Source organism: Saccostrea echinata, unplaced genomic scaffold, assembly GCF_033153115.1.
Source record: "Saccostrea echinata isolate AGI-Se365-2 ecotype Australia unplaced genomic scaffold, CSIRO_AGI_Sech_v1 ptg000009l, whole genome shotgun sequence".
Lineage (NCBI taxonomy): Eukaryota > Metazoa > Mollusca > Bivalvia > Ostreida > Ostreidae > Saccostrea > Saccostrea echinata.
This window is the reverse complement of record NW_026889758.1, coordinates 35665999-35799075: the sequence shown is the minus strand read 5'-3', so window position 1 is coordinate 35799075 and position 133077 is coordinate 35665999. Positions and strand designations below refer to the sequence as shown.

The 133077-nt window shown below is 33.9% G+C and overlaps 6 protein-coding genes, 2 long non-coding RNA genes and 1 other non-coding gene across 14 annotated transcripts; 6 read left to right on the top strand and 3 right to left on the bottom strand.

The window, feature by feature from the left end:
* Positions 1-9544: 9544 nt before the first annotated feature.
* Positions 9545-10214, bottom strand: LOC133183634 (uncharacterized). Its single transcript, XR_009720690.1, has 2 exons — positions 10012-10214; positions 9545-9828 (listed from the first exon to the last, which is right to left on the bottom strand). It is a non-coding gene; the product is annotated as an uncharacterized LOC133183634 (long non-coding RNA).
* A 4260-nt stretch (positions 10215-14474) lies between these two features.
* LOC133182300 (transmembrane emp24 domain-containing protein 10-like) lies at positions 14475-24402 on the top strand. Its single transcript, XM_061317083.1, has 5 exons — positions 14475-14751; positions 17670-17790; positions 21347-21417; positions 22235-22361; positions 22820-24402. The coding sequence occupies exons 1-5, from the start codon at positions 14572-14574 to the stop codon at positions 22939-22941; spliced, it is 621 nt and encodes a 206-aa protein (XP_061173067.1). The 5' UTR covers positions 14475-14571; the 3' UTR covers positions 22942-24402.
* A 5723-nt stretch (positions 24403-30125) lies between these two features.
* On the top strand, positions 30126-30197 carry Trnad-guc (transfer RNA aspartic acid (anticodon GUC)). Its single transcript has one exon. It is a non-coding gene; the product is annotated as a tRNA-Asp (tRNA).
* LOC133182299 (uncharacterized) lies at positions 30147-31699 on the top strand. The gene is made up of 2 exons (XR_009720533.1): positions 30147-30429; positions 31288-31699. It is a non-coding gene; the product is annotated as an uncharacterized LOC133182299 (long non-coding RNA).
* Positions 31700-35698: 3999 nt separating this feature from the next.
* Positions 35699-37021, bottom strand: LOC133182298 (uncharacterized). Its single transcript, XM_061317082.1, has 2 exons — positions 36863-37021; positions 35699-36363 (listed from the first exon to the last, which is right to left on the bottom strand). Exons 1-2 carry the CDS (start codon positions 36935-36937, stop codon positions 36049-36051), a joined length of 390 nt encoding a protein of 129 aa, XP_061173066.1. The 5' UTR covers positions 36938-37021; the 3' UTR covers positions 35699-36048.
* A 1518-nt stretch (positions 37022-38539) lies between these two features.
* Positions 38540-44761, top strand: LOC133182296 (guanine nucleotide-binding protein subunit beta-like protein 1). 2 transcript variants are annotated; one of them, XM_061317079.1, is made up of 3 exons: positions 38540-38611; positions 43500-43805; positions 44036-44761. In XM_061317079.1, the coding sequence occupies exons 2-3, from the start codon at positions 43511-43513 to the stop codon at positions 44665-44667; spliced, it is 927 nt and encodes a 308-aa protein (XP_061173063.1). In that variant the 5' UTR covers positions 38540-38611; positions 43500-43510; the 3' UTR covers positions 44668-44761. The 2 variants fall into 2 exon arrangements, with proteins under 2 accessions (XP_061173063.1, XP_061173062.1); XM_061317078.1 differs by lacking the exon at positions 38540-38611 and having other exon boundaries at positions 43457-43805.
* LOC133182295 (probable methyltransferase-like protein 25) lies at positions 38952-42529 on the top strand. Its single transcript, XM_061317077.1, has 6 exons — positions 38952-39628; positions 39941-40910; positions 41069-41193; positions 41284-41451; positions 41982-42128; positions 42325-42529. Exons 1-6 carry the CDS (start codon positions 39044-39046, stop codon positions 42409-42411), a joined length of 2082 nt encoding a protein of 693 aa, XP_061173061.1. The 5' UTR covers positions 38952-39043; the 3' UTR covers positions 42412-42529.
* A 715-nt stretch (positions 44762-45476) lies between the features above and the next one.
* On the bottom strand, positions 45477-88604 carry LOC133182293 (pleckstrin homology domain-containing family H member 1-like). Of its 5 annotated transcripts, none has more exons than XM_061317072.1 (29): positions 88413-88604; positions 75612-75674; positions 67111-67269; positions 64241-64324; positions 62747-62875; positions 61379-62449; positions 59863-59914; positions 58719-58792; positions 58450-58621; positions 57717-57856; positions 57460-57570; positions 57101-57187; positions 56905-56974; positions 56651-56739; positions 56156-56236; positions 55864-56031; positions 55436-55544; positions 55197-55309; positions 54854-55030; positions 54459-54679; positions 53908-54085; positions 51949-52104; positions 51071-51168; positions 49462-49603; positions 49123-49277; positions 47376-47505; positions 46364-46444; positions 46098-46250; positions 45477-45963 (listed from the first exon to the last, which is right to left on the bottom strand). In XM_061317072.1, the coding sequence occupies exons 1-29, from the start codon at positions 88554-88556 to the stop codon at positions 45880-45882; spliced, it is 4491 nt and encodes a 1496-aa protein (XP_061173056.1). In that variant the 5' UTR covers positions 88557-88604; the 3' UTR covers positions 45477-45879. The 5 variants fall into 5 exon arrangements, with proteins under 5 accessions (XP_061173056.1, XP_061173059.1, XP_061173057.1 ...); XM_061317073.1 differs by having other exon boundaries at positions 45479-45963; positions 54860-55030; XM_061317074.1 differs by lacking the exon at positions 88413-88604 and adding an exon at positions 83620-83753 and having other exon boundaries at positions 45479-45963.
* A 7628-nt stretch (positions 88605-96232) lies between these two features.
* LOC133182297 (tRNA (32-2'-O)-methyltransferase regulator THADA-like) lies at positions 96233-127909 on the top strand. The gene is made up of 40 exons (XM_061317081.1): positions 96233-96338; positions 97647-97744; positions 99822-99952; positions 100141-100295; positions 100426-100458; positions 101452-101500; positions 101652-101836; positions 107679-107767; positions 107870-108102; positions 108287-108352; positions 108440-108557; positions 109383-109455; positions 110177-110367; positions 111603-111752; positions 111886-111967; positions 112116-112270; positions 112380-112535; positions 112657-112755; positions 112866-112995; positions 114743-114879; positions 115028-115449; positions 115621-115763; positions 116073-116281; positions 116736-116845; positions 117151-117283; positions 117485-117598; positions 117841-117963; positions 118152-118249; positions 118379-118465; positions 118790-118921; positions 119076-119241; positions 120101-120201; positions 120515-121001; positions 121209-121289; positions 122596-122636; positions 122811-122877; positions 123053-123203; positions 123311-123424; positions 123697-123821; positions 127287-127909. The coding sequence occupies exons 1-40, from the start codon at positions 96260-96262 to the stop codon at positions 127860-127862; spliced, it is 5889 nt and encodes a 1962-aa protein (XP_061173065.1). The 5' UTR covers positions 96233-96259; the 3' UTR covers positions 127863-127909.
* Positions 127910-133077: the final 5168 nt, after the last annotated feature.

The window sequence follows — 133077 nt, the reverse complement described above, 5'->3', positions numbered from 1 at the left end:
CACCCCAGTCAAAAAAATTTCCACCCCAGATATTTCTTGACAAGCGAAAAAAAAACAACAAACAAACAAACAACGTAAAATCCATTTCCCTAAAGTGAGAAAAAACCTATTTCGTGATGGTGGTGGTGGTGGGGTCCACGTTTTCCAGGGGGGCCCAAAGTCATTTTTATTTGCTTCAGTATATACTTTTAATAACTCTGCAAATTCCAGGGAGGGGGGGGGGTGTCCGCACGACCGGCAGACATCCCCCTCTAGATCCGCGCATGGATCCTGATTAAATGCTGGATTTCGTAACCATGGTGACGTGCTGGGTACCTCTACTTTCGACTCACACCATAGAAAATTTCTGAACCATTTCTTGATTTTATTCATTACATTTTACTTGAGCATACGTAGTGAAAAACTGTAATTTATTAATTGAATAAAAGTGATATTTTGTCACAGTGTGAAAGGACATCAAAGTGATATTTTGTGACATCAAAGTGATATTTTGTCACAGTGTGAAAAAATATAAGAAGTGCGACATAATTCTCACTTTCCTTCCCTTCACGAAAAGTGTTATAAAAAATACTTCTTGGCCAGAGTAAATAAACCATCCTGACAGCTGCAGGGAATAAAATTGCCAAAGTTTCTCATCAAAACCATGCGCTTAAGTTTGTCTTATGTCCTGGAGCAGAGAAAAAGATTTTCAGAGAATTAATGCATTTTCACGGTATGTTCAATAGGGCGCCGAAATTTGTTCAGTGGTTCAAGAGAAGACCGATACACAACAAACGTGATGACGGACGAAAAGAGATTGCAGTAGGTCACCCGATTCACTCAGCTGACCTAATAAAACTAATAAAATGCTTCTTTCATTCAATGTCATGATTCTTGCTGAACAGATAGTATAGAACTTATTGTCAGTTAATAGATAACCTTTTAGCCTCTTGTGCTCACCTGGTACTGCCCATTATGTAAAAAAAAATTGCATGGATGATTTTTTGCAGTATTTGTTAACTTAAAAAAGATATTTATGAAACACTGACCCCCCCCCCCTCCTTTAGCAGCTCATTGCCATGGTTAATGTGATATGTCACAGTGAAAGCCCTAGCACCGACCATCCAAACGTTATGTTTTACAAAAGTAGGTCAAGTTCCAAGGTCATGAGTTCAAAAGGGTTGGAAACCAAAGAAAGGTCTTGTCACAAAGAATACTAGTATATTTCTATAACCGTTCTTGAAAATGTTATGGCCAAGATTAAAGTTTGCAAAAATAGATCAAACTCAAAGATGAAGTCAGGATATCAAAATGTTAATACCCATAGAAAGGTCTTATCACGCGCATGTGAAATCCGAAGCACCAACCATTAAAATGTTATGGCCAAAATAATTTTTTGTGGACAAACAGAAAGACTAAAAAATGTACCCAGTATGCCCCCAAATCTCCAATAAAAAAACATGTACCTAGGACAATTCTATTCTCAAACAATGCTAACTGTAAAACAACGCATAATTAAAAGTTTTGAAGAAGTCATATTTTCTGGCACTATTCATTCTGGCCTTTTCTCTACATATCTTGTGGACATCATATTTGTAGTCTTCATCAATAATCTGTGGCACATTATTGTCCCCCGGCTTCGCGAAAGCGAGGGGACATTAAATCTCATTCGTCTGTCTGTCACAAAAACCTTTGTCGTAACGTTTGAATGGGAAGAGATAGAACTTTATATTTCACATGCACATGACCTGTATCAAGACCTTTCCAAATATACTTGATTTTTGACCCCATAACCTTGACCTTGAAGTGTGACCTACTCTTCTAAAATTTTAACATTACTTTGGTCAAAACTTTTGAATTAGAAAAGATAGGGCTTTCATATTACAACTGTACATTACCTGTGACAAGGCCTTTCCACATATACTATGATTTTTGACCCCATGACGTTGACCTTGAAGTCTGACCTTCTTTTCAGAAATTTTATCTTTGCTTATAACTTTTGATTGAGAAAAGATATGGCTTACATATTTGACATGTCCATTATCTGTGACAGGACATTTCCAAGCATGCTATGATTTTTGACCCCTTGACCTTGGCCTTCATGTTTGACAAAGTTTTCAAAAAATTTAAATTTGGTGATTACTTTGAATAAGATATAATAGGGCATTCATATTTGACAAGTGTATTACTTGTGTCAAAATGTTTCTGAATGTGCTTTGATGTTTGACCCCGTGACCTTGACCTTCAAGTTTGACCTAATATTCAATTTATCAGTGTTAGTAACTTTTGAAGGAACGAAGATAGGGCATTCACATTTGACAAGTGCATTACCTGTGACAAGACCTTTCCTCATGTACTATGATTTTAACCCTATGACCTTGAACTTTCAAGTTTGACAGCCCAATTTTCAAAAAAAATTAACATTGCTGTTAACTTTTGATTGAGAGAAGATATGACGTTTACATTTGACATCTACATTACCTGTTTCAAGACCTTTCCGATTGTATACTCTGGTTTTTGACCTTTTGACCCTGACCTTGAAGTTTTTTAATTGTCAGTCGTTTTCAAATTAATTTTACATTTGTAATAACTTTTGAATTCAATTATTTCTGTCTTTTTTGTATGATGGACAGACAAGATAGGACACAAAAACAAGGCAGTTACAATACTGAGTATGCCATAAATAATGGCATCCCATGCACTAAGACACCGAAAGCGGGGGACCTTAATTGTTTTGTTACAGTAATAGAGTATGCATTCCATCCTCGGATGATAAGAGTTAATAATATAACAGAACCGAACGACATAATGTCTCATAGATCTACAATATGCATTTTTAGGTCACCTGAGTCACTCAGGTGACCTATTGCTATCTGTTTTCGTCCGTCGTCGTACGTCGTCCGTTGTGTGTTAACATTTGAACATTTTCAGCTTCTTCTCTGAAACCGCTGAACCAATTTCAGTCAATTTTAGCATATGGCGTCTATGTGTGAAGGGGAACAAAATTTGTGAATTTCATGGTCCCTGCCCCCCTGGGGCCTGAGGGGTGGGGCTAAAACCACCAAAATTCATGCATTCTTTAAAAATCTTCTTTACTCCTGGACATCAAGCAGTCAAACTGTTGGCATGATTGTAATAAGCATTGAGCCTTCTACCAAAATTGTGAAATTCATGGCCCGAGGGTCAGGGGTTCTGGTGCTAGGGCGGGGCTATATAGATCATATAGTGAAAGTGCATTATTTCTTTGAAAATCTTCTTCTCTACTCCTGGGTATAATTGAAACAAATTGAACACATAGTAATGATAAGCAAGGGTGATTCTACCAAAATTGTGAAATTCATAGCCCCAGGGTCAGGGGTTCTGGTGCTAGGGCGGGACTATATAGATCATATAGTGAAAGTGCATTATTTCTTTGAAAATCTTCTTCTCTACTCCTGGGTATTATTGAAACAAATTAAATACATGTACATAGTTATGATAAGCAAGGATGTTTCTTCCAAAATTGTGAATTTCATGGTCCCTAGATCAGGGGTTCTCGTGTTAGGTCGGGGCTCTATTTATTATATAGTGAAAATGCATTCATGCTTTAAAAATCTTCTTCTCTGCTCATGGGTATTATCTAAACAAACTAAGTACATTGTTATGATAAGCAAGGATGCCTCTTCTTAAATTGTGAAATCCATGGCCCCAGGGTCTGGTGTTAGGGCGGGGCTATATAGATCATATAGTGAAAGTGCGTTATTTCTTTGGAAATCTTCTTCTCTACTCCTGGGTATTATTGATACAAATTGAATGCATAGTTATGATAAGCAAGGGTGACTCTACCAAAATTGTGAAAATCATAGCCCCAGGATCAGGGGTTCTGGTGCTAGGGCGGGGATATATTAGATCATATAGTGAAAGTACCTTAATCTTTTGAAAATCTTCTTCTCTACTCCTGGGTATTATTTAAACAAATTAAATACATAATTATGATAAGCAAGAGTGACTCTACCAAAAGTGTGAAATTCATAGCCCCAGGGTCAGGGGTTCTGGTGCTAGGGCGGGGCTATATAGATCATATAGTGAAAGTACCTTAATCTTTTGAAAATCTTCTTCTCTACTCATGGGTATTATTTAAACAAATTAAATACATAGTTATGATAAGCAAGAGTGACTCTACCAAAAGTGTGAAATTCATGGCCCGAGGGTCAGGGGTTCTGGTGCTAGGGCGGGGCTATATAGATCATATAGTGAAAGTGCATTATTTCTTTGAAAATCTTCTTCTCTACTCCTGGGTATTATTGAAACAAATTGAATACATAGTAATGATAAGCAAGGGTGACTCTACCAAAATTGTGAAATTCATAGCCCTAGGGTCAGGGATTCTGGTGCTAGGGCGGGGCTATATAGATCATATAGTGAAAGTGCGTTATTTCTTTGAAAATCTTCTCTACTCCTGGGTATAATTGAAACAAATTGATTACATAGTAATGATAAGCAAGGGTGACTCTACCAAAATTGTGAAAATCATAGCCCCAGGGTCAGGGGTTCTGGTGCTAGGGCGGGACTATATAGATCATATAGTGAAAGTGCATTATTTCTTTGAAAATCTTCTTCTCTACTCCTGGGTATTATTGAAACAAATTAAATACATGTACATAGTTATGATAAGCAAGGATGTTTCTTCCAAAATTGTGAATTTCATGGTCCCTAGATCAGGGGGTCTCGTGTTAGGTCGGGGCTCTATTTATTATATAGTGAAAATGCATTCATGCTTTAAAAATCTTCTTCTCTGCTCATGGGTATTATCTAAACAAACTAAGTACATTGTTATGATAAGCAAGGATGCCTCTTCTTAAATTGTGAAATCCATGGCCCCAGGGTCAGGGGTTCTGGTGTTAGGGCGGGGCTATATAGATCTATATAGTGAAAGTGCGTTATTTCTTTGAAAATCTTCTTCTCTACTCCTGGGTATTATTGATACAAATTGAATGTATAGTTATGATAAGCAAGGGTGACTCTACCAAAATTGTGAAAATCATAGCCCCAGGATCAGGGGTTCTGGTGCTAGGGCGGGGATATATAGATCATATAGTGAAAGTACCTTAATCTTTTGAAAATCTTCTTCTCTACTCCTGGGTATTATTTAAACAAATTAAATACATAATTATGATAAGCAAGAGTGACTCTACCAAAAGTGTGAAATTCATAGCCCCAGGGTCAGGGGTTCTGGTGCTAGGGTGGGGCTATATAGATCATATAGTGAAAGTACCTTAATCTTTTGAAAATCTTCTTCTCTACTCATGGGTATTATTTAAACAAACTAAATACATAGTTATGATAATCAAGGATGCCTCTTCCAAAATTGTGAATTTCATGGCCCCTGGATCAGGGATTCTGCTGTTAGGGCAGGCTCTGTTTATTATATAGTGAAAATGCATTAATGCTTTAAAAATCTTCTTCTCTGCTCCTGGGTATTAATTTATTCAAACAAACTAAGTACATTGTTATGAAAAGCAAGGAAGCCTCTTCCAAAATTGTGAAATTCATGGCCCCAGGGACAGGGGTTCTGGTGCTAGGACGGGGCTATATAGATCCTATAGTGAAGGTGAATTATTTCTTTCAAAATCTTCTCTGCCCCTGGGTATTATTTAAACAAACTAAGTACATTGTTATGATACGCAAGGATGCCTCCCCCAAAATTGTGAATTTCATGGTTATCAAAGAAATTTTGACTTTTCACCACTATATAATCAATAGAGCCCCCCCCCCCCCACTTTTCACTGGTGAAAAGTGGGGGGGGGCTCTATTGATTATATAGTGAAAAGGCAAAATTTCTTTGATAACATTCTTTTCTGCTTCTAGTTAAAAAGCAAAGAATTAAGTGTATAGTTATGACGAGCAAGAGTGCTTCTTCCAGAGTAGTGAATTGCATGACCCCTGGGTCAGATGTGCTGGTGTAAGGGTGGGGCTCTTGATAATATAGTGAAATGCATTAATTCTATTAAATAATCCTGTCTCCTTCTTAGTGGTAAGCAGATAAACAAAGTGATTACTTATGATGAGCAAACTTCAGGTCCAAGGGTTAGAGTCTCTGGTGTTTCTCGGTGGGGGGGGGGGGGGGGGTCTATTGATAATTTAGTGAATCTGTAGTAAAAATGCATTATTACTTTGAAAATTTTCTCTGCACTTGGGCATATCAGAGGCAAAAAGAGTAAAGTTTTTAAAATAAGGAAGGGTATTTTTACCAGATTTTTGAATATCTGGACCATTTGGTCAAGTGTTCTGGTCCTCGCCAGGGCTCTATTAATTTGTATCTACTGAGTTATTCCCCTTCGCCATTTACTTTTGATAATTAATCACCGTAAATAATGTACTTGAAAGGTTAATAGAAAAAGAGAATTATGCAAGAATTTTTATTGTATAATACAAAAAGTACTTTCATAGTTTTAATGATCAGGTAGACTTGTAAGTAATAGATAAATAAAAATGAGGCAAAAATAACTTGTCTTATTAAATGTTTATCAAGACCAAGAGAGGCCAATGTAAAAGATTCCAACAAGGAATTAAAATAGTACAGAAACACTGATAGTTTGTTCATTATACTGTATGGTAATAGTGATAAATGGGGAACAGATTAGAACTTAATTTATGAACTGTTAATGAATATTAGACTAATTATTTTGTTGATCCTGATCACCCTATTTTTCTTGCTTTTGGGCAATAAAGCTTCACCTTTCAGTTTTTTTTATACTCTATGGATCCTCTAAATTGTTGTATTATACTCAGGTGACCGTTAAGGCCCTTGGGCCTCTTGTTAATGAAATTGTCGATGTCAGACAACATATATCTTTGGGGTTCTTCAAACCACACCCACACCCAACTCTTTCACTCTTTGAATTTATTTTTTGAACATGAAGAGCGATCTGTCCATTTTGGTCCTTCTTTTTTCTACTCATTGATTTGGTAAATTTAGCTTAATTGACATTAAATTTTGTCATTGTAACCAATTATGTTTGTTACTGTTGAAATTTGATACATTAGTTTAAAAACATTGCATTGAAAATTAATTTTATTGAGTTTCACAAAAATAAATTGACATAAAAATTTTCAGATTTAAGTATTCATGTTTTGCATGTTTTTTAAAAATATTCATAAGAAAATTCAGATCTAAATTAATTTCAAATTAGACATTGTTGAGATGAACACAATCTCAAAGGGCCTGGCTTTTAGCAGATGGCATTAGGATGAAAAACCCTTTATCCAAGGACATTCTTTGGGTAAAGTTTGAGCCAGATGGGACCAATGGAAAAAAATGCTCAAGAAAAAAATATTACAGATATTTGAGATTTGCTATAAACCACCAACCTAGGAACTTAGAGTTTGAGCCAGATAGGGCCAAGGGGAGGGAAATTAGGCCTGGACAAGGATTTTACACAAAGAGGTTTTCTGAACTCGACCTTTCATCTTTAAAAATAAGTTCAAGCTCACTGCACACCCTCTGCCCATAGACACTCTATGAGTGAAGTACAAGCCCAACTGAGGGAAGGGGAGAGAAAGTATGCTTTGGACAAGAATTTAACTAGAAATGTTTTTTGACCTTGAGCGTGGAACTAGAAAATTGATTCAAGGTCACTGCACACCCTCTACCCATGGGTCTATGGGTGAAGTTTGAGCCAGGAAGGGCCAAGGGGAGAGAAAACATACTCCAGACAAAGATTTTTTTATGCAAAGAGATTTTCTGACCTTGACCTTTCTTCTATAAAATTGTTTCAAGGTCACTGCACATTCTCTGAAGTTTGAGCCTGACAGGGCCAAGGGAAAAGCATTTTACTGTCTATCATTAGTCATTATTCAGACATGATTATGATAAATCCAGCCTTACAATATCATAGATTTCAGAGTACAATTTCATGCCCCCATAATTGAAGATTCTGGGGCTTATAGTTTTTGATCTGTCCATCCGTCTATCTTTTTGTCCGCATGCAAAAACTTTAACCTTACCCCTAAATTTTGATTGATTGGAGCTATGGCTTTCATATTTCACAAGTGTATTCCTTGTGACAAGAACTTTCTTTGGGTATCAATATATTTGACCTCTTGACCTTGGAATTTGACACGCTTTTGCAAAATTTTACCAAACTTTAACCTTGTCCATAACTTTTGAACAGTTGGTGCTAGTGCTTTCATATTTCACATGTGTATTCCTTGTGACAATACCTTCTCTTAGGTACCAACAATTTTGACCCCTTGACCTTAAAGCTTGACTTACTTTTGAAAAACTTTACCTTTGGTCATAACCTTTGAAGGATTAATCCTAGAGCTTTCATATTTCACAGGTATATTCCTTGTGACAAGACCTTCCTTTGAGTAAACAATTTTGACCCTTTCACCTTGACCTTAAAGTTTGACCCACTTTTGAAAAACTTTAACCTTGGCCATCTTTTGAACAGTTGGTGCTGAGGCTTTCATATTTCACTTGTATTCCTTGTGACAAGAACTTTCTTTGGGTATCAATATATTTGATTTCTTGACATCGACCTTGGGAGTTTGACTTGCATTCAAGAAACTTTAACCTTGCCATGATCTGCATTGGGGGCATCAGTGTTTCAAAAACACATTTTTTTCCCCTGACGAATGAATTCTGTAGGAGATGTCACAGAGTACAGCTCGGCATTGGTAGTACTGAAGAATACTCATTAGAGTACTGTTGAAGGTCATTGTTAAACTTCCTTATCTTGAATGCTAATATTTTAAAAACCAGGGATTTGTTGAAAATATTTGACAGTCTCAACCACTATTTCTTAATTATTTTTTACTTTGTTATTCCAAAACATCAAAGTTTAATCCCTGTCCCATTGAGTCCAAGATAACAAGGTTTGACAGCACTTTTGCTTCATGTCAGGAATGCATAGAGTATTATAACTCTGCACTGACTGTAGGGATCAATATAAAGAAGCACTATAACTTTTTTCTATCATCATTACTTCAACTCATTACTGACAGTAGTGAGTACTGAAGGAATAAAAAGTACTCTAAGGATATATTAACTATATTATAAATATAGACATTATGATTGGAATTATTATAAAAAAGTATGGGCATTAAAACTTAACATATATATATTCTCGCCTATAAGTTGGTCCACCTATAAATCGGTTGTATTTTTTCTTTTAGCTTATATTGGAAGAATTTGCCATTGACAGACTTATAAGCCGGTACAACTTTTTGCCTAAATCAGTTGACAATTTCAAGTCAATGCTCCACTGAATGTTTTAACCTATGTTTCAAATAATATTTTGAGAAATGACGCCAAAGTTTTATAATTAAGAGGTGCTCAATGTCTAGTCCATATCTGTTGTTTCTGATTTATAAATGCTACACTTGATCTATCATTGGCAGTTATCATGATTAAGTTTTCATTTCACATTCAGACTTTTGTCAACGACAATCATCAGAGTTGTTTAAAAAATACTTAATTTCATTGTCCAGAAAAATATCAATCTTTTTAGGATTCCCCTATAACCGACTTTAGGCGAGAATATACTGTACCATTGACAACAATGTATAATCAAAAAGAAAATTAATGCACAAGACATACATGTTTATTTTGTAAATTCAATGTTTATTTGGCAATGTTTATACACATACTCTGTTGTATATATAAATCTTTCTCTTTACAGTCTTCTTGTAAAGTCCACTTCACAAACCAGTTGTGTTCACAATATTCTATTCACAACATTCATAATACCATCACTATTTCTATGTTCATTCTCCTATTTCATCTTTTATGTCCAGTTTTATCTCTCTTCTTATCTTTTAGTGTCTTGATTTTCTTTATTTCTTTATACAACACATTTTCTCTAACTGTAAAAGATAAAATAGTTCAAACAAATGGAGTTATGATGACCACCATTATATTTTTCTTTTTTAATCCAGGTTAATATTTACATCAAATGATAAATGTCAGGTACATTACATGTACCGGTACAAAGAAATGACAATCAATATTAAAAACCTTGCTAACATAATTTTTTTTTTTTAAATTACCTATTGGGTCAAACAATATGGCCTCTCCTGGTCCATCAATACGTGGTCTTAAACGTACATATTTATGTTTTGTCCCTGCTAGACTTTCTAATAATACCAAAACAGTCCTGTAATGATAACATTTCCTTATGAAATTTACATCTTAATTCTTACAGTAAAGTCTTGTCATCTCCATCTCAAAATAAGTTTTAAGAAATGGATATTCAAAAGTTCCCAGTTTTAAACAAATGCATGAATTCACACATAAATTTTACAAGTAGGGACCTATCTTAATTGACATATCATTGTTAGAAATATCAAAGTTCAACTGCATTTTTCTTCACTGGGTTACATAGAGCTTGTATGAGTTATCTACGAGATGTTCATAAAATTCATGAACATTTCAACAATTATAAAAAAGGTGAAAATTAAATTTTTGCTACATATAAATTTGAAAATCAAAGATAACAGTGCTCTTTTTATATGATTAATCTTATCTTAAGCACTCTAAGCATTTCAAGCAACTCCTGGGCAAAGGGAAAAATTGGACTGTGCAATTCAACTCTTTTGTGTGTGTGTGTGTGTGTTGCAGCAAACTCAGTATCCATATCATTTGTGAATTGCATATGGCTTTGCTACATGTATTTCTCATGATAACCAAACAAAAATTTACAAGTCAAAAAAAAGAAAGTAACTCATGCTTTCAAGTTAATGGAAAATGCAGATAGATCTTGCTGATAATAAAATAAAAATATGCACTATAAAGACTTCATTGTGAAAATGCAACTAACACAGGAATGATATTTCTTCACAGTCTAGATCAAGTGAGACCAACTTTAAACCTTCCAAATGTATCATGCAATTTGAAGAAGGGGTAAGTAGTCACTACACCCATTCTAGGCTCATGATGAGGGCATACAAAGTAGTTTAACACACAAAAAGAAGAAAATTGATAGCAGCAACATAACATAAGATGAAACTATATGCAAAACCTTTACCTAAGGCCAAGGTAAATAAATATTGTGTTTCCTATTCCAACCCAAGAAAAAATAGGGTAGGTAGGTAGGGAAAACATTTTAATTTATTTTAACATTTTATTAGTTAAAATTCAACTTCGACAATAAACCAAATGAGAAAAACAAAGAGTTCATTTTTTTCCCCCAAAGGACGGCTTACTAATGGCATTTTTGTTTAATGTGTATAGGATATGCATTATCTCAAACACCAAAGTGATTGAGATTAGGATTTCTAATAGTGAAAATGGAATTACATGTATTTACTTCTGGAAAGATATTGGTGGATAAATTTTTCAGGGTCAGCTCATATATTTTAGGGTCGGTCGGGGAACTGGAAACACACAATTTGTTTATCTAGGCCTAAACTTGAATCCATCTCTTAAATTGCACTAGGCTTGTTTAGACTCCACTATACAGAAATGCAACTTACATAAGACCTCATGTGACCTCATACTCTATATTGTGTTTCATCTGATTTGAAGAGATGGATCATATTTACCAGGTCTGGGTGATCTCCGTTTTTGGAGGATAACTAGTTTCAATATGGCGGCCAAATTTTTTAACCATTTATGGAAAATCACATTGCATTGTGGGATAGCTTATCCTCCAATTTCAGATATGTTAGCTGCATTTTGATAAACAAAGTAAGAAAAGTGCAAAATTTTAACAAAGAACATTTAATCTACTATCTGTATGGAATATCCATTTAATTAAGGTGAGTTTATTTTTTGTGAATTTTTAGTGGTTGTTACAGCGAGAACAACACGGGTTGCATTGTGGGTCCTAGATAGAATGTTCTATCATTAAAATGATATTGTCCTACGGACCCGGTTTAACGATAGAATTGTTTAACGATGTTCCGTGTATTGGCAATTAGCAAAATAAACATGAGTGATAACTCGAACTCAGTGCATTTACTATGATCAATCCAGAGAGTTCCGAATGTCAACATGGCGTGTAAATTTGAAGCAAGAAAAAAGTTGAGAAAATGAGTTGAATTTTGGTCTTTAGGCCATAATAAATAAATTCCTAGATTCTCATCCCCACCTGCCCTGATTTTTTACCCCCACCTCGATTTTTTAATTTCTGTTTTTCTTGATCAGGATCGGTATTCAACTACCATTAACATTCGTTTTAAATCCCACGAATGTCGGCATGATTTTGACAGCTGACAAGATGGTAATTGCTGTAATATGCATTAAACAAGAATCATTGGTTGTGAAAGATTAGTGATGATGTGTAATGAGAGAAATGCATATTTAAATGGACCTCTACTATGACTTTTTTTTGGGCATTATAGATAAATCTGCACCGATTGATCAGTTCAACAAGAAATCTGCACAATGCAAAAATAAAAAATATATAATAAAATCCGCCCGCCCAACTCGATTTTTCAAAAAATTCGGATGAGAATCTAAGAAATTTTTTTTATAATGGCCTTACTGTAGATTCCTAAATATACCCGAGGAATTTTATTTCGCGAGAAACACCACTCGCAAAAAACAATTACTCGCTTTTATTTTTATGGTGCTGAAACTAATGTAAAATCTCTTGATCAAACGTCCACTGGTGAATAATTGTGATATGATGTTAAATAGGCATTTCGCGATAAGTACTCCCGAAAAATAAGGAATCTACAGTATCTGAATTATTTTTTAGGTTTAAAGGCATATACAATCTCAAAAGGGTTTGTTATGATTAATTTGGTAGTTATTTTCAGTGCAACTCCTTTTGTCACAGGAGTTGGCAGTTTAATCCATAAAGCAACGTAAACAATAGCCAGTGAGCTTCACAAGTGTAGATTGCGAAGCTCACTGGTTGTTGTTTACGTTGCTTTATGGATAAAACTGCCGACTCCTATGCTTTTGTATACTTCAAAATCATTTTGGAGCAGATCCACTCCAATTTGCTACATTGCAAGTATATGGGACGTATTCTAACTGTGGTGAGGGCTTGTTCCGAGACACAGTTAGATTATTCTAACTATGTGGGTCTAAAGTTAGTAAGTTACTGCATAAAAAATTCTATTGAATAAATGTGCAGTAGTCAGAATTTTCTCTTCACCTAGACGTTGTCCATAGAGCTAACAATGACGGCGCCGCTCACTATAAAGAATTAAAACAAACGCACTATTTCTTGTGCTTATCACTGCCATGTACGCAAGTCAACAATAGAGGTAAATGTATGAGCCGATGGTAGAGAGCATATGAAGTGTAAGCTGCATTTCCAAAGGTTTTTGATGGTACAACAGCGCTCGCCCCAACGGTAATGGTATCAGGTTCGTTCATCCTATCTCCCTGTTCACATGAGTCCGTTCGCACAGGGTCTGTTCGCCATAATTCTTGTTCGCCCTGTATCCTGTTCGCCATATATCCCTATCAATCTATCGTAAAATTCTTACTGCAAGAAACACTTTGTTTGTTTGGAAAATAATTAAGGAAATTAATGAGTAACATAAATCATGTTCATATATAGGCCATTTTAATTGGGGATAATTAAGCAGCCTATCATAAAAGGTTTCTTTTTCGAAGAATCTTTTATTCTTAATTTAATATGTTGTAATATGTTTTACGGTGTGACCGTTAGGGCGAGCACAGTTGTACCATCAAAAACCTATAATATACACAGCTTACACTTGTAACGTTAGCTCCAAACCATACGAGACACAGTCGAGAGTGTGACATCAGATGACATCGGAATTTATGGAGACAGCCGAACGTCTGGTTCCACAGTTCTTGTGAAAAAATTAAATGAAATACATTGCAGAGTAGATGCAATTATTTTTTGTTTCTCTTAAGCTCTCTGCAAAGAAATAAAAGTAAACGTATCTCTTGGTAAGGAACAATTATCCTTGGTCTTTTACGTTTTGTAATAATTTCGCATGGAACCCTGGTAGCAAAGGAATTCTGGGAATGTTGCCCAAGAAAATTTGCCTGACGTATGTACAGATTTCATTCCGAATTTCCTCTGTTCTTACACGTTAGTCTAGAGCGAACGGACTCTGGAAGAACGAGAAATAGGGCGAACGACGTCAAGGGCGAACGAACATACATTCAACGGTTTACACCGTAGAACTTATCACGATTGCGCTCGCCCCACAAACCATCGAACATACTAATTACATTGCTCATACTTCTATTATTAGAGAAAATAAAATTTAACTACATACTTTCCTTTCGCAGACATTCTTGTGCAATGTTAGTTTACATGTTGAATTGCAATATATTTTCTCCATTTCTTGAAGCGTCTATGCGATCTTGTTTTTAGATAAGTTTTACTCTTTGAATTCGATAGTTCAAAGGTTATCCATCAATACATTTTGTTTTGTCTTACAACTGCTACTGATGATCAATTATAATCAAATTAAACAAAATACAAAAAGTAATCAATTCATATTTGAAACTAAAATGTGGACGAATATCAAGCGAACGCATTTCAGCAAACGCAACTCAACCGGATGTTACTTTCCGGATTTTAACGAAAACTCACGAATGCCACGTTAGCAAGCAAACGTGCGAATACGAGTGACCATATTCAGCATTGTACCGGGACCTTTTGTGCAAAAATGGATGTGTTGCATATGTTGTCCTTTTTGATTGTTTTGACAGTTGTTTCAGTTGATTCTCTCATGTTTCACTTGGGAGCAAATCAAAAGAAATGCCTGAAAGAGGAGATTCATAAAGATGTTTTGGTAACCGGCGAATATCAACTCTCTGATGTGCCAGGTCACAAAACACAGCTTCTGGTACAGATATAGTTATTATCATGATTACATCCTACTATTCAATAGTAATTTAACTTAGGAAATGTTTAAAATTTGGTTAAAGAATTTTAGCAACAGTATTAGAGTCACTGTTTGAGATGTATCTAATCGTCCAACATTGTTTACTTTTAAACATGTTCAATAAGGTCATTTGTAGCTAGCCCCCTGTTCACATGGTTAACTTAGGCCAACAATAAAAAATGATGTTTTGATGTACTCCGACTGACCCATCAAAAATGCCCCTACCAAATCATTTTTTTTTTCAGTACTTCAAATTCTTTTTTGTTGTTGTTTCTGGGAAAATTCAGATTGTCTGGATTGTGAAGGATTGTCATTCCCCGAACACTCTTCTCAATTTGGAAATTCTAGGGTCTTTATAATGACCTTGTTAACAAATGATATGTATTATGGTGTGACCGTTGGGGCGAGCACAGTTGTACCATGAAAATCCTATATACAGTTTACTTCAAACAGCACAATTAAGACACATTCTAGACTGCAGTCTGACTAAAGCCATCCCCTATCAAAGTTATTTAACTTTGTTGTAGGAGCTGGCTTTAGTCAGACTATCTAGACTGTGATGTCACATGACTTCGGAATGTACGGAGACAGCCGCATACATGTGATTCTTCCGGCGGGAGACAAAATCTCCCGATATTTCACCCCCCCTTCCGCCCCTCCCGATTAATTTTTAAATCTTCCGTGTTTTAAAATTCTTCAAATTAAATATTATTTGCAATATGTTTTTGATCGTGTTTCATATAATTGCTCAGAATGAAAAGAAATTGAGATAACAACGCCAGTGCAATAAATTTTCACAGCGGTAGGCTTCGTAGGAATCAACATGGGGTCGTATAATTATGTTGTAAAAATTAGTGATATATCAACTTGATAAAAGACCATTGATGTTTATTACTGAATGCAAAACATTGTAATTAGTTGCTAAAATACCCAGTTGCCATCTTCTAATGCTGCTTTGGTCATTAAAAGATACAGTTATAATGTAGGTCACACTCTAGTTAAAAATAGATCACACTACAGGGTGTTGCTAAAATATACCTGACTCTAATTAGTTAATTTTTTTAGAGGGTACTTTTTTTTCATCTGTACATATTCTATTTAAAAACAAATTACTGACATAGAATTTGTTACATAAAACCTAGCTATGTTTTACTTCACTTACCAGTTGATATATCAATACTAAATCAAAAATAAAATTTTATCCAATGTTTTAATGATGCTGTTAACTCTGAATTAATTTACTAGGAAATGAGTTGATTTCATTTTGAATACTCAATTTCACGTCATTTGAATAAAAACTTTATCATATTTTTCTTAAAACTATAGACAACAACTTTATAAAATAACATTTGTAAAGTAATAAACTGGGAGAAGGTATTTTTTTCCTGAATTTTCGGGGTTGGATGGTCTTTTGCGATTTGAAAAAATGTCGATAAAAAATCTCCAGCTTTGAGACCCAAACTCCAGCTGAAAATTTTCAAATCTCCAGTTGTGATTTTTCAGTTCTGTCACATGTATGCAGCCGAGCGTCTGGTTGAATGAGACTACTGTAACAGGTCTTGTGCAATATTTAATGAAATATGTTGTAGAGTAGATGCAATTATTTTTTGTTTCTTTTAAGCTCTCTGCAAGAAAGAAAAGTAAATGTATCAAGTGGTAAGGAACAATTATCCAGGGTTCGACACTAACGTTAGTCCGTTAGTCTCAGACTAATACATTTTCATTCGGACTAATAAAATATGTGGCTAATTAGTCCGAACGGACCAATAAAAATTTATGAAAAACAATATGAATAAATTACCGATGTCCGACAACTTTTACTGGAAAACCCGGCGTGTATTTTTAGATTTCCAGCTTTTGGCGGGTAGTTATGCAATGCCGGGTCAGTTCAGCGCTTAATTTTTCGACTGATCGAAGTATAAGGTTTTAGCGATCATGAATTAGTATGACACTTTTAAGAAAGATGTTGACGTTTTGGATGTAATGTAAAGACAAAAAAAATCAACGAGATCGGGAATACGATCGCACTTGCTGATTGCGAGATTTCAATGAATCTGTGGAATAATATATTTCACGTAAATACTTTGTTTATTTCAAAAAATAATACGTATTTTAATTGTCACATTAAATTAATGTTAAAAAACATCAATTTGATGTTTCTTTTTTTTTTTTTGACGGACTTATAAAATCGCGTGCGGACTAGTAAAAGTAATGAAGCACTAGTCCGGCTGGACTAAAGCCTTAAAAAGTTAGTGTCGAACCCTGTTATCATTGGTCTTTTGTATGGTTTGTAATACTTTCGCATGAAATCCTGGTGGCGAAGGAATTCTAGGAATGTTGCACATGAAAATTTGTCTGATGAATGTACAGATTTCATTCCGAATTTCTCTGTTCTTACACTTAGTCTATTGAGCTCGCTGCGCTTGCTATAACATATCATAATTCATTGGGTCGTATTTTGGCTAATGTGTTTCATACCATTGTTAGGCTGTTCAGATGTACTGAATTTGTAGATTGAAGAATACATTTATACCTGACAACATTTCACTGTTAATGAAAATATTTTTTAGAACATGAATAAAAAATGCTATGTATTGGTACATATCTTGATACACAAGTCAACAATATTGATTTATTATGATATATTTTGTGTGTATTGATACCCATCCCTAGTACATCAGCCAAGTAGCTTAGTGGTAGAAGAGTATAACGGGGATTGGGAACATTGTCCCTGAAGCACAGTGATAGAGCAACTGCATGTTTGGTTGGAGGTCCCAGGTTCGATTCCCAGTCTGGCAGACACTTCTCCCTGGCCTGTTAAATATATATATAGGAATGCTCCAAAACTTATATTATTATATAATATTGAATTGTTCTAGGTGACAGATTCCAAGGGTCATATTCTTTATCAGAAGGATGATGCAAAGAAAGGAAAGTTTGCTTTCACAACAGAGGAGTATGATATGTTTGAAATCTGCTTTAACAATAGAATGCCAGGTGGTAAGTACTGCTTATATAATAACTTAACATACATATTCACAACTATTACTATTAACATGATTATATATATATATATATATATATATATATATATATATATATATATATATATATATATATATATATATATAGATGATTAAATATACAATAAAACTCAGTTTTTATCTAAGTCCTCCTGTGAATTTACTTCACTATGTCCATAGATCATATCCGTATAACATATTTATTAAAATATAAAAAAGCAAATTTGTAAAATACAATTTCTTTCAAGTATGACTACTGATTCAGAATATGTTCAGGGAAGTATTAAATACAAAACTTACCTAAGGGACTTAAGTTTTCTGATGTATTAAATTTCAAGTATACATGTAATTAATTAAGAAATTCAATTTCAGTTCAATATTTTAAATTTTGAGATTTAAACAAAATTGTTATGAAACATGTAAATTTTGATATTTTTAACCACTACAGGACACAAAATTAGTTTGCTATATCCATAAAGAACGAGTGCACTTATGGGCCCCGGTAAAATGTGGAAAAAATTAATAATCAAATTAAGCATATTTTTTCATCTCAGATCATTAATTGATATCTAAACCATAAGATTCAACAAATTTTATCGCTGAAATTCATGAATGTACAAAGAGCAAAGCCATACAATGTGGTAGGGGTCAGCCAACATTTGTATTTTCTATAGTAAATCGAGGACGGTCATTCATTTCAAAGCTTTTGTTTACTGTCAGCCTAACGTTGTAAAAACTTGTGCGAATGACAAAAAACGCATAATGCATTTATAAAACTTGGGTGAAAGTAGGAAATTTGTACAAGATTAGGCTTGTACTTAAAATATTAAAAATGTATGAAAAGTTCAGTGTTTTTCCTATAGCAAGCTAGAGCTATTTACCTGTATGACCTATGTTGAATAGGGGTGGGACGATACACAGATCTTGCGATACGATACATATCTCGATACATATAACACGATACGATACGTATCTCGATATTATGATAAATTATAAAACTATTTGAAAAACTTAGTATTTGTTTTCATTTTTTTTTCTTGACAATAAATCAACAAATTATTCTATATCAAATCATACGCGATTTAAAATTAATACTTGAAGTTCATCAGTGTCATTGACTAAATATTTACAAAAACAATATTACTTGTATGTATTGCCAAATGTCTATAAACAAGTTGTTTACAAATAGTTGTGTAGTTCATCAAGAACACTAAAAATTCATTAAAAAAACATCAAATGTATATTATTATTAATTCCTGAAAGTCTGTAACCAAGTTGAGTTTACAAAAAATGATTAATTTACAATTTGTTTCAAAATTTCAAATTCTTGAAATTAGAGAATCAATGCTTTGTTATGAGCTGTTAGTGCCAGATGGACTAACAATTAATAATAACAACTGTTGGGGAACCGATGCTTTCTGTATATCACACACTTTAGCGGCTTTACATACGGAACTTTTCTTGTCCCCATCTTCCAAGGATGCTTAAAAGTGAAAATGTTTTACCCTTGTCTATGACTTATTAGTTCTAAAGCGTGCAGTCAATATCAATATCATCTCTTCGCTTTATACAAGCCGCCATTTTCCAAGGACAACTACTTTCATTTTCAATTTTTTGATAGGTCGTTCGTGTATTGTTTCGTACCGATATTTTAATGCATGTATCGTAAACCGTATCTTAGCAGAAAATATCGGTATGTATCGGTATATCATCCCACCCCTAATGTTGAACCCACCTGTATAATAAATTATTTAAAATACCGGTAGTCACCTGAGTTCTACCCAGTTAAACATTCCTCAAAGGCGCTCACTGTAAAAGATAGCCACGTTTTGTATCATTATATCGAAGTTGTGCCGCATAGAGAAGTTTGTATGTATTAGGTTTTAGGAACACGGGAGGGTTAGGAGAGTTTATTGTCATTAAAATGTCATCATACATAAAAGTGTCAAACAATTTTAACATTCATGCAAGACAATGGTACCGGTATTGAAAGCCACCTAAATACACTTTTTTTCATTTTAAAATTTAAAGGAAATAATGTTAATTATACTTATTGTATTATTTCAAATGCAAGCGTGCAAATTTCTTAGTTTGATCACTATGGCTACAGACATCTATACAACTTCATTCGATTTTTTTTCTCAGGTAAAATAGCGCGAGAAGTATCATTCGGCAAACGCACCCGTCAATGATCGACCATCAGATTGTTCAAGTGTCCAATTTAAATAAACGAAACTCAAAATAGGTTTGGTATGACTTTTCCGGATTTGGGGTATCTTTAGGCATTTAAAAATCTTCATTTGTTTCAAATCCGTGCTGATTTAGGTGATGTCTAAAAGTGATTTTAATTAGAAATATCCACTTGTGTTTAACTATTACCAAAAGAGAACAATTTGGTAATATATTCTAAAGTAATACGGCACTGAAAGGGCCCGTTAAGCATTGCTTAAGTGCACTTGTTCTTTGTCATATCAGAGTTTATCATAACTGTAAAATTTAACAAGGAATTGTTAAGAATTTTGTTGTATCCGTAAATTTGCTATATCAAGTTTTACTGTACTCATGAATTATATGCATAGTAAAAATACTTAAAGCTCTCATCTTAATAGTTTTTTCTTCATTATAGTATTATACAGGGTTTGACATTAAGGTACGTCCGACCGACCCAGTCTAGTAAATGAGTGGTCCGGTCGTGTAAAATGTACGTGAACTAGACCGATTGGTCGTGTTGACAAATAACTGTTAAAACCCATTTCAGTCTTTCAGTTAATATTCCAAAGACTTTTAAAGAATTTTTCTTAATTTGTCCGATTGTAAACACAGCCAAGAATCCCCTTATGACACAGTTGCTATTTTTAGCCACAGCTGTAAAAGAGAAGTTGTGCTAGAAACTAGCGTCGTTCAGTATCAATATGGTATAAATAGTTACTGAAAAAATATATTCTGCAATTAATTTATTAACATTTAGGATAAAAAATTTATTAAAGTTCGTTGAATGATTTTTAAAGCTTACAATACTCGCATGTCTTGATGAACCCGACTCAATTGGCTAGTCGGTAAAAATCTTAATATGCAAGAGAAACGATTTCAAAATTATTTATCTCATTAAAAATTTAAATTAGTGATTTTTAAGAAATAAATAAAATTTGCAAGTTTGGTCAGGGCTAGTGATTGTATGGTCAGGGCTAGTAAAAATTATGGGAAGTAGCCCGACTGGTCTAGTACTCGTAAAAGTTAATGTCAAACCCTGATATAGTACATATATACATGTAGTACAGTTGAACTTTGGTATCTCGAACACTTATATCTCAAATACCATGGATATGTCGAAGTGATTTGGAAGTCCCAACCATTTATTCTTTAAGGATTTTACCCCTGATATCTTGAATCCTCAGATATCTCGAAGTTTTTTCTCGGACCCATCAAGTTCGAGATAACAAGGTTTGACTGTATATAATCTTTATAGTTAAGCAGCATAAGTCATCTGTTAATTACATGAATACTTGCTTACAAATTTTTTCTGTGTGTTTAAGGTGGCCAGAGTCCAGATAGAGAGGTTTCTTTGGACATGAAACATGGAGTAGAAGCTAAAAGCTATGATGAGGTAAATACGGGTAGATAAAATAGACATTGTATTATCACAATTAAAAATGTTTAGATTTGCATTGCCATTTAAAAATACCATTGGAATATGAAAAACCTAAGTAATATATATATATGGTACACAATTTTAATATACAATTGATTACCCCTTATGAGATCAACATGGTGAAATAAGGACCCTCGACCTGGCCCGCTCGCTGACCTGACCTGACCTCGGCCGTGGATTTATTAAAACACTCTGTGATTGTTAGTAACATGCATTTTTATAAATTCATAAATACCATATTCCTGAGTACAATGACAATCTGGTGCAGACTTTTACTGTACAAAAGAGCCGAGTCTGCATTCGTTAAATTTGACATTGTAACAAAAGTTTCAATGAAAACGATAAATTTTAGAACGCATCTAAACGTCAATCGTATTCCTTATCATAAAAAGATTATAGGGGCCTACATATTTTTATAACAGCATTTTTTGTAATGAACAATCATTACTGTATGCATAAATTTTCAATTTAAATAGAATTTAGATTAACAGGTCATTTTTAGCGGTCATTATTTATAATTACCGGGTAATTATACCCCACGTGCAATAATTCCTAGGTCATTATTGCTGTAAATGGTACTTTTTAGAGTCATTATTGAGTTTAAAAGCCTTCTAAAAAGCCAATCAAATTTGAGTATTCTTAATAGAGGTATAATAATTTCTAATATTTGAGGTACACTTTGAAACCAAAAAAAGTTCTCTGTTCTGCATGAAAATGTCTTTGAACTGATATTCTGATAGGCCTTTTCATCATTTATAAATTTATATTGCAGCTAGCTAAAGCAGAGAAGCTGAAACCATTGGAAGTAGAGTTGAGACGATTAGAAGATTTATCAAAATCTATTGTAGATGATTTTGAGTACATGAAAGCCAGAGAAAAAATGATGAGAGACACAAATGGTGGGCATCTCCAATTTCTGCTGGTATGGGGGGGGGGGGGGGCAACTTTGTAGCTTGAAAATTTTTTGTTGCTGTAATACAAAATGAGCAGCTTATGCTTTATATATTTAACAGCCATGTCTAAAAAGGGTATGAATATAATTATAGTAAAACTATTAATTTACATAGGGAACATGTTACTGTTTGAATCAACGATCTTTGCTTATTGCACTAATTTTATTTACAGTAAAACAAGTTTATAGCAGACATAGATCTATATATTATTCATGTTTTAACTAACTCATTTATTTATCCAGAAAATAATAAACTATTAACGTGATTAACAAGTTAGAGACATAACAAAGCAATTTCCTCTGTCCCTGACAACTACATGTGTAACCATTGTGATTCTGTCTGAATCAACCTATAAACTCAGTTTCACTGAACCTTATTCTAAGATAAGCATTATCTCATTTCAGAATCCACCCACTCCCGTGTGATGTACTTCAGTATCTTTTCAATGTGCTGTCTACTTGGACTAGCTACATGGCAAGTGCTCTATCTGAGGAGATTTTTCAAAGCCAAGAAACTCATTGAATGAACACAGAGCAATATAGGACTATTAGGAACATTTTTATTTATTTTACTTCTGGAGTCACTTTTTCTGTAATTCAAGAGAAAATTCTTATTTTTGGGATTGGTTTAAATAGTCATAATTTATTTTAGATATAAAATTTTGGAATTGGAAAAAGAATGTTTAATTATTGAATGAAAATACAATTTTTAATGTTGTTTTTTCTCCAAATTAGCTTTAATTTTTTTTTCTAAATTCAAGATTCAGAGAAGGTTACAGAAAGCTTTGTTTTATTTGGTTTGAGTGTAATATGTGAAATAAAATACTGTGTGTTTCATTTTGATCTATGACGAGGCAACTAATTGAAAGAAGTGTCATTCATTCACAAGTTTGAAAATGTGTAAAGTCTTGGGTTTTTTGTGTGTGTTCTATGATGAACCAAAAGTGTTCCCATTTAAAACATGTACATATGGTGTATTTAACAGTTTAATTTTTGAAAGTTTCATATACTAGTATCAGTTTTGTTGAATGTCAATCACAGAAGATTAATTTTTGTCATTTTGTATGATAAAATAAGCCATCTTAATTCTCAGTCACTGTATGAAACATGTTGAAATATTTGCTAGCCAGGATGATCAATTTTTCCAATTATTATAAAAATTGCTATAATTGTCAGCCCTGATAAAAGTTACTAGTCTTAAGTTATAGGGGGAATGAAAATTCTTACACTGTTCACAATCTATAAAGTTAATGAAAGAAAATTTCCAGTCATTTGAATGCAAGTTTTCTTGAACAATATGTATTACCAAGTTTAATACGTTTCAGAATAAAGAGTCCTGGACTGATCTCTGTGTAATTATATGTATGGTAGCCACTGCTTCTTATTTTGATGTGTAATCATTACCGTTTGGTTGTTCATTGTTTATATTATTTATTTCTCATTGTATGTAACATTTAACTGGTGATTTCTGCAGGTTAAAGTTTTTGCAATTTTGTTCTTCAAAGTGACATCTTTGGATTGAGAATTTTTATTGACAGTAAATTCAACGGATTTTTTGCAATTTTGTTTGGAGCTTAATATTCTTTGATAATAGTAAAAATTACCAGTGATATTGTAAAAGGGGTTTTAAAATAAGAGCTATTTTTGTACTATAGATTTGTTTAGAGAGATTGTTTACATTCCTTTTAGTTCCCAAACCTAGTACCCATATACATATTTGAATGTTTAAAAAACAAAGTTTAACCAGAGTGTTTGACTTTATGAGAGGCATGAAGAATGCAAGTCCCTGATTTGTTTTCTTGACTCATATTTTTCAGTTAAGTGATCTTGTTTCAGTGAATATTTATATATAGAATCTGTCATCTTTTATTATTGTCACTTGAAATGGAAGTGTGTGATGATTGTCTTGTGTAAGTAGTTAAATAACATCATGTGTGTAAGTCTGTGAAAAGTTTTATCATTGACTGATAAAAGTTAGATACAACTTTGTTCTGAATTATTACTTTAAGACTGAAAGTGGGAAATCAATGTATGTTTTCTTCCAAATATTCTTTTATCATTTGCAGAATCATACTTATAGTAACTACTTTCTCTCTCTCTCTCTCTCTCTCTCTCTCTCTCTCTCTCTCTCTCTCTCTCTCTCTCTCGATTGATGTAAACATGAGGGATTTTACAAGAGTATAGGCACATGTCTTTTTTGTTTGTCAATTCCATCCGTCGGTAACTTTTTCATTTTCAACTTCTTGGAACCAGTGACCATTTTCAACCCAAACTTACCACAAAGTATACTTGTGTGAAGATTATTCAGATTTATTCTAATAAAGGATCACACCTTCTTTCAAGGGGAGATAATTATGAAATAGAGAAAATTTGGTGAAATCTTTAAAAATCTTCAGAGTTGCTGGGCTTTCTTAATAAGTAAAGATCTAAAAATACTCAAATCATGGTTGGTAGACTGGGGCCAAAATTATGGATCAAGGTTTTTAATAGGAATACAATACTAGAAAAAAAATATACCTAGAAATGTCCATAGGACATGAATTCCCTGTTCAAAGGTTGTAAGGATGATGATCTGAAAATGAAGATGCAATTGAATTGTTCTCCCAATAGGTATCTTTGTTTATAAGTCAATAAAATATCAGGAAAAATAAAAGCCATAGGGAAGACCACGGTCAGAGAATAATGATTCTGTTGAATAACTCTCTCTAATTTGTATAACTTTGGGTGTGTGAAGTTTGATAAAAATATCTTATACATTTTTTTTTTCAAACTCAGCTAAACAAAATGGCTAAGTTCATTAAGAAAATAGGGGTCAGAAAATTATCACATAATTTAAGTAATAGTAAGATCATTTTAAGAGAAATCTTTGTTATAAAAATGGGCGGAGTGGAGCCCATTCTTTATGATGAAGATTCTATGAAAAATATCTCTTAAACAGTTACTTTCAAAACAGAGCTAAGAGGAAAATGAGGAACTAGTAAGGCCAAGGTCAGAAAATTCTGACATCATCAACATGTATCACAACATGTATCACAACATGTATCACAACATGTATCACAACATGTATCACAACATGCATCACAATGTGCATTTTGATAAAGTATCACGAGCAGTTTCTTTGACACTGAGCTAAACGCAACGTGTGACGGACAAGACAAACATAGGCGCTCCCGTCTAATTTCGTAAATTACTAAATGATGTCTATTAATAGTTCCACCCTCCTATACAATAAAATCAACATTAATTTTATGGTAAGATGGGGAGTGCCTATGATTTCAGCTTGGTGGACTGAGACATATGTAATGCATATGAAGTGTGTTATCTAAACCGGGACACAACACATAATATCAAGTACCCACTGCAGAGTTTCAACCAGCAACCTTTGGGTTACTGTGCATGCACCCATGTTCGATGCACCATGCGCTCCACAAAATGGGTGGGGTTAATAGGGGAAAATAATTGTGTTTGTGAAACACTGATGCCCCCATATGGCAACTTATAGCGAAGGTTAAACTTTCTCAAGTGCAAATCACATATATTGGTACCCAAAATAAGGTCTTGTCTCGAGGAATATACATGCGAAATATGAAAGCCCTCGCACCAACCGTTCAAAAGTTATGGCCAAGGTTAAAGTTTTTCAAATGTATATCAAACTCCAAGGTCAAAGGGCTAAAGTTGTTGGTATTCAAAGCAAGGTCTTGTCACAAGAAATAAACATGTGAATAATGATAGCCTTAGCACCAACTGTTCAAAAGTCATGGCTATAGTTAAAGTTTTTCAAAAGTAGGTCAAACTCCAAGGTCAAAGGGTTGAAGTTGTTGGTATCCAAAGGAAGGCCTTGGCACAAGGATTACATATGTGAAGTATGAAAGCCCTAGCACCAACCGTTCAAAAGTTATGGCCAAGATTAAAGTTTTTCAAAAGTAGGTCAAACTCCTAGGTCAAGGTCAAAAGGTCAAAGTTGTTGGTATCCAAAGGAAGGTCTTGTCACAAGGATTACACATGTAAAGTATGAAAGCCCTAGCACCAATTGTTCAAAAGTTATGGCCAAGGGTTAAGTTGGGTAAAATTTTGCAAAAGTTGGCCACACTCCAAGGTCAAAGGTCAAATATGATGGTACTCAAAGAAAGGTCTTGTCACAAGGAATGTACATGTATGTGAAATATGAAAGCCATAGCTCCAGCCAATCAAAAGTTATGGGCAATGTTAAAGTTTTAAGGGACAAACAGACAGACAGACGGGCGGACAGGGCAAAAACTATATACCCTCGAATCTTCGATAACAGGGACATAAAAAAGTAAAATCAAAGGACTGAAAAGGCGATGTTACGAAATAACACATGAAGACAGGTCTCATTGAACTGGTTGCTAGAAATAAAAAAAAACATACTTTTTATGTATTAAAAAGTGTGAAAGTTATTTAAAATAATTGTTATTATTCATTATTATACATTGTATTTTCTTTATCTATGCAATTTCTTTAAATTTATCCTTACTACACGATGTAGGAGTACCGTGTATCTGTTAGTACTTGAAATGTTAAAAGCTATCCATGTTGTAGCTGGAAGATTTTTTTTTCTTTCTTTTTTTTTTTTTTTGCTAATTGTATCATTAACTTATTTTTCTACATATGTAACTTTTATAGATAGGGAATTACTGACATGAAATAAAAGCTTCATAATGGAAATTCTCGCCTAGAACTTTCCGAAGGATCCTCGTATTCTCTCTTCCTTTGGATACCAACAACTTTGACCTTGACCTTAACCTTGGAGTTTGACCTACTTTTGAAAAACTTTAACCTTGCCCATAACTTTTGAAAGGTTGGTTCTAGGGCTTTCATATTAAAATGTCTATTCCTTGTGACAAGACCTTCCTTCGTATACCAACCACTTTGACCCTTTGACCTTGACCTAGGAGTTTGACCTACTTTTGAAAAACTTTCACCTTTTGAATGGTTGGTGCTAGGGCTTTCATACTTCACATATGTAATTCTTTTGACAAGACCTTTCTTTAGATACCAACAACTTTGACCCTTTGACATTGACCTTGGACTTCATGTACATTCTTTTGGACAAAACTTTACTTTGGATACCAACAATTTTGGCATTGACCTTGACCTTGGAGTTTGACCTACTTTTAAAAAACTTTAACCTTGGCCATGACATGTGAACGTTTGGTTCTAGAGTTTCACATTTCACGAACATATGTATCACTTGTGACAAGACCTTCCCTTGGGGCCCCATTTGACATTGACCCTGACGTTTTACTTACTTTTAAAAAAAAAATTAACCTTGGTCATAACTTTTGAACAGTTGGCGCTATGGCTTTCAAATTTCACAGGTATATTCCTCGAGACAAGACCTTTCTTTGGGCACCAACCTTTTTTATCTCTTGACCTGGAGTTTGACTTGCATTTGAGAATCAAACTTTAACTTTCGCCATAAGCTGCCATACGGGGGCATCAGTGTTTCACAAACACATCTTGTTTTATACAGATATAAATGTCTTTGTTTGTTAATATGGGAATTAACGTCGCGGCTATTGCAGGAAAAAAATTACATAACCCGCTTATGCGGGTTATGTATTTTTTCTGCAACAGCTGCGACATTAATTCCCGTACTAACAACAATTTATTGTTCAATCTAATTAAAATTAGATGTTCCGAATCTGCTACCGCTTCTCAAACGTCAATCTAATTTAAATTAGATGTTCCGAATCCGCTTCCGCTTCTTGAGAAGTGGATTCGGAACATCTAATTTTAATTAGATTGTTTATTGTTTAAATGAGAGAAGATAGAGCTTTCATACTTCACATGACCTTTCCAAAAATACTTTTTTTCACTCCATGACTGTGATCTTGAAGTTTCAACTACTTTTCAATATTTTTTTGTATCACTAGTCATAACTTTTCAATGGGAGAAGATAGGAATTTCACATGTGCACTATTTGTGACGAGAGCTTTCCAGATGTCTTATGAATTTTTACCTCGTGATCTTGACCTTGAAGATAAATAACATTGATAATTACAATTAATTGAATTAATTTGAAGGGAAAGTAGGGTTTTCATATTTTGAATGCACATTACTGTGACAACACTTTTCAAGGAGTACTAGATCAATTTTGACTTCATTACCTTGACATTGAAGTTTGACCTACTTTTCCAAAAAAATTAATTTGGTCGTATAGTTTTTCAACCGAAGAGGACGGGTTTTTCATGTTACAAATATGTGCATTGCTTGTGACAAGAAATTTCGAAATGTGCTATGGTTTTTAAAACAACTTACTGATATAAATTAAAAATGTGCAATTTATCGAAAAAATATTCACAGCTTCAAACATAACCAGATAATATCTTTTTTCAGGTGCTCTGATCCTTTTGTGAAATGTTGTGTGATGTCTTAAGCTTTTAATCATTCTTTCATCATCTTTACTGGGTGAAGGTATATACAAAATTTACATGATATTGTAAAGTTTGTATTTACTCAGTGTGTGTGTGTTGTTTTTTTTAAGTGCTTCATTTCTTTCCTTGTCCCCATTATGAATAACCCTGTGTTTGTAATAAGGTTCGTTCGTTTGTCGATTTCAAATTCACCTAGCTATCACTTTTGTGTATATCGATATCATACAGGAAACTATAATACTTGATAGGGACGAGCAGTTTTAAAATGACAATTAAGTGTTTCTTCTAAGGAGGGAGTGTTACAACGGAAGTAAGAAAATCAAGTTACTGACAGTCATTTAGCATGTTTAGGGTAAAATTGTATTTTGTTGAGACAAATATATAACCGAAACCTTATAAAATGGGGGGCATATATGTTGTTAAATAAAAAAAAAAGAATGCAATTATCCTTAAACAAGTGAAATAAACCATTTACATATACATCAATAGTTAAATTGACATTCAAGTATAAACATGCAGGTATCGGAAAAGCTTTTAAAATTAATTTCTTCCATTGATTTTTCTTGACCGTTCATGTTGTTATTTAGTTTATAAAATATCATTTCAAAAAATTTTGGACATCTTTAATAAACACTGTTAAATCACAATTTTTAAAGAATGTCCTGAGGAATAAATAATCCAAAAATCACTATATAGAGGATGATCAATTAAGTTTATGTTCAACACATCGATCTCCATGCATAAACAGTTCTTTACACACATCACACCATTTTCACAGGCACTTGGTTATTGAAAGTTCTATAATCAACGTTTCTTGAATTTGTCTATTTTATGTCCCCCTTTATATCCTACATAGACACCAATAGCAACTCCTGTTAGAAATGTGGCCGTGACGATCCAAAACAAGGCCTTCCCTTTAACTTCTACCTCCAGGCCATGCTTTCCAAACTCAATGTCCAAATCTGACATTTCTATGTCAGGGTATAAGCTCACTAGTGACTATCTGTGTTAAGAAGTGATACGTTCCGGTGATGACATCAACCCGAAGCGAGTGACGATACTTAATTTGCTCAGGTGAGCTAAAACAGTATTAATTCCTTATCCGGCTTTTGTTTGTCTTAGCGAGATTTTTTTTTCCATACCGGAAGTGTTTAAAAGTCAATAAAGTAAATATTTTTCGATAAAAGTCAGGGTATTTTAATTCTTATTTTGCATTACCATCTTTTAAAATAAAACCTTGCCATCGGTTTGGTGATAATAAAAGACCAAATTCATCTTATTAGAATTTGATAAGTATACGTTATTCCATGTAATCCTCGGTAGTATAGTGGTAAGTATCCCCGCCTGTCACGCGGGAGACCGGGGTTCGATTCCCCGCCGGGGAGGCGTCATTTTTTTCCCCCCTCTTAAAAATTTTTGAGATTAATTCTCCAATACTTTAAATCTTTTTAAACAAGATATCACATGTTCTTAATTCGCCCTAAATCTGGTAGCATTTTTTTTTTTACAACAGTTCATAGTTTACTGTTGTAACCAGAAGTGAATAAACCGGGGGACTTCTGTAATATTCTTCCTATATTTTGCAAAGGAAATACACATAGTGTTTCCGCTATAGCGGTGAGTATGAACTCAATTAATTTATTCTTTTGATATAATATAATAAGAGAAACACCGTTTACGTGGCTATGAGATGTCAAGTACAAAGTGAAAGTAAGAGGTTAATCCGAGATTCCTCTGGCTCCAACCCCTGCTTTTATATTGTGACATGTGCAATATAAAAGCAGGGGTTAGAGTCGGGTCAGAGGAATCTCGGATTAGTAAGAGGTGTGCTTTATGTACTAGTATATATTGAACATGTAGAGGTATTAACACACTTGCTAAATTTCATCTCATTCGCCGACATTGAATGGTGTGACAACCCTGTGCAATCTAAGTCTAATGTAATATTGGGCGAACTTGATTACTTACACCTTTTACACCGTGTACACCGTTCTTGATCAAGTGTAGGGGTGTAGACTTTTGGTGTACACTCGGTGTACACTTTCTTACACCAAATTTAGGGCATGTGTTGAAAGGTGTACACTGTTCCAATATGGCGGAGAAGGGTACGACTGAAAATTTAAAGCAATGATTTTATGTAATATAAAGGATAAGAAATCACATTCAAGTTGTCTTTTGTGTGTAAGTGATGACACTGAAATTATTTTTTAACCATTTTAAATAATTTAGTCATTTCTTCATGTATTTTATTTTTTTTTTTTACTTTAAACCAAAATAATTTAGCACTTGATTATACACCACCACCTTTCACACCGGTGTACACTGGTGTACACCAAGTTAAGCTAAATCAAGCACGCCCATTTGTAAATTCAGTATAATCTTTAGTTCATATTGTCTACTTTAATTTTCGTTTGTTTATCATTGACCAACATTTGATAATGAAAACACCTTTGACTAACAAGTCTCATGTTGCAGTTGTAGATCACAGGAGCTGACTGTTCTTAAAATATGGCCAGACTACGTGAAGTATCTGGTACTACAGCCCTGGTTTTGGCGGGTCTGACGTTTGCCTTGGGGTTCTACCTAGGGTACAAGGCAAAGGCTTATCGCCTACGATATCTCCATAATAAAAGGGATCGCCTGATGAACAAACTTAATAAAGCAACAGAGGATATACAGTATACAATGAACAATATTTGACATTAATTAGACTGAATAACTTGATTGAACCCATCTTGTCAGCAATCTCATTGATATTGTTGAGGTCACATAAATATTAATTGAATTGACAGCACTTGGGTAAATGTAAACAAAATTTATATTAATATAATTTGCTGTACAGTTATATATTTTAACATAATTTACATAAAATTTACATGTAGAATAATTCATATATCCATTTTCCATATCACATTATATATCAGCCCGAGACATCAATATCAGCCATAAAGCCGAAGGTCCCAGGATGTGATATGGAAATAGTATGTACATGTATTATTATTTATCACGTATACTTATAGTAATATGCCTGATGTCACAGTAGCCGTATCAGCTTTCGGGGCTGATACGGATTTATATCACACCTCTAGTAGATTAAACGTATATAAAACAGTACTTATGATAATACGCCCATTTTGTTGTTCACATTCTCTTCAATTTTAGTTACAGTTCTTTGATATAATAAGTACATGTTAGTAGTCAGTGCATGATTATATCTACTTATACTTCAATATTACATTGTTTTTGATTACATGTATATGACCCTCTATACACTGTGAAAAAAAGTTTTTTGGTTATTAATTAAGATTATATTGTATATTCAGTTTATCTATTTCAATTTCTACAAAGTATATATATATCAGTCATTCACCCCACCCCCTTTCCAAAAATAATGTTCAAAGACAACAAAGTATTGATGATCACTGTTACTCAATTAAACTACAAACTGAGTAGTTAAATACAATACGAAATATTTTCTAGCATTATTTTCCCATAAGGGCAGTTTACTTTATCTGCATAAAAATATCCAAAGAATTTTAGAGCAGTATAAAGAGGATCCTCATAGCGAAAAAAAATTTAGGCTTTGGGCCTAAACCAATAGAAGGAGGTCTTTTTAACCTGTCAGCACCTACCATGTAACGGGGCTTCGTCTTTCAAGATCTCTGTATGACTTCCATACTGAGTATCAAACGGTGTGAACATTCAATACCTGGAGTCTTATATGACTGATCTCGCCGGGACTCTGGCCCACGAAGCGAACATGCACTCTAAATGTATTGTATCACGATTAATATATTTTGTCTTCAATATTTTATTTGCTCGTAAAGTGATAAAAGTTCTGTGAAAGACTGAAATCTGTAGTAAGTTAAAAATGGATACAAAATAAGCTGAATTATTCCGTAGAAGTGGTCCTTTGCCATGCCAATATCCTGAAGCCCCACCATGGAGTTCACCATCCACGTGGACATGTTAATGCTAGATAGAAGAAGTATGAGAAGCTTGGTGCTTTGTGAAATATCAAGGTCATTTCCTAGGTCCTCAAACCTGTGACCCACGATGATGAAAATCGTTTGATAGAGGACCCCTACACTATTGGAGACTCTATAGACGATGAAATATGGTCCGCGCTCCTCTAAAAGAATAGAAGCCACACTGAAAGCAATCACTGCCATAGAACTCACTATTAATGCCATCTCATTGAAGTTTACATCTTTGTTGTGAAGGACAAAGTTAAGTTTACGGAAAAAGTTGTGATTTATTGCTAAAATTAAGATCAGAACGAATACTTTTAGGGAACAGAGAAAACCTATGGTAATAATTTGCAGGATAGGACTGGGTGCAATTGTAGTCCATGGGAGAATAACAAGCGTTGAGATATTCCAGACAGCTGCAGCAACCAAAAATAGAAAGATCTTCATTTTCGGGAAGGAAAAGATTGGCAGCGATTTTTGTAAAATACTCGTCGATTGGCTACAGTTACCAGACAGATAAAGATCACAATGCTTTTTAATTAAACCTGGAATAGTTTTTCTTTCGGTCAATCCAAAAACGAAGGATGTTGCCAGAACGGCAAACTCTAGGGTCACAGGCAGCCGGAAAGGCATGGTGATTTTGGCGAACTTTTTAATTGTCTCGCTCTGTACATACGAACAGTTAACCTGGTAAGTCCCGTTATCATCAGGGCTTAACAACAAATCTCTGTTTTCTGAAATTCGGAACAGTATAGACCTTATCCACTCTACTAAGTTTCCTATCGCAATGAGTGACATAAGGTATTTCATTTTGGCGGAACATATGAATGTATACCGACTTGTGCATGTCATAAAAATTACTTGCACAAGAACAAATGCAATATTCACGGAGCCATGAACCAAGAGGGAGTACAAAAGCTCACCTCGTACTGCATATTTACAGTGTAAGTAGAATATAATGTAAATTAAAGTGAAGGTACACTTGACGATACCAAAGAACCAAAGAAAACCCATGTTTACTTTTGTCACTGTCGGAATACGCGAGTCCTTGCACCTTATCCAATCTCTCTGATGGTAGAACACCGACACAATAAGGTATCCAGTGACAAGCAGACCTAAGAAACAAGTCAATATACAGATGATGGTCACCACAAGATTTGCGGTGACATCACTCATGCCTCTCTCCTCGTAGGTAAAAATGGCCACCCAGAGAACCCCAAGGATTGCCGAGAACATAAGCACCGATCCTATATCTCCGTCATAACGTTCTCCGTGGCGATTTCTTTGCTGTTGATGCATATCCATTTTGTTTAGAGATGGAGAATTTTATACATCTACTTTTGATATGTCTGTTTAGCAAAGTATACTGATAATTCCGTATATCCGAAAATATGCATGTGATGAATATGCTTACAATCAACTGCGGAAGTTTCACGAAATCATTCACAAGGAAGTACTCCAAGTCAGCGAAATAAATTTTGATTTCTCTTGCTTCCCGTTTGTTAAGAACTTAATTGTTATTTTAAATGTGCTACACTATGAAAAAAAAAAAAGAAAATATGAAAAGAATCCCTTAGTGTTAGTGATAAAAATGCCTTTATTGAACAGTCAGCAAAATGTTTTTGGGACATTCAGAACAATTATTTTGCATAAAGGTGTTAATATTGAGCTCATCTATTTCATTTTCAAGACAGGGTATCTAGCATTTGGCCCACAAAAAAAATTCAAAGACAACGAAGTATTAATAGAAAGGAAAACGTGCTTTTTTCAACTTATGTGGGAAAAATACATGCAATTGATTAAAATGTTGGGCATGCTAATTGACTAATTAGATTGTAGATTTCAATTTACATGTATATTTAAAAGAACTCTTTTGTGTGCAGTGTGTATAAAGTGTTCTTAAGGGTAACCACATTTCATCTGTCGATAAGGGACTAGTTTTGTATTAATGCCTGTTTGTAATAGTAATGTCATGTTCTAAATTTTGAATTTACCGGGTGGGAGTAAATACAAAATTTAGAACATGAAAAGTTGTCATGTTCTAAATTTTGTATTTACTCCCGGTAAATTCAAAATTTAGAACATGACAGTAAGAAGCGTGTGTTTGCTATGATTATGCTTTCGAATATCTTAACTAATTTGGTTTTACTTAAATGGAACAAAAGATTCTTTAATATATATTGTTGGAGTGGGTGGAGAGGGGGTCATTGCAAATTTTAATAATAATTGCAGACCATCATGTAATACAGGGTAAAGGTTGTCGTGTTATTTAACTCAATCCAGTAAATATAATATAGGGTTATCGATCTATATTGATGAATATTGGCACGAGTTGGCTGTACAAATGCACGAGCTTGCGAGTGCATTTTTACAGCCAACGAGTGCCAGTATTTACTAATGTAAGTTCAATAAGTCGTTTATTATATGGCTAAAACATATCCCATTGGTTCATATTAATTATTTCAATTCAATAATTCAAAATTAATGAGAATCTTTCAGTATAGATATTTAAATTAAAACTATACGATATTGGCGTCTGTCCTGCAAGTGTTCAATATTGCATCATTCCAATGACCCACCAAGCGTTATGATTTGCTTCGGGTGTTCGATATTTACTGCTCACATTCGGAATGTGAATACGTAATGCAAACTCAGCGTTCAAAAACGCCAAGATATTGAACGCTAAAATTCTCTAGACTTTTAGATTTTTATTATAGACTATATTACAACAATATAACGGGTGTTCGATATTTACTGCTCACATTCGGAATGTGAATACGTAATGCAAACTCAGCGTTCAAAAACGCCAAGATATTGAACGCTAAAATTCTCCAGACTTTTAGATTTGTATATTTATTAGCTATATAATAGTACTATCATTTAGGTCTTTTTCTTGCAAACTGAATTCACATTAATTCATTTTTAAAATTTATTCCAAATATTTCATGAATATTTGATGTATACTGGATAACTTTCAATTTATAACACACCTTGATCCTCTTGCAAATATTTTCTCTTTTTGTCCCACAAGGACCAAAACATACTGTTCTCGGAAAATTTATTGCATTTTTTATCCATTGGACAAATCTTTCCGAAATTTGGCAGTGAAATTGAATAAATTTAGGGAACCCAGCCACTCGTCCGCCTATTGGTATCTCCAGCATCCACATTTATCTCAAAATATGATTGATAAGCATTACCTGTTAAGTTACGGTTACATGATCTGTGTGTAAAATATTTGATTTTATAATTACTTTAAACTAAATCATAACGCTATGACATACGTCAGGAATATTGCAATTAACACTGGTAAAACCAAAGCAGAATATATGATGACACATGCTATCAGTTCTCGTCTTTGTATCAGTTGTCGTCTGCAGAATTGCTTTTGTCGTCTGGTCTTGAACATCTCCACACAGTCATCGTACATGAACATGATCATTCTCCATCGCTCCTGCAATGATTCCAGTGTGTTTTGGACCCCACGGTCTAGAAGCATGGTGTTTTTAATCCGAGTGTATTCTCCCGTCAAGTTCCCGTATTTTTCTTGTCGTCTGTCTTCTTTCAGCGACACCCTTCTCTGAAAGAACAATGTCTTGGATTCATGGGAATTCTCTGTAAGAACAATATCATGGATTCACAGAAATTCTCTGTAAGAACAATATCTTGGATTCATGGGAATTCTCTGCAGGAACGGTTCCATGGACTCATGGGAATTCTCCATAAGAACATATTATGGACTCATGGGAATTCTCTGTAAGAACTATATCATGGATTCATGGGAATTCTTTTAAGACCTGCATTTCTCCAAAAGCATATTAAACACTGAGTAATACGTGGATTTATTTTAGAAAGATGTAACAGATTATTTGCCCCCCCCCCCCCCTCCCCCTTCCCAATACAGATCTCTTGGAACTCGACATACGTGTATATTGCCACATTTAATTAACACTTACAGTGTGTTTATTAATACAACGTATATGCATATACGAAAAGCAGATATATTTATAAATTAAACAGACAAAAGAATTATTCGGAATTTGCAGCTACGTGTATTATCTGTATGATTAAATACTCACTCGAATAGAAGTTTTACGAATGAGGGACCCTCCATGGAGTTTTTCCTTTGTGATAACAATCTTCGGTGGATCCATCCTTCAGCTTTTTGCTGTACAACTCTCTCTTGCTGCCATTATGTACAACATTGTACTAACACACACAACCGAACCATCACCAGAATGCTGAGGTGAATTCGGAGTCTGACAACAGCACGCAGCTGTTTCTGGCTCATGTTCTATATATATTCCTAAAACATTCGCGCTTTTATCAAAACAATTTCTACTACACGATTTTCCGAACAGCACTGAATGTGAGAGCATTACCTGGTGTATATCAGAGTTATCGATATGCTAATTATTGGAGATATGCGACTTTCTATTGTAATTGCTTATATGTTCATGCGGGGATTAAGCGTTTTTAAATTCAAATTATGGTCACTAACCGAACTTTTAATCAGCTGAACGTAAATTAGACTTTCCCATAGAATTAATCTTGTAACTGATATTGCAACAAATATGACTTTAAAATTAAAACTCTCATAATTACAGTATGATGAGTGACCTGTAGATTGTTTTAGCATTAACAATCCTCGGATACACATCAAAATCCCAGTATATTTGATTTGAACACGTCTTCGTCTTCTTCAAGTTGGATAATCTATCATCTACCAGATCGGGAAAGACAAAATCTGAATTATAACGTTGGTCATGTTGGCGGAGATCATGATAAATAGCGAAATCTATATGTACTAATACTATAAACGAACAATTGTCAAAAATCTCAGTTGCATGGAAATTAAGATTGTCAGGAATATATACGGGGGGGGGGGGGGGGGGTGTTCGCATCCCACCTATCCAGTTTTTCTGATTCAGTAACGGTACTATTATGTTTCAAATTTGTATAGAGATTCCACCTGCTATTTGTTTAAAAAAGTGGCCAAGTATTTTTTTTTGTTGTTGGTGGTGGTGCTGGTCTGTGATTTTTTTTTTTAAATTTAGAATTGGGCCAAAATAAAGAATAAAAAGTTACCGACTTATGTTTTTCAATAGGAGAATGCACCGTGACGATAAACATGTACATGTATAGGACATTGGCGGATGTGTGTGTGTGTGTGGGTGTGGGTGGGGGGGGGGGCGAGGCCCAAAGGGGGACTAAAGTCTAAGGTCAGTAATTATTTGCTACGCCAATATTCCTAATTTAAAAAGTTAATATGAAAAGGGTCAGTTGTGAAATCTTAGAGTTGAAAACGAGTAAGAGGTTATGATTTTTCTATGAATTTAACATGCTTAATGTTGAATGTTCTTCAGATAAGACTTCGTATGTAAATTAAATACCAATATCTACATGTATATAAAACTTAATTGCAAGTTCTCTGTACTCATGTGGTAAAGTAAAACTATTAAGGTATCTCTACGCTCACGTAACATCATAAAGTTTTGAACAATCTTTTAATTATTAAACTCCTTACCTCATAGAAGCATATTTTTTGTATAAATGTTAATTATTATTATATTTAACTATCTTTGGTGGAAATTAGTGTCTTTTTCTTACTTTGAATCCATAAATATCACTATTAGCGACGATTTAAATAGCTTGAGTTATAAATATGCATGAATATGCTAAAATATTGTATAAAGGCACAATAAAAAACTCATTAGGATCGGGCTCGGTGTTCTTAGACAATATGGCTGCGCCCATGTTAAATGTTTGATCTGCATGACAGGGATGAAAAACATGTTATTTCAAAGCTGAGATACATTTCCTATATGGTTAGACTTTTTTGTAATAATATTATATGATAATATATAGTTTTCAGTTTACTCTGAAGAGTATTTTACAGTCATTGTCATACAAAAAGGAGGAGTGGGAGAGTGTTGATGTCTGAGGTTACAATGCTCTATATAAGTATATATAGGTTAAAGTTGATGCTTTGGGGAATGATGACGAGGTTTCTTAATTATAGAGGGAGAATTATTCAATGAAACAAATCAGTACATGTATTATTTTAAAACAGGTTAGGACAGCACCAAAAGAAGCAAAAAATGTAATAATTCTAAGTGTTTAAGAAGTAAAAAAAAAAAAATAGAAATAGCATCTATATTTTAATAAATTTGCTACAATTCATGTCATTTTCCCCCCCTTATAGACCATCACAATTTTTGGGCAGATTGTAATAAACTTCCAGCAACTACAGGAAAAAAATGGATGAAAAATCAGATAGACTACAATTAGTACAATTAAAATTAATTGAAATTTTGGATTTCCTATCAAATTATCTGCCACTTGTAAACTGTCATTCTAACGACTTTATTCTGAACAATCATTGGGACACATTTCTGAGTGAAAGCATCAGAAAAGAACTTGAATCCTTCAGTACAAGTGAACTGGTATCATTTGTGAGCCATACATTAAATAATGAGAAATCAAACCAACAGGAGACATATAGTGCTGATGGATCTGATCCAGGCTTATGGAAATTCAAATGTGAATATCTGGAGAAAGCAAGGATTGGAAGTGAAATTAGTGAGATTTATTCATCTGAGATGCAGAAATTCCCTCCCAACTGGGTTCATGGAAACTTGTATTCTTTTTTACATGATGCACAAAAGCACAGTCTTCAAAAGTTGGGCATTCTTTCACAGATTAAAAACCTATTTGAAGATGTAAATGATATGAATCAAAACTCTGTGTTTATTTCCACATTTATGAACCAGAAAAAAACTCATGAAGTAGAGGTAATGGGAGATCTGTGTTTTAAGCTGACTCAGGAATATGACACTAAAGTGGTAGGTAAACTTTCTGGATATGTTTGAAATCTTTAATATATAAATATGGTATTGCCAGTATCTACAATTTAAAGTATGATGCACATAACTAGGAAAATTTATCTTATAGAAAAACTTTGAGATGTTTAGAGTTTAAAATTAAAACTTAACATCATCTTTGCTAGCCAAGTGTCCTATTCATATCCCTTTATGAGGGGATAGGAATTGGACACTCGGCTAGCAAAGATGCCTTAACATAAGAAAAATCAAATTGGAAAATAGGAAAAATTCCAAAAAATAATTTTTGATGAGGTTATGAATTTGTATTTCAAGGTGATGGATCTAGGGAGTGGTAAAGGATACCTCAGTACACACTTGGCATTCCAGCACAAACTGTGTGTGATTGGAGTAGATGCCCAAAACATCAACACAAAAGGGGCCACAAAGAGGGCAGACATATTATCCCGACAGTGGGAAGGAATAACTCGAAATGAAGTTTTACGAGCTGATAAAGTTGAGCCAGGAAAGTTGGGTAAAAAGAAGAAAAAGCTAATGAAGAAGTTAGATGTAGAAAAAGATATACAGCAACAAAAGGACTTCAAAAAATCTGATGATTTGCATTGTGGGATATCTGATGAACTCCTCACAGACTTTTCCCATTTATTTGAAAATTCTGGGAAAATCTGTGATGGTAATATGTGTGGAGATGGCAAAGCTATTTTGACTGGTGATTCCTCTGACCTGACAGAGAAATTTCAAAATAGTATAAACATCACAGAAAACTCTAATGAAGATGTGGGGAAAGGAAAAAGAAGCAAATCTCACATAAAAATCAAAACTGATATAGAATTTGTAGATTGTGATGATATTTCCAATAGTAGTAACATTCCTGTTAAAAAGAAAAACACAAAATCTTCAACATTGAAAGCCAACCACTTTCCTGTTACCATGTATATACACACAGACTCCAACCTCAGTGACATAGTGGGCAAAACTTTGACACAGTATTCAGCTCACACGGAAGGCAAGGGAACTTCCTCCAAAGATTTCTGTGGAATTTCATCAGCAAAACAGAGCATATCTGATATGATAGAAGTCTGCAGTGATACAGACTGCTCAGATGATCAGAAATGGAGTGAGAAAAACAGTCTCATGCTCACAGGACTCCATACTTGTGGTGGTCTGGGTTCCAATATTTTAAGACTGTTTGTTAAGTCAGAAGATGCCAAAGTACTATGTAATGTAGCTTGCTGTTATCACCTCATGAGTGAGGAATTTGTTGCCAGTCCATTTAAAGAAAAAGGTACATGTAGCTTTTTGTACCATTATGAGTGCAAACGTTTATGTATATGATAGTTTGGTAAAAAACTAAAAATACAGGTATTCAACCATATAACCTTACCAGTTAAAAGTTTGATATTGTTAGATACAGAACCAATAATTTTTAACATCCTTTTGTAGAAGACATGATTGAAGCTCCTGGTTTTCCTCTCAGTGATTTTTTAAGGAGAAACAAAGTTGGTATAGGAAGGCAAGCCAGAAACCTGGCATCTCAGTCAATCAACCGACGAGCTCAAGATGAGGAGGTATACCACTGATAACCCAGCCTTGTGGACTGCATTTCAAATCTAGTGTATTTTATACTTCATCTTTTTTTTTACATTTTATTTGTGCAGGTGCTTGCTAAACAGTTTCCCAGAATGCTTCTGCAAGTTATACTTAGGGATCAGCTGGGATATGTGAGAAGTGATTGGAAAGGGCTTCGAAAGTTAGACCAGAAGTGCAAGGGGATGTATGAATATGTTACAAAAGCATTTATTAAGCTTGGGGTGCCTACAGAAGGAGTAAGTTTTTAGCTTGAATAAGTTGTGTTGGTAAAACACTATGACCATGATGGTAAAATATAACAAGTCCTGCTTTACCTTGACATTTGACAATTATCTGGTCATGACCCAAACATAGAACTTTCACCTTCATCTCAAACAAATAGTTTTCTATGTTGTGTAATTTGAAAGTTATTGTGAAGGTTGATAAAGCTGTGGACACTCCGACAGACAGACAGAAAAACAAGCAGACTAAAATCTTAAGTCCTGGATATTTGATCTGAATGGCATGTAAATACATGTACATGTACAAGATGATGTTCTTTCAAACATAAGCTGATCCGGTGTAAAATACAGTAAAAGATGCTTATAACAAACACGCTTATAATGAATTAACACTTATAGTGAAGTGATTTTCATTCCCCGTGGGTTTTAAAAGTATTGTGAAGCTAACGGATACAATGAATCACATTTATAATGATGCAAAATTGCCTGTCCCTGGCACTTCATTTTAAGCGTGTTTTACTGTATAAACAAATTTGAATTGGTAGATCACTGAGGAGCTTATCGATTACTATTGTGAGAAGTACAAAGACCAGAAGAGGAAGTTTGCTGCATTCTTTCAGCTGAAAACTGTCCTGGCTCCCTGCATAGAAGCTGTCATTTTGTTGGACAGGCTTTGTTTTCTTCTTGAGCAGGTATACCTCTGAATTTGATTATCATTTTGTTTGGATGCAGGAACAGATTTATCTCCCTTTCTGCAGCTTTGCTTCTTGCATCATATATTGCATTCATAAAGATTTCATTGTAGTTTTAAAAATAACAAAAATAAAAGAATACCAAAATGCCTTTGATCATGATGTGTTAGTGAATATGCACAATTTTTGTTTCCAGGAATCTGTTAAAGATGCCAAATTGCTACAGCTCTTTGACCCTGTGACCTCACCAAGGTGTTATGGGATTGTTTCTGTGAAAGCTTAAACAATCATGGACCTCTTCAGTGTGTTTTAGGATTGCATTTCTTAAAATCTAAGTAATTCTGGACCATTTAAATTATCTGTGATGCCTTGATGAAAATAACAATAAAAAATTTTTGAAATAGTTGTGTTGAATGAATTTTTGAAAGAGAAAATGTGGTTTCCAACATTTATATCTGACAACTTGTATAGATAAGAAAACTCATAATTCCCAAAAAAGCACAGATTTTGCCATGGATGATACATCTGACAGATAAAAATTTTCAGAATGGAAAATTATTAAAGGATGGACTGCTTTTGTCAAACTGAGGGGGGGGGGGGGATTTAAGTCTTAGAATAATGACTATTTATTTGCAAAGTTAGGTTTGTGGTGGTCAGACAGGTTCGATTGCCTGTGGTCAGATAGCTCTCAATTGGTACAGCACTGACTGGAGATTCAGGGGGCCAGGGTTCAAATTTCAGTCGCATTTTTTTTCCTTTCCCGTTACATTTGATGCTGTGCCATGCCCTGGAAGTGAGAAATGAAAGACCTGCCAGGGAAGAGTCTGGTTTGATGTTTTCGGGGGCAGAAGACCTTTAAGGAGGGAGAAATGTGGCAGTCAGGTGGGTTCAATATGCCAGTGGCCTGATGTCTTGGTAGAGCACCTGACTGGAGATTCAGGGGGCCTGGGTTCAAATTCCAGTCTGGTCTGTCGCATTTTCTCCTCTCCTGTTACTGATTGTTAAATTTGACCACTGAAGAGTTTCCAAATTTGGCAACCATTGAAGAATTCAGCAAAATTACTGAATTTGGACTTTTCATGGATATGTTATTAACAGGAGAATATACTCTTAATGTCCAACTGAGAATGTCTGCTTTTCACGACTTCTTTCCAGAAGGTGAACTTACAGATGTAGACAAATTACTGGGATTTTTTCTTGTTTCATTGCTATTTAATGAAATCTGAATATTGTACAAGTCAATAATTTCCTCTATGGGTTTTCAGTTTAGAAAATGGGCTTATCAGCTCATACAGTCATACTCTACATTAGAAATTACAATTGCATTATAATTGATCCATAGAACTGTAGATACTATGCACTACATTTCAGAGGGAATCAGAATGACTTTAGCCCCAGGTCCCCCAGATCCAGCCTTCACATTGCGGGGGAGTGGCAGTCCCATTACATGTCTGAAGTTTACAGACCAGACAGATCAGAAGCTTTACTCCGGGTCTCAGGATGGAACTATCCACATCTGGGACATGAAAATCCACAGACCAGTTGGAACACTGGAGGCCCACACTGGACAGTCAGTTCTGTGGATTGAGTTCATCAGCAGTGATGAGATGGTGACGTTTGGAAAAAATGGCATTGCTAGTATATGGAAAGCTGCAGAATCAAGTTGGACACTTACAAGTAAAATGATTAATAACTTTTTAATTTCAAGATTCACTCTATTACAGTAGATAGACAATGCAGCTATGTTATTTCACTGTTGTAAACTACATGTACATGTAAAAGGTTATTTCAGATAATAAGATATATACTGGCTCTTTAGTCAACTGATTTGTATCAATTTTATGATTTAATTGTATATAAATGTGCTAGGTACTTTATTATAGCAAATGTTATCAATTTATTTCTAGATAACATTCATACATCTGTAATGGGATTTTGTCCTGGTGCACTGCTGAAACAAGACAATTTACTGGCTCTTCCCAGTGAGGAAACATCAGCAGTTGATATATATGATATTAAAACTTGGAAGAAAGTTGGATGTTTCCTTGATTCTGGTTCTAAACTTGGAATGACTATGAGTATTAAGTCAATTTCTGATACATCTCAATTTTTTATTGGATATGAAGATGGTACCATTGGATTTTGGGATTGCAAACATTCTCGAATCTTGGACAAGGCTAAATTCTTTGAAGAATGTGTGATGTGTCTTGATTACAGCTCTGGTGCTAATCTTGGAATCTGTGGATCTCCAAGTAATTTGTTATCAACTTGGAACATTACTGAAAACCAGATTAATAGGGGAACCAATTATGAAGTGAAAAACCCAGGATTTAATGATGTAAGAATTCGTAATGACCAAAAAATATTAGCCACAGCAGGGTGGGATCATCAGGTACGAATCTTTGGCGTGAAGAAACTGAAGCCTTTAGCTGTATTGTCCTACCACAAGGACAGTGTTCAATGTCTGGCTTTTTCCAAGGACAATATGCTAGCATGTGGTTCTAAGGATCAACATATCAGTCTCTGGAAACTTTACTAAATTATTATAGTAGTGTATGACTATTTGTTTTTCATACTGAATCAATTAAAACAATTTTTTATTTCTGTTTTTTTTAACTGCATTTTTATTTTTAAAATATCAACAATTATTTGAAAATTGGTCAGTTTTAGCTTTCATTAAATGGACATACATGTACTTGTATACATGGAACACTTTTCTACAAGCTCCTTTATAAATGAAATTCATTTCATAGCATCTTAGTATCTTCTTATATGGATGTACCATACTTCAAACATTGAGACAGAGAAGTAAAAATGACATATCATTAACAATACATCTCTTCCACATGGCAAATAATGGTGTATTAAATCTTAACTTGATATTAAACAACTTCATATTAAAGAGTTCTCATGGTTATATCTAGATCATATTTATCTGTGTTATGTAACAATGAAAAAATCAAAGATCAATACTGTTTTCAAGTTTTTTTTTGTCTGATGTGGTACCAAATAGTAGCACAACACTGAACTGACAAGAGATAGCAACAGGGAGTATTCCAGTAACAATTAAAGAACAAGTTGCCCTATTATCAGACCCTGATGGATATAGCTCTCATAAAACAGTAACAAGTTCAGAACACACAACAATAACAGAAGAAAACAGACTAGATTATTTTAGAAATCTCTTGAGGTGTATTGCTGACTGCAGTGTTATCAAATCTCTAACAGTGTAGCAAATCTTAAACATTGCATAAAAATGCATGAGTACTATAAATCAAATTGCACTAGGAATAAAATGTCTGTAGTAAAAAAAAGACACAAATTATATGTATCACTGAGGAATGCATCTATTTCTCTAATTTTTAACTGTCTAGTGACAAATAACACTGTAGTTAATATCATGCAAAAACCAAAATGATGTAAAAAATTGTTTGTTTTTTTTTTCTTTAAGTTTCTTCTAAATACCTGTGGCACCTTTAGTGCATGTTTTACAATATTCGTCAAAGAAAATGCATTTTTTCATATTTGCATTATTTACAACAATTCAAGTAATGAATTTAACATAACACTTGCATGAACATTACCGTGGTTGTATATACCTGAGTATTACAGAAAACAAGCCATTGTGCTGAACACTTAAACGTGAACATATAATATTGCACTCTAAAATTGTTCCAAAAATTTTAAAATGAAGAAAAGTCTGAAAATAGCCTTGTATGTATATTAAAGACCTTGAACTTCAACTTTAAACTCAGATGTCTGGACTTGTATCTGGAGATGGTCTTTGAACCCGAGCATTGATGTAACTTGCAATTAGAAGGGTCAAATCCAGTATCTAAGAATAAAAAGAACTGCAGATCATGAAGACAAACATGACAAAGGCAATGTGATTACAAATCATATAATTTTTCCAAAGAAAACTTGAATTTTAAAAATTAATTTTATACCTTTAAATCAAGGAACTCATACCTTAAACTTTGGCATGGCAAAAAGGAGTTTCTCTGTTCTGTGTTCATAATGATGTGGAGCTGACTCAAACAGCTGACTGACCACTAACATAAAATCTTCCTTCCAACCTCCAAACGTGATCACAGAACGGTAATCATAGGTGTTCAGCGGTTGCTACAACAGAGACAGAAATAAATAAAAATAGTAAATCCTTCTTGATATTACATACGTACTACATGTATGATTATCAATTTTAATTGAATTCTTTATCTCTGGTATTTACTAACCATGGTGGCATGCTCCAGGACTGAGATTCCATCCTCTTGTACAGCTACCCACACATCATCTGGAGTTGTGGATCCCTTTATCTGTCAAGTATTTGTAATCAAATACTAAAATATACATCAACTTAGGCTAAGTAAAATTGAAATTATTGTTCTCGGGCCAATTTTCTTAAAAACAGCTGAGGACGGGAGGCTCCCCCCTTTTATCGGCAATAAATTATATGCTGGAAGCATATTTTAATCAACAATGAAAATTCTTCCTTCATAATTATACCGGAGTCATTCTGTACATATATTCAACATCTCACAAAATTATCAAATATATGCTTATTCATTTTTAGCAGATAAAGTGTCCATATTGATGTCTGCTGAGTGACTGTCCACAGGTATACAAAATGGCTAACAGAAACAAAAATTGAGTGCAAAACAATGAAAAAATGTGAATGGATTTTTTTTTCTCCAAGATTGGCATCCACATAAATAATTTTTGATTTTACTGAAAATATGAAAAAATTGCAATGCAGCTACCTAAAAACGGACATGCCCGTGCTCAAGAGCCGAATTTCAATTTTACTTAGCCTTAAGCCCTAGGTTTAATCATTTATACAAATAACAATTATGGATGTTGATGCCCACAGTATGAAACATCTACTTAACTAGTAGATAAGAAGTGAATAAACAGGAATCTCAATTCTATAGGGACACTTAGTTCACTATTGCACCATCAAGGTTGAGTTGATGGTGTGATCGTGATGATGGAGCAATGGCATAATGCAATGGAGCGATAGTGGGACAATGCAAAGATACCATGGCAATGATGTGCTGGTGCGATGATGATGTGATGTTTGCTATCACTCCATCTCATATCATTACTGTATCATAGCACTATTGTCATTAGACATCAAGGCACTTTGTGCCATAGTTGATGTGCCATGGTGTAAAAGTGGCCCTATCCAGATTCCATACAATTTACCATTTAAACAGATAGCACTTTTGTTAAATGTCCACTGGTTACCTTGGCCATGTACAGCTTTGCCCCACAGTATGGCCATTTCCTCACGACTGCTAAATACACTCTGACACAGTCCTGTATTGTTCGACCTCGAAGGGAAGTCCACCTCTCTAACAACTTCATAACCACAGCTCTGTAATAAACAATCACAAGTATGCTCAACTTTTGGTATTCTACAATATGAATGCTTAAAACCTGACACAATTATAAATTTATATCTTTTCAATCATTCTTAGTTTTATTCAACATAGAATAATATAGCATCTGGATCAGTGCATGTCTGTGTGTGTGTCTGAGTGTGTGTGTGTTTACCCGTATTTTAATATATATATTCACTCAGGTCATTGTATTTGTAACCTTGATCCTTGTATAGAGAAGGTATTTATAGGCATTATGCCTGTTGCCCAATATATTCAGTATTGTGAATAAATATTATTTAAATCAATATAGCATTAAGAGAAAGTGATTTATATTTACAGTAAAACTTGTTTAGTATGAACACAGATATAGCGAATTTACAGATCTAGCGACATTTTTGGGGATCTCTACACAATTACTTCTAGGGCTATAACGAACTCTGATATAACAAATTTACAGATATCAGATTTTGTATCCTAAATTTACATCTTTTGTAACATATTCTTTTTTTTCCATTGAATGTACTGCAGTATGATCAATACTGGTTTTTTAATCATGATTGATCTTTAGTGATTACTAAGCCAGTGGCAGATTCAGGAATTTCACAGTAGAAGGCAGGGGGTCTGGGGGCTGCATTGAAGCCCCAGTGGGTCCAGGGCAAAGCCCTGGTGGGGGTCTGAGGGCTGACGAATTCTTACAAGTAAGAGGTGTTTTTTCCTTGATTTAAGGATAATGCAAACAAAATTTTAAAAAAAATTCAAACGGGGATGGGCACCGGCACTGGATCCACCTTTGTAAGCTAGCTAAGGTCTTTCAAAAATGAAGACCCTTGTACAATAATATATATGTATACAGTAAATTTAAGTAAATAAGTTTTTTTTTTCAGGAAAAGTACCTTTTCAATACTAGTAATTAAGGAAGATGGTAAATACTGTGGAATCATCACTGTTCATGGGGGACCAATGTTCGTGGATTTCATGGGGGACCCTTACCCATGAAATTTACATCCCCACACGTTTAATTTGTAAACATATTGATTCATTGAATCTACCATATAAACAACAAGAAGTCAGTGAGCTAATGCTCACTAGTAATACCCCTGCTCTGATGTGAATATACACTCTCATGTTGACATCAAATTCATACAAAAATGAATCCCTAAACAAAGAGTGTGCTAAAACAAAGAGTGTGCCTAAACAAAGAGTGTGCTAAAATTTCAATCATCTGCGCTGAGTAGTTGCTGAGAAAAGTGTGATGAAAATTTGGTACAGACAGACGCACAGATGAACAGGAAGTTGACATCCAATTTTAACAAAAATAAATCCCACCATATGGCATGCCTAAACAAAGAGTGTGCAGAAATTTCAATCATCTGTGATGAGTAGTTGCTGAGAAAACTGCACTGAAAATTTGTTACGGACAGACACATACAGACACACAAGGGTAAAACAGTATAGCCCCATCTCCTTCAGAGCGGGGGTATAATCAATCTACGAAATTACGTCCCCTTGAACAAGTAAAATTTTACTTGCCCACGAACATTGACCCCAAGAATAAGAATGATTCCACAATAGGGTAAAACTGTATAATTACAAACTAAAGCCTCTCTGACCTTTGTTCGGTTTCCTCAGCCTCTGAGTATTTTCGGGGGTAGAACTTGTCCAGCACTGAGGACAACTGATTGGTGATGTTACTGTGGAATGGAGAGGAACTGCTACTGCTGGTCTGACTAGATTCACTTGGGGCTCGAAGGTCCCCAAATTCTACCTACAAGGACACAATCAAAACCTTATTACAATACACAGAAATCAGATGTACCAATGATAATGCATGACATTTTCATTTAAAATTCCATGTATTGATGAAAAGCAAAGCAGATCTTTTTATTCATATTCTTTTTTTGTCAGTTAATGAACTTGTAACATACAAGTAAAACTTGTTTTTCCCTTACCTGAGCTAGAAGAGATGCAAGTTCTAAGGCTAAATCTTTGTTCAGTGGAAATCTTCCATAAATGATTTCCTCGTTGGTTTGATATGCTAGTAGTAATTTTTCTTTCTCTGTCTCTGATGTACTCAAACTTTTGAAGTACAACCTATGCATACAAAGTAATTTTTTTTAGCTACTGAAATCTCTGTTAACTGCTAATTCTATCCTCATCCAATATTTACCAGTACATTCCATATATATTTTTCTTATAAAATATGTTGAAAGCTTTGGCATTCATAACACCGTAACACAAGGTCAAAAGTTTAAAGTAATGATGTCACAAACAGTGAACACAGTACAAATGCAATGTCATAAACAACAAAAGGCCCATGGGCCACAATGCTCACCTGAGTAACTTTGGCTCTGCTGTTCTTCACCAGATTTTCCCATTGTAATACGTATTGTGACCCCATGCACCCTATCCCCAGGGGTCATGATTTGAATAATTTAGAATCTTCCTTGTAAGTTTCAGCTTTTCTGGCCCAGTGGTTCTTGAGAAGATTTTTAAATATTTTTCCAATATATTTAAATATAAAACTTTGATTCCCCATTGTGGCCCCACCCTATCCCCAGGGGTCACGATTTGAACAAATTACAATCTACACTACCCAAGAATGTTTCCATGTAAGATTTAGCTTTTCTGGCCCAGTGGTTCTTGAGAAGATTTTTAAAGATCTTTTCCTATATATATATATATCAATGTAAAACTTTGATTCCCCACTGTGGCCCCACCCAACCCCCAGGGGTCATGATTTGTATAATTTAGAATCTTCACTACCCCAGAATGCGTCCATGTAAGTTTTAGCTTTTCTGGCCAACTGGTTCTTGAGAAGAAGATTTTTAAAGATTTTTCGTATATATTTCAATGTAAAACTTTGATTCCCCATTGTGGCCCCATCCTACCCCCAGGGGTCATGATTTGAACAATTTAGAATCTACACTACCCCAGGATGCTTTCAGGTAAGTTTCAGCTTTTCTGGCCCAGTGGTTCTTGAGAAGAAGATTTTTTAATGAACCCACCCCATTTTTGTCTTTTCTTGAATATATCCCCTTGAAAGGGGGCTTGGCCCTTCATTTTAACAATTTAAACTCCCCTTCACCCAAAGATGCTTTGTACCAATTTTGGTCGAAATTGGCCCATTAGTTCGTGAGAAGAAGTTGAAAATGTGAAAAGTTTACAGACGGACAGACAGACAGATGGACGGACAACAGATGATCAGAAAAGCTCACTTGAGCTTTCAGCTCAGGTGAGCTAAAAATCAAAATCCATGCTCAAGTTGAACAGTAACAGCAGCTTTCTTAATTTAGCTATAAACATGTGGTGTGTACCATTTAAACAGGCATACATGATATATTCAAAGAAGCAACATTTTATCAATCTGTCGTGAAATCAACATTGTGGGTATAAGTATCTAATTGTAAATTTTGGATGTTCATTCACACAAATGGCTTTGCAGAAAAATTTCCATAATGCATTAACACACATTATTCAATTTGTCAGCACAGTCATCATGTTATGACACAATAAAGTCCAAAATTTACAATGCACATAATAACAAAGTATAGATTTTACCTGTTTTTGTAAATGAAGCGTATAGTTTTGTTGCTATCTAATTTCCCTGAGTGAAAGTCTTGGTAAGATTTTTCCCATCTCGAAATCACATCACAAACCTATGAAGAAAATTTAATTTTCACTACACGTTATTTTAAAAATACATTTCCCTTTTGGGAGGCCACTGTACAGAAGAAATCTCTGTGATTCTGTAGATTATTTTCTTTTCTGTATATGATATACATTGCCAATTAAATATTGATGAACAGCTTTTTACAAATTTTCAATGTAGGGAAAGATTTCTTGTTCTTGAGAAGATCTTTTAAGATTTTTTCCTATGTATTCCTGTGTAAAACTTTAATCCTCCATTGTGCCCCCCCCACCCCCCACCCCGGATCATGATTTTGAACAAACTTGAATGATGATTCCACTACCTGAGGATGCTTCTACATAAATATGACTAATCTTGGCTTTGCTGTAATTGAGAAGAAGACTTTAAAAGTTTTTTAAAATTTCAATTTTTCTTGCCCAGTGATTCTTGAGAGGATTTTAAAATGAACCCCCCCCCCCCCCCAATTTTCACTATTTCTTAATTATCTCCCATTGGAAGAGGGTGTGGCCCTTCATTTGAACAAATTTGATTCCCTTCTCCCACGGATACTCTGTGCCAACTTTGGTTGAATTTGGCACAGTGGTTCTGGAGACAAAGAAGAAAATGTGAAAAGCTTCAACGATGACAACGCCAATGAAGACGACAGACAACAGACAAATTTTGATCAGAAAAGCTAACTTGGTAAGCTAATAAATACACATGCTTTCTCTTTTGTGGCTATCAAACACAATATAACTGATGCTACTACATGTACGTAGATTTATTCTATATATTGTATTTCTTGTACCTTGACATGTAACTGTAGACACTGTTCTACATCTATGTTGCCTGGGTGGTCGGAGAAGAGATAGAACCCTGAGTATTTGGAATCACGAATGTTAACAGTTTTATTGATGCTCTGTGTGAACTCATCTACAGTGGTAGACCCATCAAAACTTATCACCTAGAAATAGAGAGAGAGTGAAAACAAATTCATTAACAGTAAAAATAAAATTATTAAACAAGAGCTGTTTTAAAAGGACAAATATCCTCAATGGATGGATCAAAACAGGGCATACTGAAATGTAATTAACTATATATGCCATTTTCTTAAAAAAAATTAAAACATGGACTTCTAATTCCTGTGATATTTATCATGTTAAAATTTTATTGGTTAAAGGTTGTTACGTCTCTTCTGTATGAAAGCAACCTTTATATATAGCATGAAAGTAGGGGCTTCTACAATTGTCATGGCCAAATCAAAATTTGAAGTTATGGACATTGTAATCTTTTCAAATGACTATGGCTTAAAATCATGATAGACCTCCAGGTCCAGAGCAATCTTTGTACCATACATTTCCTTCTGATTATCACCATTACAATACTTCCATCTTAAAATGTAACATTTCTGAGCCCTGTGACCTTGTTTAAATTACTTGGTCAAGGCTATTACTAAGGGTGCAACGATAAACCGTTTGACGGTATATCACGGTATATTTTTCCACGGTTCAATTCACGATACGCTAAACTGATATCGCGGGTTCGCTTCAATCGGTCCAGAATTATCCGTTTTGTCCGTTTTATTTCCTTCTTTACTATTTCAAAATGGCTTCCGCGCAAAACGTGAGGTCGCCGATAACGCATTTATGGCAGTTAAACTCATCTCCAGCATCTTACAGATCCCAGAATTAACACGGAGATGTTAAGACAAATGATAATCCCTTTAGATCTTTAAAGGTATTCTTTGGTAATACACGATATTCCATCACGTGTGTATTTCGATGAAAATTCGCTGTCTTGTTGACTAAAACGTATTAACACAAGAAATATGACAACTGGTTTTCTACGTAAATAAAAGGAATAAAAGAATGAATGTCTTCCTTTTTCATTCCAATTTAAAAGAAAGATTATTAGGAGAGGTCCCCGTAGTTCCCTGTAAATGTTCATCATTGGTTTAGAATGTTGTCACAACTCAAAGATCTACCTAACAATCCAATTCAAGTTAACAAAATGTTATTTTAATTATTATTAAAAAATATGAACATTTTGTATAACCCTGTCAAGTTTTAAAAAATATGATGACAAACTTGAAAGACTTTTTAACCTTGTCATGTATCGTGATACGTATCGTATCGTGAACTGAATACCGTGATACGTATCGTATCATGAGGTTAGTGTATCGTTGCACCCCTAGCTATTACATATCCTTTGATAATAATTAACCAACAGATCAAGTATGATTGCCTATGTAATTCAATTTAAATTTTCATTACTAAGTTTAAAACATCTAAACTCAGTAACTTTGACCTTGCCAAGCAACCTCTATGCTAAGAGGGATTTTCAAAGAAATGGCCTTGCAACAATTTTACCCTCTGACCTTGTCCAAATGATCCTGGTTCAGATTTATGAGATATCCCTGGACACAAGCAATCTATATGCTAAGTATGAAATTGTTATGTTTCTCAAATTCAAAGTTATGTCCTGGACATGAATTGTAAACCATGTGACCTAATTGACCTTCACCTTGTCAAAATGGCCTTGGTACAGGGTTACAACACACCCACTGGTTACAAATCATTTTCTACTAAGTACTGTATGTGATTTTAAAAAGCTAAACACATTGATGAAGTTTTCTTTGATACCTTGATCAAAGAAAAAATTATAAGATTCATTTCTTAAATTTAGCATGTTTGCTGTGACCATGTTTTACTGTACAGGATCAATTGAGAAAAAAATGTATAATCAATCTCCCATATGTCTCTCTTACCTGATAGGTATTGTTCATGAGATGTACTGGGATGCTGATTGGTTGGGAGTGATGGTAGGGATGACGTAACAAGATGGACATAATCTCCATACGAGAGGGTCTGGCATCTCTGTTTCCCTTCAGAATGGTCCTCTCTAATGCTCTCTGACAGAAAATGGCATATTTTCCCATGTCATGCCTAAAATAATTTTGACGATGGAAAAAATAAGAAATGTTCAAGATGATAAAATAAGGAGTTTTTCATATGATCTAAATATTTCAATGGACCACTTCATTTTGGATAAGAATTCTTTTCATTGAACTCATATTTATCTGAATTCTCAAAGTATGTGTTTGTACACAGTTCTTTTCATTGAGCTCATATTTATCCAAATTCTCGAAGTATGTGTTTATACACCATCGACAAGCTCTTCTAAATGCTGTAACTTATTACTGTCAAAGATTTATTATTTTTGATATTTTACATCTGAAGATGGTCAGCAATTTCTATGTCTTTTATTGAAAAAAATTTCCAGAACCCTCATTACATTTCCTTTGTAAGATTTCATTACCTTGGATCTGCCAGCCTCTGCAGGTGGACCTTGAGGTGCCACATGATGGACTGTTTGGGGAGGAACAGTGAGGTGGACAGGGATAGCAGCTGCCATCCCTGGAGGAACACAGTGGTGATGGGGTTCAACCTTCCCTCACACAGGTCTGATACAGAGTTTGTGGGCGAGGTGGGGGTGGTGTGGCACAGATACCAGGAATGTTTACCACACAACAGCAGGTTCTACAAAATATCAATATTTATCTGCAAGTTACCCTCTTTGATATGAAGCACAAGCTTGCTCTAGGATATTATTTTCCAATGTATAGGAGATTTCACTTGTGATTTTTCCTATTACTAAGAAATATTAAAATCGCAAATGTTGATATTTTTTTCATTGGACTAAATATATCTCACTTGTACCGCTGTTTTGTGGGTGACAGGATGAGCAGACAGCTGCTTGATCATTTGACAGTAGAACTCATTCTGTAACTCAGGGAATTGTAGGCAGGTCTGTAAGATAGTCTGAGCTAACTCAACATGGAGCTCTAGCTTGGTGGAATCAATGGGGGTGTAGATAAAGTCATTTATATCCTGAGAAAAAAATCACAGCAAATTAATGAATATAAACAATAAACTACAGATAACATCTTAAATCTGGAACAAAAGAAGAACCAGCAAATTAAAAAAAAAATGTATAAAAAGTATGAAAAAATTATATTCTTTTTCAAGAGTACCATCTTTTCTGATAGGTACACACCCTTGACAGATCCAGAGCTCTCTCCTGCAGATCCTCTGAAGGAAGTGTTGTTAAAGGTTTAGAAAGTGGTTCTTTGGTGTGAAGCATCATGGGATGTTTCCAGTATAAAGAATCTAAATAAAAGACAGCAAAAAGTAGAATGTAATTTGTTTTTGAAAATCATATACAATTTAACTACTCCTAACATTGATAGACAATTGAAAAGTGAGATTGATTAAATCTCTGTCTAAATGACCTACTTGGATCTCCATTGACCTCCATGACCTTTGCAATGAGTTGTTCATACTCTGTACCAACATTTCCTGTTCCTCCCCCAGCAGCAACAGTCAGGTGGTACAACCAGGAATCCTAGAACAAATTCTGTAAAATCACTTATTTTTGTTGGCTCAAGTTTTCGTGGTTTGACAAAATATTGGTTTGTGGGGATCTGATTTCATGATTGAAGAAGTGTAGAGTCTTTATATATTTTTTACATTTTGTCGAGGACATAAATTCGTGGGTTTCTTCATACCATGAAAACAATGGAAATTAAACCCTCAAAAATGAGTGTGCAATCTGTCACTGCTGACCAATAAAACGGGGAATGTTTTATTTACGATTTTCCCCTAAAGGCTGAAATTTTGACAAAGTTTTAACCAACTGCAGATCTTGGCATTCTCCACCTCACCTTTTCATGTTTGCTAGGAAGCATGAGGTAGGTGGGACCTTGGAATGGTGGCCAGATGGCAATGGTATACTGACTGATGACATCATAGTCTGCCTCATCATCCGAGTCCTCGCTGCTGTCCACGTCTTCAATCCTTGCATCCCGTAAGTGGATCTGACCAGAAGGAGTCTGAAAAAATGTGTGAATCACAAAAAATGCTTTGTAAAATTAAGCCTTGAATCCAAAGGAAAATCTATTCATTATTGTGTTAATGCCTTATTTTATGGTACTGACAAAATAATGCTGATAATACCTTGTCTGTTTTGTTTTTATAATATAAGAAATATCTCCCTAGCAGCACACACCAGCATCTTTTTGTAACTCCGTGTTTTGCCTAAAGAAAGATGTAAACATGTCATTCTACATCATTTTCAAAAATTCTGATATCGTTTTTGCCTAATAACCATCCATATCCCTACTTGTTCTTCTTTCTGTCATTATGAATCTAAATAAAAAACACCCCCCTCCTAGCTTGAATATACTATTAAGAAATAAGAATCACAACATATGGTTTTTAAATCTTGATGGAAAATTATGTATATGTGGAAAAAAATCTTTCTAATTGTAAATTAACTTTTTCTGATGTATGTTACATACTTAAAAGATGATTTAACAAATGCATGCAATTTTCACAGTGTGCAGGAAACTTGCTACTGTATGACAAATATAGTACATGTTTTAATACAAACATTGAAGAAAAAAATAGAAGAAAGTGGTGCTGTGGTATGAATCAATAGTAAGTCCTCACCTTAACAAGCCATCCTCTGGAAACTGCCTTAGTGTCAAGTTGGTCCAAGATAAACCCAGTGGCATGTCGCTTCAAAACTTTCTGTAGTACTATGATATACAATAAGACAGAACCTCTAAACAAGATGTATGTCATAAAAACTTAAAACAAATATCAGGCATACATGTAGATTTATGCTTGGTGTATATAATTTCTTTTTCTTATTCCAGTAAAGCCTTTAAGTTGTATATAAAGCAATGCACACTAGTCTTTACTTTTTATCCATTTCTCTGTGTCAGCTAACGAGTCTGCATTGAAATAGTATGTCTTCTTGGAGTTGCTTATCTGAAAAAAAAAGTTGCAACTTTATAAACATTAAAGTTTAAATATAGTCAACTTCATTATGTAAATATTCACCATATCAAGACTAAAATCTCCTAAAAAATGTGTATTGAATTCTTCTATACTTACCTGGAAAGTTGTTTCTCCCTTGGTATTATCTATCCTAGTTTGTTCATCTAAAGAAATGGTTCCCTGAGGTTTGCGTAGAACATCATGCTATAAAATTTTCAAGGACTAAAGTGACATTTTCAACAGCAACATTATCAGTATCATTGTATTTTTTTCAAAATATTATCTTCAAAAATGTATTCAGATTTTTGCATTTGCAATTTAATAGATTGAATTTGATATTTGCAATACTGAAGCACAAAATGCTGCCAAAATAATGCAATATATGTATTACTGTATATGTACAGCAAAAAATAAACATTTACCGTTTCCTTTTATATGAAAAAAATTTCTACATATTTTTACACTTATTTACTAACCTGTGACTTGTAGTAGAATAATTCCCCATTTCGAAGGACAAACCACCGTCTCTTCCACATCTTGACTTTCCCACCTAATTTGGACAGATAGCCAAACTTTTCCAATGTATCCTACACAACAGTATCACAATTTTGTCAAGGATAAACTACACTTCTATGACTATCATTATTATTCCAAAAACAGGTGTGTTTGGTATCAGTGAGAAAACATTATTAACCTTTTGCTTCCAAAATTTCATATACAAATAGCTGACTACCTGTTTGTGGCTGTCTGTGGTATAGCGAAGCAGTTTTTTCTCTGGTTCCAAACTCTCCAGATCACTCTTGTCGGAGGTCTCGTCAGGAGGATCGGCATAATCACAGGAAACTTCTGAGGACACTGAGGGACAGGACACACCTAAAGTATCCAATGACATGATCTACACAGGGCACATGTCTGCATTTCTTTTAAGATATTGTCATTAACTATTTCTATTCTATAATTGTTTATTAATGGTGCAAAAAGACTGCTAAAATAGGAATACAACTAATATATACATTGTGCATATATACATGTATTCATTTATGAATAGAGTTACAAATACATGCATAATAAAGTGATTTATATTTACCATTATTAAGCGAAGTAGACATCAAGAGAAATATATTTACATGTACCATTATTAGGCAAATTATACAGACCAGGTATATACATATATACAAGAAAAATCATTTGCAAGTTTTTAGGTTCATGACAGGAAATAGCTAAATGCAGTAAGCAACTAAGGTATGTTTGTCTTTTTTAAAGGTTTTGTTTAAAAACAGGAAACATTCATTTTCTTCTTTAAGATCAATCTGAATTCAATATGTAAATATTAACCTTAATCATATCATCTATAAACAGGCCTGTGGGCACATCATAAGCACGCATTCTTTGCTTTCTCTAGGCAAAACATCAGCCAAACTGTAATCAAATGCATAAATTCCGTTGTATCTGCATATATAGCCTACCTCTTTTGATGGCCCCTGAGCTGCTTTGCTGTAATTTCTTGGAATCAGAGACTTTGAGAGTAGAAGGCTGAGATTCTGAGTTCCTGAGATCTATTTGTTCTGTAACATCCTCATTGTCCGACGACTCTGAATCATCATCAGTGAATGGGGTACTACGGATCTGAGCTGCCTTCTTCAAACATAAAGACATTATATTCCTCACTGTATGCTCCTCAATTTGAAAATTGCTGGAATAACATATTTTTTTTTGTTGAGGTAAAATAACTTACTCCTTTTAAAGTTGCATACACTGGGACATCTAGTTCTCTGTAGATCTTAGCAACCTCAGTAAGCTCTGCTGGGTCTTGAAAATTAAATAAAATTTAAATTTCTTTCTGGTGTACTATTGCATAAAAATATATGTTATGCATGAAAATTTGCATATTGCAAAAAATCAAGGAAATTTTTTACTGTAAATATATTGTATTATCTTGTGAATTCTTGTACCACTTCCTTGATAGTGGCTCTCTATTGCATGATGCTCAAACATCTAGCTTTTGAAAGTTTCAAAACACAAGATTCTGAGTATTATCAAAAATGCAATTAATGTTTTTTCAGTTGTACTGTATGGTGCAAGACTGCAAGTTGAGTGTACCGGTAGATTGTTTCTCTCCATAAGACTGCTGTACTCTCTCTCTCTCAGTATACAAATAATTTGTCTGTTATCCCACTCTGTTTCTCTCTCTATATATGACTGCTGTACTCTATTTCTCTCCCTCTCTCTCTCTGTATATATATATATATATATATATATATTTATTACATTTTCAACAGTGAAATACTGTGATTTATTTATTGAATAAAAGTGATATTCTCTCACACTGTGAAAGGATACCCAAAATAATATTCTCTCACAGTGTGAAAGGATATCAAAGTAAGTAAAAAATAATTTCTGGCCTATCATAAGACAGAGATAGTAACTAAGCATCTTGGTAGAGCTAAAACTGCACATTTCTCCCCAAATGTGTTGCTAAAATCCATGCTATGTAATGTTTTCAATCTCACAACTGCTAAGCTATGACATCTCAACCACTCAACTATGACGTCAAGCCTATGACACTGTGTTAAGAAAAGACAGAGGCAAAGGGAAAATCAAAGAAAATGTAATAAACAGAAAATTCACTTCGCACTCATGAAAATATCAAAAAATCCTGTCCCACTCGTGAAATAAATTCCATATTCATCTACAAAACATTGAATATCCTCTATTTTTATATATATATATATATATATATATATACATATATATATATATATATATATATATATATATATATATATATATATATATATATAATTTGTCTATCATCCCACTCTAACATCAGTTTCGTGTAATGGCCAGGAATGAGCAATCCAAAACCTTGTAAAGTTTACCTGTTGTGTCTGATGGCTTGAGTTTCCTTGGTACTGTGTGTGCTCTCCTGTCCTGTTCACAAATAATAATTTAAAGAATGTTTAAATCTTGATGTCTAAGCCAAGTTTATAGTCAGTGAAAAACATAAGCTTCGTTTATTACATACATTAAATGGAACATTCCAGTCATTTTCTGGATGTGACTCAGTATAAACTAGAACTGTCCAAAAGGGACAAATACCCCCCGCTGGGTTTTTCAGAGAAGGTATCAAATCAATAATGTTTTCTAGATGTGAGAGGTGTTCACAATTTGCCTAAACATTTAGAGTGAAAATTTAATTACTCATTATATATTTTTTTTAATGAATGAAACTAAGGTGCAGCCTAATAAAACATCAATACTAGTAATTACAGTGTTTTTTATTACATTGAAAAAATAGTTTGCAACTGCCATCTTTGTGAGACATGACACTCTGCAAATTGATTGTTGAAAAAAAAAAAATCATAATTAATTATACAAAATCAAATTGATCTTAATACCTTTATATCAAACTCATTTTAAAAATAAAAGGCTGGTTCCAGTAACTATGTATTTTGACAGACATAAATTACAATTAAGAGACTTAGACAACAGAGATCTTTATTTCTTTCTGCCCAATTCCCAGGAGATATAGATAAGATCTGCTTGATCAGAGATGCCCTAACAGCTTCCCACACTGAACTCATTAATTAATCTTTAACTGGATGCATGTCCACTCATTACTCCCAAGGGACAAATGGATTTACACTATCTGCTGTGTAATGTAAAAATTGTTTTTAATACTTTGTGATTTTTTTTTAATTCTAATAAGTAGTTTTAAGCTGTAGTTCACATTTTTGTACAGATGTTCTAAATTCTATGTCTCAAACCTTAGACATGAACCCGAAATGACCCGAAAAGTCAATAAAAATGAAAAAAAAAAAACACCTGTAAAATGCAGAAAAATTATCAAATAATGTTGAAAATATCAGGTGCACATCTTCATATGGTAAATAATAAGTGTACAAATTTTCATACAAATCTATGCAATAGTCTCTGGGAACAATCCAGACAAAACCACATAATAAAAATGAAAAAAACACCTGTAAAACGCAAAAAAATTATCCAATCATGATGAAAATACCAGGTGCACACCTTCATATGGCAAAGAATAAGTGTACAAATTTTCAGACAAATCCTTGTAACAGTTTCCAAGAAATGGTCTGGACAAAATCTCGTCTACAGACAGACGCACAGACAGACAGACGGACAAGCTGATTCCAATATACCCCCCTAAACTTCGTTTGCGGGGGGTATAACAATTCCATTTTACATGTATATGCAGTGCTAAACAGAATCATATTATATCATGACAGTACAATGATTTGTTGGAAAAATTAATCCAAAAAAAAAAAAGATTCTGACACAGTAAAATGCAAAAACTGATTTTTCACTGTTAAAATAAAATCTCTGCATCATTTGCTTTTCTTTGTAATATCTATCACTGTGATGCCTTACCCATTTCTTTGAGTCTGTGGCTTGCAGAGCACTATGTCTGGTGGGGCTGATTATATGTGGCTCAAGTACATGTGGGGGGTGGTGTTCCTGAGTTAGGTGATTTAGCATGTGTCCACTGCTATATAGGATTTCGGGTTTTGTGTGGCCCTTTGAACGCACTCGAGGTAGTGTGGCTATGGCACTCACAGCATTAGGACTGCTTTTATAAATGCTCATATGGGAGTTCTGTTTGACCTGAGGTAATGCTGCAGACACCTTGGTTGTCTTACTCTTACACACTTCTGCATAATCTGGTTCTACTGTAACTGAGATGATTTCTTCCTCTATTTCTACACCACTGCCATTCTGATCTACTTCTAATGATAGGATATCCTCTGTGATTTTGACCTTTGTATGACCTATTAGTTCCTCACTGCCATTACTAGAACTGATCAATGAATCCATCAAGTGAGCATCATGGAACACCTTTCTTTCTATTTTAACTTGAGGAGGGGCAGTTTTCTTTGGTTCATATGTACTTTCATGATTCTGATCCACTTCTTGGTATATTGGTACATTTTCAATGTCCACCATACTATCATCACTATCTGAAATGTTGGCTGTAACTTCTTGTATATTGTCATCAGAGGGTGGAGTAATACTACATGTGTCATTATTATTATATCCATCAGACCCTTCCTCCATTTTCAGAGTTTCCATAAGGGATTTTGAGGGTCTCTTTGGAATCTGTGGAGGTTCATCTGAAGCCATGGATGCTGACCTTGAACTGGACATTGACACAGAGTCTGATTCAGCATAGTCTGCCACTTCTTGACCTTGTTCATCTGTTTCTGGGGGCAAGGAAAGACTGTGGGTTCTCAGGACCTTTTTAACAGACTCTGTCCATGAGGAATTTGAGAGTCTGCGCACTGGACTGACCTCAGACACAGGTCGAGAATATGGCCTAGAGCTGGACTCAGACACAGGTCTAGAGCCCAGAAGATGAGAAATACTGGTAAATTCTGATACAGGTCTGGAATCAGGTGACACGCAGGAGGACTCGGCTTCTGATGATAGGCCAGGGAACATTTCCTGTTGAAGTAAAACTCATTACGGTCATTATGCAATTTGATTTCATTATCGACTCCTTTTAATCATCCAGTCTGAACAATGAATTATTCATTCCAATTTGATAAGCAAGAAAAACATCCATAAAAAGGTAATCATTAAAATAAATCTTTAAAAATAATGATCTATTCTTGTATCTAAATTGATATGCACTGAATTAAACATCTATTATATTGTCTCAGAAAGCACCTAGAAAGTCTTTTTGATTATGTTATTTAGCATTTGGTAATGAATTTGCCTATATCTTGTGGATCAACTGACCTGTTGACTAAGTCTGAAGATTTCCTTGGATGCCACAGCAGGAAGTGCCTGGAGTCTCTCTCGAAGAATGTCAACCTGTTCCTGCAGTAATTCATTCTCATGCAGAAGTTCTTTGTTCTGATTGTCCATCTAAATCAAGAACAATAACTGTCAAATTTAAATCGTGTGGTTTCAATAAGTTGTTTTAAATCCTACTGAATATGAAGTTATAACTAACAAACTGAGGAGCTAGCTAGTAAATTCTTTGTGAACAGCAAAGTACACATGTATCAAATCATATGAAAATAGATCAACCTATCTTGGGTTTCTAATAATCATGTAAATACAGTTTTATTATCATACATAAATAAATAAATCTTTTAAAAAATGCTTTGTTACACTATAAACAAAATTCTCAGCATGATCACAATCTTAAACCTGACGAGAAGAATAAATGATACCAGACAAAAACATTTCCATATCAAGAACATGCAAAAACTAAACTTTGTATAAGTCATAAAACTAAGATTATTGAAAGAAAACAGGAAGACTGGTCATTAAAGGCAAATTATATGGATTTTTTGGCTCCATAATTGTCAAACAGAGCTCATTAAGTTGTTTCCATTGGATAATTTAGTCAATACTAATTGGTAGTTATAAAGTACTGCACCTTGCTTTCTTACCCAGAAGAGCTTTGCTACTGAGTTTTGACAAGACAAACATTTCTTTTTATAAAGCCTGCAGCATGTACTTTTTTAAAATCTTATATATACTTGTCAAGTATGAAAATACTTCCAAAGTTGTATATAATTTAGATGACAGGTAAAATACAGAGCCGCATATTATTTCTCATGAAAGAAATACATGTACAGTGTATAACAACTAAAAATGATACTTCAGAATAATTTAAAACAGTATAAAATTTTGATAGCAAAACACATTCAACAATCTTACCATTTAACATTAATCATTCCATTTTATATTAAAATACATGTCAACCTAATCTTTTGTGAGCAAATCAGTGGTTCTTTTTCTGTTCTTTTTTTCCATACATGATGACCATATCTTAAGTAACAATCTTTTTCCCTCCAATCTGATAAAATTTCTTATGATAATTCCTTCAACAGGATGTTGATTATCTCAATTCTTTTAATCAGTTGAAATACCAAAATTCCAACTTTCTTTCCAATTGCAGCAGCAAAAGCTATGCTGCTGATCTTAAAAAATTAAAAGGAATCAATGGAATATCCTCAGTGAACTCACTGAACATGAACAAAGCAATCGTAAAATATACTATGAAGCAATTTCTCCAGAAATACAGATTAATGGGATTTTACTAATGAGATATAAAATATATGATCAATGACAAAATAAATATTTTCTCTTGAATTTGTCACAAATGAATTTTATTGTTTTTATTTGATAAAAAAATATTGTAAATGATTATACCAAGTAATTACATGGGTATTATTAGTGAGAATGCAGTGATTCTGTGTGGGTTGTATTATTGTATACCTGGTGTATTTTAGCGGTCACCCATTCTTTGATCCTTCCTGCCTTTTCCTCCACTGTCTTGGCTTCTTGTTGTCTGTGTAAAACCTACAAAAAGTGTATACATAAAGTTAAACATTTTTATCTATTTATCTAACCCCCCCACCACCACCAAAAAAAAAAAAAAAAAAAAAAATCTGCAAGAGTGGCTTTTTAGAAACACTTCCTACATCTTTTCCACATGTATAATAGATCCAAGAAAAAATTTGCTCTCTGCTATTTTCTTAAGACCTATCAAAGTTTTTTTCTATGTTCAACATTGGTTTTGGACAAACCAAACCAGTAAAAACATCCAAGTCAGAAGTCAGTGCAAAAAATCATTGTTGCTGTACTTTGAATAGTTATTTTCTTTACTTATATTGTTGAGAATTGTTAAATTATACAAGGGAGGTATAAACTTACCACAAAGGTCCTTGAATTTACAGACCTCTGTAGATTTTTGTGCAGACACTTGACCTTATCAAAATAACAATCCTCTTTTCCAGTAGAAATACTCTAATGTAAGATTTAATTTTACTTCTTTATGGTTTGAAAAGTCCTACAAATTGTCAAACATACAAAATTGATCACTTCAATAAATGCTTGTATCAGATTCATGATAGCTTGCCTCTATCAATTTTTCATGACTTGTACAATAATGCCCTGTGTAGTTTTTAGTAGCTCCCTCTAATTGAATACACAGCCTATGCTAGATATTTACACTCCCAGGATAACTGAAAGAACCTGATGTAATAAGTGAAAGTATATTATTCAGCATAAAACAGTAAACACATAAATCAGAGATCCTATTTTATTGGTTTATAATAACTTGCAATTTGGCGACCTTCAGTTTTGTTTGATCAAAACAACAGAATGGCTTGGATTTTACAGACACACTTAAACTTATAACTTTGAAAATCAAATTCCTTGATAACATATATTATGTACTTCAAAAAACTCAGTAGTTCCCCTGAGGCAAATTTAAATATATGTGTAAGTAGTCATTTTGAGTTGGGTTTTGTATATAAACTTTTGATTTAGTGATGGACAGCATAAATACAATCTCCTTAGATCTTGGTCCTCTAACTTTTGTTTTACTGAACTAAAGCTTGAGTCACTCTACATATATTCCCATATTGACTTACATGTGCTTTAATTCTCTTAGTCTAACTAGATTCCCATTTGACTTTTTTGCTTGGTCCTCTACCCAGATTCCCATATAACATTTTTCTTGGCTTATTACATAGATTCCCATATTAACTTACACATGCTTTTTTTCTTGGTTCTCTGGTCCTCTAACTTTGTTTTACTGAACTAAAGCATAAGTCACTCCACATAGATTCCCATACTGACTTGCATGTGCTTTTTCTTGATTCTCTAACTAGATTCTCATATGACTTACATGTGCTTTTTCTTAGTCCTTTAAACCTTTGTTTTACTGATCTAAAGCATGAGTTACTCCACATAGATTCCCATATGACTTACATGTGCTTTTTCTTGGTCCTCTGGTCCTCTTACTTTTGTTTTACTGATCTAAAGCATGAGTCACTCCACATAGATTCCCATATGACTTACATGTGCTTTTTCTTGGTCCTCTAACTAGATACCCATATGACTTACATATGCTTTTTTCTTGGTCCTCTGGTCCTCTAACTTTTGTTTTTACTGATCTAAAGCATGAGTCACTCCACATAGATTCCCATATGACTTACATGTGCTTTTTTCTTGGTCCTTTAACTAGATACCCATATGACTTACGTTTGCTTTTTTCTTGGTCCTCTGGTCCTCTAACTTTTGTTTTTACTGATCTAAAGCATGAGTCACTCCACATAGATTCCCATATGACTTACATGTGCTTTTTCTTGGTCCTCTAACTAGATACCCATATGACTTACATATGCTTTTTTCTTGGTCCTCTGGTCCTCTAACTTTTGTTTTTACTGATCTAAAGCATGAGTCACTCCACATAGATTCCCATATGACTTACATGTGCTTTTTTCTTGGTCCTTTAACTAGATACCCATATGACTTACGTTTGCTTTTTTCTTGGTCCTCTGGTCCTCTAACTTTTGTTTTTACTGATCTAAAGCATGAGTCACTCCACATAGATTCCCATATGACTTACATGTGCTTTTTCTTGGTCCTCTAACTAGATACCCATATGACTTACATTTGCTTTTTTCTTGGTCCTCTGGTCCTCTAACTTTTGTTTTACTGATCTAAAGCATGAGTCACTCCACATAGATTCCCATATGACTTACATGTGCTTTTTTCTTGGTCCTCTAACTAGATACCCATATGACTTACATTTGCTTTTTTCTTGGTCCTCTGGTCCTCTAACTTTTGTTTTACTGATCTAAAGCATGAGTCACTCCACATAGATTCCCATATGACTTACATGTGCTTTTTTCTTGGTCCTCTAACTAGATACCCATATGACTTACATTTGCTTTTTTCTTGGTCCTCTGGTCCTCTAACTTTTGTTTTACTGATCTAAAGCATGAGTCACTCCACATAGATTCCCATATGACTTACATGTGCTTTTTCTTGGTCCTCTAACTAGATACCCATATGACTTACATATGCTTTTTTCTTGGTCCTCTGGTCCTCTAACTTTTGTTTTTACTGATCTAAAGCATGAGTCACTCCACATAGATTCCCATATGACTTACATGTGCTTTTTTCTTGGTCCTTTAACTAGATACCCATATGACTTACGTTTGCTTTTTTCTTGGTCCTCTGGTCCTCTAACTTTTGTTTTACTGATCTAAAGCATGAGTCACTCCACATAGATTCCCATATGACTTACATGTGCTTTTTATTGGTCCTCTAACTAGATTCCCATATTGACTTACATGTGCTTTCTCTTGGTCTTCTAATTGTTGCTGTAGAGATCTGATAGTGTGGGCTTGTTCCTGGCATGTCCTCTCTAAGTCCTCTATCTTGGTGTCTCGGTGCTCAGGGTCCTTGGGCTGCCATTGTAGTGCTGCAAGCTGCTGCTCCATCAGCTGTAGCTGAAAATGTATAAACATGTAAACGACAAAGCTCTTGATGGTGAAAAGGTATACATAAAATGGCCCTGTCTATAAACCCATTAATGAGTTGTCACCCAATGTCCAATTTCAAAAATCAATATAAAGAAGAGACTTGATGCTTTCATTACATACATAAAAGTGTCTTCTGAGAGTTCATGTATTGGAAATCAGGCTTGTAAAATTGCAAAGTTCTTGACTTTTTTTTAAAAATAAAATTGATGAACAATGGTATATTCAACAAAGAATTCAAATATCAGTACACCTCCAATCCAAAAGACAAAACATGCTTTATATTGTCAAGTAATAGTTATGCTCTAGCTTAAATTTGAAAAAAAAAACAGCTTGAAATATTGGCCATTTTTGAAGAATTTTTCTGAATTTTTGTTGAATAATGACACAATTCATAACATCATAATATATTGACAAGTTAAAAATGATGTCATTTTTAAGAGATGTGGACAAAATACATCCAAATGACACTTGATGGATTTTCGCCTAAATTGAACAGTTCTGATTTTTTTTAGACTAACAGGACCAAATTAAGTACTTAATTCTTGCTCCTTCAAATTTATTTATAATATGGTCTTGCCAAAGTAAAATGCAACTTTGGTCACACATTCTGACAGTGTAGGTTACGTTTGCTGCCCATAACTAACAAGTCACTGTAATATTATATTATTAAATATTTCTCCTGGACTGGGGACAATAAACAATGCTGGCAAAAGTTCTTCCAAGCCTAATGAAGGCAAGCTAATGAAAACTTGTTATTTTGCAACTAGAGTAATGTATCATAAAGTTTGTGATTGAAATCATTTAATAATTCTTTGACAGTGTGCTTGCAGGCCTTAAATTTATATATTTTAATGTATTACACTTGATACAATATATGAAAAAAAGAACCCATGTGATATATGAAACCCATACACTGAAGGGAATACTGAATATTAAGGAAAGAAGGAAGAAATTCATGAACACTATAACATTATTACAAATATCTAAAAAAAAAATTATCTGTTGAAAGAAGAACCATGAATTCTTTTTACACTTAATTATACAAAACATCTTAAAATAGTTATCTGCTTTCTGGTAATTTAACTACATTAATGAAATATGAAAATAACTCTTGATTCTTTGACATTTTCCATTTCTGTCTACTGCATAATAATTTTACCTTCCTGCACTAATTCAACTTGTGTGTAAACTGCTTTAAAGTTATTAAGTCTGCATATAATATTGAAGGTAGGAATAATTGATCATATCATTCTTAAATAATTATAAAATAGTTTGATTTTATCTGCTAATTAATGAATTTCCAGATATCTCATTATTTCAAAATAATGAAAGGTGAATAATGTAATATATTAGAAATCTCAATAAATCTATACAACTCTCTTCTTCCTAACTGTTTAAAAACAGAAATATGCATACAATGTGACATAAGAAAATTTACCAAAAAATAATTTTACTTTTAAATTAATTAAACAATTCTGAGTGGAATGGGAAACAGTTAATAACTAAAAATACCCTCTCAATATTTCCAAATAAAATAAATAAAATTATATAAATTCACAAACACTGTCTGAAAAAATCAAAGTGAAATTTCATTACCTTCTGAATTCGGATAATGAAAGCTTCTTGTTCATTACAACAAAACATGACGAGTTCAGTGTAGTAGAAGTCCAATTAACAAAGTAGAATTAATTAGTGTATGTGTCTCTGTAATGTACCTGTAACCACACTGTGACTGCACACAGAGAATGCATATAAAATGCACACACACATTATTTAATGCGTCTCTTTCGGTTCATTTGACTTGGCTATACAATAACGCCATATAAATATACAAATAATATGAATTAGGTAACCTGAATATCAGAGATCTCTTTTCCAGATATCCATGGTAAATTACCCAAATATTGCAAAACTATCAAACAATTGTATAGTTAAATTTTAAGGGGTTTATAGAATCTTATCCCAGATTGTGAATGATAAGTTTTTTTCACACTTCAGCAGATTTTGAGCCGAGACAGTTTTTTTTCTTTATTACATAGATGTTCTCTTTCCAGGGCAGACATACTTGGATAATCTGATACACATGTATAGAGTGACAAGGTCAAATTAACACGAGCCAAAATAATGTCAGACAGTGCTAAATATGTACTTGTATACTGAAAGGTATTCTGAATATGGAATTATACATCTAATGTGAATCCTTTGTGAAGAAACCTTCCAAAAGCCATGCATATGTAAATTAAGATAGCTTTTAGTAAATGGATAACTGTAAAAGCCTTAAAAGTGCTTTCTCCATAGAAGTGCTAATGGAGGATATCTTTCTTGCCATGAAATCCTTTTCTTCAAATGTATTTATTAAGAACTGACAAATGGGATTTATTTCTATGTGTATCATTTTACAACCTGTTTTCATTGTTCCCAACATCTGAATGTGAACAAGTTAATTTTTTGTACATAACAAGTTTTTATATTCTTTAGTAAAAATGATTAATCTTTAATGAAACACAGTGACAACAGATATACCATTTCAATCCTCACATTTCTTAATGCAAATTCCAAAATATAGTTTTTCAAGTTATGTTCTAGACACAGGAGTATAAAAAAATGTCTCTGAAAAGACTGTTGCTCTACTGGTTAAGTTTCAAAAAGTCTAAAAATAACATTTTCCTTTTGAACCCCCCTAAAAAAATAACATGCCCTCATTTAAGGGGAAGAAGGATCTTTAGCTGAAAAAAATACTTGTCATTCAATTTCTTTTATATTTTGTATATTTCTAATTAAGTATGTCCCACATATCTTAAAGCAGTTATATCATTAGGTTTCTTACCTTATTTTAGAGATATTGATTGACAAATACTATGCCCTACAGTATCTAAGTGGAGTTTTAATTCTCCACGTTTGCGGGCTCATTACTCTGTCCATAATGGGATTTTTAAAGCATAAATAAAAAATATGTAAGTGACATGTATCTTTTAAAATATTTTAGAGTATGAATAGGGTTTAAAATTAGAAAAAGTAAGTTTCTTCTATCACACTGCATCTGGACAGGGAAAATTACGAACTTTTTAAGACAACTTAAACCACAAAAAATGTAATTTACAAAAAATTCTATCATTCAATATTTTAAAATTTACGTTGAAATGCAAGTCCTTCTAATTATTGATTAACTGTAAAAATTTCGAATGGTGAAGCTGACCTCAGTATTGCACAGGACATTGTTAAAGAGGACATAAGCAGAACAAAAACGTGTCATGTTTACATTTCTCGAGTACAGGAAAAACCATCTATGACGTCACGTGTAAGCTAAATAAGCGAAATAAGATATACCTACATAAGATTTCAGTCATCAGCCATGCAAAAATAATTTCTGTGTTCCCCGTTCTCAAAATATTTCATCATACACTGATTATGACTTGTTTTTACATAATAATACCACCCCTGTATTTACAGAGTATGATCTTGCTGTACTAACAGATCGTGTATGATGTCACCGACGAAATGGACACGCAGTTTAGGGAAACAGAGGAGTGGATCAATCTTTTTCATAATTTATTAATGTTTACAAGAATGTTAAACTTTTCAATTTTTTTAATATTAGATGGTAATTTAAGAAAAAAAAATTGTCAAAAAATTATACAAGAACTGATGCTTTACATGTTTTGCACTTATATAAACGGAGACTATGACGTACGTAGCTAAACAGAGTCATGTGACCATGTGTCCTTCATCACCTTAAAGCAGATAGGAAGGAGTTTTAAAATATCTCAGGCATTATAAGTAAAGTGAGTAATTATTAAATAGATTCTATTTTAACAGCAAGACCACTACCATCCATCAAACTAAAAATAAATTAGAAAACATAGGTAATCCGAGATTACAGAGCTCTTCTCAATGAATGTTGTCTTTAAGTAAGGCAAAGCCCTATACTAAATTAATAATGAGTCGTGTGCATCCCTAGATGCATCATCCATGCAAATTTGGTTCAGGTAGGTCTTAAAGTTACTTGGGAATGGACCTGCTTTAAAAATCTTATTCTGGTCATTCATCAGAAAATTGTAGGTCAAATCCGGCATCTGAAGCAAGTCTGGTAGTGTTAATCCCTAGATGCACCATCCACGGAAGTTTGGTCCAGGTAAGTCTTATAGTTGCTTGGGAATAGACCTGCTCCAAAAACTTTCACCTGATCACTTTTCCAGAAAATGTAGGTAAAATCCAGCATCTGAAGCAACTCTGGTAGTGTGCATCAATAAATGTATCTTCAGTGCAGTTATTTAGCATAGAAGCAAGCCTGGTAGTGTGCATCCTTTGATGTATCATCCATGCAAGTTTGGTCAATATAGGGCTTATATAGTTACTTGGAAATGAGACCTGCTCCAAAAACTTTAACTGCTCCAAAAACATTAACCTGGTCATTCTTTAGCTGATATTGCAGCATCTGAAACCTTGACTGGTACAATGAAACATACTAAAAGCATCTTCCATTCATCTCTGATTAATGTAGGGCATAGAAGAAATCTGCTCCAAAATCTTTAACCTGGGATGTCAATGCAGGTATTACGTAAGCTCCCCCTAACTTCGTTGAGGTGAGCTAAAATTGTTTCAATTTCATTCCATCATACAAAGCAAATTTCATATGATACCTTAAGTAGATATTGTTTAAACACTTTCACAGAGATTTATCTGTGCATGCACTGAGTTGCATGTAATAATCCTTTATGAAATTACAGTTGTATAAATAAGATAAACCTAGAGCAAGAGGGGAAAAATTAAGTTCAAAGTCATATGGAAGGTCAAGGTCAGAAAATTATGACACAGTTAAATTGCTCTCAAAAATTTTTATCAGTGTAAACAATGTGATGAATTGATCTTGAATAATTTCTTAAAAAACATTGAACAAACTTGAATCAACATAAAGCATCAGAAAGCATTCACATACGTTTAAAAAAGATTTGCTTTTCTATGATTATCTCCCCTCTCAAGCGGGCATGGCTAAATTTGAATCCCCCTCACTCAAGGATGCTTTATGCCAATGTTTGATTGAAATTGGTCCAGTCCTTATGTAGAAGATGTAAAAAATGTGAGCAGTTAAAAGGAAGACAGATGGATCAAAGGATAAATGATTGACAAACTAGTTCATGTGTCTTTGGCTCAGGTTAGCTAATGACTCCGCCTTATTTTTGCCTTTTCTTGAATTTCCCCTAATGAGAGGCACAGCACTTCATTTGAATAAACTTTAATCCCATTTACCTGAAGATACTCTGTGCAGGGCTCTTGTACTACTTTTTGGAAGCAGGGGCCAGGCTGTAATGATTGAGAAAATAGCGACCTTTTGGGAAATTTTGGGATAACCATCATTCTTTAAAACCATGACATATTTGGTTTCTGGTCTTTGTTATCAACTAAATTTTTGTTTTGCAATACAGAGGAATATGAATAGAAGTTTAGTTATTATATATTCAACTATATTTTCTCTAATTTTTGGGAGAAATTACTATTGGGAAAATTAACAGATTCAATTGGAAATAAAGGTATCTATTTTGAATTGGGAATGAGGCCCTTGAATGGCCCCAATGATAGACAATCGAGAGCCCTTCTGTGTCAAGTTTGCTTGATATTGGCCAAGTGCAAGGAGGAGTTGAAACTGACGTAAAAGATTGACAAATGGACAAGAGGTGATCAGAGAAGCGCACTTAAACCTTTGGTTCTGGTGAGCTAAAAATCACAAACAGTAATAAAATGGAATTTGAAAAGTTTTCATAACACTTTCAGTCTTTTACAGAGTTAAAATCACTTTTAATAACCCATAGTGCTTTGACAAAGACTCTAAATCTATATATTCTAGAATGATCCATGCAGTTATATAAAAAATATCTTGTGAAAAAAAATTTCTGAACACAGGCTAGGTAACACAGATTTATTCAGTGTTAATCTCATAGAAAACCTTCAATGAAAATATCATTCAAAAGAAGCCACAAACTGAAATTAGATAAATGCAGTCCCTTGATAAGTATAAAATTATCACACAAGAAATGAAGGGAAATGATCCTAATCAATAGGGACTGGATATTGGACAGTGCTTGTAATTTGGATGGAATTGATCCAGCCAATCAATTCCTCTGACACTGACCGGGTTTATTCAGGGTTCCATGGATGTGTGATGATTACTGCATTCTGTGTGATAATGTAAATCATCCAATAATCGGAATCAATGAACCTCAGTCTTTACCATGTAAGTCAAGGCCTCCTAAATTAGACGATGATAGTCCTTTGTGTCATACTACCCTTAAGCTAATAATCAGTTGTCAAAAAAATTAGGGTTTCTGACAGTTTTTGCATATATTGCAGATCTCCTGATATTTTACTTGTCAAGTATCATTAATTTTAATCATGAAAAGTGCTTTTTTATTCTAATGGTGTCAACATTTGCACAGGGTATCCACTATAAAATTATCTGACAGAGCATTTTAATGTAACATCTGTCAGATTTAGCTTTTACTGTTGAAAAATAAATGCAAGGCTTTGATGAGGTGATAATGAAACATGATCAGTAAAAAAACCTGTACAGAAATGTGTTTTTGTTTAATTACATTAAGGCAAAACTGACACTGCCTGGTGCAAGCCCCAGTTAAACTCAACATGTGTTGAACTACTGAAATCATTCACTGCACTCACAAAATATTTCAAATAGTTTGGTTTCCATGGAATCCATCAGCCAAGCTAATGGTCACATTTTCACCCTATGCAATGCCTTTCACTCCATCTGCCAGGGAAAAAAAAGCTCCAGCACTAATACATTAGTAGACCACACAGGTATCAGGTATTGCTTTGGGGAGAAAGTGCCATTTTAAAGAATGTGATGATGCGCCATCAATCTATTTCTTACTCAATCCAAGGTATGACAGAGAAATAGAATTTCTCAAGGATCATCTGTTCAGTTGCAGAGATAATCTAAGCTATAATAATTGTGTAGCCCTCTTGATTTTCACTGATTCTTCTGTAAACAATCAGATTCTTTGAATTCCTTTCCCTTTTGTTCTGACTGCTCAGTGCAACTCTTGCTCCCCGTTTTTGATGCCTCACTATTTTCTCTGGTAGAATCAGTGTGTCTCCATGGCTGATTCCTTACTTACCTTTAGATTAAAGAATTGGTGTTATATATATTTGATTCCTGCCCTTTGTTTTTTTTTTAAGTAGAATGCATCTGTCTCTATTTTGAAGAAAAAGTCTTGCCTTTAGTCAGTTAAGTTAGCACGATTCTGCAGCACTTCACAAGTGTTGTCTTTTGTTCTGATGAGTCAGCATGACTCAGCATACCTTTTAAGTCTAATCTTTAGTTCTGCTGAGTCAGCATGACTCAGCATACCTTTAAGTCTAATCTTTAGTTCTGCTGAGTTAATATGACTCTGTTTACCTCTTAAATGTCTTACCTTTTGTTCTGCTGAGTCAGCATGACTCTACTTCCTCTTAAAAGGTATTATCTTTTGTTCTGTTGAGTCAGCAAGACTTTGTTTCTTTTTTACCTGCCTTATGTATGTTCTGCTGAACCAACACAACTCAGCTTCCCTTATAAATGTCTTGTTTTTTATTATGATTAGACAGCTTTAAAATTCTTAAATGTCTAACCTTTTGTTCTGCTGAGTCAGCATGACTTTGCTTCCTCTTAAAAGGTATTACCTTTTGTTCTGTTGAGTCAGCAAGACTTTTTTCCATTTACCCACCTTATGTATGTTCTGCTGAGCCAAAATGACTCAGCTTCCCTTATAAATGTTTCGTTTTATATTCCGCTTAGAAAGCATCATTTTTTTGGAAGTCTTACCTTTTCTTCCACTGAGTAATCATAACATTCCTTCTCTTTTAAAGGTCCTAAATTGCTTTTTAGTTAGGTTAGACAGCAAGACTCTGCAACCTTTTTAAAAATTTTCACTTTTGTTATGTTGAACCACCATTAATTTGTCTTACCTTTCTTCTGCTGAGTCAGAAAGATTCTGATTCCCTTTTCAAAGTCTTTTATTTGTTCTGCTTAGTCAGCAAGACCTTCCTTCTCTTTCAAAATTCTTAACTTTAGTCTTTAGTCTCTTGAGTCAGCATCACTCTGCTTCCTTTCTAATTGCTTTCTTAAAAAGCTTAGTCAGCAAGACTATAAATCCTGCCTTACTCTTATTCTGCTGAGCATGACTCTGCTTTCCTTTTAAATGTCTTTCCTTTGTTCTGCAAAGTCATCATAACTTTCCATGCACATATTCTATTCTGTCAAAATACCCCCATCCCCCTTAAGTCACCAGGACTTTCTGTCCATTTTAAATTTTTACCTTTTGTTCTGCTGATTCGGCACGACTCTCTGCCTCCCTTTTTTTAAACTCCAATTCTTTCATCTGAAAATATAAAAGAAAAAAAAATCAAATTACGATAAATCATCTCTTCTTAAATTGATTTTTATCAATTCTTATCAATTATCAATCAACTCCAAGTTCAAGGTCAAGAAATCAAAAATGTTTGAACCCAAGGGAAGGTCTTGTCTCAAGGAATACACCTATCAAATATGAAAGTCCTAGCACCAACCGTTGAAAAGTTATGGCGAAAGTTAAAGTTTTACAAAAGTAGGTCAAACATCAAGGTCAAAAGTAATGGTGCCCAAGGGAAGGTCTTGTCACAAGAAATACACCTATGAAATATGAAAGCCCTGACTAGCTCTAATTGTTCAAAAGTTATGGTCAAGGTTGAAGTTTTTAAAAAGTGGGTCAAACTCCAAGGTCAAGGTCAAAAGGTCAAATATGTTGGTAATCAAAGAAAGGTTTTGTCACAGATATACACCTGTGAAATGTGAAAGCCATAGCAACAACCAATCAAAAGTAATGGGCAAGGTTAATTAAAGTTTTTGTGGACACACAAACAGCTAAACAGACAGAAGGATAGACAAGGCAAAAACTAGATGCCCCTGAATCTTCAATTACGGGGGCATAAAGAGAAAAACACCTAAAATCAAACTGGTTTAGTGTCCCTTTGCTGCATACTTTGAGGGTTAGTTTACAATGTCTTAAAAAGAATAAAGGATGACTGCACTGAACGACATACGGAATTTGAAACAAAATCATATTTCAAATTCAAAATGTGATTAGCTCACCTCAACGAAGTTGGGGGAGCTTATGTAATACCCTTGGCGTCGGCATCGGTGTCCCAGGTTAAGGTTTTTGGAGCAGTTTTCTTTTCAAGTACAGTGCGGTCTCGTTATTACGATGTTCATTTTGTCACGGAAATACATCGTAATACCGAGGGCAACGTAATAAAGGTTCCCAATAAAATCCATTAAAACATCGTTTTCAAAACTTGTTATTTTTGTGTGGTATATTTTTGCCCTTTTGTTCCCTTCTTCTGTTCCAATTCTTCATTAAAACGCTAACACATATATAATTTATTAACAACTTATCTTGAATAGATATCTTCATGATGATATTTCTTCTATTTCCTTCATTTTAAAAGAAATATGCATATTTCTTATAAAAAACTTCGGCGATCTTCATGTATCTACCGCCATTTCCTTTTACTTTTGTTTCTGACTCTAGATAATGCGTTCGTAAAAATTTCAATAAGCCATCTTTGTATTCAATTTATAGTCGTTAATACATGAACATTACAACAACAATTTTTAGTGAGCTTTTGGGTGTTCAATGAGCTTAGAGCAGCAGTGAACAACTGATGAAAGAGGGCATTGCAACTGGCATATTCATGGACGGAATTTGACAATACACAAGCTATATGTCAAAATAAATTTGATTGTTTAAATTACTGAACAGAGTTCAATTAGCAGTTCAGCAATTATCGATTTGAATTTCTGCAGACAGCTGTGAGGTAGTCCAAGCCACAATCCAAGCTGTTAAAATGTAAGTGAAGTTCTTTGGCCCAAATTATGTTTGATACCAAAGCTGTCCATTACCTCAGATTAATTGCAAATGAAATTACACAACAGGTGTTTAACATACATGCACAAGATTAAATGTAACCTTTTATTTAATAAATTAATTTTATTTATTGACCAAAGAATAAAAGATAAAATAAACTTTACAGAGATAGATAAACTAGAGACTACATTTATAAATAAACAGTTCAATTGTTTAACAATGGCTTTGACACAATGTCTCCAATTCTGCTGACCTCGATAGAACAGTCAAGGTGTGTGCAGTCAAGCGTCACTTATCACCTTACGGGTCTGTAGGTTAACACTCTGTCAGAGCACAGGTGTTTCAATGTTTATTTAGCGTTTCCTTAAGTGTCTACAGTTGATCAGCACTGAATAAACATGGAGTGAAATTTTTTTTTGGACAGAATTGTTACATCGTAATACCGAGTCCCGGCATTTTAGGACAACGTAATAAACGGTTCTATTTTGTATAGATTTGTTAAGAAATGGTTCTGTGCTTTGAATTTACAACGTAATAAGCGTTCTATCTTATAAAACCGTCACCGTAATAACGAGACCACACTGTACTTCTATGGCCTATATTAGTTAGAGATGCATGGAGGATGCTTCTAGTGTGTTTCATTGTACCAGTCAAGGTTTCAGATGCTGCAATTTCAGCTAAAGAATGACCAGGTTAATGTTTTTGGAGCAGGTTAAAGTTTTTGGAGCAGGTTAAAGTTTTTGGAGCAGGTCTCATTTCCAAGAAACTATAAGTCCTATATTGACCAAACTTCCATGGATGATACATCTAAGGATGCACACTACTGGACTTGCTTCGGATGCTGGATCTGACATACATTTTCCGGATGAGTGACTAGGTTAAGGTTTTTGGAGTAGATCTCATTTCCAAGTAACTATAAGCCCTATATTGACCAAACTTGCATGGATGATACATCTACGGATGCACACTACTGGACTTGCTTCGGATGCTGGATCTGACCTATATTTTTCGGATGAGTGACCAGGTTAAGGTTTTTGGAGTAGATCTCATTTCCAAGTAACTATAAGCCCTATATTGACCAAACTTGCATGGATGATACATCTACGGATGCACACTACTGGACTTGCTTCGGATGCTGGATCTGACCTATATTTTCCGGATGAGTGACCAGGTTAAGGTTTTTGGAGCAGATCTCATTTCCAAGTAACTAAAAGCCCTATGTTGACCAAACTTGCATGGATGATACATTTAAGGATGCACACTACTGGACTTGCTTCAGATGCTGAATCTGACCTATATTTTCCAGATGAGTGTCCAGGTTAAAGTTTTTGGAGCAGATGTCATTTCCAAGTACCTATAAACCCTATATTGACCAAACTTGCATGGATGATACATATAAGGATGTTCACTACTGGACTTGCTTCGAATGCTGGATCTGACCTACATTTCCGGATGAATAACCAGGTTAAAGTTTTCGGAGCAGATCTCATTTCCAAGTAACTATATGCCCTATATTGACTAAACTTGCATGGATGACACATCTAAGGATGCACACTACTGGACTTGTTTCGGATGCTGGATCTGACCTACATTTTCCGGATGAGTGACCAGGTTAAAGTTTTTGGAGCAGATGTCATTTCCAAGTAACTATAAACCCTATATTGACCAAACTTGCATGGATGATACATCTAAGGATGCACACTACTGGACTTGCTTCGGATGCTGGATCTGACCTACATTTTCTGGATGAGTAACCAGATTAAAGTTTTTGGAGCTGATCTCATTTCCAAGTAACTATAAGGCCTATCTGAACCAAACTTGCATGGATGATGCATCAACGTACGAACAATCTCAAAACTTGCTTCGTATGCTGGATTTGACTTACATTTTCTGAATGAGTGACTAGTTTTAAGTTTTCAGATAAGTCTATTCCCAAGGAACTGCAAGCCCTAACAGACCAAAATTGCATAAATGTTGCATCTAGGGATGCACACTCCTAGATTATTAGTTTAGTGTGGGACTTTGCCTTACTTAAAGACAACATTCGTTGAGGTGAGCTCTGTAATCTCTGATTACCTATGTTTTTAATTATAAGAGTGGCCAACATCTAAACTGCAACTTTATGTAATTACAGGTACAATAAATAAATGTTTGTATTTATGAAGAACAAATTCATTTTCATAGGTGGGGGTCTTCACGATTTCTTGTATCTCCATACAATAATGAGGACACCCACCTTTTTATTAAATGCATAGTCAGCGCATGTTTGTCTGCTGTTCTCCAAGTACTGGTAGTTGTATATCTGTATACCCGGTATATAAAGTTTTAAAAGGAGATCAATAGACAAATACACACTAATGGTTTAAAAGAGAAAACAGTGCTCCCTCTTAATAGGTTCATTCTCTCTATTGTAACCAACCACTGTGACCTATAACAATTATTATACTTCACCACGATTTCTTACCTCAGGTAACTTTGTGAACACTAAATTCTGTCATGTGACATGCCAAACTGAGCTACTTACAGGAATATTGTTTGAACACATAAAATTATCAGACAATAGTTTATGACCATCTGTATCTATAGCTATGTTTAAGTGACCATACTGTTATTTTGTTTTGAAACCCTTGTAAATAGTGGTGCCATATGGAAAGGAGAGAAAAAGAGAAATATGACACATATTGAAAAAAAAAAAATTTAAATTTGCGCGCGTTTGCATGAATGTTGCAGGATAACCTCCTGCGTAAAATTTGAATTAATGTTGTTTGGAAATATAAAAAGCCAAGGCTTTTATATTTCAAACAACATTTCCAGATTCAACATTTCTGAATTTATCCTGTATCATCCTCAACAAGATCTCTATGTCTATTCTACTACTAGCTCTAAAATACGCTGATCGTTTCCTCTATAGAGAAACAAATTAGGTCACCATGTCAAGAGTAGGCTTTTATTTACATGTACTCTGGTGCTTGCACTTTTTGATTAAAGGTAGGCAGAAGGCATTTGAAAATTACCTGTGTTATCCTCTGAAATTGGAGGATAAACTATACCACAATGCAATGTGGTTTCCACATATGGTAAAAAAATATTGAATCTAGCTATCCTCCAAAAACGGAGGCCACCCAGACCTGTTTATGCAATACAATAATCTCCACAGTAATTGTAGTAGAATTTTCCATAAATGTATGATATTGTTATCCTAAAGTATAATTTTAGACCCATTCTTACAGTATTAGCTCCACCTCTCATGCATATATATCAACCTAATCTTCAATCAAGGGCAGGAAGATATATAATTTTTTCTAAAATTGCCAAGCAGAAAGGGAGTATATATATTATTTTATTCACATTCTGAAATCATTGACATTAAAATTTGGTTCCAAATTGACCAAATTCTTTGACAAATCAATGGAAGTAAAATTAGATAAGATATATGAAGCTAAAATCCTTTGTTAAGTGCAGTCATCCTTTGTTATTCAACTTTCAAAAATACATCTTGTTGCAACTTTATTTCCTTCAGCATATTTTGACATGTATCCCTGACTCTGTCTTTCGTACTCTCAAAATCATTAAATAAATAAACATAAATCAAAATTATAAATCAACTTCATTATTGATAAGATCTAATAATCTCAACTCAGAAGCAGAGTTCAGAAAGTTGGTTGAAAAAAAAAAAACATCCATGCCACCTGTTTCCCACCTCTCATACACCACATGGTAAATTCCAGCCAATTTTTCAACATAATTACTTTACACAATGCACTTCAGTCAGAAATTAGCTTAAAAAAGAATTGACTAAGACACTTTTTGACACAAGCAGCAGCATCTCCATAATTCAGGAGATTATCACTGCATTAACAATGGAAGCTTTAAGTTATTTCTAAAGTCTTTGTTTCCAACAACATTGAACTTGTCTGCTCAGTATTTATTTTTAATTAGAAGGCTGGCATCAATTTTGTTTAAAGACAACCAGAGTTGAAGTATGGGAAATAGATGTTTGTGCTATTTCTAGCACAGCAGTACTTAAATTGTGAAAATTTAATTCCCCAAAACATGCTGTCTAGTAATATAATTGATTAACAATATAATCATGTTAATCTTTAAGATACTCTAAAAAAAAAAAAAAAGAAAAACGTACTGAATCCACTGGACTTTTCCTTTGTTTTTCATGTTTATAAATCAATTTTATTAATAAAATTTGGAGAAAAAAATTTCTTTCATTCTAGTTTCATTACATACACATGTACAGAGGGGGAAAAAAGTTAATACTTATAAACCAGATTTGCATCAAATCCTATTCATTCTTCTTTTAAAAAATCTTTGACCATTTTTATGCAGTACATGCCCATATACCTGCCCTATTAAAACTAAAAAAAAAAAAAAAAAAAACTGAATCCAGGGCAACTAGCTGTCAGTTTTTGTTTTCATTATTTTATTTCATACATCAACAAAAAAAAAAAGAAAGAAAATTTTCTTTTGATATGTCTTTTTTAGCTTTATGACAGCAATTATGTTGCTATAAATACTACTGCATCTTTCTTAAAGTGAAGCAAAAACAGGAAAATTGAACAAAATAGATTTTTGCAGATAAATTTTGTTCAATTCTTGAAAGTATTAGGTTTCATAAAATTGCAAGTTTCAGTAAAAACTCTACTTTAACAACATTTTTTTTTTAAATTATTGTTTTGGCCCAAAACAAAAATAATGCTTGCTCCTTCCTCCATGATGAAAAAAAAAACATTTATTAATTTAATTATCATGGCCTCAAGTCTGAAGAACAAGAATATTATTGGTATAGTCCAAGAATTTTGATAGAATCTGCAAATGAGAGAATTAGATCATTTCTTACTTCTGCTCTGGTTCCATGTTTTTATATGAGGTTTGCAGCTATCAATGAAAGTCAAATGACATAATGATAAAAATGATCTGGTTTAATATTACAACATATATACTGCAGTTTTTGCTTGCTAACTGCAGTGCATTTGTTTTTCAAAACTTTATATATTCACATTTTTTATACCCGGTAAATCCTTCCAAATCTGATTCAAATATCATTCTCTTTGAAAAATTATGACATGTGGTCACTCTGTTTTGGGGCTATTTTCAACGAACTACTTCTTCCTTCTTTATCAGTTCATAAAATATCATTAATACTTCAAAATAATCTCTGATAAATGACACATAAGTTTGATTTGGGATCCTCCTTCAGTAATTTGAATCAATTTCCTCAATTTCTAAAAGAGGGGTCTCAGCCCTTTATTTGATCGAACACTTGTTTGAAATTGGCCTAGTGATTCTTGAGAAGAAAAATATTTGAAAAATCTACAGAGAAAAGACTGGTAGATTCCAGACAGACTTTGATCACATAAGCTTATATGCATCTTTGCCCCAGATGAGCTAAAGGTCAAAATTCTGTATATAGCTTGAATTTGCTAAAGGTTTGCCTTTTCTAAGCAAATGTGTTTTAGCTCTGCTTTCAATGAGTGGTTTTCTTACCTTTATGACAGGTGTTAATTCCACTAGAGTTTGACATTTATAGTTTTCACAGTGTTCACAGTAAATTAGGTTGCACTACAAATGCTACTGCCAAATTACAAATGTGAATGCATTGGTTTTATGTATATTATGATATTACATGTATATAGGTTCCATAACTTGTGTGAGTTAGTTATTTTTTTTTCCTCTAAGTTCCTTAATCTTATTAATTGTCAATAGACACCAGGCTTGCAGAACTTAAAAAGTTAAGGAATGAGAGAAAATGGGAGCAAATGAGCACACTTTATGGAACCTTTTTGAAGCCTCCCTTCACTCTAGCTACTGAAAGTCTTCAAAACTATCGGTACATTATTACTGCAGGGAACACTCACAAACCAATATTACGTAGCACAACGTGACATTATAATAGATGTTCTTTAACATGCTAGAAAATTAAAAAAAGAATCACTGTACAGGAGTGATGAAAAACAGACTGGTAATAGGAAAAACTAATATGTACATTCTTACTGAAGAAAATACATTAAAGCACGTACAGACTTTGAAAATAAAGAGAACTATTTTCTATTATATGGTGTGCATACATTTACTGCTTAAATATGCAAATACATTAAAATAAAAGAAAGAAAAAGTTTACTGGTTATGTTTAAAATAATCTCAAGCAAAACATCACTTCTTAAAAAAAAAAAATTAAGTTGCATGAAAGTCAAATATAGCCAAATTCATTTTTTTATGTGCCAATAAGGTTAGCTATATAGTAATTTGCAGCATATATTACATGTATTATATCCCCAAAAGACACAATTAACCAATATAACTTCTTTTAAATAAAAGGTTCCTGCAATTACAATTATCAACAATCAATTAAACTATGATATTCAACATTGATGATAACATAGCTTGTTTTCCAACATCAAAAGTAACATACCCACACATAATGCCCACGGGGAATTCTGGGAAACTGAGCCATTATTTCGGTGTCGTTGTGAATGCCACACAGTTGAAAAAAAAGCAAGTTCTAAGGTTACAGAAATCGAAAACCTTGCAGCATCCTGAAGCAGGCCAATCTCTTTTAGTGCCACACCAAGACAGGCAGCCTTTATGCCGTTCAGTTTAATCTGGCTTAGGGCCAGACCATGGCAAACAAAATTCCGTATCAGAGGGCTCCTCATTATTGTTTACTTTTTTTTGCCCTAGTAGACAATAATGAATTTGTTTTTTGTTATTGTTCCATGATGATACATCAAGTTTTGTGCACATCATGTGGTGTTTCCCATGACCGATTTAAAAAAGAATGTTATCTTTGGAATTGAAGAAATATCTACTATATCAGTATATTTTCCTCAGAGCAACATAAAGATTTTCTTGATGTTGAGAAAGATGTGTAAAATTGACTTCCCACTAAAGAAAATGCAATATTACAAAACTTTACTCTGCATTACTTTTAACTGGAAGAGGGGTCTAAAATAGATATGTGACCTTCATGGTGTTTTAAACTATAGGTGTGTATGGGACATTTTTCTATGGTTCTTTTTACTTGTATATATCTATTCACATATGAAGTGCTTGGAGAAAATATTCAAGAAAACATCAAAGACCAAACTCTCTACTCCAGAAGATACATGTAGTAAGATAATAGGGGATGACTTTCATCTGCCTCCTCATCATTATTACTTCTGTAACAAACAGATGTAAGGCACCACAGAAACAAGATAGGACTTCATGATAGTGACAGCTTTGTCATATAAACCCTGTTTCCTGTCACTGTTAAAGTCAATACAGATCAAGGTGGCAAAAACAAATTCAGGTACATTTTTTTTAAATTGAGTAAAAAAAAATTAAGTAGAGGGAAATTGTAAGAAAATATGCACAAAGATTACTTGAAACAATCATAAGTTATGTTTCTAAAACAAAATTTTGGGAACATCATTTTAACTCTCCCCTTATTAGTCCCCTACCGGTGAAACCGGAGGGGATTATAGGTTTCCTCTGAGTCTGTCCGTCTGTCTGTCAGTCTGTCCCACTTGGTTTTCCGCACTTTTTTCCTAAACGCTTGCAGATATTGAGCTGATTTTTGGTATGTGAGTGGATCTTGATGAGTTACAGATCAAGTATGCATTTTGTTCAGCTTCATTGATTTTTGACGGAATTAAGACCTTTTCAATTTTTAAGGGTTTTCTGTGATTTTCTTCTAAACGCTTGTAGATATTGAGCTGATTTTTGGCATGTGACTTAACCTTGATGAGTTATAGTTCAAGTTTGCATTTTGTCCCGCTTCAATGATTTTTGATGGAAGTATGGCATTTTCAATTTTTAACGGGAACCAGATTACACTTGCCAGTAGGGAACTAGTATTGCTAATGCAATACTCTCAGAATGCTTGTTATAATACATGTAACTAGGGTAGAAAACCTAATAATGATTCTACTGTTTTTTTCTTCTTATTCAAAATTTTTTGTACATAATTTCTTGGACACTGATCTATTTTACTTATTTGTCTGCAAGTCTTGTCAGAAAGTACTCTTCTGATTGAGAAGAAACTTTTTCAGGGTTAGTAGGCATGTTATGTGGATGAGTTGAACTGATGTCATATTGTGCGCAAGGTGTGCAAGTGATGAGTGAAATGACTGATATACAGTTGAAAATTGGTATTTTGAACTTTTTAAACCTCTATATCTCGAATCCTTTGATATCTTGAAGATTTTTCTTAGTCCCATAGAGTTTGAGATAACAAGGTTTGACTTTTAATTCAATTAACTTCAACTTTCATATTTTTTATGAAATACACTGTACTTTGACAATGTGTAATCACAAATACAAAAAGTCTACACAAGACAATATGATTGAAAAAGCATGAAAGTGTGTGCTTATATGTGTTCTTGGCTCTGATTGACTGAAACAAAATTTTCTATAACTTCTTTGGATTTAGTATACTGGTCAAAGACCATAAAAGCTTATGTGATGGTAAGATGTCCATTGCCCATCTATCTGTCTGTGAGTCTATGAACAATTTTCTAAATGCTTCTACTCCAATGATTTAAGCCCCATTTTAATAAATATGGCCTACAGGCATATAACAATATACACAGATCTGTGTATTGGTTCTTGATTTCCATGAATGATGTTGCCATGGTTTCTAAAATTTAAAATTTCAGTGACATTCTATCAAAATGCTTCCCCTACAGTTTTAGTACGATTTCAATAAACTTGGTACACATCTAGGCTAGGAATTTCAAGAATCCAATTAAATAAGTTTATAGGAGTATTCATGATCAACAACATAATGACTTGATTATGTTAAAAAATTATGCAATATAATTTTACATGTATCATATATCTCAATATATGTCATAGGGGAGGGGAAAGGGGGTAATAATAGCTTCATTCATTTTGAGTTAATCAAAACAGCTGTACATGTATTAAAATCAGCTTTTCAAAAGACACATTTTTAAATCAATTTTTGCAAATTTTTATATTGCTTTGTAGAAGAGGCCCAATAAGTAAACTATGCTTATATCATAACTATTTTTAAAAAATTGATTTTTTTATGATCCAATTATAATCAAAAAGAAACAGTGCTTTAAACATGAATACTGTAAATTCACATATTTTCATGGGGTCTAATTTTCGTGGTCTGATGAAAAACTATGGATGACCGTTCATGGGGTTTTGATTTTGTGGATGAAGAATTGTTGAGTAGTTATGTATGTGAAATTTTTAAATTTCTGGGGTGCAATCCCCATAACCCCTCCCCCTTTAGATCCATTACTATTATATGTATGCATTTAAATTACATTTTATTTCATAGCTCATTTGTTCTACTGAAATACTTTTTTTTTCAATTCTTTTTCCTAATGATGCCATATCCATATTTTATGAGATTTTAAAAAAAAAAATACAATTAAGTTTTAATATTATTTATACTAAAAATATCAGCTAAACCAATTTTCTTTTTATAATTGTCTCGTGGGAAAATTTCTCACAAAACGTTATCTTATTTTGTCAAGATTCCCACCGAGGCAAATCTGGTGAGTAATTTTCTTCTTTCTAACCCGCTGAAAGACAAAAAATCTACAAATATACACCATCATAAATAGTGCAGACTGTCATAGCAGCAACTTCACCACAATGATTTACGTTTTTCATTATCTAACCAGTGTGATGTGCATAATTAGAAATATCAACTAGACAACACATCTCCAAACACTGCTGTAACACCAAATTAATCTCTTTCCATGACAGATATAGATGATAGGACCAAAAGATGAAAGGCATGAAAAATATTTCCAATAACACTATAGCTGGCCTGCTATGAAGCTAATAACAGAATATTGATGGAATTATTAAAAGGAGATCCTCCATTATCAAACTGCAGGCTATGAAAGAATGCTGTCTTCTTTGGTCAGCTTGACCTTTTTTGAACTGAGTCATGAAATAGAGAGAAAATGTTGATTGAAATCCTTCCATGTGTAAACATTATCAGTGGGAGTAATCCCTTTAGCTGATAACATTGTCAAAATCTTATTTCTGCATTCTCATTACATGTCAGGTTTCTGTGCATGCATTGAGAAATATGAGTGTAAGGTTCAATATATTAGGCACTGCTATGACAACTGTAAGACTACAAAGTTACGATTTCACAGAACCCCATTATACCATCTGTCTAAAGACAAATAATCCCATGTCTCTTGAGAAGCAGTTCATACAGCTAATCAGGAGAACAATTTACAGAAAGAGAGAGAGAAAGAAAGAAAGGGAGAGAGAGACTTTTTGATGATAAAATTTACAAGATGGACTATTCAACTAATTTTTTAAAACTGTATTCTATAATCATTGCTAATGTATCTCTCAATACTGTCAAAATGTTTTATATTTAATCTTAAATTAACATAAACTAATTATAAACTGAATTCAGTTAATAGGAGAGAGATTTATTTTATTATCAATAATTTAAATTCATTAAACAAGTATTTTTTAAACCTGATTACATCTCTTCCCTGGAGTCAGTTGGATCTTTTTCTGTTATATTGACTGTGATATTTTTGGTAAATGATATTACAGATATTGGAGATTTACAACATTTTGCACTATTGAACTCTATTCATGGGTCTAAAGAGCATATAGATAGACTCCAGTAGACGTAATGGTCAATCAGGGAAATGCCCATATCAATAAATTGAAGAGACAATTGATACCTCTGATCAGATACACACATTCTCAGTGAATAGAGGCAACATAATTTTTCCTTTATTCAAACCATCAAGATTATGTTCTAAATCGAAAGTAAATATGATAAATCATGTTACACACAATCATCATATTTTCAAGGTTTGAATACCAAAAGATTACAATATCTGTCTTATATATATTCTTTCTTGTTTCATATTGTTAACTTTAATTCTGTGTACTAAAAGGTGCATATATAATGTTAAACAGGAAATTTCTTCTTCTTCTTTTTTTAAACAAAAATCAGGTGCACATTTTTTGTACATATAAAAGCTCTGAGTAAAAGAATACTTTCCATAGTCTAAACATCTTGGGGAAAAAATCATTGCAGTCCAAATAAGCCTGTTTTTAGGTAGGTATAGTAGGTATAGTACATGGTTTATATATTCAAATTTCAATAATTCATAAAAAGAAGTACATACACAAATTAACTGATAATTCAAAGCCAGACAAGTAAAAATAAGCTGACATAGTCTGTAAAAACTTCTGTGTTACCTTTTCTCCCAGGGTTTCCCTGATGCGGGCCACCTGGTGTTTAAACTGTTGTAAGGAGGCTTCTAGAGACAGGCACCGCTCCCTCCACTCCACCCCGTCCAGGGCTGGGGGGGTTGGCACCTCCTCTGATTTGTCCTTTGACATGATGTCCTCAGAATCTCAGTGCCTTCTGGAGATAACCTCCCAACACTGAATCACTTTATCCATCTCTCCTACAAAGCTGCAGAAGTCTTTCACAATATATATACAAAGTCAAATATTCTATCCTAAACTCTTACACAATGCCTAGAATTTTCCTTGGCAGCAGAGCTTATATTGAAAATTATCCAAAACTTCTTAAAGTTAATAAAACAGTGGCTGCAATAACTACACTCAAGGCATTCTATTTCTAACTGGTTAGAGTCTTCTGGGTATTAATATATGCAGAGAGAATTAATGATTGACAAATCTCCTTTACTGGAATCTATCTTGAATGTGTTATCACAGGAACTATTAAACTGTCTTATTGATACACCAAAAGAGTAATCTGTGATAGATCACCACATCTTGACTAAGGCAAAATCAATGTCCACTGGTCTTTCCAAACACCAACCCTTGCCTATTAATTCCACTTCTTACACACAACACACACAGGTCTGGATTGCATATAATTCATCAATACATAAAGATCCCTCGGTATTTTTGAGGGGGCACTGACCGCAAGCCCCATAATAATCTACATACAATGTGTTCCTTACAACTCCCAGTAACATGCAGTTCTCCATCAAAACCATTGTGGATAAAAAAAGAAGAAACCACAAAATGATATTTTCAGGGTTTTGGTAATTTCTTGCCCTCTCACAATAATTGCTTCCATTTCCATTGATCTTCTGAACTTTTCTCCCTCCCATGAACCACATGATCTGAATGTGCTAGCTAAATATACTGATTGTGGATATAATATATACAATGACATACTAGCTAGCAAAAGCTTTAATAATTAACATTCTTAGACCACAGCCTCATGTATTTTTTATTTTACCAAAATGTTATGAACTTCATAATTAAATCTCAGAGGTGATGAAAACATGTGTAACCTAATCATCTGCATCCTCGCAAGCCAGAGGTCCTGAGTCAACACGTTGTCATTTAGATAAATTTTGCTTTAATTGCCTTGTCATTAGTCGGTTTGTGGGAATCCTGGTCCAACATTTTTATGTAACAATATGGACTAATAAAACAAATTACTGTCTTTTGCCATTTAAAACTAATTCATAAAATAACTACAATAAACATGGAATACAGAATGCAATATTGATTCTGCATCCACTGTCAACTGCTCTTCAAATCTCATTATTGCTAAAATACTCAGAATTCCTGCTTCAACAAAACATCTACATGTCTAACTTTCTACATTTAATTTGGTAAATTTATGGAAAAATTCTAATTAAAAAGAATTCAAAGAGAAAAAAAAATCAAATTAAAGAAAAAATCTAGATTTAAGCAAAGGAACATACAGCAAAGTAATTGACCACATAGATGTCCTTTAAAGTCCAATTTTAATTGAATAAGACGATTTTTTTCTATTAAAAAAAAAACTTCCTAGTTAAATGAAAAAGAAAGGGTCCTGCTAAGGGCTGTCATAGGAAAGTGACAAGTGTAGGAATACAGTAAGACAGACAATCAGACAGACAAAGCAACATTACCCCCAAAATGTATTGGGTTTTTTTTTCTCATGTTCAAAATTTAAAAAATGTTAGGTTCAATACTTCCAGGTTTTAACCTTACAGTAAAGGTGTTGATGGACAGATAGACAGAAGGACAGTGAACCTCAAAATTAAAAGGTGTCTTCCTAATATTACCAATTTTTCCTGTATAAAATTTGAATTATGATGAAAAGTGACTGAGTTATTGTGTCATGATAGATATACATTCAGACATACACATGGACAGACAGACAATGTGATATGATCATTTAATTTAGGCCAAATAAAAAAAATATGTGTGGTTTCGGTTACCCGACCTTCCCTATTTTATACCCCCGACCCTAAACTTTTTTTTGGCAATTTTCATATTTTTCGCGGAATTTCCCCCGATTTCCATCAATAGCTCCAGTTTAAGTTTTAGTTTCAGCAATGACGGCCTCCTTGCAAAACATAGTGCAAGTGTTTAATAGTGTTAAATCCAAAGCAAGCTAGCATGTATGTGTCCCCTACCAATATTGACTAGTATATTATCACACCACATCTAAATGCCATTTGCAAAGCAGTGATAGGTATTATTTAGAAAAAATTAAGAAAATCATTTTGTTAAAAAAAAAAAAAAAAAAAAAAAAAAAATCCCTATCTACCTACCCTAATTTTTTTGGAAGTGTAACCGGAACCACACATATTTTTTTGTTTGGCCTTATATTAAGAGTCTTCCTCTTATAGAAAAGTACTTCTGTGTAAAATTTCAAAATGTTATGCTGAAAACTGTTTGAGTTATGGCATCACAATAAAAGTGGCATGTATATATACACAATCAAACATATGTACAGACAGACAGACAAAGTGATGTGACCCCCAAACCTACAGGTGTCTTTCTCTTAAAGTAAAGCATTCATGTATAAAATTTGAAAACTATTTCAGTTAACCCAGCAACACAACAAATATGTCGACAGAAAGATGTACAGCTAAATAGACAGACAGACAGACAGACAATGCGATTCCTATACTTATAGGACTCCTAATCAAACTTTTGAACTTAAAAATGGTATTGTATGCAAATCGCTGCATAAAAAGATATCACCTTATGATATAAAAAATCCAGACCCAAGTGAAAATTAGTCAATGTCTAGTCCACTTCAAAGAAACTGCCCCAAGACAGATTGTATCAGAATAATTTGTAATTCATACAATTTTAATCTTGGTAGGAACACCTTATCCTGGTGGGATCTATCTCCCAATCTTGGGGATCTGATTGCCGCTGTAACCCATCCAGCCATTAAATATCATCATATAGATGGAGAAGCAGTTCCCTGTCTTCCCCAGCAAAGATACCAAACAAACTAATTTAGCTGGCCAACTGAAGAACACTGGAGCCAAAGAGGAACCTGCCACTGACAATAGCAGGGAGACTTCCTATATAGCAAGCTACAATACACCAATAACAAGTCATCTAGGAACTGTAAAAATCAGCAGTTTGTACCTAATGAAATTATTGATTGCATCCCCAAAATGACAATAATGGAATGTTAAGAGTAATTTATCACAATTAAGATATAATTGATATCAACCATTCAATGGCATGCAGAAAAACAAACCTCAAAACATGATATTGTTCCATTACCAATCTTATGTAATAAATTGACTGTTCATCAGGATTTATTGATATAAAACATTAAATAAAGCGGAAGTTGTTCTAGTCTTACCTTATAGTGATTCCCCTGTGGCTCACCCGTCCAGTTCCTAAAAAAAAAATCTGATTTAATTTTTTTGGTCACAATATAAGAGCTGTAGCAAACCATTTATTAACAATGAAAGAGTACCGGTATTTAAACTCAAGCATCAAATGGTGCATCAGAGGAAATTTTCAACTGAGAAAATAATATCTTTTTTTATAAAAATATCTTATTAGTCTTTATATATATATACCTCTTAATAGCTTTATTTCTCCACTTAACCTTAATGCTTTTCCTGTTACAATTGTACAAAATGTATTTAAAAATGAGAAAGTGCTAGGCTGTATCAGCAAGGATAAGGAATTCTAAAAATTTCAGATAATATCTTTAAAGGTGCTATTGTCATATTTGTCTTTGTTCCTGATAGTAGCTGGCAGGTCAATCTTTTCAGTGACAGTTTAAATCATAATAATGTTTTTACCCCATAAAGCAAAGACAGCATTAATTATGGTTGGTCACTTTCATACAAAAGGAATAACCATAAAGCAGATTTCTGTCATCTTTACTGACCAATATTAAAAAACAAGGTTTTAGAAGACATGATCAGAAAGTCCTAGCTGACTTAAAACTGAACCCTTACGGAATCTTTCCTTTAAAATCATTCATTTTTTCATGGAAAATAAATTTTTAAACTTCTGTAAATGATTTTAATTTTTTTTTTCAGAAAGGATAAGATATTCAAATTAGTATATCTAATTAAGATCAGAACTTATGTTGGGGGATCTAAATATTTTTTACATGCTCTACCTGGATGCTCATCAATAAACCAGCTATCCCCCAAGCCAAAAATCAATTACATGTAACACTTCATGCTCCAACAGAAATAATTACACATACTTTTATCATATGGCCTCTTCACATGCAAAAGCCAGTGCATATGGTGCATATTAATTAGCCAGCAACTATTTCTGGTGAAGAGGAATTTCAGACAATTAACAAAAAGCACAGATGCACTTCCACTATATCAATACCACAAGCAACTGTTGGTGGTATTCTGTTAGCCTGCTTCATATATATCCTTACCAAGATCAATAGGTCCTCTTATTCACATATCTCATGTTCAAAGAGACTCTCTGCTACAGGCGTTAAATGGGGATGAAAAATTCACTGCACCTAAAGCTAATATAAGACCGAAAGTAAATGACACTGTAGCAAAGACAATACTGTTTTAAAAGGCCCTGCATCAATGCATTCATACATCAATGACATATTGTTTATCTTAAACAGCTTACAACACATTAAAATTTGATCAAAGTGCACAAGTTGATTTATGTATCTACTGAAAACCATAAGATTTAAGACTACTCTTTTCCAAGAAAGAAAAAAATATGATGCACTTACATTTACAAAAATGTACCACTAAGTTTGCAATAATTTCTTACATTGTGTGCTACAAATTTACATGTATTTACATTTCAATATCTGATTCAGAATGACTTGATAAAGCTTCCAATTGTATTGAAATAACTAAAAATTAAACATATTGGTATGTACTTAAAAAGATGAGAGTGTTCAACAATGGGAATATATGTTAGATGTTTCTGATATTAAACATATACTGATTCAATCATGGAAGTTCACAACTGATAAAGGAAAGCTTGTTTGTTCAAAGAAATAAAATACATAAATTTTTTTTAGTAATAGAAGCTGCTTGAACATTGTATGTAATTGAATATAAATGATTGATCAAAACAATTAATAAAAAAAAATATACATGTACTACTTTATATCATCTTTGCAACTAAAGTGTTTTCGATCCACTATAATAGTCCCCACAACCACTTGGCAGTTTAAGCCACTATATTAGCAACATCTACTAGGCATACTAAATTTTAACTTTAGATTCTGCCAGTAATATCCATTGTAAACAAGAAACTGAGTTTTAAAAGAACAAAAGCAAAGACAGGAGAACTACAAGCTTCTCAATGGATGAGAAAAGAGATGAAATGAGGGTATAATATAAATGAGACCTAGGATAAACAAGAACAGGAAGCAGCAAATTATGAATGTATGTCTTTCATTTTTTTTTTTTTTTTGATAGCTGTCTTTTCATTGGTTCGAAGGGGTGGGAAGGGGTTAACTTGGAATAAAATTAATGCAATATCAAACACGGTTTTAAATAATGGCACAATCAGCCAAAGGTTTTGTGGTGAGCTCAGTAGGCTGAAAACTCCTGGCCTGCGAAAATGACTTTAGACTTTATTACTACACATAAACATCAATCTCATAACTTAAAGGTTGGAGAAGCAAATATGTTTTCTACAAGTAGGGTGAGTTAACCATGCATCGGACACATACCTTGCTTCGGACAACTTTAAGCAATAAACTTTCATTGAACCTGAGTCTCCCCGTGTTTTTACTTGTTTCTGTCTTAAAGGTGAAGATTTAAACTTTTTAATGATGCCGATTTTTATTTCCATGTTGTGATAAAAATACCACAAGAATGGCCTTGAAATTACGTCATATTTTGCATCATCAAAGGGGAGTAACCAGAATTTTACGATTTTGTAATTTTTAGAGTTGTCGCTCTTTTAAATAGATTTCAACGGAACGAGTCGGGCCTAGGTAAAATTTGTCAATGATTGATATTTTTACAGAAATTTTTCAAAAATTCTACTTCAATGTTTGTATAATAATTTTTAGAGTTGTTTTTTACTATTATGTTCATTTCACCGTACATTGGACACAAATTAACCATGCATCGGACATTTTCCGATGCATGGGTAATCACTTCCATTCTCATATAAAACCCAAATGACAGCTGTTTTTTACGGAAATAGAAAATAAAAACTCTAAATTTTAAGTGAAAATACAAGATATCGATATATGATGACTAGAAGTGGACCCAATTTATTTCTTTAAACTAGATGATGATAACCCACGAGACAAAGGCGCGAGTTGCCATATTACTAGCATTGTAAAGCCTTTCTAAGGCGATGTGATGCACCTAAAATCTCTTCACATTTGTGGATCGAAATAGTAATTCAAATTTAACTAGAAGTTTAATTTTTTAATAAAAGATAAAAATGTTTTGATATCACTCATTTTAAAGCACCGAGATCAAGGTGTGATATTTTTCTGGTTAAAATACCGTATGTCCGATGCATGGTGAATATTGTCCGATCCATGGTGAATTCTGACTTATTTCGAAAAAATCGGGTTTTAATGATATTTTCTCAATAAAGAGCACACAATTGTGTCAAAAATTTATATTTTAACCACATACTACATGTTAAGTTCCATTTTGATAATATTCGGTCGGTAGCGATATCGCTAGAACTTGTTGAAGTGCGAGGGTGTCCGATGCATGGTGAATTCACCCTATGTGTTTTAACCATGCATGAAGAGTGCATCTAGACTCAATTATCCATGGCAACATTAGTGTTCTCCAGAAGAATCTGTATTTTAATGCATAATTCTGAAATGTCACAAATTTGAAAACTGTTAGTGCTTGAGTGCATCATTTTTGTTGACAGAACAGGTCTGACTACATTTTCTTTTCCAGAGAACTATAGTTCTGCAGGCACACCAATGCAAGAAATAAACTTAGGCACACATATTTATATTCAGATTGAGACTATAACATTGATGTAAACTATATAAATTTCTTAGCATCCCTACAAATTTTACATATGCATTAAGTGTTATTTGTTAACTTCTGTCTTTAAGTGTGTTTCTTTTTTCTGTCCTAGCAATCATCTCATTAGATGTGAAGACATGCTTGACATGTTTTTGAGTTAAATATTATGATGTTATAAGTTAAAGTAGTATACGTATGCATAATAAAAACATCAGTCTTAAAGAAAATCATTTCATTCTCATTGTAAAGAATTCTAATTAGTACTGCGCTTAGTATTGAGGCTATAAAAACAATGCACTATCAATCATACTGCATCTCTCCCCCCTTTTCAATTTTCTTTGCTTTATAATTCTGAAATATTTCTCGGATGAACTAGTGCCCTCTTTTGTGTAAAGGTAGTCAAAATAAAATACTACTAAAGATTCCCATTCTCAAAATGCAGTAAAAAAAAATAATTTCTTACATCTTTTTCCAGCAGGTTGACAGACGAACTCTTGCCTTAAACCGGAAGTGTGTTTGTTGTAGTTTTCAGCAGAGAGACTTATAGTTAGAGGCCTAACTATTTTTTCAGCTCGACTTAAGTGCAATGAAAATATTTTTTCGCATGTTTAATACGAAAGAAAATGAACAATTCTTTTTTTCAGCCGATTTCATTTTTGTAATAAAAATTCTCCTCTGTACTAACAATATGGCGGCCCACATGAGTGAAATGCTGAAATGATTGAATAAAAATATCATTGCGTTTACCATGTGATGGACAACATTTCCTAATCAGTAAACATCATAGCAGTCAAGAGAGAATGCCAAATGCGACGTAGTTAATTTTTTTAGGTTACTTGTTGAAAAATGTCGGCACATGAAAAGAAGGAATATCTCTCTTGTTTTGATCTTGTCAGAGACAATCTGATGCAGGATGTATACAAAGGTAAACTAATTTTCTCAATTATATTGGGATGCCACCAATGACAGGAGGCAGCAAATTTTTGCCTGTACTCAACACTTATCAGATCCAATACATTCTCTTGATTTAGCTATATAATATAATTATAGCTTGAAATAGCTCTATAGCTTTATTAAGCTATTCACAATAACTTGATAAAGCTATTCATATGCGGTTTTTCACAAAAATGTTTTTGTAAGAAATGGATAAAAAGTCACAAGTATTTGACTATTCATGTATTTATACTATGGGGTATCAAAAAAGCAACCCAAATCAAAGATAGGTTTAACATTGCAGCTTTTGAATACTTTTAAGCAAAAGAGTATTTCCATGTTTGGATAACAGTACACCACCTTGTGTGTGTTGAGGCATGGATAAATATGATTGCTTCACATTATGCTGAATTATTACCAATCAATTTTATCTTGTTGACAATAATTGACCTCCTTTACAATTTCATTCAAGAAGTAACTGTGTGGTCACAAATCAATTGCTTTAATAGCCCCAAAACTTTAAAAACTTAGTTCAAAGTACAAAGTCCCTAAAGGAGACGCAATTTGATGAATAATTGTTACATGCATTGTGTTCAGAACAGTTTAAGGTTGAACACTATCACTGCAACTAGGTGCAACTTTTCATACATGCTGAAAAAATAACACGTATAAGAAAAAGGTGAGATAAAATAGCTAAATCAAGCTATTCTGAATAGCTTAATAAAACTATATAGCTATTTCAAGCTATGTAGCTAAATCAAGAGATTGTACTGGACCTGCAGCTTATGGCCTTGAGCAGTGAGGGAGCTGCCTTACTGCAACACTGGATTGTCTCATCCAAAGGATCAGTCTCCAACGGTGGATTGAAATCTGTGATGTAAGGATCAACTCCTTACTCAGTGGTCAACCACTGCTGCATGCAGGCCATCTGATTTTGAGAGCTGAATGATGGAGAAAATTATTTGATAAAACTTAACTTTGCATAATTTTCCAGCTCAGTTTCACATTTTGATGATGATTTTAGTGCTGATCATGATGTTAAGGTGGGAATACAGTCTGAAACAATGAATTTTACCTGGTGTGTGCAGGGCTATTGTCTGCAGAGAGGTGGACAGGCAAAGCATACATCCATGTCTGTGGATGTAGGCTATGCTTGTATGCTTTTCTAAAGAGAATAGTACATGTAGTTCAGACTTCAGTGCATATTTGAAAACAGTTAAAATAATCTAAAAATGTACATACCATTGTTTATGCAATTATACTTTTGGAAACACTTTTAAAAACACAGTATTCATTTCAGACGAAAACGTGCTAGAGGATGAAAACTTGTTAAACAGAAAGTTTGAAAAATTATTTGAATCAAAAGACATAAAACAGCAAATTGTCATTCTGAAGGAGGTAAGATTGTATCAGAATTTTTATAACATGTAAATGTAATCTCCATAAATAAATGTAACATGTAAATGTAATCTACGTAAATAAATGTGTGCCAAGGTAGATAATAACTAAAAGAATGATCTGTCATTAAATATGGTGAGGGCCTGACTCTACGGCTTAGTAAAGTTTCTCTTACTGGATGATAACCAATGTTTATCCTTCTATCTGAATGAATTAGTTTTTAAGAAAATGACAGTATATACTATAGATTCCTAAATATTCATGAGGAATTAATTATCACATAAATTCATGAGAAGCACAACTCTCGAAATAAAATTACTCGCTTTTATTTTTATGGGGCTGAAAACCGTGTAAAATCTCTTGATTAACCGGCCACTCGCAAATTATTGTTCTTACAATTTGGCAGCAAAGAGCCATTTCGCGATATTAAGTACTCAAGTAAAATAAGGAATCTACAATGTATATTTAATTGGAGTTTTGAAATCTGAACAATTGCTCTTGGAAAAAATTGATGATAAGGGGTGAACACATCCTCACAACGTCAGGGGTCCTGTGTCAACTTGTTGCCATTGGACCCCTGACAAATTTCATTCGATATCTTTGGGCTAGCTTCTCTCATTGAGAAGCACCAATCAAATCAAAATAGACAGATATATAAACAGAAAGAAATCAATTGACACTTAAAATGCACATGTTACATGTTACGCATTGTTTATCACTGAAAGGCTTAGTGATTGGATGAGTGATAAGAAAAACAATCAAGATTTGTAATTTTCCTGAAAGATGTCGCTGCAGTCAGCCTGCAAGATATCGAATGAAGTTTGTCAGGGGTCCAACAGCAAGGAGTTGACACAGGACCCCTGACATTGTGAGGATGGGGTTAACAATATGCAATATGTCCATGCAAATTGTATCAAAGTAATTTATCCCCCGAGTAAAATCAAAGGTTCATATACGTGTATATATACTGGTAGCTTCACATCGGACTCGGGGTTAAGGCATTTGATCAGCTTTATATCTGTTCAGTATCCATACCCTCTCTCTCATGTTCAGTTCGGGCATGGACAGCAACTTTGCTATGGAAATATTCAAAAAAAATTCCTCCAATCAATTTCATCTGGCCTATAATGCAGGGAATTTGAGATGTTATGCTGCCTCTGAACTGAAGTAATACCATTAACTGTCCTCCTAGTTGTAACCAGACTATTTGTAATGGTTTCCAGTTCTTATGACATCTGTTTCCTCATTTAGAGAGTGATGGGTGTCTTAAGTTGGTTCTGTTGTTATGCCTTCATTTGATGGATCTTCCTTAACAGGCATTTGTTTTGGTACCTTATTTTCTGGGAACTCCTGGCCACACATTTTTAAAAATCTAAAGTTTGCTGGTCAATCTCATTTCTACATAATACATAGAATAATTTCCTCTGATCTCACCGCTGCCACCAATTGTGAAGTTTTTGAAATCTGAACAATTGCTCCTGAGACAAGTCTGTGATATGTCTATAATAATCTCTCCATTCTTGCCCCCATAACACAAAATGCTATGAATCCTGTGTTTCTAGTAGGAATTGTAGATCTTTATAGATTTAAGCATATCTTGTTTGAACAGGTGTATTAAAGATATGAAATAAAGTTTACCTCCTAAGTACAAGATGATCTTTATTTCTCATTTTCTCTTTCCTTATATATACCTCTGACACTTGATATACCGTAGTTAGACCTACCCATTAGGGCATTAGGCTCCAAATATTAGGGCCTGCCACACCATTATTAGGCCTTTCTGTTTGGGCATTAGGCCCCAAGTAGTAAGACCTGCTGCACCATCATTAGGCGTTGGGACACCTAATATATGTAGAGCATAAGTAAGGCTCCATAATTAGGACACTAATTAAGCACCAGGATTACGGCACTATTGTATTCCTTAGTTAGGATGTTTCATATAAAATTCTAATTTAGTTTTTTTCTATTACAATAAAATATGTACATGTGAAAAAAAAACATTTTATACTAATATGAATGAAATTATTCTTTATACATGTATTTATATATAATCATTTTTATTAACTTTATGTTCCAGATATGCAAAGAAATCCAGGTATGTTTTCTAAGAAAGGACACAGGGTCAAAGATGATTTCATCTGTCACAATCCTAGTCAACATCTACCTAAATTGTCCTCCCAAACACACAGTGAAAAGGCTGTTGGCAAGGTACACAAATATTAATTAAAAATATTACATGTTTGGTATTATGATCTTATAGTTCTTATTATGATTAAGATTGTGAATGGTAAGGCCATTTAGCTGGTTCTTTGCTATCATGGTAAGATTTTTCTTTCTTTTTTTTATTCCAAGAGAGCATACTATAGTTATTTTAAGACATTACCATTTAATTGTAGCACATTCCAGAATTTTAATCATGAATTCAAAACCTTACTATGTGAAAAGATGAAAGAAGAAGTCAGAATAAAGATCGCTGAAGAGGTCAAGGATGTCTTAGCTGCCCGACAGACAGTTAATATGATATACTGTCTCATGGAAAACTTTACATTAGGTATGTTCAGTTTTTGATAGACATTACAATTTAAAAACTCTTTCTTTCTCTTTCTCTTCCTTCCTTAACTCTTTTTCTTTCTATATATATATATTAGATATATTAGTACATAGTCTTTACTTCTTTTCAGGGGAGCAGTGTCTTTCTTTGATATTTCTACCAGGTAAGAATTAATACCAGAGTTAAAAGAAAAAATGAAACCATTTTTCTTCAATATATTCCTTATTGTGTAGTGGGTTATTTGGGTTCTTCAGGGTTCAACTCTTTTTTTTTCGATACTCAAGTCCAGGACTTGAAGGTTGAATTTTAGGCAAGTCAGACGAAGAAATGTTCAAGTCCGCATTGATAGCATCATTTTGAGATAAATAAGTACAACTTATTTGATAGGAATGAATAAAAGCAAAATGTAATTTAAAAATATCTTTATTTTTTCTCCATACATAAAATATATCATAACATCGGCACATTCACTCGGCCTGTTGTCACACCAAATGGATCTAAAAAAGATGACTGCTTTTCTTTCTCAACATATTATTTTTATCACTGAAAGCTGACATAGCTGTCATAAAGAAGCCTCTTCCTTGCAGTTCCCTGGATTTTTAAACCAAACTCAACTCCTGACACCCCAACACATGGAGGTAGCTTGAGAAATTGAGTAAATGTGGGTCCCATCGTAACAGAAAATTAAAAAAGTTGGATTGTAATATTGAGAACACTCGAACTATGAAAAAAAAAATCCCAAAATTATACTTTTATGAAATAATCAAGAGATGTTCATATTATTTGAGATTTTTCAACCTACATTTCTAGGGTTTATAAAATTATTAATTACAATAATGCCAAGTCCTCAAACTTTTGGCGATTCTAAATGCTGAGCCCAGAACTGAATTTACCAAGTCCCAGACGTCAGGCTTGAGGAAATTTGAACCCTGTTGTTGTAAAACTTTGATGTCATAAACTTAAAAGTATTACAAAATATTAGCAAATTTAATTTTGATGAATTTGAATAATACTAAATAGAGGAAATATTAATCTTTATAAATGTTGTTTGAAATTTCAAGATAAAGATTCAGTGGTGAAATAAGCCAAAATTAGCTGGCCATCAAGACAGATGACTGTACTAAGTATCTCAATACTTGACTGTCTTTTTTTTCAGTCCTTAAGTATTTGACCAGAGCTCTTGCAAAGTTTTTGGCTACAAAGAGGTATTGTAAGATTTTGCACACTTTTGAATGAGAATGTGCAGTAATTTTACTAAAAATAATAATGACTTCAAAAAATCTAATGTTTTAGATAAACATCATTTAATAGTTTAATTATGGGATATACTCATCGTAACATAAAATTTATCTTTAGTAGTGACCTGTCACCTGTTGAGGATAATGAAGTAATGCATCATTGCCTGGCCACCTTGCAAGCCTCCAGTAAATTGGTCCAGAAATGTGTAGGGGATATTGAAGGAGCAGATTCTTACACAGAGAAAGAGATCCAATCTGTCTCGCAGACATTTATTGATAATATAATGCTAATACTTAAATCAGGTGTGTATAATGCAGATAATTAGTTTTTAGCTCTTCTGAGCCAAAGGCTCAAAGAGCTAATGCTATGGCCATTTGTGCGGTGTGCGCTGTGCGTAAACTTTTTAGAATATGGGCCATAACTCAAGAACCCCTTGGCCAATTATTGTCAAATTTGTCCCAGGGTATCCTTGGCCCAAGGGCTCCCTTTTGTACTAAAACTGGGGTTGTGACCCTTTAACAAGGGGAGATAATTAGGAAAATAGAAACAAAAGTACTGGTTGCTAAAAAATCTTCTTCTCAAGAACCACTGGGCAGATTATCACCAAACTTACACAAAAGGATGAGGATATGTTGTAGATTAAAATTTGCAGGGGGATTTACCCTGGGGCAAAGGGCGTGGTCTCAAGGTCACTTCAAAGTTGACAAAAAAATTACATTTTATTAAAATGTTGATATTTTGCTTACTATAAGGACTAGGATCATCAAATCTTGTCAGTTGGTGCATCTAAGGACCTCATATCATGTTGACTCAAAAGTAGGTCACGGTGACCTACTTTTCAAATTTTGCGGCCATTCTTTTTCATAATGATTTAGAGGCATATTTTGAACAATTTAAGGCCTATGATCATCAAACTTTGTCAGTTGATGCATCTTGGGTCGTCAAAGTACGTCACTTAAAAAGTAGGTCACCTTGACCTACTTTTTGAATTTTATGGCTAATCTTTTTTAAAACAATTAAGGTCATTAATTTGAATACGGGGAGGCTTAGAATCATTAAATCTTGTAAGATGATGCCTCTTGGGGCCATAAAACATATTTATTAAAAAGTAGGTCACTGTGACCTACTTTTTGAACTTTGCAGACATTCGATTTCAAAGCGTTTTAGAGGCATAATTTGGACATTTTAAGTCCTATAATCATAAAACTTTGTAAGTTGATGCATCTTGGATCCTCAAAAAAGGTCAACTGAAAAGTAGGTCACCGTGACCTACTTTTCAATTTATATGACTATAATTAAATATTTCAGGTACTAATTGGCTTAGAATCATCAAACTTTGTCAGTTGATGCATCTTGGGTCTTCGGAGTAGGTCGACTAAAAAGAAGGTCACAGTGACCTACTTTTGAAAATTTATGGCGTTAATTAAATATTTCGGGTACTAATTGGCTTAGAATCATCAAACTTTGTCAGTTGATGCATCTTGGGTCTTCAGAGTAGATCGACTAAAAAGTAGGTCACCGTGACCTACTTTTGAAAATTTATGGCTTTAATTAAATATTTTGGGTACTAATTGGCTTAGAATCATCAAACTTTGTCAGTTGATGCGTCATGGGTCTTCGGAGTAGGTCGACTAAAAAGTAGGTCACCGTGACCTACTTTCTGAAAATTTATGGCTTTAATAAAATATTTCGGGTACTAATTGGCTTAGAATCATCAAACTTTGTCAGTTTATGCGTCATGGGTCCTCGGAGTACAACAACTGAAAAGTAGGTCACGGTGACCTACTTTTGAAAATTTATGGCTTTAATCAAATATTTCGGGTACTAATTGGCTTAGAATCATTAAACTTTGTCAGTTGATGCGTCTTGGGTCCTCGGAGTACAACAACTGAAAAGTAAGTCACAGTGACCTACTTTTGAAATTTTATGGGTGTATTTAATATTTTCAGGAATTATTTGGCTTAGAATCGTCAAAATTTGTCAGTTGATGCATCTTTGGTCCTCGGAGTAGGTTGACTGAAAAGTAGGTCACTGTGACCTACTTTTGAAAATTTATGGCTGTAATTAAATATTTTTGGGTACTTATTGGCTAGAATCATCAAACTTTGTCAGTCGATGTATCTTTGGTCCTCGGAGTACAGCAACTGAAAAGTAGGTCACGGTGACCTACTTTTGAAAATTTATGGCTTTAATTAAATATGTCAGGTACTAATTGGCTTAGAATCATCAAACTTTGTCAGTTGATGCATCTTGGGTCCTTGGAGTAAAACAATTGAAAAGTAGGTCACTTTGACCTACTTATAAAATTTTATGATTATAATTTTAAAAAATATTTTAGGTATTAATTGGCTTAGAATCATCAAACTTAGTTGATGGGTCCTCAGAGAATGACAAGTGATAAGTAGGTCACCATGACCAACTCTCAGGTACTAATTGGCTTAGAATCATCTTGGGTTCTCAGAGTGTGAATTGGAATTTCAAGGGTTTATGTAAATATACAGGATACTTCGAGGCTTCAAATAGAAGTGATAGATTGTACAGTTTATCAGAAGAGCGATTCAAGGCCCATGGGCCTCTTGTTTAGCTTATGTAATACCCTTGGCGTCAGCGTCCCAGGTTAAGGTTTTCTTTTCAAGTACTTCTATGGCCTATATTAGTCAGAGATGCATGGAGGATGCTTCTAGTGTGTTTCATTGTACCAGTCAAGGTTTCAGATGCTGCAATTTCAGCTAAAGAATGACCAGGTTAATGTTTTTGGAGCAGGTTAAAGTTTTTGGAGCAGGTTGAAGTTTTTGGAGCATGTCTCATTTCCAAGTAACTATAAGCCTTATATTGACCAAACTTGCATGGATGATACATCTAAGGATGCACACTACTGAACTTGCTTTGGATGCTGGATCTGACCTACATTTTCCAGATGAGTGACTAGGTTAAAGTTTTTGGAGCAGATCTCATTTCTAAGTAACTATAAGCCCTATATTGACCAAACTTGCATGAATGATACATCTAAGGATGCACACTACTGGACTTGCTTCAGATGCTGGATCTGACCTATATTTTCCGGATGAGTGACCAGGTTAAAGTTTTTGGAGCAGATCTCATTTCCAAGTAACTATAAGCCCTATATTGATTAAACTTGCATGGATGATACATCTAAGGACGCACACTACTGGACTTGCTTCGGATGCTGGATCTGACCTATATTTTCTGGATGAGTGACCAGGTTAAGGTTTTTGCAGTAGATGTCATTTCCAAGTAACTATAAGCCCTATATTGACCAAACTTGCATGGATGATACATCTAAGGATGCACGCTACTGGACTTGCTTTGGATGCTGAATCTGACCTATATTTTATGGATGAGTGACCAGGTTAAAGTTTTTGGAGCAGATGTCATTTCCAAGTATCTACTAACCCTATATTGACCAAACTTGCATGGATGATACATCTAAGGATGTACACTACTGGACTTTTTTCGGATGCTGGATCTGACCTATATTTTCCGGATGAGTAACCAGGGTAAAGTTTTTGGAGCAGATCTTATTTCCAAGTAACTATAAGCCCTATATTGATTAAACTTGCATGGATGATACATCTAAGGATGCACACTACTGAACTTGCTTTGGATGCTGGATCTGACCTATATTTTCCGGATGAGTGACCAGGTTAAAGTTTTTGGAGCAGATGTCATTTCCAAGTAACTATAAGCCTTATATTGACTAAACTTGCATGGATGATACATCTAAGGATGCACACTACTGGACTTGCTTCGGATGCTGGATCTGACCTACATTTTCCGGATGAGTAACCAGGTTAAAGTTTTTGGAGCAGATCTCATTTCCAAGTAACTATAAGGCCTATCTGAACCAAACTTGCATGGAAGATGCATCAAGGGACGAACAATTTCAAAACTTGCTTCGGATGCTGGATTTTACTTACATTTTCTGGATGAGTGACTAGTTTTAAGTTTTCAGATAAGTCTATTCCCAAGTAACTGCAAGCCCTATCAGACCAAAATTGCATAAATATTGCATCTAGGGATGCACACTCCTAGATTATTAGTTTAGTGTGGGACTTTGCCTTACTTGAAGACAACAGTCGTTGAGGTGAGCTCTGTAATCTCTGATTACCTATGTTTTTATAATGCAGATATGTATATCAGGTTGTAAAATGATAATACTTAAAGTCTTAAGTCTGATGTATGAACAAATAATGTGCAAAATGAAAACTTCCTATCTTGAAAACTGTAGGAGGAATTATCCAGACATATGGGGTACTCTATATATACATTTTGCGTAAAAAAAAACTAAGTTCAAAAACTGGTAATTAAAATGAAAAAAAATACTTGAAATTTCATTTTTGATCATTTATGGGGAAAATACCAGTTGTTGAACTTGGTTATTTTTATTGCAAAACATGTTCATAGGGCAAGTTGTCAAACTTTTTAACGAGGTTGGATCCTGATATTTAAAGTCTTAAACTTTTTTTTATCAAGTATATTTTTAGTTTCTACACACATAGCTTAATTAAAAATTAAAACAAAAAATGGGGGTCAATATGCTTCTTTTGGCGCTACAGTACATTTAATATGACCTTTCTGTACTGAAATTTGTGTCTTAATCAAAAATCACCTCTTCGACGTTTTTCCCTCCAATGTTTTTATCCAAATAAAGCATGGGACAAAATAAACTATTAGTTTATTTAAAAAAAGACACATTGAAATTGTGACTAAGAAAAAGTTGCAAATTGCTTCGCATAATCAATTATTTGACCTTTCTGCACTCACAAAATGTGATTTTTCTGGCATAAAAAATTTAACAAGCAAAAAAATTATTTTAAAGTCTCAAACTTTTGCTGAATTTAAGCAGATTGATCAAAGTTATCTTATATATTCAGAAAAGAAAAACAAAAGTGGGGGTCTATGATGTAAATTTTTAGATATTACTAAAAAAGTGTTAATTTTATGTTAAAATTGGCTCAATTTTTTCCTGGACTTTCAGAATATATTTACTATATTTGTCACAATATAATGAAAGAATTCATGAGAAATAACTTAATAGATATTTCAGAACCAGAATAAAACATTTCACTGCAAAAAACAGCTCTGTGTGCAACCAGCATGGAAAAATAGGAATTTAAACTTAACAGTACTGTATATACTTCAAAAGGGAAAAATTGATCATTTTCTTCTAAAAAAAACCTTCCGCCACAAAATATAGTTCCTAGCTTAATCCTATTTGAATGGAATTTAATCGTGTTTTTTTCATTGGATATAGTTTAATTTGCATTGTAGAATCCAGATTTAATGTTAGAACTTAAAAATGATGCAGAATTTTAGAAATAAAGGTCCAGACCAAAATCTGCTCAAAGGCTCAGGATCGAACCTCCTTAAATCATTGTCAGACATTTGGTCTGGTGAAGTAAGAGGTTCTGTTGGACTGGTCGAAGTTTTGTTAGACCAGGTACATGTATCTTACTTCATACAGAAAGAAAAAAAAATAACTGCACCAAAAAACCCTTTATTATGTTTGACAGCATTTGATTCCACAATTTTCTTTTCTTAGGATAGAAAGTCTTTAATCAGAGACCTAAATAATATGATTAATGTCTCTGCTTTAACAAATTTGATTGACCCCCATCACAACATAGCCATCTCTGCTGTTTTTGTGACTTTCGTCTGTTTACCCCAATCCGGATCTTTTAAAAATTTGCATCACGCCTGATTTTTTCTAACGGTCATTTGGACTGATGTTTTTTCTTGTAAGTTATTGGTCCAAACAGTTTTTTACCAGGCTTGTGGACAGGACTGACAGTTCTGACAATTCTGATAGGTACATTAATATTGTTAGGATGTCACCTCCTACAGTTTTTCAGAATAAAAAGTTTAATTTATAATTTATGTGAGAAATACCAGTACTGTTCACACAAAGGATTACCTGGTTTGCTGTCACAGCTTTGTATAAAAATCTAGGTCAATTGAATGTTGTGAGTAGAGAGCTATCCCCTCTTAAATGGTTAGATTGAGGATCTTCTCTTTTCATTTAAGTAACTTGAATTTTGTGAGCAGTTGTCTCCTCGAATAATTGGATTGATGTTGTTTTCTTTTCACCTAAGTAACTTGAATGTTGTACTTGATCTTTGTCAGATAATTTCCTGTTGGATTGTAAGACCAGTGGCAGCATGTGTCTGACCCTCTTGTTAAAGCTGACAGCTGGAAAGAATACAACAGATTTGGTATAAAGCACAAAAAAGAGATAATAATCATTTGATTTTTGAAATATAAAAATATAAAGTTTCAGAAGTATATGATAGTCTTCGATTGTTTTTGGATTTCAGATCTTGGACATCATATTTGGTGAGGATATTAAAAATACTCACATCCCAGATTGGTTGTTAAGGACATCTTTATGTAGGAGTGTCCTAGCCCAGTTCTCCCCGACTTCTTGCTTGTGCTTGTGGTTTGGGATTCTGGCTCAGTTAGATGTTTCGGACTTACTAAATCACAGTAGAGACAGCAAGAGTCTACTAGTGGATCTCATGTTGAACAGAATATTATCAATTGGTTCAAGGTTGGATGCTTTTCTAGAAGCCCTTTATTGTTTTTAAAAAAAGAAAATGATACTCCAATGTCTCTTTATACAAGAAATTAAGCTTCATGTTTATCTTTTAAGGAAGTGAATGAATTAACCTACATTTGCAATTGTACATACGTATTTATTAGATTGAATTCAGTTCCGTATTTAATTTTTTCAGAAATCTTGACACAAGTGGGAAACTTCAGATGGCAAGGACCGTCCTCATGTGGACCAACAGAGCTTTGTATGTCAACCTGAATTTTTTTACATGAATACTTAGATTTTAAAGAGTTATAACTGTCTATGAGTATTTTTTCTATTCATAAATTAGGGCCTGTTTGAAGTCTGATAGCTGTGACCCTGAAGTAGTGGCTAAATTAACTGGTCCTGGGGACCTGCTACAGAGGGTACTAGAGTTTGTGTGGATGATTTGGGAGGATACAACAGATGTAAGGGCACTGTAATACTTAGAGGTGTAACAATACAGGGATACATCGATCGTATTGATCTCAAGGTTTCACAATTTGCATATCGTAAGGCCATGGATGTATCTTGATACAGTACAAGTTAATTTTCATTGTCTTATTTGAAAATTCTACAGGCAAACTGAGAAATATTATGTTACAAAATGATTAAAAAAAAGGTATCAGTGAAAAAATACAATGCTAAGACTATAAGTCCATCTATAAATAACTTTGGTTAGGGGTCTCGTAATATTCTTTTATATTTTCTATAATTGTGGAGGTTAGCAAGCAAGAATATGTAAAGATATCAGTTAATTTAATTGTTGACAGCTGTATCATGATACATGTCGTATCGCTTGACCATATCATGATATGTATTGTATCGTTAGGTAGCTTGCCATACTCAGGCCTAGTAATACTGAATTGTATTATACAGCTTTATTACCGGTATACACCATAAATGAAGTTTGGGGTTTAAACAGGACTTACCATGTCTATCTGTTTTATGTTTGTCTCTCTGTAAACTTTTTTTTGTGCATAGATGATCACTCAAACCATTGAATATTTTTTTTTATCTTTATATAATCATTTATTTTGTATTGAATGTTTCCTCTGTCATGATGATTTATATCGTTGATGGATTTCAAAATGACAAATTGAAAATTAACAATCATGCTGACAAATTGCAAATTAATGTTGCTGTGAATAGTTGGTTTACAGTATCTTTCTCAATAGTGTGTCAGTGTTTGATACGTATAATATTTTTACATACCGGTAATTGTAATACACGTAAAACAATATTTTGGATAGGTTGTAAGGTTTACTGCCAAAGACATCTTTGAATCTGTCATCAAGGTACACAAGGCTGCAACAGGTGCTAAAGGTAATGTCAAATCAAAAACATAAAACTTATTTTAAAATGAACACAAAATATCAACAACAAAAAAATCATAAAAATTCAAGTCAAATTCAAGCAATTTTTTTGGACACCTTTGTAAAGACAAAGACATGTCTTCTAACATACTGGTTTAAGTCCTTAGGCATCTTCATTTATTCTCTTGGCCATTCCATTCACTTCTGTTGGCTTCTCTTGCCCTTACTTCATCCCAGGATTATTTTTAACTCAAAATATTTCAAATGTACATGTACACATGTATTTTAAAGCAAAAATTACAAACATTTGGAGAAAATATTCTTTAAAAGTGCTTGCTACTGATATTACTTTTTTGAGTAAGGAAAGCATACAGAAAAAAAATCTATCAGAATAAAGGTAATGATTGTAAATCAATAGGGTGATAATTTAGATGTGTTCATAGTGTCATGAGAAGTCATATGTTGTGTATTCATGCATTTCCAGTTATAATCTACAATTCTTGAAGGCCGTAATTGTTATAAGTATTCAGAGTTTGCATTTTTACTGCACTACTTCCCTGCATTAGGTTAAAGACAAGGACATATACACACAAGTGACAACTAATAATCTGAAAAGTGGCATGGAACAGTAGAAAGGCATGGCATGGGTGGAGAAGGGGGGGGGGGGATAACATGTGCAATCCATGAATTGTTTTGAAATTGACAGTTGAGTCCTTTGTTTCTATAATCAGCTTCAGATGACCAGTTCTTGATGGACCTGACTAGATCTCTCCTGTTACAAGTGAGCTGGTCAAGCAAGGGAAAATATGGAACACTCCGGATCCTGGCTGAGAATTTTAAAGTCTCAACACTACTTCAGTTCAGTCCAGACCTTGCACAGGATATTCTGAACAACCTCAAAGAGCAGACGGTTGCTTGTTATGTAATTTGCTTTCACTATTTAATAAATTAAACATAATGATGCATTTAATAATAATGCAATTTTCCATCAAATCTGCATTAGGTATCCACTGTATTAAGAAACTTTTTGTCAATTTATAACCTTAAGAATTCCAACCCATAGTTTTATTCTAGGTTTACCTGCTTTCAGGGACAAACTGCCTGACACAAATAACAACCAGAACTTTTCTTTGATTGTTTATACACTGAGCAAATGAAATTTGGGGGGGGGGGGGATATAGGAATCACCTTGTCTGTCTGTCTATCTGTCTGGGCAATCTTGCCTGAGCTATAACATTGTAATGATGTCATTGGAAGCTCATACTTGGTACAACGATTGTTTATAATCCAAGGTGTCATGACCTTGACCCAAGGTCATTTTGGCATGTTCAACGTCACTGGCAGTAAAAATATAAAATTCTTGTTTGGGCTATAACTTTGTAATGGAAAATCATTGAAAGTTCATACTTTATACAAAAACTGCTTATGATATGAGGTGTGTCTTGATTTTCACTCAAGGTCATTCCAGCAAGGTTAAGGTCACTGGCAGATAAAGTATGAAATTTTTGTTTGAGCTACTTTGTTGTAGAGAATCATTGGAAGCTCATACTTGGTACAAAGATTGTTTATGACCTTAGGATATATCATGACCTTAAACTAAGGTCATTCTGGCAAGTTCAAGGTCACTGGCAGAAAAATTATAAAATTTATATCAGGACTAAAATTTTCTAATGGAGAAACATTTGATGTCCGTATTTACTAAAAGATGACTTATGACCAGAGGATGTTTTTTTTTAACAAAGGTCACTTTTACAAAATTGACAATGGGCACATAAAAAAAATTTGCGGGGGGGGGGGGGGGGGGGGGGGGGGGGTATTATTTTGTGAGCTAACTCACAGTATCTCTAGTTGTGGCATTATACCTGTATTGAACAACTGTTATTACCATATGATTTCATTTAATTTTTTTTTCCTTTTCTGCACAAACATGTATTTGACCATGTATAAAACCACTGATATTGTTTTTTGTTCCTAATACTCGAAGGAGATGTATTTTATTTGATACTATGGAGCTTGGAGAACTTTACACACTCTTTCCATAGGTTATGGATACCTGTAATAAGCTTACAGTTCCTGTAATAGACAACCACCTGTTAAATGTGCTGGAGTTTTGTAATACAAATGAATTCTTATTTCATATCTTAAACTATTTTTCAGGCTAGTGATTTGTATGATAAACTTTTGACTGAGCATCTTAAAGAGCTCTCTCAGCCAGACAACAAAAAGCAGTGGCAAAAAATCTGGGTGTGGCCCATGCTGCAGTGCATGATGGGAAACAACTCACAACAGAGGACGTTTATCATTGAGGTGTCAACTTTATAATTTATAATTGAGTCAAATTTACTTTTTCTACAATTCAGATTTGTAATGTTTGCTATCTTCCTGTTGCAATTATTAAAATAATAATTCCTCAATGCATAATAATTTTTTGATATTACAGTATGTCCTCCCCAAACTTCTGAAAACAGGAAAAGACACCCTGGAGTACATGATTTCATCTCTGTGTAATGACAGTCAGTCAGGTATCATTTATACATATGGAAAAATAATTCTAATTTCAGATGTCAAACTGTATTGCTTGTTTTTCATGTTAGCTTTGTGTTGTATATATTGTAGTAATGTATTATACAAGAATTATCTCCATGTTATATGCATGTAGCAGTATTACAGTTTCAGATGACCAGTTAGGTGCCCTAATCATGTGCTTGAGGAGAGCTCGAGTCATGGGTCTGTTGGACAATTCTACAACTGAATCATCCCACTGTTTGTATGGAGTAGTGAAAATAGAACTGGTCAAACAAGCCCTTAGCCATACAGATGATCAGGTATATTTTTACAGCAAACTTGTCAATTATTCATGAGAAGAAATAAGAAAAAATCTGACAGTTAATTTGAAATTTGGAACATATGTATGTAATGATCATGTATATCTAGGCTAGACTGGATGCATTTGCCTTACTCTGTGAAAACCACAAGACATCTGAACCAATCAGCCAATCAGAGTTCAGATTACTGAAATACTTCATCCAATGGAATATGAAGAACCAATCACCATCCTTTAGACAACACATGGTGGCTCATGTTAAAAAGGTATCAGTACTTGAATCTGCAGCAAATTTGACCATCCTGATTTTATTTGTGTACCGAAGCTTTTCGGTACATAACCTTATTTGTAAAACTTCAGTGAAATTTTGTTACATGTATTTTGTAGCTGTTTATAAGATTTAAAGAGAGTGAAGGTGCATTGTGCAGAAAATTTCAGTCTAGAAATACACATCCAGAGGTCAACAGTGTTTTGATATCGTATAAGGTACAATGGATTTTCTCTTCTTTTGTTTGTTAATTAGTATATAAAATTCCCCGTTCCTTGTTAACCCTATTTCTGATAGCATGGTACTTAGTTGGAACATTTATTTACAGAACTTTGGGTCCTGGCTGTTCCAGTTTCTGCTTCACTCCCTTTATCCGGGGTCAGCATTTGCCAGACGTACAACAGCCCTGTCTGTTCTATCTATCATGGTTAATCTTCTCCATCCTCCTAATAAGGGAGGTAAGCCTAAATGTGATCATTTTCTAAACCATAGTGAGGCTCTAGACACTGTCGACTGAAGAGTTCTAATTTCATGGTAGTTTTATAAAGTTAGAGTGATTTGCCCTTTGATGTGAAATGGAAGAAATGCAAATCCACGTTTCTTATAGATTATTGAATAGGTTATTGTCCCTCGCTTTTTGAAATGCAGGGCATTAAATCGCATTCATCTGTCTGTTTGTCTGTCTGTCAGTCTGTCTGTCTGTCACGGAACCATTAACCTTGGTCATAACTATTGAATAAAAGAAGACAGGGCTATTATATTTCACATGTATGTGTATTAACTGTTACAAGACCTTTCCAAATGCACTTTGATTTTTGACCTCATGACCTTGATCTTGAAGTCAGACATATTCTTCAGCAACTCTAATCTTGGCTTTTGTGCCTAGAGAGACAGGGCTTTCATATTTTGCATGTGCATTACTGCATTACCTTTGACAAGACCTTTCTAGATGTACAATGATTTGTTTTCAACAACATGATCCTGATCTTGAAGTTTGACCCACTTTTCAAAAATTTTAATTGTTTAAAATGGGAAAAGATAGCATAAGAACTTTCATATTTCACATGTGCATTTCTGAATGCACTATGATTTTTGACCTCACGATATGACATCAAAGTTTGACTTTTTTACTATCATTCCAGTAGCACCGTGTCACTTTGCTTGATCGAGCGTGATCAAGTTTAACATGTTGATTACCATATTACTCATCGATTGGATTTTTGATTTCAATGAAAGCAATACTACTTTGCATATGAAATACAGAACCCAGCAATACTGACCAATCATATTGAATGATTGTTCACGAGAATGCAGTAAACAATAATCACATGTGGACAGGCAAAGCAAGTTTTAATCCCTATAATGATGATATTGATTGCTATATAGTTTAATAGTAGCAGAGTATAGCCTTACTTATTTCATGCTTTAAATTTTCTCATACGGACATGTATTAACTCCATTCAGTCAAATCACAACAAATATGACACATACTATTTTGAGGACAGAAAACGGGCGTTGACTGACCACTTGTTGCTGCTGACTGCCACACTGATAAACAATCATTCAATATGATTGGCCAGTGTTATCGGGCTATTGTTGGATTCTGTGTTTCTTATGCAAAGTGGCATTGATTTCATTCAAATCAAACATCCAATCGATGAGTAATATGGTAATCAATTTGTGAAACTTTTGCATGCTTGATCAAGCAAAGTGACACGCTGTTATTGGAATGATAGTACCTGGAGAGACTGGGCCTCCATATTTTACATGTGCATTACCTTTGAAAAGACCTTTCCAGATGAACTATTATTTATGAACTTGACCTTGAAGATTGAACTCCCTTTCAAAACTTATAACCCTGGCCATAGCTTTTGCACCTATAAAGGGGCTTTCATATTTTCATATGTGCATTACTTTTAACAAGATCTTTCCAAATGCACTATGATTTTTGACCTCAAGACCTTGACCTTGAAGTCTAACTTTCAAGACGTTAACCTTTGCCATAACTTTTGCACCATAACATTGCTTTAAAAATATAAATCTTTTGGTATGATGGACAGAAAAATCAGTCACAATATCCAATATATCATTGCACCTCAACCAGTAAGACCTTCAAAATGAGGGAACACAATTCTCTGAATTGGCTTGTTTATTTTAATGGCGAGTGTTCTTAATTGAAATGTATTTATGTTTAAATGTTTTAAGGTTATATCATATGGGAGGAGTGGAAAGGTTGTCACATCCAAACACTTATGGAATGTATGACAGACACGTTTGAAGACAATAAGAAAGAGGCCTTCCATATATTGAAGCATTGCTTCTACCAAGGGCTTCATCTCAAGGTATCGTAATATCAGACATCAATACAGCAAAATTAGGACCTGTCTCAGAATTCTACTTAAGATCCCCAAAAAACTTTTCCTTTCAATGCAATTAATTGTAAACCATTTGACTCATAGTCCTATCTGAGACTTCTATTTTGTTTCAAAGAACCTCATCAATATGAATGAATCTGAGCTGTTGGACATTGGTCTGGAATTAGCTGGCAGTAACCGTCCACAGGACTGTACCACAGGAGCCTACCTCCTTCGAATCCTCCTCCTACAGCCTAGAATTCAGGACTTCCTGGTCAATTCCCAGGAAACCCTCACAAAATACCTTACACCTTCTGCTCTGGCAAAGTGGGAGGACTTACTGGATGGGACACAAAATCTGAAGACTGCTCTCCAGAAAATGTCCCACCAAAATAGAGCTTCATCAGGGGGAACTGTGTTGTTGCTGTGGATTTTGTTATTTTACCTGGAAGATCAACTGCAGGTTTCTAAGACTGGGTTGTTTATCACAGCAGCAACAAAACCAATGTATCCCACATTACATTGCATCAGATACATCCTGTTTGATGTTAATCTGAAGTAAGACTTTTAATTTCATATAAAGTGGTCCAACAAATATTCTATACTCCCCATGAGTGATACTAGTATACATAGATTGTTCAGTGATGTCCAACTTTCGCTAATCAGCCCCATTTTTTCATAGCAATACAAGAACTCTTTCTATGGTAAGTTGGTGTGATTCTATTTCAGGAAGCTATCTACAGAGGAATTGATGCTGTGGCATCCTCTGATGGAAAAACTTCTGTCGTGTTGTCTGGAGATATCAGATATTGTTTCTCCTGTTGTACAGAATAGCTCACCTGAGGGTAACGTTCCAGAGGAAGCCATCAAAGGTAAGAGGTCAGAAATGTTTTATAATGGGATTTAATTTCTCACAGCAAAGTCTGAGTTAACAGTTTGTTTTGTGTAGATTTATCCCATTCTGTTGATACCTGTTTTCTTGCCTTGTTTCTTCACTTAAAAAGTCTCATATGTCAATTATCATTGTTTTGTAAAATTTGAATAGAATACATCTAGCAAGATTTCCTTAAGAGTCAGCTCTAGCTTTTGAAGTCACTTGCTCAGATATGTTTGAGATCAAGATTATTGATATTCACATGCTGTGGAGCCCTTTATCACTTTTGTAGTGATTTAATACATAGGTGTGGAGTCCATCTTTGCAAAGGAGGGAAAGCTGAGTAGTTCTGAAGCAGAGCGTTGTGTGGAGACAGTCAGGCTGATGCCAGAGTATCTCGTCGTCTGCTGTTGGAGAAATATCAAGGAAGTGTCATTATTACTTGGGCAGCTGACATTTGATGCCCCAATTACATCACCACAGACTTCAGTCATAGGACTTCTCACTGTTCAGCAGGTACTGACAACTTACTAATCAGAAAGAGATCAAAAAAGGGGTCCATGTATTCTGTAATGCAATGGAGAAAAACAAGTGGGTAGGGTCCAGATTAAAAGTTTAAGGACAAAAAAAGGAGAAGTGGAACCTTGCTTACAAAGAATTATTTGTTTTAAATCAACTCCCTTCACACCTGCATGATGTGAGGAATTTCATTGAGAAAAGGAGGTTACTAGACAAGATTTTCCATATGAAATATTGGTACATTTTTGCATTATAAATGATGAGAATAGACTTTAGCATCAATGTGTGATGTCCTACAATATTCATCAGGTCAAAAAAAAATGTTATTACATAGGTAAACAATGAGAAGAGGAAGACACCTGTACATTTTAAGGTCATTCATTCAAAGGTCAATGTCAGTTATGTAGTTACGATTTGTATGTACTTGAATGAGTTTTTTTTAATTTTACAGAATAAGATCATTGGAGAGTATTTCAGGAAGCAGTTAATGGAATCTATACACAGGGGAGCATTTGAGCTGGCATGTGCTGGTTTTGTCAAACAGTGTGAAATGCTGTGGAGGTAAACAGTTTTTATACCCCAGTTTCAAAATTCAGGACATACCTGTATACATATTGGTCTACCAGTCTGTCCTCATATTTCACTTGGCACAATATTCAGAACTTTACAAAACAGAACCTTCATATTTTCTTTTCATGTAGATCAAGGACAATATGGTTTCAGCACTGTTTCCATTAGAATCATTGGTTTTCACCAACTTGGGTTGTTAATTTTCAGAAAGATTATTTAAAGGATGTGCATTTTTCTCCAACTCCTTCATTGCTGAAAATCTCCAAATATATGTTTGATTTGATGTATTTCACTAGATGCAACATTAAGGCTCTCCACCAGTTACCCAAGCTCTGGTTAGAACAAGTCATGGCTGACATTAAAAATGATGATGAGAATAACAAGTTGTGTGCCACAAGAAGAAGTGCAGGCATCCCATTCTTTGTACAGGTAGGAAATCTTTCATAACTCATATTTTAGCCCAAGTATATAAAGATCTACCAATATACAACTCATTGACTGAAGATCGTTTTGTTGCAAATAACATGTCTATTGTCAACTGTTTTTATGTACAATTTTTTGTAAATGTGTGTTGCTACACTGGTACATGTACTTAGTGAAGTGATGTAATCAGGTATACATTTTCTCCAGACATTAGTAAGTACAGAGCCCAACAGTACAGGGCGGCCATGTTTTAAGTTGACCATGAGTGAACTGCTACAACTGGCTCTCAAGGAGGACACTAAAGAACTGTCTAATTCCAAGGTTTGTAACAAACAGAGGCATTGTATTGGTATGGAAGGATGATCACTTGAAAGTAATTACTGATTTTTCATGTTTTAAGTAGAGCCTCTCTTAGGACAGAAAAAAAAAACAGAAAAAGGAAGAATAATTTAATAAACCTATATTACAGATAAGTTTTATTTCAGATCAGGATGTTGCCTTGGGGAAACATAAAATACTGTCTCTAAATTCTCTAAATGTAAACCATTTCTCTTTTATGATAGGTTCATGCCCTTAACATACTGAGAGCTCTGTTCAAGGACTCCAGACTGGGTGAGGTGGTGACTACTTTTGTTGCAGATGGACTGAGGGCAGCCATTTTGGGATTTCAGTCACCATTTTGGGCAGTGAGTTTGTGTTTTTGTCTCTAAGTTTGTGTTTTTGTATACAGATTCTGAAGTTAGATATTAATATAAGCTGCATAACATTTACGGTAGAAACATTTAATTTTACCATTATATACATACTCTGCCTCTCTTCTACAAAATGGCAGGGTGAAATAACTATGATTTTACACATATTTTTGAATATATAGGTGAGAAATTCCTCCACTCTTTTACTGAGCACTATGATGACCAGAATTTTTGGAGTTAAAAGAAGCAAAGATGAGTCAAATATGTCAAAGAAAAACTGGTAAGTCATGGAATAAAAGGACATAACTCAAACATTACAGGATTTCTAAGCTCTACAACTGATAAAAATAAGATTGTCAATATACATCATCAAATATTTCAATGTTTTTCTTCAATAATTCTATCACAGCCAGACCGGTCGTCAGTTTTTCCATCAGTACCCAGCTCTTTACCCATTCCTTCTGAACCAGTTAGAAATAGCAACCAGAAATATAAGGTACATGTATAGTACAAATATTTTGTGGAGAGGTTTGCTACACATTTATACCATAGATCACATTTTATTTCCAAGCACATTTTAAGATGCAAGATTATCTGAATGCAAATATAAATTATTCATGAATGATGCATGTAATGGTAGGATGCATGTAAAGTGGACTCAGGAATAAATGGATCTGTCTGACAAAAATTGCCATGCTACATGTAAATACATGTATAGTACTTTTTTTATATAGTACATTACCAGATAATAAACTTGCAATTGCCTCAAAAGGGAATCTGTAGAATTTCTTGCCTAATTGACATAATCTAACTTTTAAAGTGATACAGACCAACTCCATCTTCACCCAGGACTGTACCCTGTACTGATGATCCTGGGACGACTATTTCAGTCACCACTAGAGGGCGCTGATACTTCTCTAAACCTGGCAGCGTTTATCCCATATGTTATTAGGTATGTTGGGATATGAAGCTAAATGTTGATTAATTGCTGAAACAGGAACAATTGCGAGATTTTATGCAATTACGAGGCTCAAACTCAATTATTTTCTTACATACTAATTTATTTTCTTCCACTTAAGAAGTGAAAACATATTTATTTTTTACAGATGTAGTTCTAGTCCTGTCCTGAAGACCAGACTGATGGCAGCCAGAGCTTTACAGCCATTAGTGCAGAAAGGTCACTTATGTTCTCTGATGTCTCAGTTGTTGAACTTGGTCCCTGCATCTCAGGAAAAAGCTAGGCACAGCCACATACATGGTGCTTTGATAGAGGTCTGTAGGGGTCTGCTTAGAGTGCTCTATATCCAGCACTAGTGCAGTAAAACATATATATAGCAAACACATGAATAAGATTTGGTCACCAAATAATGAAATAGTGGATAAAATGAATTGTAATATGAAGTAAATTTTATTAATTTTTATGTAAAGCGTGAAGTGAATAAATTTTTCAGCTTCTACATGTATGTATGGCTGAACTGTTTTAACCAAAGAGATATTGGTATTGTATCTAAAAGTAAAGGAGATAAAAATTATGAATATGTTTCTCCTAGTCACCATGGAAACACTAAGATTGGGCCAAAAATTATTGAATTTCCTGGTAATGTATTCATGTATTGAAAACACACTGCATATTTCAAAATTTTTACTCAGAGATCATTATGAGTATCCCTAGTTTAGGGTTCAGACTCCACAGTGGGGCCAAGTTACTTATATATTGGGAAAACATGACATCTTTCAAAATTTAAAGTCATGGACATCTAGCAAGTACATTGTTTCCATGATTAGGAAGAGCCATTTACTCTTTACCAACATTTCTATTAAATTCACAACCCTTTTGTTTAGGTTCAAGCCCCTGGGTTAGCCATCTACCAAAATTGAGAAATTCGTAATGGGCTGATATGTATAAGCTATGTTGATCATGTGTTGAAGATGTGTTTATTTATGTAAACTTGTGATTATTTTGAACAAAGAGATCTCTACCAAAATTAGGTTTGTTGTAGGCTTCAGGGTAGGGCTAGAGTGAAGAATTGAAACTGAGAAATAAGGAGAGGGCCTATGTATAAGGAATTTTCCTTGAAAAAGTTGCAGCAAGATACTCAGGTGAATAATAAAGCCTTCATTAATTTTTTAGATTTCAAACCTCCTAGACATGGCATTCACAATGCCTGATGGAATAAACTGCACGGAGTCTGGATTGCATTTATGGAAGGAAAAAATGTGGCTGCTCAGCAGGTCAGATTTCTGATTTTAACAAAAATTCATAAGTAAAGACTGTATATTGGGACTTGGTCTTTTCATTTTAGCTTGCTCTTACCTTATATTCTTTATGCATAATTTTTAAACTGTATCTGCAAGTGGTATGATGAAGAGGTACATGTAATTTATGAAATCTATAGAAGCAAAATAACTAAGAAAATTTGACTGGAGAAAAAATGAATTTCAATGTGTATGATAGATAATAACATGGAGCAAAAAAAAAAATTCCTAGTATACAGTGTTTGAAATAAAGGTTAAATGCTCAAAGCATGAACATTTTATCTTACAGACAAAATCCATGTTACTTAACAAAAAAAGCAGCCTTTGAGGTGTCAGAGAAAGTCCTGTTAGTTTTGAGGCAGTTTCCAGAGGAAGAAACTGGGGAAATTGCTACAGACATTAATAGCAAGTTGTGCCAAACCTTGTCTGAAGAATTTTTATCAGGAATATACGATAAAAAAGAGTTCTGTTCCAGTCCAGGATTTGTAGAGTACCTCACCGTGATCACCAAAATGGACCTCCAATTAGCACTCAAAAACTCCACGTCTTCATCTGAAATTCTAAGAAAATTACAGGCACTGTTAGCCTCTGAAATATACGAGGTTCGACTGGTGGTTCTGGATATGCTGATATCTTTGTTTCGAGAGGAAGAGCTTTGGAAGCAGGCACCCTTCCCACCACTGTCCTCTGCTGCCAGGGAGTGTTTGATGTCATTACTGCCTTCTCTGTATAACATGGCTTTGTATAAGGAGCAGCACTTTGAATGTCAGATTAAGGTAGAAGTCTTCTAAGATATGGAACAATTTTTTCAGTGATAAAGAATAACCCACAGCATGAACATAATAATAATAGACTTCAGATATAAACCTACACTTGAGAAATAAAGAAATAAACTTGAGTTGGATTAAGAAATGAAGACAAGAGTACATTTATTTGATATTTATAAGTATCAGGAGAAAGATAAAATGAGATCTGATTTTCAGGTTTTTGAGGCTCTAGATTTACATCCCTTGCTGAGAAAAAAAGATTGGAAAGACATCGGCATTAATGAAAATTCAAGACAGGTACATTGAATATCTATGTACATCATACATTTTAATATTTTATATTTTCCATTGTTAAATGATTAGAAACTCACTGCTGGTTTCCTGGTAAGAGAAGCATGACTTGTCAATGATTTTCAATTGTCGGATTCTACCATCATGAAGAAAATTAACATTTTTCAATCAGTTTTTGCACGATAGATGCTACTCATAGTAGATTCTAATTATCTCAGATTTTTTGTCTTCACAAAATATAACAAACATATATACAGATACGAGGAGTTATCAAAAAGTTTGTGGACTGGTGCGATAAAATCAATATTATGTAGGCTCTGCTTACAAAACTGATAAGGATTGTAAAACAATAAACGTTGAAGTTGTGAAAATGTTAGTTTTATACTTTGATAATTGGTCAAATTATCTTCAAATACAAGAGACATATTGTCACCCACAGTTTTAGATGTTCGACTGTGCCATTGATTCTCAATGTCTGCTCCCTCTGCCTCTAAACATTTTTATTGATGAGATTTCCTGGTGTTAACTTGTTTATAAATATGACTTTACAATGTCATGAATGACTGATTGTATTATTTTAATAAACATCACTTCTTGATGTAATTGACATTGGACACCCGAACTACAAATCAACATCACTTCTTGATGTAGCTGACTTTGACATCCGGACTACAAACAGGCATTAAATGTGCATCTCTTCCCTCCAAATCTTTCACGACATTTAAAAACAGGTAAACTGAACACATTTTATTTCTCTCTAGCTGAAGTCTATGCTAGGTTTTCAAAGGTGAAATTTATAGAATGTGGGAAAACAGGCATCTCCCCTTTCTGGCATCATTTTTGTTTGAGCATTCTATACAAAACTTATGATAAGATTTCATTGAAATTATAGAATGAGGTAAAAATTGCAAATTTAACAGAACAATTGTGTCACACCACACAAGTGAATTAACGTGATTATTGGATGACAAATGCTCATATTAAAAAGTTTTTCTCTGTTAGTCCCAGGTAAATATATGTCGTATTTTGAGGTTGCACTGGTTGGTCATACCATTGTTTACAAAAACATGACAATTTATTAAAAAATGAAATGTATAATTTATAGTTTTTTCTATAGATTAAAAAGATGGTGCTAACTAAATGTGTAAAAATAAATCATTGATGTACCTTAAGCTTGTTATATTTGGTGGTGCTAGTCCACAAACTTTTGACAACTCCTTGTATTTATCCATGTACATGTTTTGTATTTATTTGTTAAAGTGAAATGTAACTCAAGCAAAGCCATCACAATTTTATTTTCCTTTTTCATAAGGTCTTAAAGCAATGCTTGACTGTGATAGAGTCATCTTCAAGGTATGAATTATTTTATTTCAAAATTCTCTTATCTTATCTAAGATAAAAAAGTTTATTCAATAATTTAGGGGAAAAAACAGAAGTTCATGTAACTGTTCATTTTGTGAAATATGAAGGAAAATAACGTCAGAATAAATTTTCATATTTTACAAATAAGGAATTTCTATTCTCAAGGGATGAAGTTAAGGCAGTTGTGATAAGGTTTACTCGTTGGATGATAGCAGATGTTCTAAAAAACTGGGTAAGGAAAATATGTCTCTTGAATGCATATTTGATGTTATAAAGATATGTGTGTGAAAAAAAAATTCATATCTTGCAAACTTTCATGCCATTGATCCAAATTTTTCAATACCTATTGTGTGTCTGGTTCCAATAATCTTTTGTGAGAGGTTTAAAGATTCCTGTGTTGTTCACAGACAGAAGATTGCATGGAACCTGTTGATTCCTGGATGGCCATTCTCAGAGATAGTGTGGGAGCAGAGAAAATTACTGACCTTCAACTCTCTGTTGCCATGGTGATTCAGTGTAATTCCATCTGTCTCCTCAAAAACTCTCATTCCTCTCTAGGTATACCTCCACTACATCATATCGTGGATATTTTAAGGTGGACGAAAAAGAGTTAATAGATTTTCTATGATTGAATAACTCTTTAAAATATTTTTAATTTACATCAGGAACTAAGAAAATGTCTGAGTTCTGGGAAATGTTGACCAACTTACAACAGGAGGATGACCCTGAGGTCAGAGAGGTCATCACCAAGACACTGCTACTTCTGGGAAATGATAAAGGTTTAAAATCGGTTAATGTTCACTAATAAGAAAGTGGATAAATCATATTATCTTGAAATACATCTGCATGTAATTAAAACAGTCATTTTTTATGGATTCTGCATGCTTGAAAAAACTAAAATTGGCATTATAAAATATACACTTATTACACTATAGAAAGAAGGTTTATTCACTGAGTTATGTATTGATTTTTGTCATTAAAAAAATTCTAAAGAGATAGCAATTAAAAAGTACAGATACAATGTATAGACCTCTCTTTTTGATTTTTTCAGCTGTCCAACCATCCTTGACCTTGGATTACTTGGTGAGGTCCTTTGTATACATGCATGCTGGAACGAAGGGAGTTAACTGCTTCAAAACTCTGATATCATGGATCATTAACAACGAATCCTCAAGTGTATGTCAAGTACACAGTTTAGTTCTTTTTTTATTATCCCTTTATATATATATCAGGGGCTTCAAAGCTGTGGCTAAAACACAGTATAAATTATCATTGCTCAGTGACAGAGTTAAGAAAAACTCTTTCAATTACTGCTTTTTAGCTCACCTGAGCTGAAAGCTCAAGTGAGCTTTTCTGATCACCCGATGTCCATCGTCTGTCCGTCCGTCTGTCCGTCTATCTGTAAACTTTTCACATTTTCAACTTCTTCTCAAGAACCATTGGGCCAATTTTAACCAAACTTGGTACAAAGTATCCTTGGGTGAAGGGGAGTATAAATTGTTAAAATAAAGAGCTAAGTCCCCTTACAAGGGGAGATAATCAAGAAAAGACAAAAATAGAGTGGGGTCATTAAAAAATCTTCTTCTCAAGAACCACTGGGCCAGAAAAGCTGAAACTTATATGGAAGCATCCTTGGGTAGTGTAGAATCTAAATTGTTCAAATCTTGACCCCCGGGGGTAGGGCGGGGCCACAATAGGGAATCCAAGTTTGACATTGAAATATATAGGAAAAATCTTTAAAAATCTTCTTCTCAAGAACCATAGGGCCAGAAAAGCTGAAACTTATATTGAAGCATCCTTGGGTAGTGTAAAATCTTAATTGTTCAAATCATGACCCCCGGGGGTAGGGCGGGGCCACAATAGGGAATCCAAGTTTTACATTGAAATACATAAGAAAAATCTTTAAAAATCTTCTTCTTAAGAACCACAGGGCCAGAAATACTGAAACTTATATTGAAGCATCCTGGGGTAATGTAGAATCTTAATTGTTTAAATCATGACCCCCGGGGGTAGGGCGGGGCCATAATAGGGAATCCAAGTTTTACATCGAAATACATAAGAAAAATCTTAAAAAAATCTTCTTCCCAAGAACCACAGGGCCAGAAAAGCTGAAACTTATATTGAAGCATCCTGGGGTAGTGTAGAATCTAAATTGTTCAAATCATGACCCCTGGGGGAAGGGGGCCATAATAGGGAATCCAAGTTTTACATCGAAATACATAAGAAAAATCTTTAAAAATCTTCTTCTCAAGAACCACTGGACCAATAAAGCTGAGACATATTTGGAAGCATCCTGAGGTAGTGTAGATTCTAAATTGTTCAAATTTTGACCCCTGGGGGTAGGGCGGGGCCACAATAGGTATATTAAAAGGGGGAAATCTGGTAAAGAACAGCATGGCCAAAGTTACTCAGGTGAGCGATGTGGCCCATGGGCCTCTTGTTTAGGAGATGTGTTTAAGTCTTAAAGTAGAGCATAGAGTCCTTCAACTGTTGGACTCTAATTTCCTAATAAAGACATTCAAAATATCACAGTATTAATCAGGACACTTACTTGGGTTTGCAAATATCAGGGTTATGGTAACTACTTGTAATGAAATGCCCTAATTTACTGCTACTGGAGGTAGTTTCATGAGCCATAGCAGTGTACTTTATTTTAGGTGTCAATGTAATATAATCTCAGGAATCAATCTGTAGTCTTATTGTTTACTACTTTAGAGGGAACTCATTTAATTTAAATCATGCTTGATTTTAAAACTGATACATTTTTAGCTCACCTAAACCAAAGGATCTAGTGAGCTTTTCTGATCCAGAAGTGTTTGTCTGTATTGTTTTATGTGATGTTTTCTACTTCTTCAGAATCACTGGTCGAATATTTTAACCAGTTTTGGCACAAAACATCCTTGGGTGAAGGGAACTATCATCTGATCATATGAAGAGCCATGCCCTTTCTGGAGGGGATATAATTAAGAAATATATTGTATTAAAACCTCAGTCAGGTCATTTAAAAAGCTTTTCAAGAACTACTGGACCAGTATCAGTCATATTGATATGTAAGCATATGTACCGGTAGTTTAGATACAAGTTTCTTCAAAACATCACCTGATGTGCCATGGTTGGGCCACAATTAAGAGTCAAATTTTCTTTGAATTATTACTTCAGAAAAATCTTTAAACATCTTCTGATGAACAGCAATAACACAACTAATCATTAATATATAAAGAAGGTAGTGTAGAATCAGGTTTGTTCAAAACATGGTTCCTAGAACTAGGGTGAGGTTGTAAATGTGTAGGGGCACATTAAGGTGCGGTCACACGATGTGATTTTTCATTTGATTTTCATTCGACTTGCTCAGGTAAGTCGATTGGAGTCAATTGGTGGGGTGGTCACACGATACAATTTTACATTCAATTTACAAAACGATTTTGACAAGAAATGAACAGGTACTTGTTTTTTTTTTAGTTTGAAGTAGTTCTGATTATTGTAATAAGCCTAAAAAGCATCATTATGAAAATATTTTCCCCTTCATTCAGTTTAACATTATGTCATATTAATTCACAAGCATTTACTTGTGTTGACTCAAATTTATTCAAATTATGACCCCCAGCACTAGGGTGAGACCACAATTAAAGGTCATATATTCATGAGGCAAAAATTATTTTTTTTAAAAGATTACATTTTATACAGGTCTACAATAAGTTATCTTAAAGTGGAAGCATGTTCTTATAGTGTAGATTCAAATTTGTTCAAATTATAACCCCCTGGTCTAGGGTGTGGTCTTAATAGAGGTTCAAAGTTATCTACTCATATATAGGTAAAATCTTTAAATGATTTCTTTTCAAAAACAGTAGGGCTTCAACAGGTCATATTAACAAATACTTATTTCTATGTGGTGAAGAATCAGTTTTGTTGAAACATGGCCCTTGGGGATTGGGAGTGGCCACAATGGCAGTTCAAAGTTCTATGTTGGGATGTTAAGACAAAATTCTATGAAAAGCTTTTTCTACACAACAGCAGAGTATAAGTAGTCAGGTTAAGCATTTCCATGTAGTGTGGATGCACATTTGTTCAAGTCATGGTCCCTGGGCCAAGATTAGTGCCACAACAGGGAGTCTCATTTTTCTCTGGAATATATACTGAAAAGGAAAAAGAAACTCAAATTTTTGATTGATCTACTACTGGAGTCAAATCATGATTAAATTTGTTTTAAATTTATTTAAATAATCTCCAGAAATAGATATACGATAGATAATCACTCAACCATGACTCTGGCCTGCTTGAGTTGAAAGCCATGTAGCTGGAATTTTAGATCAGTTGAACCTTTTTTGCAATCTCAAGTGATTTTTTTTTAAAAAGTTCAGTAAGAATTTGAATAGATTTTGACACTTAAATATGCCATGTCATACTGAAATTCTAAGAGGTCTGGTTATTGCATTACTAAAGCAAAGACTAGCAGAGGGCCACAATTGTTGAAGTTGATATTAAGCCCCAATATACTGTAAATGAAATTGTAGAAACAATAGACTTTAAATTGGTGACCATGTAAGGGTTTATATTATTTACCTACATGTAAAACATGGAAAAGAATGGTGACTTGCATGAGCATTGTAACCCTTAAAAGCCTTCTTTTTTTTCCTTTTTCAGGAGGGTGCAGAGAGGCTGTTTGACAAAAGTGAAATGAATATCTTTAGGGAGGAAGTTTTGTTTTACCAAATTCTACTGAAGTACTGTCTTGGTATGGTTCAGGTTAACAGACTTCAATCCAAAGAGGGAGACAACTCAAAAACTCACATTGATACAGATAAAAAAGTTGCCACCATTGGAAAGGAAATGTTACCTGATGTGAGGTCAAAATTAGACATCATGGACATTTTATCACAGCTTTCTCTAGTAGTTGATGAAAACTTTTCCCTGGACTCAAAAGCAATGTTACCATTGACAGAATCCAGTATTTTGGAAATATTAGAGATGATCAGGTCTTTTCTGAAGAAAAAGTCACCATTTTCAATAGTAAATGAGAAAAGGAATCCTTTTCTAAAAACTAATGCATTTCAAGAAAGTCTTTTGGATCAGTACAAATGCAAATTATTGAGTTTTATTCATAAAATCCTCAATGATATATGTGGATATTCAGATAGTGAACATGAAATAAATACATTTATGGAATCGATGTATGGAATGGAAAATTTAACCTATCCAAATTGTTTTGTATCAAGTTGAAATCTAGCAACAATATATTGTGATAAAATACAATGCTTCTTTTTTTTAAAAAAAAAATATTGCAATGTAAATAGATGTCTTTCTAGTGTAATATGCAGAGAGGAAAAATAAACAGGTTGATTATTGTAAATACAGATTTAAAAAAAAAAAAAAAAAAAAAAAAAAAATTAATGCAGGCTTTGGGTTTATCGAGTACATAATCATGGCAAATAGTAGAATTAATCGATGAACTAAAGGGCAGTGAACTCGTTCTGAGACAGAGATATCATTACTGTGTACATCTGACAGTCTCAGAGTTATCTCTCTTGGGATGCTATACAACTTGCTAAGAGTCCCCAGATGCCGATTAATCTCTAGAGTAAAAAATAGATATCATATTTCGTAATGCCCTGTAGATTTTTATAGATTAAATTTCATAACAGATTTGCGAATTGAGGGGTTCAAGGTAAGGTTCTCTTTTATAAATAAACAGGACTGAGCTGTCCCCACATGTTTCTGAAACCAGAGAGGTGTGTTTTCTTCAATGGCTGTATTCCATGGGGAAGGAAATATGAACCAAATATGATTACCGATTATAAACAGAACCTTGCGCTCAATGACATTTGTTCCTTTTTATATAGCGGAGCAAAAAGTATGCGATCATCGACAGTGCATCTTTTAGCGTAGAGTGTTTGTTCAAAGGAAATTCACACGTAACTTTGTGTCCGCCCGACCGATATATGATGTAAAACAGCTTGATTTGAAGAAAACTATTTTTTTTTCTTTTATATCACAGTAAATGCTGCATATAGGTAATTTTTATTTTATCTTCTAGAAGCATGCATCATCTTTAGCACTGATGTAAATCTTGTTTATTTTTTACGTCGTGCGCCGTAAGATTATTTTTATTCCTTAAAATTAAATTGCATTTTTAAAATTGTGGTGTAATTTTATTTTTTTTTTACAATTAAAGAAAAATGAACCTAATCTATGAAACATCGATAATGAATATTTTGATTTATAAGACATGGGTACCACTTTCTAAGCATTTTCTGCAAAATCGGAAGTTTAAATAAATGTTGCTCCCACACACGAAACCCATCAATTTCAGTATACTATTTTTCACAGTTATAGAAACTGTTTTGTTATCAAAATATACATTTTACAGTTGTATATTGTATTGTATATATCTGTGTGAATTCGTATGTTTCACAGTTCACACTGTATTTGTGTGAATCACGTCGTCTTTGATATTTAGCATCCCGTGATTAAGACAATCAAAAACATGCTTAAGATGATAGATCCCTGCTGGAGGAGATTTGGGAAATCCCCATCCTCTAATTACCAGTAATTATACTTTTTGACAGATTCTTAGCTTGTTTTGCTGAGGTTTTACACATTTCGCTTTTTGGCGTTTATTTTCTCTAACTATGCGAGGCTCCTTTCTAACAATTGAATATCTTAATGATGTTTATATTTATTTGATAAATTAACATCTGGCTTCTTTGATTAGATCGGTAAGATGGATTTTTTACAGAAATTCAATGCTCTGCTTTTCTGAGAACAGTTAAAAGTCTCCAAAATTTTTGTTCGGTTAACTACCTACAAGATGAGAGTTATTATAAAACAAACAAAAAAAGTGCTAAATGATGGAGGTTTTACAGCATTTTAAACATCTGTTGGTTCGTACTTTATTGAGTTTGCGCCTTATGATTAAATCATAAATGACAAAGAGCTCAAGATAATTCAACACGAAGAAATGTATTTCAGGATTTCTAAATGCCATATGTAATGCTGTAATCCATTATATCATGATAAACTTCACAAAAAATTAAATAGTGTTATTAAGAGTTTATGTAATGTGTTATGACTATCAACTCTATGAAGCATTGTTTTGTATCTACCGACATTTTCTTTTGAAAAATTATATATATATATATATATATATATATATATATATATATATATATATATATATATATATATATATATATATATATATATATATATATATATATATATATATATTGGAACACAGCAGTGAACTTCTGAAAAATAACATTTTATTGCTATTTTTCTGACTGGTTTTCAAACAGGCCTATAGGCCTTGGTGGTCACCTGAGTTTAAGAGCGCAACCAAGAAGCGAGTATACCTTGCGTGTCATGTATAGGGTCCTAATGTTGCTCAGGTACAAATTTATGGCCCAGACAAGAATTTGATAATTTTCTTCTTGTAAACAAAGAGTGTTTTATCTTCCTCTGCTACCAAATTATAGCCCAATAAAAAAAAAAATTACAATTTTTCCCCTTGCAGAGACGTTAACTTTCTCCAAATGGCTTTGAATCATTCTTGCGACATACCCTCAGTCATGAACAATTTTTCACGTAGTTTAAGCATAAAATGTTTCTCCATGTCTCAAAGTCGTGTAGAACTGACTGGTGAGTAAACATTCATCAACTGTAGGCCTCTTATTTTATTTGCAGAACATGTGGGTATCATTTTATGTACATGAACATAAAATTTAAAAAAACTGGGACTGAAAGATAAGTCTATTTTGGAAAACTTTCTGGGGACATGTTAGTCCGGCCTTTGCTGGGTCTAAAATCCAAAGGTCTTGCATTAAAAATGATAATATTAATAGCAATAGCAAATTATTCCTCAATATAATTATAAAAACAGGCTTTGAGAAATCGGAAATTTATTTCCAATATATGATCAGTCTAGCTCTGTCCGTTTAAATACAGGGTTAGTCTTCTCAAAATTATCACAATGTTCCTTTCACAAAATAATTAGGGTTTTTAGATGTAAAGGAAGTGGAAATTTCAATGATAAACATGCCCACCGTGGACCTGAGTATTGCACCCATGGGATTAAAATTAACAATTTTGGAGAATAGCTTGTTCGGTTTATTCATATAAAATGTAAAGAAAATTTCTATGTTCAGCTTATTCATATAAACATTCCTGCCTGTTAGATGTTTAGAAGTAACGAAGGTAAAAAGCATTGCATAGCCCCACTCTCGGGTCTGAATGATACAATCAAGTAGACAAGGAATTTTACAATATAATATTATTTATCACAATATCCTTACTAAGGTAATAATAGTTATAAAAAAAAAAGGAAAGAAAAGAAAAAAAGGAGTTTTAAAGAAATCGTGCATTTCTAAGACTAGTGTATAGTCAGCTTAGTACCACCTCTGTTCTTGAACCCTACACAATTTTGTATATGACCTTAAAATTCTGAAACCAATGTAGAAATATAAACACAAAATGTATGCCTTTCTTTATTCAAAAAAATTATGTAATAGGCTTACTGCGACTGCAATGTTGCAACCAAACCATTCATCCCCAAACAAATAAACTTTTTTTTTTATATTTTTTAACTAATAACACGGGAAGAAAGCGAAGATATTTGAAAGGTGACAAAGGCACACCCTGTCGACGACAGAGAGAAACAGATAGCAAAAGGTCATCTGATCCAAGACTTTAAATTTTTGAAGAGAATAATTATATATATGTTATTATTATTTCACAATTGTGTAGAAAGAATGCATTTTTAGAACTTTTTTAAATGTATATAATTTGTTTGTTGACAACTTTTCAGATGGGTAGCCTTGAAACTGAAAACAGGTATTGTTGTCATTGCAGAGTTTGTTTACGAACATGGAACCTGAGTCCCAAACATGGCACCAGGGGAAAGCTATCGACCGCTTTGAATGGAAATTGATAGGCACAGGTTCTGACAGGTTGCGAATCCCCTCCTGTTGCAAAAGAGTAACTGACCGATGTTGATTTCCCTCATTACTGATTATCTGATTAGTGAGAAATTATTATCCCTTTCTAATCATTTAAGTGTTTTTGTTTATACTTATGTTTTGACCTTTTCACTTCTTCGGAATCAACGCTTCAAAGAGAGTAAACTATCCCTAAAAGCGATAGTTTCCAGTCACTTAACTTTATCGTTCAATTTAAGGTGCATATACATGTATGAAATATGAAGATAACGAACAATCAAGCTCAAAAGTCCATTTAAACAATAAAATTAGGAGTAGAGCAAACACAGACCTCTAAAAACATCAGAGGTGGGATCAGGTGCCATGGAGGAGTAAGTATCTCCTCTTGACCGGTCACACTAGCCGTGTGCTCCTTGTCATGATCGGGCAAACGGAAAAATCCGTAGACAATTCAGTGAAAATAATGGACTAACAATTTGTATGAAAACAGTTAGTCAACATTCGAAATGTTAACTTAAAACGAGACTGTTGATATTTTTGTTTTATCAATTTATTTGTTAATATCATATTAAGGCCATTTTACTATGTCCTCTTACAAACATTTTTATTTGGGGTTCATGGAGGGAGATATGTAATGTCTGTCAACAATCGTGTCCATAAACATTTCATGTCCATACCAAAAATTTATCAGGTTTCAAAGCTGGGTTGTTGATTGATGAAACATTGTGGTCTTGAAAGGAATTTGGTAGTTATGTATATAGAAAAAAGGGGCATGTTCACAAAAATTTGATTTAGATTTTATAATTGATCAGAGACATAAATATTTATATCATCAGAGAAACTCGTTATATTTATTTAACACATGAATCGACGTTTACTGTAAACTAGAGTGTTCCAAGGAATTCGTTTGTCGCCTGCTTTACAGCATCATTAAAGATGAATAAAATAAATCTAAGAGTGGTCTACTAACGTTATAGTTCATGCATTTGTCTGCATAGAAAAAAAATCCACTGATAGTAAGACTGCGATAGAATCTGACAATCAAATAGAAATATGATTTCCCAACCCTTAAAGCTAAAATGAATAATGAAATTGAAATTATCAAAATTAATTATTTATCATGTGTTTCTCACAATCCCCCAAAAGTCTTTACTGTGACAACGATCCATTTTGGAATATCCTCATAGTTTGTTTGGAAACTTTATGTCATGCAGTTTCAAAGTACAGTGTCATGCTAAATAACATAGACTTGTCTCTTAAATGTCAAAAATATGTTGTATATCGGCACTATAATGAACTATTTTGAAAAGTAGGTCAAAGGTCAAGTTCAAGGGTCACGAGGTCGGTATCCATGGTATTTTACAAAAGCCACAGTGCCAAGCAATATGTGCAAAATATCAAATCCATACATCTTAACTGTTCTCGAGATATATAAGGTGTGACAGACAGACAGACCGGGTAAATTGATATCTGTGTCGCTCTTATATTTCCCATAGATTTCG

What these genes read in the sequence shown, in the direction of transcription:
- LOC133182300 (XM_061317083.1), top strand. Translation starts at nt 14,572, where the DNA reads ATGGATGTGTTGCATATGTTGTCCTTTTTGATTGTTTTGACAGTTGTT. An exon ending in TAACAATAGAATGCCAGGTG is followed by an intron (nt 17,791 to 21,346) that starts GTAAGTACTGCT and finishes TGTGTGTTTAAG; the next exon opens with GTGGCCAGAGTCCAGATAGA. An exon ending in AAGCTAAAAGCTATGATGAG is followed by an intron (nt 21,418 to 22,234) that starts GTAAATACGGGT and finishes TTTATATTGCAG; the next exon opens with CTAGCTAAAGCAGAGAAGCT.
- LOC133182298 (XM_061317082.1), bottom strand. Translation starts at nt 36,937, where the DNA reads ATGGATCCACCGAAGATTGTTATCACAAAGGAAAAACTCCATGGAGGG. An exon ending in TTCGTAAAACTTCTATTCGA is followed by an intron (nt 36,364 to 36,862) that starts GTGAGTATTTAA and finishes TTGTTCTTTCAG; the next exon opens with AGAAGGGTGTCGCTGAAAGA.
- LOC133182295 (XM_061317077.1), top strand. Translation starts at nt 39,044, where the DNA reads ATGGATGAAAAATCAGATAGACTACAATTAGTACAATTAAAATTAATT. An exon ending in GACGAGCTCAAGATGAGGAG is followed by an intron (nt 41,194 to 41,283) that starts GTATACCACTGA and finishes TTATTTGTGCAG; the next exon opens with GTGCTTGCTAAACAGTTTCC. An exon ending in TTGGGGTGCCTACAGAAGGA is followed by an intron (nt 41,452 to 41,981) that starts GTAAGTTTTTAG and finishes TTGAATTGGTAG; the next exon opens with ATCACTGAGGAGCTTATCGA.
- LOC133182296 (XM_061317078.1), top strand. Translation starts at nt 43,484, where the DNA reads ATGCACTACATTTCAGAGGGAATCAGAATGACTTTAGCCCCAGGTCCC. An exon ending in ATCAAGTTGGACACTTACAA is followed by an intron (nt 43,806 to 44,035) that starts GTAAAATGATTA and finishes ATTTATTTCTAG; the next exon opens with ATAACATTCATACATCTGTA.
- LOC133182293 (XM_061317072.1), bottom strand. Translation starts at nt 88,556, where the DNA reads ATGTCAAAGGACAAATCAGAGGAGGTGCCAACCCCCCCAGCCCTGGAC. An exon ending in AAGACCAAGAGAAAGCACAT is followed by an intron (nt 64,325 to 67,110) that starts GTAAGTCAATAT and finishes CACTTTTTGTAG; the next exon opens with GTTTTACACAGACAACAAGA. An exon ending in CCACAGACTCAAAGAAATGG is followed by an intron (nt 59,915 to 61,378) that starts GTAAGGCATCAC and finishes ATTTGTGAACAG; the next exon opens with GACAGGAGAGCACACACAGT.
- LOC133182297 (XM_061317081.1), top strand. Translation starts at nt 96,260, where the DNA reads ATGTCGGCACATGAAAAGAAGGAATATCTCTCTTGTTTTGATCTTGTC. An exon ending in TTAGCCATACAGATGATCAG is followed by an intron (nt 112,271 to 112,379) that starts GTATATTTTTAC and finishes ATGTATATCTAG; the next exon opens with GCTAGACTGGATGCATTTGC. An exon ending in TTAATGAAAATTCAAGACAG is followed by an intron (nt 121,290 to 122,595) that starts GTACATTGAATA and finishes CTTTTTCATAAG; the next exon opens with GTCTTAAAGCAATGCTTGAC.